The 143,832-nt window shown below is 44.1% G+C and overlaps 5 protein-coding genes, 2 long non-coding RNA genes and 1 pseudogene across 10 annotated transcripts in view; 2 read left to right on the top strand and 6 right to left on the bottom strand.

The window, feature by feature from the left end:
• The window catches only part of IQGAP1 (IQ motif containing GTPase activating protein 1), a 115,566-nt gene extending 110,526 nt beyond the window's left edge, over positions 1-5,040 (bottom strand). The window contains exons 1-2 of the mRNA XM_007990469.3: positions 4,863-5,040; positions 2,373-2,472 (exon numbers count right to left, since the gene is read on the bottom strand). Coding sequence (XP_007988660.2) covers positions 2,373-2,472; positions 4,863-4,917 — 155 coding nt within the window. The 5' untranslated portion in view covers positions 4,918-5,040. The remainder of the gene's footprint in view (positions 1-2,372; positions 2,473-4,862) is intronic.
• Positions 5,041-32,003: 26,963 nt separating this feature from the next.
• On the bottom strand, positions 32,004-42,691 carry ZNF774 (zinc finger protein 774). The gene is made up of 4 exons (XM_037987656.2): positions 42,282-42,691; positions 39,563-39,685; positions 35,672-35,778; positions 32,004-34,907 (listed from the first exon to the last, which is right to left on the bottom strand). The coding sequence occupies exons 2-4, from the start codon at positions 39,664-39,666 to the stop codon at positions 33,667-33,669; spliced, it is 1,452 nt and encodes a 483-aa protein (XP_037843584.2). The 5' UTR covers positions 39,667-39,685; positions 42,282-42,691; the 3' UTR covers positions 32,004-33,666.
• Positions 42,692-44,761: 2,070 nt separating this feature from the next.
• LOC103231198 (gamma-aminobutyric acid receptor-associated protein-like 3) lies at positions 44,762-51,841 on the top strand. The gene has a single exon (XM_073012996.1). The coding sequence runs from the start codon at positions 44,867-44,869 to the stop codon at positions 45,218-45,220; it is 354 nt and encodes a 117-aa protein (XP_072869097.1). The 5' UTR covers positions 44,762-44,866; the 3' UTR covers positions 45,221-51,841.
• Positions 51,842-83,514: 31,673 nt separating this feature from the next.
• Positions 83,515-127,131, bottom strand: LOC103231197 (ubiquitin-conjugating enzyme E2 Q2-like). 4 transcript variants are annotated; one of them, XM_073012994.1, is made up of 9 exons: positions 126,870-127,102; positions 125,742-125,881; positions 118,319-118,420; positions 114,625-114,729; positions 105,783-105,862; positions 101,762-101,883; positions 99,287-99,371; positions 98,149-98,233; positions 83,515-84,321 (listed from the first exon to the last, which is right to left on the bottom strand). In XM_073012994.1, exons 2-6 carry the CDS (start codon positions 125,832-125,834, stop codon positions 101,877-101,879), a joined length of 387 nt encoding a protein of 128 aa, XP_072869095.1. In that variant the 5' UTR covers positions 125,835-125,881; positions 126,870-127,102; the 3' UTR covers positions 83,515-84,321; positions 98,149-98,233; positions 99,287-99,371; positions 101,762-101,876. The 4 variants fall into 4 exon arrangements, with proteins under 4 accessions (XP_072869095.1, XP_072869094.1, XP_072869096.1 ...); XM_073012993.1 differs by lacking the exon at positions 83,515-84,321 and adding an exon at positions 84,328-87,432; XM_073012995.1 differs by lacking the exon at positions 83,515-84,321 and adding an exon at positions 109,544-109,678 and having other exon boundaries at positions 94,923-98,233; positions 126,870-127,131.
• On the bottom strand, positions 125,895-126,865 carry LOC140710653 (uncharacterized; annotated as a pseudogene).
• Positions 127,132-127,232: 101 nt separating the features above from the next.
• On the top strand, positions 127,233-133,240 carry LOC140710677 (uncharacterized). Its single transcript, XR_012091801.1, has 2 exons — positions 127,233-128,499; positions 128,770-133,240. It is a non-coding gene; the product is annotated as an uncharacterized lncRNA (long non-coding RNA).
• On the bottom strand, positions 132,311-136,751 carry LOC140710676 (uncharacterized). Its single transcript, XR_012091800.1, has 2 exons — positions 135,507-136,751; positions 132,311-135,420 (listed from the first exon to the last, which is right to left on the bottom strand). It is a non-coding gene; the product is annotated as an uncharacterized lncRNA (long non-coding RNA).
• A 551-nt stretch (positions 136,752-137,302) lies between these two features.
• Positions 137,303-142,119, bottom strand: LOC103231504 (uncharacterized). Its single transcript, XM_073012992.1, is given in 2 exon segments — positions 137,303-139,169; positions 139,437-142,119. Coding segments are annotated over 2 exon segments (1,269 nt in total). The 5' UTR covers positions 140,598-142,119; the 3' UTR covers positions 137,303-139,061.
• Positions 142,120-143,832: the final 1,713 nt, after the last annotated feature.

Genomic DNA, 143,832 nt, shown 5'->3' with positions numbered 1-143,832 from the left:
GGAACTTGAGCAACTATGGATTCTGGTATCTGCAGGTGTCCTGGAACCAAACCCCCACAGATACCGAGGGACTACTATATATGTGTCTGGACCTCCCACCCAGATCTACTGAACCACAATTTCTATGGTAAGGCCCAGATAGCTGTATTTTTTTTTTTTTTAAGTTACCCGGGTGATTCTAATGCACACATCTGGTTAACAACCACAGTTAAAAAAATGATGAGGCCAGGCACAGTGGCTCATGTTTGTAACCCCAGCACTTTGGGAGGCTGATGCGGGCAGATCACCTGAGGTCAGGTGTTTGAGAACAGCCTGGCCATTATGGTGAAACCCCGTTTCTACTAAAAATACAAAAATCAGCCAGGCGTAGTGGCAGGTGCCTGTAATTCCAGCTACTCAGGAGGCTGAGGCAGGAGAATTGCTTGAACCCGGGAGGTAGGGGTTGCAGTGAGCCAAGATCACGCCACTGCACTCCAGCCTGGGCAACAGAGCGAGACTGTACAAAAAAAAAAAAAAAGATGGAAACTATTCTTCAATCAAGAAAACTACAAGTAGACCAAAAAAACTCAGGCTTCAGTTTCCTCATTAAATGAGATGGTTGAACGAGATTAGCAGTTGAACTAGATTAGTGGTAGTGTTTGGGGAAGGGGAGGTGTTAGCCAAAACACCCTCTGTAAAAAGTGAATTTTTTCAGGAAATTCAACAGTAAAACAAAAGCAGAGCTACTTTGGAAGGTGTGTTGAGGCTCTTCCCTCTCACCCCCAGGTCACCTCAGTGGAATCACCAAAGCTCCACAGAGCACAAGATGGTCTCTCAGAACGGCTGCAGCTTTCAAATTCTTCGACCTTCCAAACCTAGAAATCCACAATTTAAATGGCAGAGAACTTACAATTTTTGTTTTCTTATAAACTTCATGAGAAAATGTGCCCTTTTCTAGTGATATAGCATGTCGTGCTATGTCATCTTCTGTTATTTAGAAAGACAAGTGTTATCCTCCTAAGTCATCACTGAAACCCAAGCTCCAGTTTCCTGGAAGTTCTAAGCTCAGAAAAGAAGCCTAGATACAAGAGGGCATGCAAAATACAGGTTAGTGTTTGCCCCAGGAGAAGGAAGAATGGGACCAGAGGGGCACAAAAGAGACTTTAAATGCAGCGATGTCGGTTTGGTTTGGTTTGGTTTTAGAGGAAAGGGAAATATCTCAAGTGTTAACATTTGTTAGTTCCGGGATACAAAGATGTTTGTTGTATTGTTCTCTGGAATTTCCTGTAGCATTTTAAGATTTTCAGAATTAAAACACACACATACACACACACACACACACGTGTACATTTATTAGCACCATTTCAAACACCCCTTTTATTAAATGCTAATTACAAATATTTCATTATCCCTCACTTGCCTTCACCAAAGGTCACTTATAGAATACATGATCTATAATTACATCTACCCTGGGACTCTGCGAAAGAACACAAGCACCAGAACAAAAGATATGAATCACTAATACCAAACTGACACTCAAAAATTAAGACCACAAGGTTGTGGGGCATCTGAAAAAGAAAAAGAGCAGCTTTACAAATTCACTTCACAAAGAATGCAGAGGACGCTGCCTCTGAATATTGCCCAACAGATGGGCCTACACCAACAGTACTACACTTCTAAGCCTCCCAAACCACGCACCCACTCCACAGGTCACAGAGGAGACTCAATTCATATATAAATCAAAATTCATGAAGAATAAGTGAAACATTAAAGCCAAAAACTTCAAACCCTAAAAATGCTATTTCCACCCGACAGTTGGTAATGCCCAAAACATGTACAATAAGCATAAAACTGAACAATACAAACCTGGAAAATTTTTCAGTACACTTAAATGCCCATCACAGTAATTCATGATAAACTGTCATCAAGGCTACTTATTGCCATAAATACCCTACCTATACTTATTCCCTCAACCACCAGCTTCCCAGTTACATCTATAACATACTCAAATAAATCTTTTTTTTCCCCTGCCCCCAAAACAGTTTTGTCACCCAGGCTAGAGCACAGTGGTGAGAACACAGTTCACTGCTGCCTCGACCTCCCAGACTCAAGTGATCCTCCCTCCTCAGGCTCCCAAGTAGCTAGGACTACAGGCGTGCACCACCATGCCCGGCTAACTTTTTAAATTTTTTTTATAGAGACGGGGTCTCACTATGTTGCCCAATCTGGTCTCTAATAGCTGGGTTCAAGTGATTCCCCTCCACCTTGGCCTCCCAGTGTGTTGGAATTACAGGCATGGACCACTGTGCTCAGCCTCAAAGAAATCTTTATTTGTATTCACACTATTATCAGTTCCCTTCTCTTAATCTTCTCTCTAGCCAGCCAGTCTTTACCTCTTTGCTTCTTCCAAATGACAAAGGTACTCATAAGCCACGTTCTGACGTCTCCTTTCATCCATCTCCTCTGCAGTAAGTCTTTCATTATCCAGGACAGCTAAAACATAAAAGAAAGAATGTAAACACCAGGATCTGTAGCGTTCCTGAGTGATAAAAGATTGCCATAGTATCAATTTCCTGCTACTCACCTAGAAAGTCAGGGTAACTAATGAGTGTGTAGCTAGCCAGATGTACTACAATGACTTTCCTAAAATAAGAACTATGTGGTTTCAACTACACTCATCTTGACCTTTTTCAACATGGATGATAGTATAAATATGTACTAAGTTTTAGTGTAATCTTGAAAAATACTGTCTTGAGATTTTGGCCCAAATCTGTCCCTATCTGCCAGAACTCCTTCTAAATACAGATCTGATAATGTTGTTTCCCTCTTTTATTAATGACCAAAGCCAGCAGTTATTGAGAAATAAGTGACAGCAACTGTACTAAGCATTTTACACACATTCTCTCATTGAAACCCCACAACAATCCTGTGATTATCAGTCCTATTTTACAGATGAAGAAATTGAGGCTGGGTGAGCCCAGGCCCATGGCAAGTAACTGGCAGGGCCTGAATCCAAACCCGGAGAGTCTGTCTCCAAAGCCTGAGCTTAACCTTGAAGCAATCTGCTTCCTTCATGGGCACCAGGTATGGAATAAATTCCTAACTCCTTGGGAAGGCATTCAAGGCTTTTCCCAGTCTGGTCCCAGCTATTTTTGGAAACTCTCCTCTGCCCTTCCTCCCACCACTGTGCAGTCCACACCACTCAGTTCCCAACACAGTGTCCCTCTACTCTTCAATACCTTTGTTCATGCTCTTCCCTCAAATCCTGTCTCTTGTTCCACATGCCCTATCAAACTGTTTTTCTTTTGAGACAGGGTCTTGTTCTGTCACTCAGGCTGGAGTACATTGGCACAATCATGGCTTATTGCAGCCTCGACTTTCTGGGCTCAAATGATCCTCCTACCTCAGCCCCAAGCAGCTGGGACCACAGGCGTGGGACATGACGCCTGGCTAATTTTTTTTTTTTTTTTTTTTTTTAAGAGATGGAGTCTCACTATGCTGCCCAGGCTGGTCTCAAACTCCAGGCCTCAAACGATCCTCTCACCTCGGACTACCAAAGTGCTGGGATTACACGCAGGAGCCACTATGCCTGGCCACCTGTCAAACTTTCTACACAGCATTCTTCAAGGTTCTGTTCAAATGTCACCTTCAGGCCAGGTGCAGTGGCTCACACTTTGGGAGGCAGAGGCGGGAAGATCATTTGAGATCAGGAGTTTGAGACCAGTCTGCCCAACACCGTGAAACCCCGTCTCTACTAAAAATACAAAAATTAGCCAGTGTGGTGGCCGACGCCTGTAGTCCTAGCTACTCGGGAGACTGAGGCAGGAGAATCGCTTGAACCTGGGAGGTGGAGTTTGCAGTGAGCTGAAACTGCACCACTGCACTCCAGGCTGGGCGACAGAGAAAGACTCTGTCTCAAAAAAAAAAAAAAAGAAAAGTCACCTTCCGTGCTCATACTGTCTTCCCCAAGCCCCTTCTCCTTACCTACATTACTCTGTATGGCTAGTAAGTTCAGCATCTTTTATCGTTATTGCACCTTATAATTATTAGCATGCACACCTGTCCGACTCTCTGATTAAAACGTTCTTTGGAGGCAGGGCCTGATCTTACTCATCTTTAATTTCATAAATGTGGCACAATACCTCACAAATAACTGTTGATGCGTGAAATGTTGATCCTTTTAAAAAGAACATTATTCCCAGAATATAAAATAAAATCGAAAACCTCATAATCCCAAAGGGTCCTCCTTTAGCCAATCCTGCCTGCAGTTCAATGACGTCCAGGGCCGACAACAGAAAATGAGGAAGTCTTAGGATTTTCTGTTTTTTTTTTTTGTTTTTTTTTTTTTTTTTTTTTTTTTACTATTTTACTTTTGAAATCTTGAGGAGGGAACTAAGCCCGAGAAAACTGAAGTGACTTGCCCAGGACGGCACCTCTTACCTAGCCTGGGGCCGGACAGGTCTGGACCCTGGTCTACCCCGCAGGCAATACTAGGGCAGTGCCTTTCCACGAAACGGGCAGAGCCCGCGTACCCAGACCCCAGTCCCCGGGACACGCCCTGCGCGGTCCTCCTGCCACCTCACCCTAGGCCGTCTTCCCCAATCTCGGTCGAGCTTGGGCGACGGGAGGGGCTGGGTGGGGCTCCCCCCTACCGCGGCCCCAGCTAGGGCGGGAGGCCTCGGAGGTCCTCTCCGCCGCCTCGGACCCCGAAGGGGCGAGCACCAGGGGCCTCCCCGCCCGCCGACCCACCCGGGCGGCTCTTCCGGGTCCGAGCTGCCGGCAGCCGCCCTGCCCCACCCGCCCGGCCGAGCCCCCAAGAAAATCGCGCCTCGTCTGCAGTTAGCTCGGCCCCGAAGCCCCGCGCCGCAGAGCCCCGCACTCACAGCCATAGTGCGGCCGGGCCACGCCTAGCCCGTCAACCTCGTCTGCGGCGGACATGGCGGCCGAGCCCAGGTCTCAGCTGAAGAAACCGTGAAACCTTGGAGGCGCGGACAGCGGCAGCTGCAGCTCCTGCCAAGTGCGCGGGCTTGCCCGGGTCCCCGAGGCCCCGCCCATGCCGTCAACCCCACCCCGCAGGCCCAGTCCCCGCGGGACCGCCCGAGCGACACCGCCCTGCCGCACCGCCCAGAGCGGCCGGAAAGAGGCGGGGCTAGCGTCACCATACCCCGCCCCCCAACTCCGCCCCCTCAGCCCGGCCCCGCTCTGCATCCCGCTACCGTCTCCGTAGGCGGAAGGAAGAAGGTAGAGCACATCCTCCAATCGGGCTCACGCTGAGCTTGCCCTGCCGGGAATGCCCGCCCAGGTTTATAGCCCCGCCCCCAGGGCCACCGCCCTGTCCGCAACTCTAACCGAAAAACTGCGGGTGTCTGCTGCCTGAAATCAAAGTAGTGGGTCATCTCCCTTCTCTTGCCGGCCCAGCTAACGTCTGCACCAATACTCGGAGAAGGTGGCCCAGGGTGTCTTGTTGGACACAAGCAGACTCCAAACTGCCATAAAAGCCCTCCAACCCCACTCTCCGCAGTTTGGCAATCTGGCCTCAGTCCTCTTAGATTCGGCAGCAGTCACCAGATTACCCAGGTATTTGAGATGCAGATGCTAAAGCGGAACTCTGTCCAAACTCCCTACCTTTAGATCCCTTGACATTGTTCTTTGCAAGTTCTTTTTTAAAGAACTCTTTTCCCTTACCAGGGATGCCTCTGCCCCCTGCACCTTGTGGCTTGCCCTTCAGATATTGGTATTCAACGGTATTATAAGCGCAGCCCTCTTCTGTTTTTTCTTTTTTCTTTTTCTTATTTATTTATTTATTTATTTGAGACGGAGTCTTGCTCTGTCGCTCAGGCTGGAGTGCAGTGGCGTGATCTCGGCTCACTGCAACCTCTGCCTCCCGGGTTCAAGCGACTCTCCTGCCTCAGCTTCCCAAGTAGCTGGGATTATAGGCGCCCGTCACCACACCCAGCTACTTTTTTTATATTTTTAGTAGAGACGGGGTTTCACCATGTTGGTCAGGCTGGTCTTGAACTCCTGACCTCAGGTAGTCCACCCGCCTCGGCCTCCCAACGTGCTGGGATTACAGGTGTGAGCCACCGCGCCCGGCCCTCTTCCGTTTATTCTTTGCCCACTCAGTAACCTTTTCTACACTCGCCTATAACTGCTGAGGACCCCTCAATATGTATCACCAGACCAGATCATCTGGAAGTCCCTTGGTATTTTCAGCTAATGAACACTTTCACCTGTGTATAGCGCAGACACTTCAAATCCCACGTGTCAAATATTGACCCTGCTCCTGCTATATTCTCCATTATAGAAGTACTCAATTCCCAATGGGAATACCCCAGGCTCCTTTCCTCACGCCCTACATCCAATCTGTGTTTATTTCTGAGGTGTCTACTTTTGTCTCCATCTCCGTTGTGATTACGCTGTAGTCTCCCTTCTGCCAACCAGATCCTCACAGTTACCACGGTGTTCTCTCTAAAGTGCAAATGCCATTGTGTTTCTCTTTTTAATTTTTTTTTTTTATTACTCCCTTCAAGATAATGGGCCAAGTTCAGCATGATTTAGCATGCCAAATCATAGCCTGACTCCAGATGTTTTGCTCCAGCTATTTTCAATGTATTCACTCTTCCTCCAAACTATTAAAGATACTTGAAAACCTGTAAGAACAAAACACCGCTGTAGAAAAATGGACAAGTGTTTGATTTATTAAATCTACAAAGTAAAAAGTTATTCCATTCTTAAGCTTTTAAGTTCACTTTACAAATTATATTGTTCTATTTATAAGTCTAGCACATTTTACCAAACACTTTTCAGAAACTGAATGATTTATTTATTTGGAAGGGGGGGGTCACATTTTTATTGGGGGCCATAGGGGACATGGTCTTCTCCATGTCAATGGAAGTGCTTGCAGTTTCTTCAGCCACTCCAAGCTTGGGCCTTGGGGGTGGCTGGGAATATCCAGTATGTTCCCATCATCTCGGAGGAGCACTAGGTTGTTGTGGGGCGTGGCCCGGTTGATCCTGGTGGAGTACATGGTATAGGGGCAGAAGGGGGTCAGATTTATAGCTAGGCCCCCGATGGTGAGGAACAGGACCAGCACCCGCAACTTGGGCCAGGCATTCTTAAGAAAGGCAGCCGCAATGGCGGCAAGGACACGGAGTATTCTGAAATTTCCCGAATTTTTTTTTTAAGTCTCACTCAGTTAATTCAACATCTTCAAATATTTAAAATTATGCCTGCTAGGGGAGGCACAGTGGCTCACACCTGTAATCCCAGCACTTCGGGAGGCCAAGGCGGGTGGATCACCTTAGGTCAGGAGCTCGAGACCAGCCTGGCCAACATGGTGAAATCCTGTCTCTACTAAAATTTAGCTGAGCATGGTGACACACGCCTGTAGTCCCAGCCAGTCGGGAGGCTAAGGCAGGAGAATCACTTGAACCCGGGAGGCAGAGGTTGCAGTGAGCCAAGGTCGTGCTCCTGTACTCCAGCCTGGTTGATGGAGAAAGACTGTCTTTTAAAAAATAATAATTGCCGGGTGCAGTGGCTCACGCCTGTAATCCCAGCACTTTGGGAGGCGGAGGCGGGCGGATCATGAGGTCAGGAGATCGAGACCATCCAGGCTAGCACGGTGAAACCCCGTCTCTATTAAAAATACAAAAAAAAAAAAAAATTAGCCGGGTATAGTGGCAGGCACCTGTAGTCCCAGCTGCTCCAGATGCTGAGGCAGGAGAATGGCGTGAACCCGGGAGGCAGAGTTTTCAGTGAGCCGAGATCGCACCACTGCACTCCAGCCTGGGCAATAGAGTGAGACGCCATCTCAAAAATAAATAATAATAATAATAATAAAATTTAAAAATAAAGAATGAATTGTGCCTATTCTATTGTCTATATTAGACTTTCTATCAGACTTTCTTTTTATCTCTCTCTCTCTTTTGAGATGGAGTTTCACTCTTGTCACCCAGGCTGGTGTGCAATGGCGTAGTCTCGGCTCACTGCAACCTCCGCCTCCCGGGTTCAAGCGATTCTCCTCCCTCAGCCTCCCAAGTAGCTGGAATTACAGGCACCCGCCACCATGCCTGGCTAATTTTTGTTTTTGTTTTTTTTTTTTTTGAGACGGAGTCTCACTCTGTCGCCCAGGCTGGAGTGCAGTGGCCGGATCTCAGCTCACTGCAAGCTCCGCCTCCCAGGTTCATGCCATTCTCCTGCCTCAGCCTCCCGAGTAGCTGGGACTACAGGCGCCCGCCACCTCGCCCGGCTAGTTTTTTTGTAGTTTTAGTAGAGACGGGGTTTCACCGTGTTAGCCAGGATGGTCTCGATCTTCTGACCTCATGATCCGCCCGTCTCGGCCTCCCAAAGTGCTGGGATTACAGGCTTGAGCCACCGCGCCCGGCCTTGTTTTGTATTTTTATTAGAGATGGGGTTTCACTATGTTGGCCAGGCTGGGTTCTCAAACTTCTGACTTTGTGATCTGCTAGCCTCGGCCTCCCAACGTGCTAAAATTACAGGCGTGAGCCACCGTGTCTGGCCTAGATTTTCTTCTTAGTTCATTCAATTGTTTAAAAATTTCTCAAAACTTTTTTTTTTTTTTTGAGAGGGAGTCTCACTCTGTCCCCCAGGCTGGAGTGTAATGGCACAATCTCGGCTTACTGCAACCTCTGCCTCCTGGGCTCAAACGATTCTCCTGCCTTAGCCTCCTGAGTAGCTGGGATTACAGGCACGCGCCACTGCACCCAGCTAATTTTTGTATTTTTAGTAGAGACAGGATTTCACCATGTTGCCCAGGCTGGTCTTGAACTCCTGACCTCAGGTGATCCACCCACCTCTGCCTCCCAAAGTGCTGGGATTACAGGTGTGAATCACCACGCCCGGCCTAGATTTTCTTTCTAATTCATTCAATTGTTTAAACTTTTTCAAAACTTGTAATTCCTATAAATAAACATACAAGCATAACGAAGCTAACATTCTCTTAGATGGCTTGATTCCATATGTAAACTTAGTAAGCTTTCAACTCAAAAACCTGAGTCTAAAACTAACTCAATTACACATTTAAAATGATTTACAAAAAAGCTATCATTCGCCGGGCGCGGTGGCTCACGCCTGTAATCCAGCACTTTGGGAGGCCGAGGTGGGCAGATCATGAGGTCAGGAGATCGAGACCATCTTGGCTAACACGGTGAAACCCCACCTCTACTAAAAACACAAAAAAATTAGCCGGGCGTGGTGGCAGGCGCCTGTAGTCCCAGCTACTCGGGAGACTGAGGCAGGAGAATGGCGTGAACCCAGGAGGCAGAGCTTGCAGTGAGCCGAGATCGCGCCACTGCACTCCAGCCTGGGCGACAGAGTGAGACTCCGTCTCAAAAAAAAAAAAAAAAAAAGCTATCACTCAAATAGGCCAAATTTTCTTAAACATTGAGAATATATAAAATGTGAAATATTTCTTTTTCTTTCTTTTTTTTTTTTTTTTTGAGACGGAGCCACACTCTCTTGCCCAGGCCGGAGTATAGTGGCGCGATCTCGGCTCACTGCAACTTCAGCCTCCCAAGTTCAAGTGATTATCCTGCCTCAGCCTCCTGAGTAGCAGGGGTTACAGGTGCACACCACCACATCCAGCTAATTTTTGTATTTTTACTAGTGGTGAGGTTTCACCATGTTGGCCAGGCTGGTCTCGAACTCTTGACCTCAGGTGATCCACCCACCTTGGCCTCCCAATGTGCTGGGATTATAGGCGTAAGCCACCATGCCCAGTGGAAATATTTCTTCTTAATTCCAACATATTAATCCGATTGTTTATTCCATAAAGGCTTTCTTTACTTAATTATAAAGTTTGTCTGAGGTGAAAGCCACAGAAATGTTAAGACAGTTACCAACTGCACTGATACCTTACTATACCAAGTATTGCATATTTATTTTCTCAGCTGATCCTTGTAATAATCCCGTTATGTCCGTTTTACACTTGGAAAAATGGAGACCTGGATTATTTACCTGAAGCCACACAGCAAGAGGCGGAGCTGGAACTCAAACCCAGGCCTGTCTAATGACAAAGCCCACATTCCTGGTGAATAAACTCAAGATTCAGAGAAATAGACGTTAAGATAATAACATGCTGGCCAGGCATGGCGGCTCACACCTATAATCCCCCAGCACCTTGGGAGGCAGAGGCGAGAGGATTCCTTGAGGCCAGCAGTTCAAGACCAGCCTGAGCAACATGAAAAACCCTGTCTTACAGAAAATACAAAAAATTAGCCTGGCGTGGTGGCATGCTACCTAAAAGGCTGATGTGGGAGGATTGCTTGAGCCTGGGAGTTGAGGCTGCAGTGAGCTGTGATCCCGCCACTGTGCTCCAGCCCAGGTAGACAGAGTGAGACCCCATCACCAAAAAAAATAAATAAATAACATACCACATGTCAATTCTTGCCTATTATATGTAGCAACATTCTGGTTTGTCTTTTTAATTGATATTATTGGCAAAGGGGTAAAAAAGCAACCACTCTTATGCAATGCTAGTAGGCAATAAATTAATATAGTCTTTCTAAAGACCAGTTTCACATTATGCATCTATTCTTCAACCAAACAAAAATTCACTTGTTAGAATATATCATAAGGATATTGTGTTTTTATTAAATGTGCAAAAATTATCCATGAAGATGCTTCTTGGAAATTACTCAAATCTCCATCAGTAGGTGTTTAAATCAATGATGGCAGCTATACACAATAGAATGCCATATAGCCATGAACAGTGATGATCTGTGGTCTGGTCAGGCTTGACTGGCTACAGGAAACAGACATGCACAGTTTTACTTCTAGAGGAAAAAAGACTGGAAGGGGGCCTTTATTATAAAGGCCTGTATGGACTGGAACTGCACCAAAAACAAAACTACACTAAACAAAAAAACCAGGACTAATGAAAGCTTAAAGGCATGGTTTCATTCCTCTGAGCATCTCTGCTTTTCCACAGAATGGCTCTACTCTCCGCTCTTTGATAACCAGCTTCTTCCATTTAATTTTTCCTGTTCCCTCACAAGTCTTTTTTCTGCTTGCCTTGCCATGGCTTTGACTGAAGGTCATGGTATCCTTACATCATCGGCTCCATTGAGGATCATCTCCATTGCCTAACTCCATAACCCATAGAGTGGCATATAATTGACCCAGCTCAGCTTTCCATCCTATGGGTACATCTCTGACCACCCACAGGCAGGCTGCCCTTAGATTAGATGCTGATCCTTTACTTCAGTCAACTGTGATCAGGAGATACAGACAATTAAGCATAGAGAACTATGAGCTGGGCATTATTTCCTTCAGTGGGAGGCTGGGTGGGCAAAAAATGTACAGGCCGGCAGTACGATATTTTAATATTGTGGTTAAGTGAAAATGTCAAATTATGATTAATAAATATGATACCATTTTGTTTTAAATATAGATAGATAGATAGATAGATAGATAGATAGATAGATAGATACATTGATGGATATGTGCATATGAACAGACAAAGCCTTGAAGTATAGACACCAATATATTAACAGTGGCTTCTCCAGGCAGTGCTATTACACTGGATTTGTGTGGGCTTTGCTTGCTTGTTTGTATTTAAAATGAGCTGCTGGAAATACTATTTTGTCAGCAAATATAAATATGAATAAAATGATTAAATATGAAATGAATAAATGACAAAATAATGAGGTAAATGGTCATTTGGGGAGTCAAAATTGGTTCATGACCACAAAGAATTTATAAGCCAGCAGGAGTCAAGCAATATTAACAAGATATCTTGAGATAAGCACCATAATAAGTTTCCCTTGCTTGGAATACCTTTTAGCCTATTATCTGCCTGGGAAACTCCTACTGAACTTCCCAGACCCAATTCAAATGTCACCTACTCCCCAGGCAAAATTAATCACTTCCTCATTTGTTATATTTCCCAGTAGTACTTTAGAAACCAGGTGTCTTCAGAAATAAGTCTTACTGTCTAGTAAATACAACATTTTCAAGACATATATCCCAAGTCTTTTTTATATTTAAATGTCTCTGAAATCAGGATAGGTCTTACAATCAGTATTAAAAGAAACTAGCCAGCTACCAGGAGAAAAGTAGATGGAGAAGTAACATAGTTGTTGATATAGTTTGGATATTTGTCCCCATCCAAATCTCATGTTGAACTATAATCCCCAGTGTTGGAGATGGGGCCAGGTGGGAGGTGATTTGATCATGGGGGCGGTTTTGTTCTTGTGCTAGTGAGTGAGTTCTCATGAGATCTGGTCATTTAAAAGTGGTCATTTAAAAGTCTGTGGCACTCTCTCTCTCTCTCTCTCTCGCTCTTAATTTCACCATGTGATGTGCCTCCTCCCCATTCACCTTCCACCATGATTGGAAGCTTCCTGAGGCCTCCTCAGAAGCAGATGCCACTATGCTTCCTGTACAGTCTCCAACACTATGAGTAAATTAAATTTCTTTTCTTATAAATTACCCAGTCTCAGCCAGGCACAGTGGCTCACACCTATAATCCCAGCATTTTGGGAGGTGGAGGTGGGTGGATCACTTGAGGTCAGGAGTTCAAGATCAGCCTGATCAACACAGTGAAACCCCATCTCTACTAAAAAAAAAAAAAAAAACTAGCAAGGTGTGATGGTGGTTGCCTATAATCCCAGCTACTCGGGAGGCTGAGGCAGGAGGATCACTTGAACCCAGGGGGTGGAGGTTGAAGTGAGCCAAGACTGCACCACTGCACTCCAGCCTGGGTAAGAGAGCAAGACTCTGTCTCAGAAAAAAAGAAAAGAAATTACCCAGTCTCAGGTATTTCTTTCTAGCAATGCGAAAATGGACTAACACAGAAAATTGGTACCAAGGAGCAGGGTACTGCTACAAAGATATCTGAAAATGTGGAACTGACTTTGGAACTGGGTAACAAGTATAGGTTGGAAGAGTTTGGAGGGCTCAGAAGAAGACAGGAAGATGAGGGAAAGTTTGGAACTCCTTAGAGACTGGTTACATGGTTTCAACCAAAATGCTGATAGTGATATGGACAATGAAGGCCAGGCTGACAAGGTCTCAGATGGAAGTGAGAAACTTACTGAGAACTAAAATAAAGGTCATATTTGTTATGTCTTAGCAAAGAGCCTGGCTGTGTTCTGTCCATGCCCTAGGGATCTGTGGAACTTTTAACTAAAGAGTGATGATCTAAGGTGTCTGACAGAAGAATTTTTTTTTTTTTTTTTTTTTTTGACACTGAGTCTCACTCTATCGCCCAGGCTGGAGTGCAGTGGCACATCTCAGCTCACTGCAACCTCCGCCTCCCGGGTTCAAGCAATTCTCATGCCTCAACCTCCTGAGTAGCTGGGATTACAGGCACCCACCACCATGCACAGCTAATTTTTGTATTTTTAGTAGAGATGAGGTTTCACCATGTTGACCAGGCTGGTCTCGAACTCTTGACATCAGGTGATCTGCCCACCTCAGCCTCCCAAAGTGCTGGGATTACAGGCATGAGCCACCATGCCTGACCAGCAGAAGAAATTTCTAAGCAGCAAAGCATTCAAGATGTGTCATGGCTGCTTCTGACAGCGTAACTTAAATTTGAGAGCAAATAAATGACTTAAAGTTGGAATTTATATTTAAACAGGAAGCACAGCATAAAAGTTTGAAAAATTTGCAACCTGGCTATGTGGCAAAGAAAGAAAAAGCTTTTTCAGGAGAGGAATTCAAGCAGGCTTTGGAGCCACCACTTGCTAGACAAATTTGCTTGACTGAAAAGGACCCAAGAACTAATAGCCAAGACAATGGGAAAAAGACCTCAAAGGCATTTTAGAGACCTTTATGGCAGCCCCTCCCATCACAAGCCCAGAGGCCTAGGAGGGAAGAATGGTTCCCTGGACCAAGCCCAGGGCCTTGCTGCCCTGCACAGCCTTGGGACACTGCTTCCCACATCCAGGCTGCTCCACCTCTAGCCACAGCTCAAAGGGGTCCAGGTACAGCTTGGGCTGCAGTTCCAGATGGTACAAGCCAAAAGCCTTGGTGGCTTCCATGTGGTGTTAAGCCTGCAGGTGTACAGAGCACAAGACTTTAGGTCTGCCACCCTCCACCTAGATTTCAGAGGGTGTATGGACAAGTCTGGGTGTCCAGGCAAAAGAGTGCTGTAGGGGTGGAGCCCTCACAGAGAACCTCTACTAGGTCAGTGCCAAGGGGAATTGTAAGGTTGGCACACTGATATGGATTGGCTGTGTCCCCACACAACTCTCACCTTGACTTGTAACAATCTCCACAATCCTGTGTCAAGGGTGGGACCAGGTGGAGATAATTAAATCATGGGAGTGGTTTCCCTCATACTATTCCAGTGGTAGTGAATAAGTCTCATGAGATCTGATGGTTTTATAAATGGGAGTTGCCCTGCACAAGCTCTCTTGTCTGCCGCCATGTAAGATGTGACTTTGCCCCTCATTTTTCTTCTGCCATGGTTGTGAGCCCCACCCCAGGGTGGAACTGTGAGCCAATTAAACCCCTTTCCTTTATAAATTACCCAGTCTTGGGTATGTATTTATTAGCAGTGTGAGAACAGATTAATACACATTCCCCACACAGAGTTCCCAATGGGCACACTGCCTAGTGGAGCTGTGAGAAGAGGGCCGCTGTCCTGTAGATCCAAGAATGGTAGATCCAACAGCAGCTTGCACTCTGTGCCTGGCAAAGCCACAGGCACTCAACTCGAGCCCATGAGAGCAATCACGGGTGAATCATGCATAGCCACAGGGGTAGAGCTGCCCCATGCCTTGGGAGCCCACCCATTGCAATAGTGTGCCCAGCATATGGAACATGGAGTCAAAGATTATTTCAGAGCTTTAAGATTTAATGACTGCCCTTCCAGCTTTCAAACTTGCATGGGGCCTGTAGCCCCTTTCTTGTTGGCTGATTTCTCCATTTTGAAATGGGAGTGTTTATCCAAGGCTTGTACTATAACCGTCAGGCCTCACAGGATAGCTTTTCAGGAGATTGTAAGTATGCTGTGTAGGCAGAATTCTGAGATGACTGTCTAAGATTCCCAATGCTTGGCTATTCAATCAAACACTAATCTAGGCACTATTTTGAGGGGATTTTGCAGATGCAATTAAGGCTACTAAACAGTTGATCTTAAGATGGGGAGATTATCCTGGTCATCACATGAGCCATCTATAAGCAGAGAGATTCCCTTAGCTGACAAAAAAAGTCAGAGACTCAAAGCATGGAATGGTTCAATGGGCCATTCCTGGTATTGAATATGGAGGGGTCCACATGGAAAGGACTCGAGAGCAGCCTTGAAAAGTTACGAGTGGCCCCTGACTGATAGTCAGCAAGGAAACAGGGACCTCAGAACTACAACTGCAAGGAACCTGATTCTGCCTATAGCCTAAATGAGCTTGGAAGCAGATTCTCCTCACAGCCTCAAGATAAGTCCTTAATCTAGTGAATATTTTAATCTTGACCTTGTAAGACTCTGAGCAAAGAACCCAGTCAAGCTTGCCTGTACTTCAATAGAAAACTATTACATACACTTAAGGAAACTTGAGTGTATGGGGAGGGGGTTGGGGTGGCTTATAAATAATGTTGCCAAATATGCTAATGGTGAAATTTTGTATATAAAGGACTATGAGCTAGCTGGGCACCCTGCTACTCTCTGATAAGACTAACTCCATATAGTTCATGAGTCTTTTGAGCAGATGTAACCCATAATAAATCAGATACTCCATTTGGTCTATGTAATTACTGATCTTCTTTGTCTCTCTATACGTTGAATACCTTGGGAAAAGAGATAGAACACCTTGTTCTAGAGATAGAACAAAGGGCCAGTAAACTTCAGAATACCATGAAGTGGCTGTCTGTCAAGTACCAGTTTTCATCCTTGCGAAACTTCAAGTATTACCTATCACCGCTTAACTCCTTAACCAGCTTGTTTGAGAGAAAACTATTTCACCTTGTCCTAAAGGTATTCAGATATTCCAGATCTTGTGTTTAAGCACAGCTCTTGCCAGTATTCTGACTTCAGCCATTTCTTCAACTCTCGATGTTTCAGATGGAGGAAAAGTTTTGAACTACCTTTTGGTAGTTGCAGCTATTTACCAACTGCTTATCATGTTCCAGAAAATGCTAGGTGCTTTATTTATATTGTCTCATTTAATCTTCACAATAACCCCATGAGGAAATATAATTATCCTTGTTTTACAAATGAGAAAACAAGCACGAAGAGCTTAGCTATTCTGCTTAAGCCATAAGATTCAGAGTTAGGATCAAGCCTCTCTCTCTCTGATTCTAAAATCTCTGTCAAATCATCATTCAACACTGTGTCCTAGTTTATGGACAGCATATCAATGAGAAGGTGTTCATTCATCTCTTAAATATGCCTAATTGCCTCGGAAAACCTTTCAACGAACATGTATGAACACCCATGTCCTCGTCTAGGGACAATATATAAAAACAGAGACCCGGAAGTTGTGGGAGGAAGCCAGGAAGTCAGCTCAGAATGGAGTTGGGGCATTGGTTTCCGGACTGGGGTTAGAATAGGCCACAAGGTTCTACTGCAATCTTCAAGGCCTAAGACAAAGGACAAATCTAAGGACTCACCAAGAGACAGAAATAGCTCATAGGAATCATGAACTCATTGGAGAGTCAGACCAAAGTATGGGGAAAGAGCAGTAAATGAGGCATGGAACACCAGACCCCATCACAGGGTTAGAACCCGAGACAAGCCTGCATGGCAGGGTTACCCATGGCAAACTGCGACATCGACAGGGATGACAATGGGTTACTAGCAACGACAGCTAACTCGTAACCAGTGCCCTTTAGGTCCAGTTGTAAGTATTTGATCTCATTTGGCCTTCACAACAATCCTATGAGGTAGGAACTACTAGAATTTTCAATTTAAGGATGAGAAAACTGAGATCAGAAAGGTTATTAATGTTCCAAAGATTACACAACTAGTTAGTGACATACTCAGAATTCAAACTGCATTGGACTCAAAGCACACATATGTGAATGCTATTCTCCACCAATGCACATAAGGACCTAGAGGGTTGAGTTGAAAGATTTGTGAGGCCACATCCACCAAGGAATGTGATGGATATAGACTCGACAAAACACTCTCAAGAAGCTTTCAAACATCAAGACAGAAATCTAGGAGCACAGATAACAGAACAGTTGACGGGTCGGGCATGGTGGCTCACGCCTGTAATCCCAGCACTTTGAGAGGCTGAGGTGGGCAGATCATGAGGTCAGGAGATGGAGACCATCCTGGTTAACATGATGAAACCCCGTCTCTATTAAAAATACAAAAATTAGCAGGCCTGGTGGCAGGTGCCTGTAGTCCCAGCTACTTGGGAGGCTGAGGCCGGAGAATGGTGTGAACCCAGGAGCTGGAGTTTGCAGTGAGCCAAGATCGTGCCGCTGCACTCTAGTCTGGGCAACAGAGTGAGACTTCATCTCAAAAAAAGGAAGACTTTGCAGGGAAGACCAATGGAAAGGGTGAGAAAGGGCACAAGTTGCAGTAACAGCGTAAACTAAGCTAGAAAAATCGCAGAGGTGTGTGCATGTGCAATCATGCCCTGATTCTTGTCTAGTTAACTTCACCCCAGGCTTCTCAAATAGCCACAGGCTTCTCAAACAGCCCAGGCTTCTCAAACTTCACCCCAGGCTTCACTAACAGCCACATGATGTTTCAAAAAGTCCAAGTGGAACCTCTTTGGAAAGATGCTCACCACTGGCAGAGGCTGTGACCTTTTTCCTCAGGTACCATGGGTTGCTACATGGGGAATGGGTGGACACTGGGCTGTAAATACTGTGTCCAGAATTTATTCCTTTTGGTGGGTTCTTGGTCTCACTGACTTCAAGAATGAAACCATGGACCTTCGCAGTGAGTGTCACAGCTCTTAAAGATGGTGTGTCTGGAGTTTGTTCCTTCACATGTTCAGATGTGTCCAAAGTTTATTCCTTCTGGTGGGTTCGTGGTCTCATTGACTTCAGGAGTGAACCACAGACCTTCTCAGTGAGCGTTGCAGCTTGTAAACGTGACATGTCCGGAGTTGTTTGCTCTTCCTGGTGGGTTCGTGGTCTTGCTGACTTGAGGAATGAAGTTGCAGACCCTCGCGGTGAGTATTACAGCTCATAAAGGTAGTGTGGACCCAAAGAGTGAGTAGCAGCAAGATTTATTGTGAAGAATGAAAGAACAAAGCTTCTACAGTGTGGAAGGGGACCTGAGCGGGTTGCCACTGCTGGCTAGGGAGCTTTTATTCCCTTATTTGGCTCCACCCACATCCCGCTGATTGGTCCATTTTACAGAGTGCTGATTGGTCCATTTTACAGAGTGCCGATTGGTGCGTTTACAATACTTTAGCTAGACACAGAGTACTAATTGGTGCATTTTTATAGAGTGCTGATTGGTGCGTTTACAATCCTTTAGCTAGACACAGAGTGCTGATTGGTGCATTTTTAATCCTCTAGCTAGACAGAAAAGTTCCCCAAGTGCCCACCTGATCCAGAAGCCCAGCTGGCTTCACCTGTCAATACCTTCTTCCTTTATCACTCCTCATTTTCTTTAGAACTGATATTTGGGTGGTAGAAAGCTCACATCCTTTATGGAAAGTCACCTTCCCATAAGCTCCTGTGGAAGTACAGTACAGAAAAATCTAACTAGGCCTCTCATGAGATTACAGGCAATGAGTGACATTTCTACTACAACTTTTTTTTTTTTTTTTGAGACGGAGTCTCGCTCTGTCACCCAGGTTGGAACACAGTGGTGCAATCACAGCTCCCAGGAGTCTTGACTTCCCCAGCTCAAGTGGTCATCCCACCTCAGCCTCCCCAGTAGCTGGGGCCACAGGCATGCACCACTATGCCCAGCTAATTGTTTTTATTTTTTGTAGAGATGGGGTCTCATTATATTGCACAAGCTGGTATCCAACTCCTGAAGTGCAGTGGCGCAATCTCTGCTCACTGCAAGCTCTGCCTCCCGGGTTGACACCATTCTCCTGCCTCAGCCTCCCAAGTAGCTAGGACTACAGGCACCTGCCACCACACCTGGCTAATTGTTTGTATTTTTAGTTTCACCGTGTTAGTCAGAATGGTCTCGATCTCCTGACCTTCTGATCCACCCGCCTCAGCCTCCCAAAATGCTGGGATTACAGGCATGAGCCACCGTGCCTGGCTTCTACTACAACTTACAATGCCAGAGCAGGGCAAAGTAGAAACTGCAAGACTTCAGTCACTATTCAGTTATGTAAAGACTAACACATGGGCACACTGGCTCACACCTGTAATCCTAGCACTTTGGGAGGCCATGGCAGGAAGATTGCTTGAGCCCAGGAGTTGGATACCAGCCTGTGCAACATGATGAGACCCCATCTGTACAAAAAATAAAAACAATTAGCTGGGCATAGTGGTGCATGCCTGTGGCCCCAGCTACTGGGGAGGCTGAGGTGGGAGGACCACTTGAGCTGGGGAGGTCGAGACTCCTGGGAGCTGTGATTGCACCACTGTGTTCCAACCTGGGAGACAGAGCAAGACCTTGTCTCAAAAAAAAAAAAAAAAAAAAAAAAAAAAAAGGGCTAGGCAAGGTGGCTCACTCCTGTAATCTCAGCACTTTGAGAGGCTGAGGCAGGTGGATCCCCTCAGGTCAGGAGGTCCAGACCAGCCTAGCCAAGATGATGAAACTCTGTCTCTACTAAAAATACAAAAATTAGCCGGGCATGGTGAGATGTGCCTGTAGTCCCAGCTATTTGGGAAGCTGAGGCAGGAGAATTGCTTGAACCCGGGAGGCGGAGCTTACAGTGAGCCAAGATCACCCCACTGCACTCCAGCCTGGGCAACAGAGTAATACTCTGTCTGAAAAAATAAAAAAAATTAAAATAATAATTTAAAAAGACTAACACAGGAAAAAACGCGAGAGACATACAGCTATGCAGCAATGTTCCACCCTAAGACTCCAGTCAGTTCATTGACACAGGTCCAGTTTGATTTTTTTTTTTTTAAAAAGGCCAGGTTCTGCCACCTTCTTTACAGTACAGAAACAAGCTCTCTCAGTCACAAGTATCAATCACATTATTCAGTTTCGTGGAATCACTGGCAATGCCCCCATGTATCAGAATGTCTTCTGTGACTGAATTTACATGTCAAGGTTAATTAAACAAAGCTTTATTTCAGTATCATGGCTTGTATGCATTTTTCTCATTCATGGACCAATTGGCATAAGTGATACCTCCTCCAGGGAGCCTTCCTTGACTCTCAAGATAGCCCTTCCCTGGCTGACATATACTTCTTGTATTGAAACTATGTGTCTGGGCTGGACGCAGTGGCTCACACCTGTAATCCCAGCACTTTGGGAGGCCGAGGCAGGAGGATCACCTGAGGTGAGGAATTTGAGACCAGTCTGGCCAACATGGCAAAAACCCATCTCTACTAAAAATACAAAACTGAGCTGGGTGTGGTGGCGCATGACTGTAATCCCAGCTACTGGGGAAGCAGAGGCAGGAGAATTGCTTGAACCCGGGAGGTAGAGGTTGTGGTGAGGTGAGATCACCTCACTGCATTCCAGCCTGAGGGACAGAGTTAGACTCTGTCTCAAAAAAAAAAAAGAAAAAAGAAAGAAAGAAACTACGTGTCTGTATGTCTGTTTCGCACAACCACTCTGTGTGCTCCTCAAGAGAACTGTCATGTTTATACCTGTATCCCAAGCACCCTCAACTAGGCCTGGATATAATAGGTAATAAGTGTTTACTGAATTAAATTGAATATATTAGAGAGATACAATGTGGGGTTTGATGTGTGTCCATATATTCTGTTTGTAACATGCCTCTGACTCTGGAGAGGAGGACATGCTATGCTGGTGCCTAGACTCAGGCTGAAGTGCTAACATTTAGATGCTTCAAGTTTCCTTCAGTTAAGCCCAAGTCACCTGGATCAAGAAATTTATGTATTCTTAGTACATAACTGACAGATTCAGGGCAGACTCAGTAATAAAATCAAGCTTCTGGCTTCAGGATCCCAAGAGATTTTTCTCTTAAAGAATTTGGGCTGGACGTGGTGGCTCATGCCTGTAATCCCAGCACTTTGGGAGGCTGAGGCGGGCAGATCACGAGGTCAGGAGTTCAAAACCAGACTGGCCAAGATGGTGAAACCCTGTCTCTACTAAAAATACAAAAATTAGACCAGGCGCGGTGGCTCAGACAGGGCGTGGTGGCTCACGCCTGTAATCCCGGCACTTTGGGAGGCGGAGGCAGGCGGATCATCTGAGGTCAGGAGTTCAAGACCAGCCTGGTCAACATGGTGAAACCCCATCTCTACTAAAAATACAAAAATTAGCCAGGCATGGTGGCAGGTGCCTGTAATCCCAGCTACTCAGGAGGCTGAGGCAGGAGAATCGCTTGAACCCGGGAAGCGGAGGTTGCAGTGAGCCAAGATCATGCCACTGTATTCCAGCCTGGGCAACAGAGCCATCTCAAAAAAAAAAAAAAAAAAAAAAAGAATTTTATAGGCAACTAAAATGGGTGGGACCAACCTGCCATTCCAGCTGCAGAGAGAAAAGTCAAACATTAGTGGACTGGGATCTTATTGTGGATGAATAATCTAGTATCTGGGGCAGAAAGCAAGGTCCTCCCAGGAGAAGAGCAAGAAAGGAAGGTGGATGCTACAGCCTGTGGAAGCGTCTTAAATTCTACATTAAGACATTCCACTCTCTTCTGTAGACAATAGGAAATGATTTAAGATTTTATAAGCAGGGGAGGAGTATGATTTGATTCAACAAAGATTTATGAAATGTTTACTTTTGTACTAGTATGAACAAGGGTATAAAGTTGAGTTAAACAGTCACTGCCCTTTAGACAAGTACACAAGTGACTGTAATGCAAGATGAAATAAGAAGTGAGTGAAACCCAAGATGTAGAAAGAAAGGATTACAGAAGTCCAAAGGAAATCCTATCTGCTTGATGGAGGAGATCTGGAAATACTTTATGGAGAGGGAGGTGTTTTAATGGGGCCTTGAAGAATAGGTACTTTATAAACAAAATTCCCTGAAGAGGCAACATGAACAACAACAAACTTGTAAAAGTTGTATAACTGCTGGGTGCGGTGGCACACGCCTGTAATCCCAGCACTTTGGGAGGCCCAAGCAGGGGGATCGCCTGAGGTCAGGAGTTTGAGACCAGCCTGCCCAACATGGCGAAACCCCGTCTCGACTAAATACAAGAAATTAGCCGGGTATGGTGGCGCATGCCTGTAATCCTAGTTACTCAGGAGGCTGAGGCAGGAGAATTGCTTGAACCTGGGAGGTGGAAGTTGCGGTGAGAGGAGATCGTGCCACTACACTCCAGCCTGGGAGACAGAGTGAGACTCCCTTTAAAAAAAAAAAAAAAAGTTGGGTAACTTCCCCACTAACCAGGGAGACACTTTTTACTTTAATTTAATTTGATTTATTTATTTGAAACAGGATCTGCCTCTGTCATCCAGGCTGGAGTGCAGCGGCATGATCATAGCTCACTGCGGCCTTCACCTCCAGTGCTCAGGCAATCCTCCCACCTCAGCCTCCTGAGTAGCTGGAACTACAGACACCAGCCACCATGGCCAGATAATTTTTCATCTTTTTTTTAGAGATGGGGTCTCACTATGCTATCCAGGCTGGTCTTGAACTCCTGAGCTCAAGAAATCCTCCTGCCTCAGCCTCCCAAAATGCTGGGATTACATGTGTGACCTACTATGCCCAGCTGAGATGCATATTAACACTACAATGAGATATCGTTTCATACTCAAAAACATTTTATAAATAAAATTTTTACATATATAGATATATATGTATGTATACATATATTTGCTTTTTTCTATATATACACACATACATACATATACATATATGTATATTATATATATTATACATATGTTTCCAATTAACTACTATACTGAAGTTCATATTAGTAAATCCTTTGATTTTCATTAGTTTGTATGAGTATCCTTATTGCTTAAGCAACATATTTAGTTTTGTCTGTTTTTTACCTTTACTGTATTTTTTTTTTTTTTCCAAGACAGAGTCTCACTCTGTCACCCAGGCTGGAGTGCAGTGGCACAATCTTGGCTCACTACAACCTCCACTCCCAAGTTCAAGGGATTCTTCTGCTTCAGCTTCCTGAGTAGCTGGGACTACAGGTGTGAGCCACCACGCCCCGCCTGGCTAATTTTTGTATTTTTATTAGAGACAGGATTTCACCATGTTGGCCAGGCTGGTCTCAAACTCCTGACCTCGTGATCCACCCGCCTCAGCCTCCCAAAGTGCTGGGATTACAGGTGTGAGCCACCACACCCGCCCTGATCTTTACTGTATTTTTGCTCTTACTAAATATATATGTATGTATAGAAAGAGACAGGGAAAAAAGCAAATATATATAAAAGCATAGGAGTGAGAAATGCCAAACTCTTTCCCTAAGTTGTACAGTGGGCACATGGTTGTTCTTTACACTAATTGTTGTATATTTTAATATTAACTTTTTTTTTTAAGAGTAGATAGTAGATAGTAGTTCAGCAGGAGGAAGTGAAGCAAGAAGCTATTCTAGAGAGAAGAAATTGTACTGGAGAGGGCAGGCTGTGTTCAGGAAACAAAGTGTCATCATTCTGCTTGGCAGAATAAAAGACATTTTTTCTTTGTCAGAAGAGCAGCAACTTGCATTTGTGCACTTTATAAAATACTTTCATGTGCTCCCACCAGTTAATTATCAACTTGAAGAACAAGTATTCCATTCGATACATGAGGAAACAGGCTCAGAAAGAATAAGCGATATATCTGTGAATATTTTTTGGCAGAGAAAAAGCTTAAAAGGATATACAACAAACGGTAGTGGTTATCTCTGGGAAGTGGAATTTACTGTTTGCTTGATTGTATTTTCTGATATTTCTATAAATGAACATGAAATAAAAGATAATAAAGCAGAGAGAGGGAAGGAAGACAACAGGAAAACAAAGATTTCCTCAAAATCAAACGTTCATGCTTTTTTTATTTTATTTATTTATTTTTTTGAGACGGAGTCTGGCTCTGTCGCCCAAGCTGGGGTGCAGTGGCCGGATCTCAGCTCACTGCAAGCTCCGCCTCCCGGGTTTACGCCATTCTCCTGCCTCAGCCTCCGGAGTAGCTGGGACTACAGGCGCCCGCCACCTCGCCCGGCTAGTTTTTTGTATTTTTTAGTAGAGACGGGGTTTCACCGTGTTAGCCAGGATGGTCTCGATCTCCTGACCTCGTGATCCGCCTGTCTCGGCCTCCCAAAGTGCTGGGATTACAGGCTTGAGCCACCGCGCCGGGCCCCCCTTTTTTTTTTTTTTTTGAGACGGAGTCTCGCTGGGTCGCCCAGGCTGGAGTGCAGTGGCCGGATCTCAGCTGACTGCAAGCTCCGCTTCCCGGGTTTTTACGCCATTCTCCTGCCTCAGCCTCCCGAGTAGCCGGGACTACAGGCGCCCGCCACCTTACCCGGCTAGTTTTTTGTATTTTTTAGTAGAGACGGGGTTTCACCGTGTTAGCCAGGATGGTCTCGAACTCCTGACCTCGTGATCCGCCCGTCTCGGCCTCCCAAAGTGCTGGGATCACAGGCTTGAGCCACCGTGCCCGGCCACGTTCATGCTTTTATATTCCCAATCCTGCTCTGATTTACACTAATGACAACAACAGAAGAAATACAAGAAAGATTCTAACATAGAAAAAAATGTTCAACCTCACTGGTAATCAAAGAAATGCAAATTAAAACAATATGTAAGAATAATGTATATTAAATTAGCAAAACTTTTTTAAAGACGAGGGTGTGATGAGACTAGTAGCCATTTACTGTTGGGAACACTGTAAATTGATACAATAGCTTTAAAAATGATTCCGCAGTGGCCAGGTGTGGTGGCTTATACCTGTAATCCCAGCCTTCTGGGAGGCCGAAGTGGGCAGATCACTTGAGGTCAGGAGTTTGAAACCAGCTTGGCCATTATGGTGAAACCCCGTCTCTACTAAAAATACAAAAAATTAGCTGGGCATGGTGGTGCACACCTGCAATCCCAGCTACTCAAGAGGCTGAGGCAGGAGAATCGCTTGAACTCAGGAGGCAGAGGTTGCAGTGAGCCGAGATCGTGCCACTGCACTCCAGCCTGGGTGACAGAGCAAGACCTGTCTCAAAAAAAAAAATAAAAAAAATTCCGCAGCAAGTAAGGAAGGTGTAAAATTGTTCTCATCCTGTGAAAATCTAAAATGCAGAAACTTTTTTTCTGGGGAGCAACAAAACATTCACATGAGCATTTTTAATGCAGTAAGGCATCCCCGATTCAGACACCAGGTCCAAGATTGACTATTTATAGAAAGATGGCCTATACTCTTTTGGACATTTATTTGCTCTAATTTATACACAGAAAGGAGCAGAGGGTGTTTTGGAGTTTGTTGGAGGGGCATTTGCTGAAGGAAATATAAGAAAATGTGTGTGTGTGCATGTGTTTGACTGGGAATGAAGGAACTGATCTAGTGTCTGTTCAGGGTCCAGGCACTCAGATTACTCTTTTTCCCCCTCAGTATAACTCAATGAGATTTGAGTGAAAAAGGTCAATCTCAGGAGAAGTGTTCTGTTTTCTTATTTGCTTTCTTTTATTTTTCTTGTGAAATACATTGTAAATGAAAAGCATATAAGTAATGCATATTAACAATTTAAATAATTATTTCACAAAGAAAACCTGTGTACTCAGCACCCAACTTAAGAAATAGAAACCGATGGCAGTGGTGGGCGGATTACTTGAGACCAAGAGTTTGTGACCAGCCTGGCCAACATGGTGAAACTCTGTCCCTACTAAAATTACAAAAATTAGCTGGGTGTGGTGGTACATGCTTGTAATCCCAGCTACTTGGGAGGCTGAGACAGAAGAATCACTTGAACCCAGGAGGCAGAGGTTGCAGTGATCTGAGATGGTGCCACTGCATTCCAGCCTTAGTGACAGAATGAGACTTGGTCTCAAAACAAATCACAACAAACAAACAAACAAAGAAATAGAAACTTTGCATCTTTCTCTCCTATTCCAAATAATTACTATACTGAAGTTCGTATTAGTAAATTATTTGATTTTCATTAGTTTGTGTATCCTTATTGCTTAAGCAATATATTGTTTAGTTTTGCCTCTTTTTTACCTTTACTGTATTTTTACTCTTACTAAACATATATTTCTTTTTTCTTTTTTTTGAGACGGAGTCTCGCTCTGTTGCCCAGGCTGGAGTACAGTGGCCGGATCTCAGCTCACTGCAAGCTCCGCCTCTCGGGTTTATGCCATTCTCCTGCCTCAGCCTCCCGAGTAGCTGGGACTACAGGCGCCCGCCACGTCGCCCGGCTAGTTTTTTGTATTTTTTAGTAGAGACGGGGTTTCACCGTGTTAGCCAGGATGGTCTCGATCTCCTGACCTCCTGATCCGCCCGTCTCGGCCTCCCAAAGTGCTGGGATTACAGGCTTGAGCCACCGCGCCCGGCCTTAAACATATATTTCTATGTCTTGCTTTTTACACTCAATATTGTTTGAAGCTTGTCTGTGTTGATGCATGTAACTGTAGTCTGCCGGTTTTCCTTGATGGATAGCATTCGATATGTAAATGACCAACTTGCTCAGAAGTGCAGCCACTAAGTCCTCATTTTGAGCAATCACCCCAAGTAAGACTGATGCAGGGTGACTTTTGCTCACACTTCAGGAATTACTGTCTTGGAGGACAAAATCCGAGCTCTTACTTCCCAGTTTCCCAACTCTCTATATCAGCCTTTTATTTTTAATTTTAGTAGAACTGTTTGTTTTCCTTTTCCAAAAATATTTTCTCATCATTCTTCACCTATATAATTCTTATGCTTTAAGTCTCTCCATTAAACTATAAACTCCTCCAAAGATTATCATTATTATCATTGTTGTCACTGACATTTATGGAGCAGATACAATATACCAGGTAGTTAGTACAAAGAGTTTTTCATGGATCATCTCATTAATCCTCGTCCAACCCCATGAAGAAGATGCTGGGATTAGCATCATTTTACAGATAAGGAAGTAAGGGTCAGAGAGATTAAGTAACTTGCCCAAAGTTAAACAGCTCTAGAATGTGGATCTCTAACCATCTTACTTGTCTTTGAACCTCTAGGATCTAGGGTAGGACTTTAGATGTGTGGAAGGCACTTGATTAATGTCTGTTGAGCTGCACTGAAAGGAAAAGTCAAGGAGACCAGATGGAAAACAATCCGTTCAGTTCAGATGATGGCAGTGGGGATGGAAAAGAGGAGCTGGAAATAAGATTTGGCATGCCAGACTATTACAGAGCTGAATATGGGGAGTGAGGTTGGGGGAGGGAATGAGGAAGGGACAAGGCATTTCCATTTTTTCGCTTTGAGCACTTCTGTATTTTTTGGAAATGTTTTCAGCAAGCATGTGATGCTTTTATAATTTTTTTTTAAAGAAGAGAAAGTGTAGAGGCAGCAACTACGTGGCTAGGCACCAGCAAAATATAGAAAAAAAAGGACAAAAAGAAACCCAAGCTGACCAGGAGGCTTCTGGCAAGGCAATGTAGGAGAATGGGGAATTGAAGTCAGAAAGAGAAATGCCTGGGGGAATGCTTCTAGGGGAGATACTGACTGTAATTTGGAGAGTCTGGGTTTGGGAAGCAGCAGGTCATCTGGGGGAGGTCTCCACCAAGTAGCTAGACTTGTAGGTCTGAAATTTGGGAGAGAGGTTGAGCCAGACCCATGCTCTGAGAAATGATGGTTGAAGTCATAAGCTTAATGTGCAGAACAAAAAAGAAAGAAGAAAGACCTCAATCAGAGTGTTGACGCGTCAGGCATATCTGAGTAGAAGAGCCAGGCCAGGCACAGTGGCTCACTCCTAGAATCCCAGCACTTTGGGAGGCCGAGGCAGGCAGATCACCTGAGGCAGGAGTTCAAGACCAGCCTAGTGTAACCCCTGTCTCTACCAAAAGTACAAAAATTAGCTGGGCCTGTGGTCCCAGCTACTCCGGAGGCTGAGGCACCACAATCCCTTGAACCTGGGAGGTGGAGGTTGCAGTGAACTGGTGAGCTGAGATCGTGCCACTGTACTCCAGCGTGGGCAACGAAGCAAGACTTTGTCTCAAAAACAAAACAAAACAAAACAAAAACCAGAGGAGCCAGGGAAGGTACTTGAAGAGGAGCATCCAGAAATGTAGGTGAATCATCTCACAACCTCATAATCACCAATGGAAAATATAATTTTTTAAAAAAGGCATATGGGCCTGGTGCAGTAGCTCACACCTGTAATCCCAGCACTTTGGGAGGCCGGGGTGGGACAGTTGCTTGAGGTCAGGAGTTCAAGAGCAGCCTGGGCAACAAAGGGGGACCCTGTCTCTATCAAAATTATTATCATTATTATTGTTGGAGATGGAGTTTCGCTCTTGTCACCTAGGTTGGAGTGCAATGGCACGATCTCGACTCACTGCAACCTCTGCCTCCCAGGTTCAAGTGATTCTCCTGCCTCAGCCTCCTGAGTAGCTGGGATTACAGGTGCCCACCACCACGCCTGGCTAATTTTTGTACTTTTACTAGAGACAGCATTTCACCATATTGGCCAGGATGGTCCTGACCTCAGGTGATCCACTTGCCTTGGCCTCCCAAAGTGCTGGGATTACAAGCATGAGCCACCACACCTGGCCTCTACCAAAAATTTTAAAAGGCCGGGCTTGGTGGCATGTGCCTGTAGTCCTAGCTGCTACTCAGGAGGCTGAGACAGGAGGATTGCTTGAGCCTGGGAGGTTGAGGTTTCAGTGAGTCATGATTGCACCACTGCACTCCAGACTCAGCAAAAGAGCGAGACCCCATCTCTAAAAAATAATAAAAAACATATGTAAATGGCATCAAACAGTAAAGAGTTCTTGAATCAGAAGAAGACTAACAAGAGGCCTTCAGATGTGGAAATTAAGTCTTTTTTTTTTTTTTTTTTAAGAGACAAGTTTTAGCTCTGTCATGCAATCTGGAGTACAGTGGTACGATCACAGCTCACTGCAGCCTTGAACTCCTGGGCTCAGGCAATTCTCAATCCTCCCACCTCAGCCTCCCAAGTACTTGGGATGACAGGCGCACATCACCATGCCTGTCTAATTTGTTGAAACTATTTTTTGTGGAGACAGGGTCTGGCTATGGTGCCTAGGCTGGTCTTGAACTTCTGGGCTCAAGCAATCCTCTGGCTTCAGCCTCCCAAAGTGCTGGCATTACAGGTGTGAGCCACCACACTCAGCCCTAAAAGACCTTTGAGGGTCCAGTTGTAGAAGTATGCTAGGGTAAGTGGCCCTATTAAAAGGGCCTAGGCATGATAACCCTGAGAATATCTACATGTGAGTGGAAGTTTGACAAAAGGGGAAGAGAAGGAATGCAATGATAAGGTCTAGGAGGCATTATTTTGAGGTAAAAGAAGGGTTAGAGATCTTGTCTTTTTGTTGTGGTGCCTGCCCTGGTGCTTGGTGATAACAACTACTTGCTGGAGACTTACTTTACATCATGGATTGTCTCAAAGCCTTTAGTTTTTTTCTCCATAATATGACCTACACATAGCGGCCAAATTGACCTTCTCAAGTGCTGATCACGCCTCTCCTCTTCTATAAAACCACCAGCTACACCCTTTTCTCCAGAGAGTAAGATCCAAACTCTTTAGTTTGGCAGCTAAGAACCTTCTTGGTGTGACCTTCGCTCGCTCACCTGGCCAGTTTTGTCTCACTCTGCTACTTTTCCAGCACAATGAGATCCTTGCCCATGAGCATGCACTCATTAATTCATCCAGTAAACACATGTTGAGCACCTACCATGTGCCAGGCACTGTTCTAAGTGCCATGGAAAGAATGGAAACTAGAGAAATGACTCCCACCTTTTGCGGAGTTTATCAAAAACAAATCAATAAGAAATTATCAGACAGGTATAAGGACTTTGATGAAAAAAGAGGATAATGTGATGGAGGGTGACTAATTTAGATTGGATAGTTAGGGAAAGTCTTCCTAAGGAGATTGGTTTAGGCTGAACCCTGGTTGACAAATAGGAGGCAATGCAAAGGTCTGGGCGAGGAACATTCTGGGCAGAGGGAACAATTAGTACCAAGGGTCTAAAGAGCGCACAACCTTGGCATGACGAAGGAGCAGAGAACTCAAGAGTGCTGAGATGAGGCAAGGGAGAGGGAAGGGTACATCGTAAGAGGCTGGAGGGGGAGAGGACAAAACCACAAGGGCCTCTTAGGCCTGGGTAGGGATTTGGGTCTTCATTCTAAAAGCAATGGAAAGCTGCTGAGACGTGATGTGATTCGATTTAGGATTTTAAAAGTTCACTCTGGTTTCTGTGAGTGAAACCAGAGTTTTTTCAGAGCAAAAATAGTATCAGGAAGATCAGTTTGGAGGCTGCTGCAGGAATTCATGTAAGAGATTGGTCATTTGGGACTGAAGAGTGGCAGTGAAGATGGACAGGTTTGACAGATACGTTTGAGAGGAATCTGGGAGGTAAAATTAATGGGGCTTGGTGATGACCTCAATTTTGGAGTGAGAAAGAACGGATATGTGGAGCATGTTAAAGCAGCAAATCATCTAGTCATGAGGTAGAAAGAAAAGAAAACTATAGAAAGGGTTACCTCCACTCTCAGCAATAGTATTGAAATATTCCCTGCTCATGGCTAGGGGAGGATGGGCAGGAAGACAGGGAGAAGAGAGGGGATTGGCAGGGCCACAAAGCAAATCTCACATTGCCCTTCGAGAGCTCCATTTTACCATAGCTGTACAACATGAAAATCAAAGTGATAGGTGGCCAGGTGTGGTGGCTCTTGCCTGTAATCCCAGCACTTTGGGAGGCCAAGGCAGATGGATCTCCTGAGGTCAGGAGTTCAAGACCCACCTGGCCAACATGGTGAAACCCTGTCTCTACTTAACATATAAAATTAGCCAGGCGTGGTGGCATGCATCTGTGATCCCAGCTACTCGGGAGGCTGAGGCAGGAGAATTGCTTGAACCTGGGAGGCAGAGGGTGCGGTGAGCGAAGATCACGCCATTGCACTCCAGCTGAGCAACAGAGCAAGACTTCGTCTCAAAAAAAACAAAAACAAACAAACAAACAAAAAAAACAGAGCTTACATCTTACAATAATTGAACATGAAAAACAAACAAAATGATAGGTGGCCAGGCACAGTGGCTCACACCTGTAATCCTAGCACTTTGGGAGGCTGAGGCGGGCAGAGCACCTGAGGTCAGGAGTTCGAGACTAGGTGTGATCTCAGCTCACTGCAGCCTCCATTTCCTGGGTTCAAGCAATTCTCCTGCCTCAGCCTCCTAAGTAGGCGGGATTACAGGCACATGCCACCACACCTGGATAATTTTTGTATTTTTAGTATAGGTGGGGTTTTGCCATGTTGGCCAGGCTGGTCTCAAACTCCTGACCTCAGGTGGTCCTCCTGCCTCAGCCTCCCAGAGTGCTGGGTTTACAGGCATGAGCCACTGCGCCCAGCCTGAATCTGCATTTCTGAAAAGTTCCCAGATAATGCTGATGCTACTAGACTGGGCTCACAGTTTGAGAACCACTGCACTGGATTAACTAAAAAAAACTTTCTGGTCAATTATCTAATGATGCTTTCAAAAACGGAGGTAAGGTTATCAGCTGAGTTCTATCCTTCATGAGCCACAGCACTCAGATGGCATTCCATGTAATGGAAGAGAATGAAAGAAAAAACCTTTAATCCGCCACTTTGTTCTCTAAAAAGTGGTAACTACCCAGCTCCCTCCTTAACCCCTTGCACCTGTGCTTACTCCTCCACTTCCATTCCACCAGGATCAAGGACCCCAGCACAGGGTCTTGCAAAGCTCCCTAGAACTACACCCCTCCATCATTTCCAAATTCAGACTGGTTTAATGGATGTAATATGGGTCCTCTGGTCCTGTAGTGTCTCACAGGCACTGTAGCAAATCCCAGAGCTGGTCTGTTGTTGCAGAGGAGGACTGCAAGCTGGAAATCTAGTGACTTGCAGCCAAATCTGGCCCTTCCATTAACTATGTGGCCCATGATGAATCATGTCATTTAGCATTTTTACATCCTAATTTTCAACAGTTTTTTTTTTTTTAAGTCCCCCAGTATGAGAGAAAAGGGAATACTTAAAGAAATATTAGCCAAAATTTTCTCGGAAAAAAGACATTAGCAACAGAACTATAACATTAGAGATATTACATTTATAGTTAACCAACAAAGAGCATGCGTGTGTGTGTGTGTGTGTGTATTTTTAGAGCTTCACAACAACTTTGTGAAGTAGGTAAAACTTGAGGCTGAGAGAAGATGAAAGTCTGGCCAAATTAAGCATCAGGGCCAGGACTCAAATACTTTACCTTCTCAATGAAGTCAGTGTTCTTTCCAACACACTGCTTTCCCTCAATTGATTTCAGTTGAATGTAGGAATGTACTAGTGCATAACCTGGATGGCCCCAAAAGGATCAGAGAATTATATTAACCTAAAACTAAATGGCCAATGACTCAGCAAATTAGAAAACAAGAGTTGTTAGTCTTCAGCTAAATGCCAGGGAGGACCCCTGTAATATCATTTGACATTCTCAGCAATTTTGCTTCTACAATTTTACAGTCCTCTACCAGGTCCCTCTGGCTTGTTCATTGTACGATATTTTCTCTGTGTCAGATGACAGCAAACCTCCTGTAGAAGTACCTCATACACTGCCATTTCAAAGAGCTTCTGAAATTCTTTCGGTCTCCAAGTCACAAGACCGCAAACATCCTCTACGATAATTCAGCCTTGTCATGGCAGTGAGACATCTGGTGACTAATGCCTGCACAGCACTGAACTGGGAGTGCATTTCCATTTTATTCAGTTTATGTATTCCAATGCCAAACTTTCCAGTTATAATCTAATTTCTTTCAAATTCTGAGCTTGGGGTGGGGGGATTACACTAATCAATTTCTAATTGAGTAATAAGACTGATAAAAGTCACCAATCTTGTATTGAGTGTCTTTTAGGGGCCAGGTAGTACATTAAAGGCTCTATATAAGACCTCAAATATTAATCATTAATAATGATGTGACCATTTAGTTATTGAGCATCTATGTTGTGCCAGACACTGTACTAGGTGGTTAATGTATGATCTCTAGACCACATTTTTCTCATTTCTCATTTAGTAACTAGGCATCAACTTTTTTTTTTTTTGGAGATGGAGTCTCACTCTGTTGCCCAGGCTGGAGTGCAGTGGCATGATCTCAGCTCACTGCAACCTGCACCTTCCGGGTTCAAATAATTCTTCTGCCTCAGCCTCCTGAGTAGCTGGGACTACAGGCGCCCGCCACCACACCTGGCTAAGTTTTTGTATTTTTAGTAGAGACGGGGTTTCACCGTGTTAGCCAGGCTGGTCTCAAACTCCTGACCTCAAGTGATCCACCCGCCTTGGCCTCCCAAAAGTGCTGGGATTACAAGCGTGAGCCACCACGCCTGGCCAGCATCAACTATTAAACTCACATTTCCCTAAGAGTCAGTCACACACTGAAGGAATGCCTTTTGTATTCGGACCGTTATTTGGTCCCTTTAAGTTTATCCTCTCTGTTATAACACAGACAAGAAAGAGGGAGGATAGATCAGGGCCTAAATTGAGCCACTGATGCCCAGGTTTTCTCTATTTGGGGTGCTTGAAGACAGTAGCAATGAAAATTCACAAGGGAGCAGCAGAACACTAAAGACTTATTTCCTAAACCAAATGGGTGTTTTGATGGCATAAAAGATGCGCTTTCTGACGGAAGCTCTTGTTACATTTACTACAGTGGAAAGGTTTTTCTCCTGTATGCGTTCTCTGGTGTGTGAGGAAATGGGAACGCTGATTGAAGGTCTTGCCACACTCAGGACATCGATAAGGCCTGTCTCCTAAGTGGATTCTCTGATGGGTAATAAAGTGGGAGCTCTGATTGAAGCTCTTCCCACACTCCCCACATTTGTACGGTCTTTCTCCTGTGTGGATTCGTTGGTGCTTAATGAGGGCGGAGCTGTCAGTGAATCCTTTCCCACAGTTTTCACACTTAAAAGGTCTCTCACCTGTGTGTGTTCTTTGGTGCGTGACTAAATGTGAGCTCTGACTGAAGCTTTTGTGGCAGTCAGGACAACTGAAAGGTCTTTCTCCTGAATGAGTACTCATGTGAGCTACAAAATGAGAACTATCTCTGAAGCCCTTCCCACACTCTGGGCATTTGAAGGGCCGTTCTCCCGTGTGGGTTCGTTGGTGCTTAATCAAATCCGAGCTCTGGCTAAAACTCTCCCCACAGTCATTACACCTGTAAGGCTTCACCCCTGTGTGGGTCCTCTGGTGAGTGATGAAATTTGAGCTTCGACTGAAGCTTTTGTGACATTCCAGGCACGTGTAGGGCTTCTCGCCTGTGTGGGTTCTTTGGTGCATTATGAGGTGTGGCTTCCGCCCAAAAGTCTTCCCACACTCTGGGCACTCATAGGGTCTCTCCCCTGTGTGGGTTCTCTGATGTTTGATGAGTGTTGAGCTGTCGCTGAATTTTTTCTCACATCCCTTGCATTGGTAGGGCTTCTCTCCTGTGTGTGTTCTGCGATGGGTGACAAGGTCTGAGCTCTGTTTGAAGCCTTTCCCACACTCAATGCACATATAGGGCCTCTCGCCAGTGTGGGTTCTTAGGTGTCTTATGAGATAGGAACTCTGGTTAAAGCTTTTCCCGCATTCTGCACACATAGGCTTCTCTCCTACATATCCATCCAGGAGCTTGTCTAAATCCCTCTCCTGTGAAAAGGGCTCCAGCGGGTCCTCTCCTGGAAGGGTTCCATGTTGCCCTTCTAATTCTAGGCCTCGCTCCCAGTTTCCTCCCCAACTAAGAGTATGAGAAAGATCTTTATTGGTTCTTTCTGAAGATGTTCCACATTGTTCTGCTGTTTCAGAAATGTCCTGATTGAGCTTTGCCACCTGATGCTCAAAGTCTGAAAAATTAATGTAAGTAACAGAGAATAAAGTTATCAGTTACCAGGAAGGAATATCAGAAAACAGTGAAAAAGATTAAAATCCCTGTTTCTGTAGCAGATTGCACTTAATTCAACCGTTCTGCTTTTCACTTTGTGAAAAGTTTATTGAGGTTCATTGAGCTGTCAGAACATATGAATTCCTAAACTTTTAAAATTTTAAGATGGCCAGATGAATGTTGATATCCTTCAAGTGAAGACCACATATTGTCAATATTGGGCAGTTTCTTTAGAAGATATTAAAGGTTTAGGCCAGGCATGGTGGCTCACGCGTGTAATCCCAGCACTTTGGGAGGCCGAGGCATGCAGAGCACTTGAGGTTAGGAGTTTGAGACCAGCCTGGCCAATGTGGTGAAACTCCATCTCTACTAAAAATACAAAAATTAGCTTGGCATGGTGGCGGATGCCTGTAGTCCCAGCTACTCGGGAGGCTGAGGCAGGAGAATCACTTGAACCCGGGAGGCGGAGGTTGCTGTGAGCAGAGATTGTGTCACTGCACTCCAGGCTGGGAGACAGAGGGAGACTCCATCTCAAAAAAAACATAGGTTAGACAAAAGTGAAATGCTTAGTCAAAATGTAGACTTTATTTAGTCAACTACTGACCATTAAGTCAAATTTAAATGTCTGCTAGTAGGAACAAAATTCTAGGGCGGCATTCCAAATTCTTCATCTAAACAAGGCTGAAATGCTAGATTTTCTTCCACTGGGGAGCACTCACATCTCACCTGCGTGGCTTTCCCTCAGGATCTTCCTCGCCTCCCAGGTTCGAGGTGGTAGGACCCATGGCTCTTCTTTCTGCTCCAACTGGGAGATTACACTAGGCCTGGAAATTCTACACAGGAATGTAAACATAGGATGTGAGTGTGAGTCAATCACACAAGGCCTGACCAAAATCCAAGCCCTACTCCCTGCCTAGGTATGAGAGAACACCAGGGAAACTCTAACATGTATTTGGTCTCATTAAAAGTACAGCCCTGGTACAGTGATAAAACAGGGTGATTTCCCCAAAATACTAAGAAAAAAAAGCTCTTTTCCTCCCATAAAAACAAAACAAAACAAAACAAAAACAAAACAAACAAAAAAAAAAACCAGACTCAGTTGACAGAAACTCTGAAGTAAATACAATAACCATTTCTGAAGGCACAAGGCTAAAGTTAAATATGGAGAGGGTTTGATCAGAAACAAAGCTGCCATGACCTCACCCTTAGAAAGAATGAAGGAAGTTAACTATAATGTTGGGCTTTAAAATTTTCCTAGAACGGCAGCAGTCAAAAAAGCCACAAGAAAAAGATAAACACTTGTTAAGTAGCCTATAAATATATGAAAAATGTTTAACCTCACTATAATCAAAGAAATTCCATTATAACAATGATACACTGAGGCAATATAGTGTAGAGATAATGAGTACAAACTCAGCATTCACACTGTCTGGGTTTGAGTCATAATCCTGCCTCTTACAAACTGTGTGGCCTTAAGAAAGTTACTTAAACTCTGTGTCTCGATGTCTTCATCAATAAAATAGGGATAAGAGGCCGGGCGCGGCGACTCACGCCTGTAATCCCAGAACTTTGGGAGGCCAAGGCAGGCGGATCATGAGGTCAGGAGTTTGAGACCAGCCTGGCCAACATAGTGAAACCCCATCTCTACTAAAAATTAGCCGGGCATGGTGGCACGGGCCTGTAGTCCCAGTTACTTGGGAGGCTGAGGCAGGAGAATCGCTTGAACCTGGGAGGCAGAGGTTGTGGTGACCTGAGGTCACACTACTGCACTCCAGCCTGGGCTACAGAGTGAGACTCCATCTCAAAAAAAAAAAAAAAAAGGGATAACAATAAGATCCATTGGCCAGGTGCAGTAGCTCACACCTGTAATCCCAGCACTTTGGGAGGCCAAGGCAGATGAATCGCTTGAGGCTAGGAGTTCAAGACCAGCCTGGCCAACACGGAGAAACCCTGTCTCTACTAAAAATACAAAAATTAGGCACATGTGGTGGTGCACACCTGTAATCTCATCTACTTGGGAGGCTGAGGCATGGGAATTGCTTGAGCCTGGGAGGCGGAGGTTGCAGTGAGCTGAGATTGTACCACGGCATTCCAGCCTGGGCGACACAGACTCTATCTCCAAAAAAAAAAAGACTTCAATAAATGTTAACTATCATTGCTATTTTTCCCAGACTCTTTTTTTGTGTTTTGTGTGCATGTTCGTTTTTGAGACAGGCTCTTGCTTTGTCACCCAGGCTGGAGAGCACTGGTACAATCACAGTTCACTGCATCCTCGAGCTCCTGGCTCAAGCAATTCTCTCACCTCAGCCTCCCAAGTAGTTGGGACCACAGGCACAAGCCCCTACACCTGGTTAATGTAACTTTTTGTAGAGACAGGGTCTCATTATGTTGCCCAAGCTGGTCTTGAGCTTCAGAGCTCAAGTGGTCCTCCTGCCTCAACCTTCCAAAATTCTGGGATTATAGGCATGAACCACCACACCCAGCCCCAGACTATTTAAATTATAATATCCACTGTGAAAGGTAGAATATAAAGAAATGGATACTTTCATATAATGTTTGTGGGAATAAATCAATTGATTCGATCTTCTTGGAAGGCATTTTGCAAAGTATTAAATACCTTAGAAATGTATCTGTTCTTTGGCCTACCAATTCTAATTCTGAGAATTCTAAGGAAATGATAAAATTATACTTCAATAAAAAAACACTTTTAAAAAATGAGTTAAAAGAGGTTTATCACAACGTGGTGAAAATTTAGAAATGACCTAAATGTCCCACAACAAAGGAATAATTATATAGCTCACTGCAGCCTGGAACTCCTGTGCTCAACGGATCCTCCTGCCTCAGCCTCCCAAGTGGCTCAGGCAATTGCTATTTTTATAGGTTAAAAAAAGGTCAGATATATGGTTCAATCTAATGTTTGACTTCAACAACAAAATAATATTGTATTCCATAAAACAAAATACTAGGTGGTTATTTTAAGCGATGTAAAGAAAGATATTTATTGTTGTCAAAATATATTCATGATACAACATGGAAGAAAGAATGTGCAGCTGAATGTACAGTATAATCCCAATATTATCCTTTTGTGCTTGTTTTAAAATCGTATATATGCTTAGAAAAATGCTGGTAGGATAGTAACTCTTCAGTGGTGGGATTAGGGATGACGTTTGTTTTCATTTTGATTGTCTTTTGCTTTAATGAGTATACATTACTTGTATAATAGATGAAGTAGGCCAGGTGCAGTGGCTCACGCCCCTAATCCCAGCACTTTGGGAGGCCAAGGCCAGTGGATCACTTGAGGTCAGGAGTTCAAGACCCGCCTGGCCAACATGGTGAAACCTCAACTCTACTAAAAATACAAAAATTAGAGTGCGGTGGCTCTCCCCTGTAATCCCAGCACTTTGGGAGGCCGAAGTGAGCGGATCGCTTGAGGTCAGGAGTTTGAGACCAACCTGGCCCACATGGAGATAACCCATCTCTACTAAAAATACAAAAAAATTATCCAAGAATCGCTTGAACCCAGGAGGCAGAGGTTGCAGTGAGCCGAGATCACACCACAACACTACAGCCTGGGTGAGAGAGTGAGACTCTGCCACAAAAAAAAAAAAAAAAAAGTAAAGCAGAAGGAAGGGTAGCCAGGATATTTGAGAAAGAGCAATTGGAGGTATTTTGTTTGTTTGTTTGTTTGTTTGAGACAGAGTCTTGCTCTATTGCCTAGGCTGGAGTGCAATGGTGCCGTCTCGGCTGACTGCAACCTCCGCCTCCCAGGTTCAAGCGACTCTCCTGCTCAGTCTCCAGAGTAACTGGGATTACAGGCGCCTGCTACCACACCCAGCTGATTTTTATATTTTTAGTAGAGATGGTGTTTCATCATGTTGGCCAGGCTGGTCTTGAACTCCTGACCTTGTGATCCACCCACCTCGGCCTATCAAAGTGCTGGGATTACAGGCGTGAGCCACTGTGCCCAGCCTGTTTTTAAGTGACAGAAAAAATTACCTCCTTTTCCACAAAGACCTCAGAAGTCTCAAAAGTTAAGTGGCAGAGGTGAGAGTCCAACCCAGGCTGGAAAAGGGGGACAGTAATACATATATCAAAAAGTTATGATGAGATATTAAAAAGACAATAAATAGCAAAGATATTTACAAACCATAAAATGCATAAAGACGTAATTCTTTTTCTGCCAAGGAGGCAACAATTAATCTTACAGAGGCCTGGAGCTCTAAGACACCAACGTACCAGAGACTACTCAGACCTGGGCCCTTTATCTAAGTCTCAAATTAAAGGAGAGTAGTGGCCAGTCATGGTGGCACCCATAATCCCAGCACTTTGGAAGGCGGAAGCAGTGGATTGCTTGAGCTCAGGAGTTTGAGACCAGCCTGGCCAACATAGCAAAATCCTGTCTCTACTAAAAACACCAAAAATTAGCTGGGCATGGTGGCACATGCCTGTGATCCCAGCTACTCAGGAGGTTGAGGTGGGAGAATTGCTTGAGCCCAGGAGGCAAGGGTTGCAGTGAATCGAGATCACGCCACTGCACTCCAGCCTGGATGACAGAGCGAGACCCCATTTCAAAAAAACAAGATAAATAAATAAAATAAAGGAGAGTAGCATTCTTACCCTTTGATAGCCCATTCTTCTAACTGTGCTGGGTGGCATTCCTGAAGAGGATTCTCTAAGCAGTGTCCAGGTAACCCACTCTTCCCTGAAGTCCTCAGCCACATTATCAAGGGTCATCAGTTCCTAAAGCAAGAGACCTCAATATGCATCAGTAGCTCCCTAGGTATTCTCACCATTGTCTGAAAGCCAAAAAATGGCCATCAGTGTACACAAACAACCCCCCACACCTGATCAGAATGGTCCTGAGGTAAATTTTGTCAATCACAGAGGGTTGCTTTTCTTAGTCTGTTTTTACATACATCTTCTCCTGGCCAACTTTCCCATTACTAAGAGAGGCCTAGGCTTCCCAAACACATCGACAGAACCCAGTCTTTTAGATACATTAACTTTTTTTTTTTTTTTTTTGAGACGGAGTCTCGCTCTGTCGCCCAGGCTGGAGTGCAGTGGCGCAATCTCGGCTCACTGCAAGCTCCGCCTCCCGGGTTCCCGCCATTCTCCTACCTCAGCCTCCCGAGTAGCTGGGACTACAGGCGCCTGCCACCGCGCCTGGCTAGTTTTTTGTATTTTTAGTAGAGACGGGGTTTCACCGTGGTCTCGATCTCCTGACCTTGTGATCCGCCTGCCTCGGCCTCCCAAAGTGCTGGGATTACAGGCGTGAGCCACCACGCCCGGCGATACATTAACTTTTTGAGGAAAAAATTGTCCACGATGAACAAGGTAAACAAAGGAGAGAGTTGGTAGGTACAATTTGATTTCTGGAAAGCTTTTGATTCTCCCCAACTTCATTTTCCTCAGCAAACAAGGAAATTGTGGACTTAACTATACTCATATTAGTTATGAGAACAGCTGACTTCTTGGCTTGCAGATTTGGGGTCAACCTCAAAGGACAGATTATGCAGAACCCCAAAGGGAACTGTGTTGGATACCACTCTATTTCAAGATCTTAATGGAGTCAGAAATAAGACTGAAAAAGACATGTTTTTTTTTTTTTTAAAAAAAGACATGGATAGGTTGTAAAAATAAGTGAAAGCCAATGGGGATAAGCACAAAACACAACTCTTAGAGGCTGAAACCAATCATTAATATATTAATAAATTGACAGTAATATCATGAAAAACATTACTTTTTGGAGGATAGTCAGAGTCAACTACTGGATGGATCAGTAATTTATTCAACAATCAATATGTTGCCAGGCATAGGAGTCACAAAGAAATTAAGATAATGTTTTTTCCCTTAAAAACTTTCCAATACACCAGCCTCAGCAACATATTGAGACCCCTTTCTCTACAAAGAACTTTTAAAAATCAGCCAGGCATGGTGGCATGCACTTGTGGTCCCAGCTACTCAGGAGGCTGAGGTGGGAGGATCACTTCAGCCCAGGAGTTCAAGGCTGCAGTGAGCTATGATGGCGCCACTGCACTCCATGCACTCCAGCCTAGCAACAGAGTGAGGCCCTGTCTCTCCCTTAAAAAAAAAAAAAAAAAGCAGCCAGCATGACCACCCACTACAAAGAATATTGCATTTCACGGGAGGAAGGACCAGACTAGGGTGAAGAAGTTTTACTCTTTCACATCTTTTCTCCCACTACCAAGCACCTATTTACTACTAGAACACAGATACAGACACAGACACACACACACACACACACACACACACACACAGACACACTTTTGGGGGAAAATTTATGTATTTACAGACATTATTATTGGTCATTTATAAAGTATTGAGTTTTTAAGGATCTAAAAACCATTGCTCTGGTTTAAAACTTTAACAAACAAAAATAATGTAATTAGAAAGTAAAAATGGTAATAACAGTTTTGAGTATTGGTCGGGCGCTGTGGCTCATGACTGTAATCCCAGCACTTTGGGAGAACGAGATGGGCAGATCACCTGGGGTCAGGAGTTCGAGATCAACCTGGCCAACATGGTGAAACCCTGTCTCTACTAAGAATACAAAATTAGCCGGGTATGGTGGCCCACACCTGTAATCCCAACTACTCGGGAGGCCGCGGCAGGAGAATCGCTTGAACCCGGGAGGCAGAGACTACAGTGAACGGAGACAGCACCGTTGCATTCCAGCCTGGGCAACAAGAGCGAAATCCCCTCTAAAAAAAAAAAAAAAAAAAAAAAAAAAAAAAAAAAGAAGAAGAAGAAGAAGAAAAAGAAAAAAAAAAAAAAAGAGTTTTTAGTATAATTTTTATTTCTACATTCATTACAAAACACAGCTGCAGGGCCCCCTTGCTGGAGACTTCTTAGCCACGGTTATAGAAACCCTGTTTCCCAGCCCGTCCCTTTCCCCATGCGCAGGTGACCTCAAAGGCCCCACAGCTCTGAGGGGCTGTGACTAAGTGCCATTGTGAGAAGCTCCAGTGCGTTCACCGGGTTTATTAATAGGAACATGACTGCACGCGTGGGGCTGAACCCCGTTCTTCTTCTCGGTGCTGGGGCCCTAACCAGGGTGCGGCGGTCAGAGGGTGGCAGATCAGCTGAAACCCGGGGACCACCATCGAGAAGCAAGAAAACTGATTAAGAGAATGACTTATCTCGACGACGGTATAGAGACCACAGCTACCTCTCCCACATCCCAGCAAGACCCGGGGGCTCCCAAAGGCCAGCGCGGGAACCCCGCTGAGAAAACGTCTGGGTGGCGGGCGAGCCCCCTCCACGCCTCTCAGCAGCGCGCCGAGGCCGCCGCAGTCTCCCTCCTTGGATCACTCACCGCCCCAGGGCCCAGCCGGGGATGGAGCAGGAAGTGAGTCCTCCACCGCCGAGCCGCACCCGGCCCGCAACCCCGAGGCGGTCCCTCCCAGAACCCGACAGGGATTCGTGACAGGGCTGTGGGGACACAGGTGGGACTCCGGCTTCGACAGCTCGCAGCCGGAAAGTACCGCCCCTGTCCTCTTGCTATTGGCTTTTCAGTTTCCATGGCTAGAATTTTTCTCTGTCCATAGGCTGACAGAGCTATCAATTACCGCCTACCCTTCTGGGAAACGTAGTCCCGAGCAAGACCTCAAGGGACTCGGAGCCGTGGATATCCAGTTCCAAGCATTGAAAAGTGCTAAACCCAATTCCCCAGCTACCGGTCCCCAGGAACCGCCTGTTTGGAGCCGAGGGATCTAAACGCTGTACCCTCACTGTTGCATCTGCTGATGTGAATCTCCTGGCCTCACCCACCTACCGCGGAGCAGCCTGGTGCCCACCGTGAGGTCTCCTGCGCTCTGGCACCTCGTCCCTCCCCAGCGCAGAGCAGCTCAGCCCTCTGGCCTTTGCAGCCTCTCTTCTGCCCAGTCTTTCACCTCATACCCGGCGGCCGGAGCCTGCAGGGTGTTTGCGGAGGCCGGGTCCCAGACCAACTCAAACTGGACATAAGAAAGGCCCAGCAGACGCCCTTAGGAGAAAACAGACATTCCGTATCCTTCCCTTGGCATCAAACTCCCAGGCGCATCCCCTTTCCGTCTGGTTGATAGCCAGAGGAGGCGGGCGAGGGCATCAAGTATTCTGGGAAATGTGATATTGGGCTTCAAACTGGGGAGGCTCCTGGGTCTCATGTGAAAGCCAGTGGTCACTTTGGGTCGGCCCCTAGCTAAAAAATAATGTCTTTCCTTAAAGTGAAGAAAATGTGCCTGTCTACTCCGTTTGTTGATTCAGTGCAATTTAGAAAAAGAAAGAACATTTTGTGATGTACTATAAAACGCTTAGAATTGCCAGCCATAGAGTTAACTTTGAAGATCCCTTTGATGCTAATTCCACCATTCCTTCAACAAAAATAGGGTGCATTTTCCAGTGGATATTTATTGGGAACATTCTATACTCAAGATCGTTCTGGGAACTGTGGTTACTTGGGAATCATACATAACCATTACCTTCATGAAGTTCACAGGCCAAAAGGGGAGATAAACCATAAAAGGTATCAAAATCCTAAGTAATATTTTGTCTTTTTTTTTTCATATAGCCAGTTGCATCTTAGTTATTTTGCTACAATTGTAGTCATCTGCAAGATAACTACATTGCATTTTCAGAAACTCTGTCAACTGTGAACAAATATCTGGTTAGCAGAGGTAGTTAGATGTAGTTAGATTTAGTCAGATGAAAATGAGGAAAATGGATATCCCAGAGGAGCTCAGTAACAAAGGAATGCCCAGGAAACCTAGGGATTGCCAGGCCTTCTGTAACTGGAACAGAGTTCAGGACCTGGAGAACAGAAGGCATCTTCAGGCCCCTCGGTAAGTCTTTCTAGCATTTTGCCATCAGGGAGAGCATGAAGATTACTCTTCAATCTGGGACTGGAGTGGGGAGATGAATAAAGAGTCACAGAATCTGGCTGATGGCTATCCCCTGTCACTCTCTCCAGCTTCTGTTCCTTCTGCCTTACTTTGTTCTCTCAGCGGTTTGTTCACAATGATCAGGTGTATGGGGAGTGATGGAAAGGAAGTTTGGTCTCATGACAAGAGCAGTCAGTGCAGGAAACCAATCGTGTACCCGCAATGGCCACCTGAAGAGAGGATCATGACCTGTTGGGGGTTGGGTGCTAAAGGGCGTGGCTGAGAGGAGGCATAGAGGAGCGAGGAAAAACTGTGAAAGGACTTCAAGGAGCATGAAAACAGAGAAAGACTTCAGCAGTTAATAGAACTGAATTTATTTTGTTTTATTTATTTTATTTTATTTTTTGAGACTGAGTCTTGCCCTGTCGCCCAGGCTGGAGTACAATGGCGTGACTGCGGCTCACTGCAGCCTTCGCCTCCTGGGTTCAAGCAATTCTCCTGCCTCAGCCTCCCAAGTAGCTAGGATTACAGGCGTGCACCACCACACCGGCTAATGTTTTGTATCTTTAGTAGAGACAGGTTTTCACCATGTTGGCAAGGCTGGTCTCGAACTCCTGACCTCAGGTGATCCGCCTGCCTCGGCCTCCCAAAGTGCTGCGGTTACAGGCGTGAGCCATCGCACCCGGCCAGAACTGATTTTTTTAAAAGAGAGAGTCAATCATCTGTTGCTGTGTAACAAATTACCCCCAAATTTATTGGGTTGAAAAACCAAATATTTGGTTTTTGTGCTCCCAGCTGTTCGGAAAAGCCGCCAGTATTTCTTCACCTGGCTTTCCTCTACCTCCAAGCAGGAGCACCTGAGGTCCCCCTCCCACCCCACCTTCCGCCCGCCCGCACACTCGGACCAGCGCTGTTGACCCAGAAGCAGACATTTCTGCCCCTGTTCTGAGCACACGTCAGCGGAGGGAGCGGGACGCGGCCTGCTGTCAGCGACAAAGAAGGCAGGCCCTGCGCGGGGATCTCGGAAGCCATGTGATTCATCATGAAGTTCCAGCACAAGGAGGACCATCCCTTTGAGTATTGGAAAAGGGAAGCAGAAAATATCCGGAAGAAATATCCAGACAGGGTCCCTGTGATTTTAGAGAAGGCTCCAAAAGCCAGGGTGCCTGATCTGGACAAGAGGAAGTACCTAGTGCCTTCTGACCTTACCAATGGCCAGTTCTACTTCTTAATCCAGAAGAGAATCCACCTGAGACCTGAGGACGCCTTATTCTTCTTTGTCAACAGCACAATCCCTCCCACTAGTGCTACCGTGGGCCAACTGTATGAGGACAGTCATGAGGAAGATGATTTTCTGTATGTGGCCTACAGTAATGAGAGTGTCTATGGGAAATGAATGGTTGGAAGCCCAGCATATGGAAGCATCTGGACTTGGGGGTAGGGGAGGGGTGTATGCCAGACTTGGGGAAAGAGAGAGCGGTTCCCACGGCGAGGAGGCAGAAGGTGAAGATATCTAGAAACTACACCGCACACACACCGTCATCACATTTTCACATGCTCAATTGATATTTTTTGCTGCTTCCTCAGCTCAGGGAGAAAGCTTATCAGGACAGAGCTGTTGCATTGGCTTTGATAGAGGAATGGGGATGATGTAATTTTATGGCATTCCTGAGATTTAATTTTTGTGCAATTTCATAGAAGGGTCAGGAGGTGGACAAGTTGGGGTTAGAGATGATGGCAGTCCAGCGGCAACTCCCTGTACTCCCTTCTCTTTGGGCAGAGATTCTATTTTTGACAGTTGCACAAGACAGGTAGGGAAAGGGGACTTGTGGTAGTGGACCATACCTGGGAACCAAAAGAGACCCACTGTAATTGATGCATCGTGGCCCCTGATCTTCCCTGTCCCACACTTTTCTCCCATCCCAGTTACAATCTCACAAACATCACAGTGCCACCCCAGGGGAGGCAGTAGACATCAACCCAGAAATTTAGACAGGGATCTCTTATTTTTGGAAAATAGGGGTTAGGCATGAGGGTGGTTATGATTAAGAAGACAGTTTTGTTATTAAATAGCATTAAACTGGAATTGACAGAGTGTTGAGCATCTCTGTCTAAACTGTTCTTTCTCTCTGGTGCTCCTTCTATCACCCCACCTTGGAATTTAATAAGCTTCAGACATTTCCAATTGCAGAATAAAACCACTCCTAGCATCTTCTCTAGTATTTTCCATGTATCAGCACAGAGATGTCTTATGTAGGGAAGGGGCAGGTATGAAGTAAGGTAGATTATCTACACCTCTCACTCATTCAGGATTCTTGCTCCCATGCCACTGTCCCTTCAGTCTCACACAGAAATACTATGTGATGGCCAGCTTCTTCCCTTCTTGGTTATCCACTGCAGCTGCTAGTTAGAAAGGTTTGCAGGGATGACTTTTAGTAAATCATGGGAATTTTACTGATTTATTGATTTGTTATCACTTTTAGGGTTTTTGGGGTGGGAGTGGGGAGCAGGAATTGCACTCAGACATGACATTTCAATTCATTTCTGCAAATGAAAAGGGTTCTTCCTCTTGGGGGAAATCTGTGTGTCAGTTCTGTCAGCTGCAAGTTCTTGTGTAATGAAGTCAATGCCATCAGGCCAAGGAAATAAAATAATTGCTTACCTTAAAAAACAAAACAGAACATGTGCCAGGTGCAGTGGATTATGCCTATAATCCCAGCAATTTGGGAAGCTGAGGCAGGAGGATTGCTTGAGCCCAGGAGTTCAAGACCAGCCTGGGCAACATGGCAAGGCCTCATCTCTACTAAAAATCAAAAAATCAGCCGGGCTTGGTGATGCGTACCTGTAGTCTCGGCTACCTGGGAGACTGAGGTAAGAGGATCACTTGAGCCTGGGGAGACTGAGGCTGCAGTAAGCCAGGATGGCACCACTGCACTCTAGCCTGGAAGACAGAGTGAAACCCTGTCTAAAAAAAAATATTTTATTTCTGTTGACTAGGAATCTGGAACAGCCTAGGTGAGTATCTCTGAAGGTCTCTCACAAGGTTGCAGTCTAGACACTGGCTGGGACTACAGTCATCTGAAGGCTTGACTGGGGCCAGACAATCTGCTTGCTCCCAATCTCCCTCATGTGACTGTTTCCTCACCTGTAGCTTCTCCTCCCAGAGTGTCAGCTGGCTTCCCCAGGGTGAGTGATTAAGATAGAAAGAAGCAGAAGCTGCAATCTAACCTTGGAAGTGATAGACCATCATTTCTGCCATACTCTTTTGGTCACACAGACCAACCCTGGTACAGTGTGGGAGGGGACTACACAAAGGTGTGAATACTTAGAGGCAAGGATCATAGTGGGTGTATTAGTCAGGGTTCTCCAGAGAGACAGAACCAATAGGATATATAGATATAGAGAACCAGGGAAGCCAGTAGTGTGAGTCCGTTTAAGTTCAAAGGCCCAAGAACTTGAGGGGCTGCTGGTGCAAGTCCTGAAGTCTGAAAGCTGAAGAACCTGGAGTTCTAATGTCTGAGATCAAGAGAAGGGTGTCCCAGCTCAGAAGAAAGAGAGAGAAAATTCGCCTTTTCATCTGTCCTTTTGCACTATCTGGGCTCTCAGCTGACTGGATGGTACCATCTACCCTGGGTGAGGGCAGATCTTCCTTATCAGTCTACTGATTTAAATTCCAGTCTCTTCCAAACACACGTACAGACATAACCATAAATAATGCTTTCTCAGCTCTCTGGATATTCCTTAATCTAGTCAAGTTGACACCTAAAACTTTTTTTTAGAGACAGGGTCTCACTCTGTTACCCAGGCTTCCATGCAGTGGTGTGATCATAGTTCACTGCAGCCTCAAACTCCCAGGTTCAAGTGATCCTCCCACCTCAGCCTCTCAAGCAGCTAGGACTACAGGCATGTGCTACTGCACCTGGCAAATTTTAAAATTTTTTGTAGACAGGAGGTCTTGCTATGTTGCTGAGGTTGGTCTTGAACTCCTGGGCTCAAGAGAGCCTCCTGCCTCAGTCCCCCGAAGTGCTGGGATTACAGGCTTGAACCACCACACCCAACTGACACCTAAAATTAACCATCATAGTGGGCCACCTTGGAGGCTGACTACCACAGGGACTACAGAGGACTTTAGGACATTGTCCTTGACGTACTCTGTCATGCTCCTATGACAGCTGTTTAAGGAAACTTACAGTAAAGATCTCTATGTATGAGGAATGGGGGAGATGATCCCATTACTCAAACTAGGAGCCTTAGAGACTTCTGCAACCCTTCATGCTACATAGGATCAAAGTCTTGGGTACTACCTCTTACCTTCTTGCTACTCAATTCAGCTATGAATGCAAGTTCTACTCTGTTGCAACCACCAAATGTTGGCTCCAGGATGCTCTATGGGCCAGTTTCCTTCAACACTTCAAAAAAGTAGGCTACAAGGTCCTTTATTTCAGCTTCCCTTCAACCTCTCTGGGGTTCCTATCATTACCCTTCCCTACCTTTCCCATTGATGTTAACTTCCCTGGTCTACCTTTAATCATGCAAGGCTGTCAAGAAGTGTATTTATTGGGAACTGCACTTGTCCATATGCAAGAGAAACTTGACTACTGTGGTTTATCCAAATCAGGGATTATTTTTCTCACGTATCAAGAAGTCGAGAAAGGCTGGTTGCTGTGGCTCGCACCTGTAATCCCAGCAATCTGGGAGGCCAAAGTGGTGGGTCCCTTGAGGCCAGGAGATTGAGACCAGCCTGGCCAACATGGCAAAACCCTGTCTCTACAAAAAATACAAAAAAGTTAGCTGGCCATGGTGGCGCATGCCTATAATCCCAGCTACTCAGGAGGCTGAGGCACAAGAATCGCTTGAACCTGGGAGTTAGAGGTTGCAGTGAGCTGAGATTACGCCACTGCACTTCAGTCTGGATGACACAGAGAGACTCTGTCTCAAAAAAAAAAAAAAATCTAGAGATTAGTAATACATGTCTAGTAAAGCAACTCCAGGATGCTGTCAAGGACCTGGGTGTTCTCTGTCTTCCTGCTCTGTCAGCCTTGGTGGGTGGCTCTTGTCCTCATGGTCACTTCCAGTCATCATGGCTGTATTCCAGAATAGAATATTGCTCTGTCATTAAATGTTATTATCACTGAAATTATGTCATAGAACATAGACAAATGAAAGATGTAAAAAAGTGTGTGGCAAAACACATGTGAAATATGATTCCATTTGCATCTGGTGAATATCTGTCACTTGTCTACCAGCACACTATCTTTCTAGGGGAAATAGCACCGGATTTTTCTTTACAGAACAGCACCCCATGCATAGTTCAGATAGGAGCTGCCATCTGCTTACCTGATCCTTCCTCTCCATCACAGGGTCTGGTTTGGAGGTGAGCACTCAACCCAAAGCAAGCTGACGGCAGAACTGTGCTATCTGGCCCAAAATGATTTGTCAAGAAGAGCACAGATGACTCATGCTGAGTCTCTCAGGGACCTTTCCTGGGACTTTGTAAGCTGGAACCAAAGGAAAAGGACCTGTTCCTTTCCGGAAGTAAAGATGGGAAGATGTGAGTCTGTAGGCCATGGCAGCCATATTTCCTGCCAGCTGAACCGCATTCCGAGAGAATGAGACGAAGGCAGAGAGAGGGAAGCAGAGGGCAGAAGCTAGAAAACGTTTAAGAGCATTTTGAGTCCTGGGTCACTGAAGCCAGAAATAACTCTGAATTTTCCTTAAGTTTGTTTTATGAGTCAATAAATATTCCCTTCTTGCCTAAGATAGTTTGAGTGGTAAAGTCCAGGCACTTGCAATTCAAACATTTCCCACTAATGCATCATCATTTCTGTTTGAAAAAAGAATCCATGCATATGTATACACATATACACATACATGTACATAAATATAGTACAGGAATACATTTTGCTCATCTGTATTTTAAATCTACCTTAAAGAACACATTAATTTTTAATACCAGTTTTTAGTTTTTAGAATTACCCATTTAAAATTATTCATTGTAAAGAGTCCAGATAATTCACACAAAAGTGAATAAAATTAGAAACAAAATGAGAGGTTTTCATCCTTGCTAATAATAACAAAATAGCGAAATTATCTCAAACCCTTTTAAGCTGAACCACTTCCAGGATAATTAACCAATTCAACTTCTTGGTAGAAATTCAAAACAAAGTATTTAATGTCTAGGTCTAAGTGATTTAAAAGGCTCAGGCAGGGATTATCACCAATTGGTCTGATAATGGACAGTTATCTTAAGAGCTCCTTCTTTACAGATAACAGGGGTCAGCATGCCCACATTTGCAGGAGGGAGGCCTGAGTAGATTTCTGGAGGGCCTCCCCATCTATGCCTGCCAAGATCTGGGAACCAACTTCGTTTCCTGTCTCTACAACCCCACATCCTTTATAAAAAGACTGTTCTGTGTGCTGTGAACCGTATGAGGAAGGCTTCGTGATCTTCGTACACTAATTTTTGCAAGACAGAAATTCTCTATTTAAAGATGCTTGTTGAAGGCGCTATGCCTCATGCCTGTAATCCCAGCACTTTGGGAGGCCAAGGCAGTCAGATCATTTGAGATCAGAAGTTTGAGACCAGCCTGACCAACATGGTAAAACCCCGTCTCTACTAAAATACAAAAATTAGGACAGGTGTGGTGGCTCATGCTTGTAATCCCAGAACTTTGGGAGGCGGAGGCAGGGCAATCACGAGTTGAGGAGTTCGAGACCAGCCTGGCCGACATGGTGAAACCCTGTCTCTACTAAAAATACAAAACCTCCAGCCTGGCCAACATGGTGAAACCCCATCTCCACTAAAAATACAAAAACCTTAGCCAGGTGTGGTGGTGGGTGCCTGTAATCCCAGCTACTCAGAAGGCCGAGGCTAGAGAATCACTTGAACCCGGGAGGCGGAGGTTGCAGTGGCCGAGATCACACCACTGCACTCCAGCCTGGGAGACAGAGTGAGACTCTGTCTCAAGAAAATAAATAAATAAATAAATAAATAAAAATACAAAAATTAGCCTAGTGTAGTGGCATGCACCTGTAATCCCAGCTACTCGGGAGTCTGAGGCAAGAGAATTGCTTGAACCTGGGAGATGGAGGTTTGCAGTGAGCCGAGACCTTGCCACTGCACTCCAGCCCCGGGGACAGAGTGAGACTCCATCTCAAGAAAAAAAAAAAAAATTGTTACATATCTTTCAAGTCTGTGCAACAGAAAATTGTCTCTGAGCAGAAGCTAGAGTTCAGACATCTCTGGGGAGAGGGAGAGATTCCTTCCTTTCTTTCCCTACTCCATTTGAATCCTCTATGTGTGTTGACATCTGGTGTTTTTTTCTCTTTTTAAAAATTTTTAAATTGATCACGGCTCGTTGCAACCTTCAACTCCCGAGCTCAAGCGATCCTCCTGCCTCAGCCTCCCATATCACAGGAATTACAGGCATGAACCTGTAATGTAAACCCTTTTATGTTTAAAGAGAGGGGAGATTTTTGGTACAGAGGTACCTAGGGAGGCAGAGAGGACACTGGTGAACAGTCTGATGTCAGCTGGTTTCTTCTGCCAGCCCATGACAGCAACTGAGAACAGAGGAGTGAGACCTTGGTTCCAGGCAATGCCATGTCCTGATCAGTTGCTGACGGTGGCTCCCCATGGTAGCGCCACGCCGCTAAGCAGGACTGCTGCAGTGCAGGCAGCAGGGAGGTGGAGGAGGCTGCAGACTGGGGCAGGGGATGTGCTTCATATGCGAAATGTGCCACCTGTGGAGATTCCCAAATGAAAAGGGAAGGATTTTCTGAATGACAGTGAGAAAGAACACTGAGGCCATGTAGTTAAGGAGATGGTGTTTCTCAAATTGCATCTCAAACACCTGGGGAGCTTGCATTTTTTTAAAAAAAAAAACGTTTAAACATCTTTTATTAATTCGATCATTTTTACTTTTAATGACGTTAGCAGCAGCATTATATTTTCAAGGAACCTTGTACATTGCACTTACATGGATGATCCAAAATAAATCTGCAGTATTTTTGAGTACTCAGGGAACATTAAATATCATATGGCAATTTTTTGGAATATGATGACTTTCACAGCATTTTCTTTTCCTCCTTTGTGGGAACAAAAGAAAGCAATATGCTATTTTTAAAAGTTTCCAGGCAATATGCTAAGTTGGTTTTGTTTTTTAATTTTTTTGAGAAAAAAAATTCACAAGATAAAATTCAAATTTTTGAAGTGTACAGTTCAGTATGTTATTTTTTGTTTTTTCTGTTTGTTTGTTTGTCTGTTTGTTTGAGGTGGAGTGTCACTCTGTCACCCAGGCTGGAGTGCAATGGCATGATCTCGGCTCACTGCAACATCTGCCTCCTGGGTTCAAGCGATTCTTCTGTCTCAGCCTCCGGAGTAGCTGGGATTACAGGCAGGTGCCACGATGCCTGGCTAATTTTTGTATTTTTGATAGAAACAGAGTTTCACCATGTTGGCCAGGTTGGTCTCAAACTTGTGACCTCAAGTGATCCACCTGCCTTGGCCTCCCAAAGTGCTGGGATTACAAGCGTAAGTCACCGCACCCGGCCCAGTGTTTTTAAATTTATTCCTAATGTTGCGCAATCATCACCAGCATCTAATTCCACAACATTTCCATCACCCCAAAAGGAAACTCTGTACCCACTGGCAGTGCTTCCCAATTACCCCTTCTCCCAGCCCTTGGCAAACACTACTCTACTTTCTGTCTCTATGGTTTTGCCTATTCTGGACATTTTACACTAATGAAATCACACATGTGGCCTTTTGTGTCTGGTTTGTTTCACTTAGTGTAATGTTTCAAGGTTTCTCCATATTGTAGCGTGTACAGCTTCAACCTCCAGGGCTCAAGTGATCCTCCCACCTCAATCCCCCAAGTAGCTGGGACTACAGAGGCACGTGCCACCACACCTGGCTAATTTTTGTATTTTTTTAGTAGAGGTGAGGCCTCACCATGTTGCCCAGACTGGTCTCAAACTCCTGGGCTCAGGTGATCCTCTTGCCTCAGTCTCTGGAGTAGCTGGGACCACAGGCATGAGCCACTGCACCCAACTGAATGTATCATTTTTGTTTATCCATTCATCAGTTAATGTGGGAGCTTGTATTTTAAATACATATTCTGATTCAGCCAGTCTAGGATGGGGCTTGAGATTGTGCATTTCTAGCAACTTCCCAGGTGTTGCTTGGGATACTGCTGGTTCAAAGACAACGCTTTTGAGTAGTGAAGATTTAGACACCAAAGTCTACATTTTAGAGCACAGTGATTTAAGATATCAATGTAGACGTGAACCTGGAACACACTGGTTAAACACACTGATACATATACACACTTTTTTTTTTTCAAACAATAATGAACTCATAGTGTTGATATTATTTAGTAACTTGCTTCTTTAACTTAACCATATTTATGAACATAATGATTCATGCAAACAAATCCACAAAAGCATCATGACCCATCAGATCGAAATACAACCAAACTGATTCCCAGCCTGGGCTCTGCTGAAACACCCCATTACACTTCCTTTATCAAGGCTAATGAGGTATCGATTTTTAGCATTGAGTTCTGACTTAACCAAAGCCATTAGTCATCATGAACACATGAATGAACTTTCACAGCCTGGGCTTGACATCAGCAAACATTTCAACACTGCTACGTATAAGCAACAATTGGTCATATTAATGGTAATTGTAATGAATGCTTGTTATAGACAATGGGAATGCAACATCCCTGGCTTACGAATTTGCCAATTGCTCTTCCCCATTGTGGGTCTTTCTCATCGGAGATGGGCAGCGCCTCTTTTGTGAGAACATTTCTGGGCCAAGGATATCAAGAGACATGTTGGTACACATCAGTCTAAATACATTACCTTATTTCATCTAGAAGGCCACTTATATACCACCAAGAAAGGGAACAAAACTGCCAATTAAACTCTGACATTCTGTCAATTGTGAGATAAATCCTGATTTCGATGATGTTAAAAGGTAATAATATGGCTGGGTGCGGTGGCTCACGCCTGTGATCCCAGCACTTTGGGAGGCCGAGATGGGCGGATCACCTGAGGTCAGGAGTTCGAAACCAGCCTGGTTAACATGGTGAAACCCTGTCTCTGCTAGAAATACAAAAATTAGCTGGGCATAGTGGCAGGCGCCTGTAATCCCAGCTACTCGGGAGGCTGAGGTGGGAGAATCGCTTGAACCAGGGAGGCGGAGGTTGCAGTGAGACGAGATCACGTGACTGTATTCTAGGCTCCGCGACAGAGCAAGACTCCAACTCAAATTAAAAAAACGGTAATAAAATGTCCATCTCAGAATGAGTGCAATGTGGCAGTGTTCCCACCTGTACCAGACTGGTTTTTTTGTTGTTTTCTGTTTTTCTTTTTTTGAGACAGAGTCTTGCCCTGTCACCCAGGCTGAAGTGCAAAGGCATGATTATGGCTCACTGTAGCCTCAATGTTTGGGGCTCAAATGATCCTCCCACCTCAGCCCCTACAGTGGCTGGGGCTACAGATGTGCACCACCACACCCAGCTAATTTAAAAAATCTTTTTTTATAAAGACGGAGGTCTCTCTATGTTGTCCATACTGGTCTCGAACTCCTGGGCTCAAGTGATCCTTCTGCCTCGGCTTCTCAAAGTGCTGGGGTTATGGGCATGAGCTGCCAAGCCTGGCCCTGTACCAGATTCACTTTACATGCCATTACAAATCCTGCGCTTGCCTTGCTGGCCAGAACTCTAGCAACGACTTGCTCTTTGGTGGCTACTCCAGGTTCCTCATGTCACATGAGGGCATGATACAACAGCACCTGGCCTTGTACCAGCATCTCTGCTCCTATCCTCCTGCCATGTGGGTTTCCTGTTGCTATTGATATGAGAGACCCTGTGGACCATCTCAAACCCCATGGATGTGCAGTGGCTTACCCTCCAGGTTGATGCTTGGCCATAGAGGCTGACACTGCTGTCTTGGGTTCTGGCTTTCTCCATGGCTGCTAGAGGAGTCAGGCGGCTCAGCTCATAAGCTAAAAGGAGTTGACACCCTGAGGGGCAAACTTTGACCAATAGGAGATGGTAGCCTGTAGATAAATGTATTCCCTTCCTTACCCCCTCCCCACCCGGGCCTCTTCCTGTGACTCCACAGACTGTGCAGAGATGCAGTGGCTTACTCTGGCTTCTCAGAGACTCGTTTCCCCTATGCGAGCTCAATTGCTTCTTCTAAGAGTGAGGAGGCAATTGTGTTGCCTAAGTTGTGGTCAGGACCATCATGCACGCTGTTATGTTGACTCGTCCTCGTTGTTTGACTTGTTCCCCTTTTCCCTTTACTCATGCCTTCCTGGGATTCTACACTCTCATAAAGCTTTGCCTCAGGCTCTGTTTTCTAAGGAACCCAGGCTAAGACACCAACTCAACCGACACATTTTGTGGGAATGTGGTCATGTGCCAATGTAAATAGGGAAAAGAGAATGGGTGTGAAAACATAGGAGAGATAGCAGAAGCATTCTGGAATTTTCCAAGATGCCAGTATCAGGACTTAATAATTTTTTACTCACAAAAGGCAGTAGATATAGAAGATCTCTTTATGCTCAGATATAACAGCTACTATTTGCCTTTAGAAGGAAGGAGTAGATCCAGCATCTGACTTCTTAGAGATTAATTATAATAATAACAATGAATGGTAATAATAGCTCCTTTGACCGAGCATTTCCACTTCTAAGAATTTATCCTAGAGATACTTATGAATGCAAACAAAGTTGTGTATACAAGACAATATTACGTTGTTTGTCATAATGTTTGTAGTAACAAAAGAGTAGAACAGCCAGGCATGGTGGCACATACCTGTAGCCCCAGCTATTCAGAAGGCTGAGATTGAAGAGTCCCTTGAGCCCAGGAGTTCAAGGCTACAGTACACTATTATGTCACCTGGGCATAGCCACTGCACTCCAGCCTGAGTAACATAGTGAGACTCCATCTCTAAAAATAATAATAATAATAAATGAAAACAACCCTAATCTCAATCAATAGGAGAAAGTCTAAATGAAATATGATTCCAAGGCCATGAAACAGTATGTAGCCATTAAAAATAATGAGGTTGGCTGGGTGTGGTGGCTCATGCCTGTAATCCCAGCACCTAGGAAGGCTGAGGTGGGCAGATCACTTGAGGCCAGGAGTTCAAGACCAGCCTGGCCCACATGGTGAAACTCCATCTCTACTAAAAACATAAAAAAATAGCCGGGTGTGGTGGTGGGTTCCTGTAATCCCAGCTACTCAGGAGGTTGAGGCAGGAGAATTACTTGCACCTGGGAGGTGGAGGTTGCGGTGAGCCAAGATTGTGCCATTGCACTTTAGCCTGGGCAATGAGAGCAAAATTCCATCTCAAAAAAAAAAAAAAAAAGAAAGAAAGAAAGAAAAAAAAGATCTGTATATACCTTTCTATAATTCACAGACTATCTGGAAGGATACATAAGAAACTGCTAAGTGGTTACTCTGGAGAACAGAACTGGGGACCTGTGGCCTGAGCGACAGAGGTGGGAGTGAGTCTTACTTTTCACTGTTTGTTTTGCTTTCAATTTTGAAATTTTATTTTATTTTATTTTATTTTTTGCGATGGAGTCTCATTCCTGTCACGCAGACTGGAGTGCAGTGGCGCAATCTCGGCTCACTGCAACCTCCACCTCCCAGATTTAAGCAATTCTCCTTCCTCAGCCTCCTGAGTTAGCTGGGATTACAGGCGTGCGCCACCACGGCCAGCTAATTTTTGTAATTTTAGTAGAGCCGGGGTTTCGCCATGTTGGTCAGGCTAGTCTCAAACTCCTGACCTCAGGCGATCCACCCACCTCAGCCTTCCAAAGTGCTAGGATCACAGGCGTGAGCCACTGTGCCTGGCCTGAAATTTTACTTTTATTTTTAACTTTTGTGGGTTCATAGTTGGTTTATATATTTATGGGGTACCTGAGATGTTTTGATACAGGCATGCAATGCGTAATAATCACATCATGGAAGATTGGTTATCCATCCCCTCAAAAGCCGCTGTGTTACAGACAATCCAATTATATACTCTTTTAGTTATTTATTATTATTTTCTAAAACTGAGACAGGCTCTCACTATGTTGCCCAGGCTGGTCTCAAACTCCTGGGCTCAAGTGATACTCCTGCCTTGGCCTCCCAAAGTGCAGGGATTACAGGCGTGAGTCACTGCACCCAGCCCTCTTTTAGTTATTTTTAAACGTACAATTAAATTATTATTGATTGTAGACTTTTTTTTAACCATACATATTATTACTGTAAACCAAAAATAAAATTCTAAGGCCCCCACCAACCATGTACTTTCTTGGGCAGGGCCCTTTTAAAATTTAACCTGAGGCTGGGCAAGTTGGCTCCTGCCTGAAATCTCAGCACTTTGGGAGCCCAACGCAGTGGATCACCCGAGGCCAGGAGTTCGAGACCAGCTTGGCCAACATGGTGAAACCCCATGTCTACTAAAAATACAAAAAATTAGCCAGGCATTATGGTGGGTGTCTGTAGTCCCAGCTACTTGGGAGGCTGAGGCAGGACAGTCGCTTGAACCTGGGAGGTGGAGGCTGCAGTGAGCTGAGATCACGCCACTGCACTGCAGCCTGGGCAACAGAGCAAGACTTCATCTCAAAAAAAAAAAAAAAAAAAATTAACCTGAGAAACTGGTTCAGCCATGAAGGGAAGTGGGGTTCGGACATGCCTCATTATACCTTGCTGGCATTTACATCAACACAGGCATTAAGTCTGATAAGAAACATTTTACAATGTATTCTTTCTGAAGGCTTCCTCTGAAAATAAGAACTTTGGTCTCTGCAATCCTTTCTGGTTTCCAGAAAGGAAATCCAGGCTTTTTCTTTCTATTGATCCCAGATCTTTAGATAAACTCAACCAATTGTCAACCAGAGAATTTTTAAACCCACCTATAACCTGGAACACATTCCCCGCTTCTAGTTGTCCCATCTTTCTGAATGAACCGAACCAATGTATTTCTTAAATGTATTTGATTGAAGTCTCACGTCTCCCTAAAATGTATAAAACCAAGCTGCACCTTGACCACCTTGGGTACATGTTCTCAGGACCTCCTGAGGGCTATGTCATGGGCCATGGTCACTTATATTTGGCTCAGAATACGTTTCTTCAAATATGTTATAGAGTTTGACTCTTTTCGTCGACATTACCTAATTGCCTAATTCTACTGAGTGCTCATAGGTGCTTATCTTACTATGGGAACTATTATTATTCTCATTTTGCAAGGAGAAAACTGAGGTATAAGAAGCAAAGTGACTTGCTCAGGGTCACACAGCTGCAGCGGCTGAGCCAGGATTCATAACTAGACCCAGCTCCAAAATCTAAGGGGACCAACTCATCATGGTTTGCATGAGACTTTCCTGGTTTTGGCAATGAAAGTCTCACATGCTGGGAAATCTTTAAAAACTGTCCCAATTTTAAAATTGAAAGCCTGCGTCCTTTCACTTTTACATGAAAAGCTGTGTCCTTTCAATTTTACAACCTATTTCAGTCCTAGGCAAACTGGGATGGTTAGTCATCCTACTGAAGTCCCAGATCTCGGCCACTTTGCTCTGCTACCTCCCTTATGAACAAATGTGTTCTATCCAATTCAGCATTCACAAGTGCCTATAAACATGGAACTTGTACAATAGCTGCATCTGTGGATTCCTTTTGAGGCCCCTCTCCAGGCTGCATCCTCCATCTCTCAGAAATGCCCTTTCCTGCCGGAGAAGGTCCCTGGGGCCAGTTTGCACCAACCATAGGATCCCACTTTCCTCTTGTCCAGTGGTTGGATGGGAGAGGACATTTGATCTAGGTCATAAACTCAGTGGCCACAGTCAGATTCTCTGTCCCAGGAATATGGACGTGGGACTTTGGAGACTCCTACCCAAGTGTGCAGGACTTGTGAGGTCATGGCAACCCTGTGATTGACGGTGCCATAGGGCCATGTGTAACGAACTAGCTAGTGGGCAAACAAGCAGAAGAATAAACAGCAGAAACAAACAGCAGAAAGCTGACAGGAGAAGACAAGAAGACTGGCTTTGGGGCCACGTGGCTTCCAGCCTTGGGGTTCTTGTTCCTTGTGCGCCTGGTTTCAATTCATGCCCCAGATGCTACAAAACCACCCTATACCTTCCCACCAAATCCCTCTTTTGTTCTGGTGCTATTCTGAGTGAGTTTCCATTCTTTGAAAATCAGCATTCCCCAAATAAGGAAAACATTACTATGACTTTTTTAAAAAAGCAAGTTTGAAATATAAGCTTTGGTTTTTGAAGGCTTGCAATCCAAATCAGAGAATTCTAACATTGCCCAACCTAGAGGACCACAGGACTAATAATGTTTGGTATTCTGATTCAGGGGGCACTTTTCTTCTTTTTAAAGTACATAGGTAGGCCGGGCGCGATGGCTCACGCCTGTAATCCCCGTACTTTGGGAGGCTGAGGCAGGTGGATCACCTGAGGTCAGGAGTTCAAGACCAGCGTGGCCAACATGGTGAAACCCCAGCTCTACTAAAAATAAAAATAAAAAAATTAGCTGGGCGTCGTGGCAGGCTCCTGTAATTCCAGCTACTCAGGAGGCTGAGGCAGGAGAATCACTTGAACCTGGGAGGCAGAGGTTGCGGTGAGTCGAGACTGTGCCACTGTACTCCAGCTTGGGCAACAGAGTGAGACTCCATCTCAAAAAAAAAAGTTAAAGAAAGAAAGTACATAGGTAATAGGTAACCACATTTTCACATTCAAGGTCACAAACAATACAGAAAAGATAAAGACCTATTCCATACCTTCAGTGACCTGGTTCTTCTCTACCCCAAGGTACGCATTATTACTGGTCTAATGGGGTGCAGATCATTTTCTGTACCTTTCTATTCATGTGTATATTTTTCTTATAAATTCTACCACACACTGCAGGCCCCAGTCTGCCAGCATGCAGTCCAAATGTAGCCCATAATGGGTTTTGGATTTTTATTTATTTTTATTTTATTTTTCGAGGTGAGGATTCACTCTGTTACCCAGGCCGGAGTGCAGTGGTGCAATCACAGCTCACTGCTGCCTCCAACTCCTGAGCCCTCGCCTCAACCATCATACATAGCATATAGTCCCAGCTATAGCAGCCGCCAAGCCTGGCTCCATAATGCGTTTTGTTTGACTCGTATAGTATTTTCTTTTTTTTTTTTTTTTGAGACGGAGTTTCACTCTTGTTGCCCAGCCTGGAGTGCAATGGCGCTCTCTGCAACCTCTGCCTCCCGGGTTCAAGTGATTCTCCTGCCTCAGCCTCCTGAGTAGCTGGGATTATAGGCACGTGCCACCACACTCGACTAATTTTGTATTTTTAGTAGAGACAGGGTTTCTCCATGTTGGTCAGGCCGGTCTCAAACTCCCGACCTCAGGTGATCTGTCCGCCTCAGCCTCCCAAAGTGCTTGGGATTACAGGCGTGAGCCACCATGCCTGGCAGTATTTTCTTCTTATATTCTGAATTAGTAGCCAGCTTTTAAAATTGGGATATTTCACGGGAGTCTCGAAAATCTGAAAAATAAGGCATCACTGGGCTTGCCCTGCTGCCTGGGAATAATTGACTGACACTGAGTAGTGGGCTGCCCTTGGTAGAAGAGCGAGATCTCCTCCTCTCCAGCCCCCACCATTTCCAGGTGTCTTACACTGGACTGCCTTACCATTTTATGTTGCCTGCCTGACTTTTACAAGTGTTTGCTTTTTTTTTTTTTTTTTTTAAAAAACCTTTGTACGTATTGTTCTGTGACTTTCTTTCTCTCTTTCTTTTTTTTTTTTTTTTGAGGCGGAGTCTCGCTCTGTCGCCCAGGCTGGAGTGCAGTGGCCGGATCTCAGCTCACTGCAAGCTCCGCCTCCCGGGTGTTTACGCCATTCTCCTGCCTCAGCCTCCCGAGTAGCCGGGACTACAGGCGCCCGCCACCTCGCCTGGCTAGTTTTTTGTATTTTTTAGTAGAGATGGGGTTTCACCGTGTTAGCCAGCATGGTCTTGATCTCCTGACCTCGTGATCCGCCCGTCTCGGCCTCCCAAAGTGCTGGGATTAGAGGCTTGAGCCACCGTGCCCGGCCATTCTCTCTTTCTTTGTAGAGACAAGTTCTCTTTATGTTGCCCATGCTGGTCTCAAACTCCTGGGCTCAAGCGATCCTCCCATAGCCTCTCGAGTAGCTGATACCACAGGCACATGCCATCATGACCAGCTTCTTTTATTTTATTTATTTATTTTTTTGAGACAGGTTCTTGCTCTGTTACCCAGGCTAAAGTGCAGTGGCATGATCTTGGCTCGCTGAGACCCCTCCGCCTCCTGGGATCAAGTGATCCTCCCACTTCAGCCTCATGAGTCGCTGAGACTACAGGTATAGGCCACTACACCTGGCTAATTTTTGTATTTTTTGTAGAGATGGGGTTTTGCCGTGTTGCCCAGGTTGGTCTTGAACTGCTGGCCTCAAGCGATCTGCCCACCTTAGCCTCCCAAAGTGCTGGGATTATAGATGTGAACCACCGCTCCCAGCCTCAGCTTCTTTTTTTGACTGAAAACATATCACAGGCATCCTTCCATGCAAATACATACCGATCTACTGTATTCTTTTTTCTTTTTTTTTTTTGAGATGAAGTTTTGCTCTTTTTGCCCAGGCTGGAGTGCAATGGTGTGATCTCAGCTTCCTGCAACCTCTGCCTCCCAGGTTCAAGCAATTCTCCTGCCTCAGCCTCCCAAGTAGCTGGGATTACAGGCGCACACCACCACGCCTGGCTAATTTTGTATTTTCACTAGAGATGAGATTTCACCATGTTGGCAAGGCTGTTCTCGAACTCCTGACCTCAAGTGATCCATCTGCCTCGGCCTCCCAAAGTGCTGGAATTACAGGCTTGAGCCACCGTGCCAGGCCTATTGTATTATTTTTAATAGGTATGGTCTGTCCTCATTATTTGTGGATTCCTTATGTGTGAATTTGCCTACTCATTGCATTTATTTGTAACCCAAAAATCAATATTCATATAGCTTTGGGGATTATTTGTAGACTTGCGCAAAGCAGTGATAAATCTGAGTTGCTTGACACACACATTCCTAAATGAGGCTGAACAGGGTGACACTGTCTTCTTGTTTCAGCTGTCATAACAAGTGTTCTTCCTGTGGTCCGTTTGGTGCCACTGTTTTTTGAATTTTTATGCTTTTTGCTGTTGATTTTGCTTTTTTTTTTTTTTTTGGAGACGGAATCTTGCTCTGTCACCTAGGCTGGAAGTACAGTGGTGAGATCTTGGCTCACTGCAACCTCCATCTCTTGGGTTCAAGTGACTCTCCTGCCTCAGCCTCCCTAGTAGCTGGGACTAGATGTATGACACCACGCCCAGCTAATTTTTGTATTTTTAGTAGAGATGGGCTTCACCATGTTGGCCAGGCTGGTCTTGAACTCCTGACCTCAAATTATCTGCCCACCTCAGCCTCCCAAAGTGCTGGAATTAGAGGCGTGAGCCACCGTGCCTGGCTGATTTTGCTTTTTAAATGCAAAAAAGCTGAAGTGTAGTGCAGTGCTGAAATGTTATCCAGTGTTTATATGATCAAGAAGGCTGTGATGGGATGTGCCTGACAGACATAGTCAGATAAGCTTCGTTCAGACATGAGTCATAGTGCTGTGAGTCCCTCAATGAATCAACGACACAACATACCTAAAAAAACGAAGGGGAAATTGGCCAACCTGTACATGAGGCTGCTCCAGAAAGTGCTACATAGAGTAATGTGTGTAGTGCATGGTGAAGCTGTGGAAAAGATACGAAAGCGGCCAAATTTGTGGATTCAGGAGATGATGACCGAAAAAAAAAAAGGGGGGGGGCATTTGACAGCTGTTGTGAGGCTGAAAAGCCAAAGGAATTTACAGTCACATTGGGTCAGGAAAATGTTAAATTGGCTTAGCTAGTATTGCTGCCTCAAATGTTTCAAAATGTGTTAAAACATTAAAAATGTTATTTTTATAGGCAAGTTCTACAGATAGGGAGGCTGCAGAAGAATTTTAAAAATACAAGCTAAAGGCCGGGCATAGTGGCTGACACCTGTAATCTTGGCACTTTGGGAGGCCGAGGTGGGCGGATTGCTTGAGTCCAGGAGTTCATAGACCAGCCTGGACAACATAGGGAGACGCTGTCTCTACAAATAAAAAATTAGCTGGGCATGGTTTCTTGAACCTGTAGTCCCAGCTACTCGGGAGGCTGAGGTGGGAGGACCGTTTGAGCCCGGGAGGTCGACACTACTGTGAGCTGTGATTGAGTCACTGCGCTCCAGCCTGGGCAACAGAGAGACCCTGTCTCAAAAAAAGAAAAAAAGTTATACGAGGCCAGGCATGGTGGCTTACACCTGTAATGCCAACACTCTGGGAGGCCTAAGCAAGCAGATCACTACTTGAAGTCAGGAGTTCAAGACCAGCCACCTCTACCAAAAAAACACAAAAATTAACTGGGTGTGGCGGTACGTGCCTGTAGTCCCAGCTACTCAGGAGGCTGAGGTGGGAGAATTGCTTGAACCTGAGAGGTAGAGGTTGCAGTGAGCTGAGATCATGCCACTGCACTCTAGCCTGGGCGACAGAGTGAGACCCTGTCTCAAAAATAAATAAATAAATAAAATAAAGCTATACAAGCTAAGTGTAATATGGAAAGAGGGTAAGGGTTAGATAGGAAAGCAGTTTTTCAACTCTGATGAGACTGGCTTGTTTTACAAGGACATTGGCAAATTAGCCTATATAATGCAAATAGTCTCCAAATCCCAGGCTTTAAATCTTTGAAGGACTATGCAATCAACCATTTGTAAGAAAAACATACTGAATAATGTATTTCAAACAGAAGCACACATGATTGATGAATGTAAATATTGTGACCAGAGGCTTACAGGAACCAACCTTGTATTTCCTCTAGGAGCAATGTTTCCATATTCGTGGATTCAGTGTTTGTAGTGTGATATTAGAGAACAACTCCCTCAGATAATGAGCATCAACTGTACTTACAATTAAATAATATGACTCTACCATAATCAGTGTAACCACTCATTGTTGATTCCAACCTTTTTACATTACAGCCAGTGTGTGCATGTCTCTATACGCACCTATGCAAATATTTCTCAGAATAGATACCCAAAAGTACAAAGTTAATTCAAAGAACATACTCATTTAAAGTATTGATAGGTATTGCTAAATCACATTCTCAAAGGCTCCTTCAATTTATGCTTCTACTAACAGTTTATGAAAGTGCCTCTTTTTCTGCATCTTTATCAAACTGGATATTACCAATATATTTTACTTATTATATTTTATTTCCTTTTGAGACCGGGTCTTGCTGTATTGCCCAGACTGGTCATGAACTCCCGGGCTCAAGCGACCCTTCCATCTCAGCCTCCTAAGTAGGAAGGACTACAGGTGTGCCACCACACCCAGCTAATCGTTAACTTTTCATAGAGATGAGGTCTCGATGTGTTGCCTAGGCTACTCACGAACTTCCGGGCTCCAGTAATCCTCGCACCTCAGCCTCCCATTATTTTATTTTTATTTTTAATTTTTAATAAAATTTTGGCAAAATACACATAACATAACATTTACCAGCTTAACTGTTTCGAAGTGTACAGTTCAGTGACATTAAGTACATTAATAATGTTCCACAACCATCGCCACCACACATCTGCAGAACTCTTTTCATCTAGTGAAACTGAAACTCTATACCCGTTAAGCAATAACTCCCCACTTTCCCCTGTCCCCAGCCCCTGGCAATTATCATCATATTTTCTGTCTCTATAATTTTTTTTTTTTTTTTTTTTTTTTTTTTTGAGGCAGAGTCTTCACTCTGTCGCCCAGGCTGGAGAGCAGTGGCACCATCTCGGCTCACTGCAAGCTCTGCCTCCCGGGTTCGCGCCATTCTCCTGCCTGAGCCTCCCGAGTAGCTGGGACTACAGGCGCCCGCCACCGCGCCCGGCTAATTTTTTTTGTATTTTAGTAGAGACGGGGTTTCACCGTGTTAGCCAGGATGGTCTCGATCTCCTGACCTCGTGATCCGCCCGCCTCGGCCTCCCAAAGTGCAGGGATTACAGGCATGAGCCACCGCACCCGGCCTGTCTCTATAATTTTTTAATTTTTTATTCTTTTGAAACAGGGTCTCGTCCTGTTCCTCAGCCTGGAATACAATGGTATGATCATAGCTCACTGCAGCCTCGACCTCCCAGGTTCAAAGTTAATCCTCCCACCTCAGTTTCTGGAATAACTGAGATTACAGGCGTGTGCCACCATGCCTATTTTATTTTATTTTATTTTATTTTATTTTATTTTATTTTATTTTATTTTATTTTTTAGAGAGAGGGTCTCACTATGTTGCTCAGGCTAGCGTCAAACTCCTTGGCTCAAGCGATCCTCCCACCTCAGCCTCCCAAAGTGCTGGGATTACAGGTGTGAGCCACTGTGCCTGGCCTGTAAGATTTTAACTACTCTAAGTACCTCATATAAGCTGACTCATACAGTATTTGTCTTTGTCTGACTGGCTTATTTAACTTATAATGTTCTCAGGTTTCACCCGTCTCAAAAAATAAAATAAAATAATATTGATTGAGACTTAATTTGTAGCCTGACATATGGCCTATCCTGGAAAGCGTCCCATGTACACTTGAGAAGAATGTATATGCTATTGTTATTGCGTAGACTGTTCTGTATATGTCTCTTAGATCCAGTTGGTTCATTGTGGTTTTAGAATCTTCTGTTCCCTTACATATCTTCTGTCTAACCATCACTGAGGGGGAGGTATTAAAGTCTAACTTTAGGAGTTTAGGGAGGTTGTTCTAACCATCACTGAGAGGGAAGTATTAAAGTCTCCAACTATTATTGGAGAATAGTACAATTGTTTAATTCTGTTAGTTTTTTGCTTCATATTTTTGGTAGTCTGAACTTAGGTGCACAATATTTATAATTGTTATATCTTGTTTGGAATGTTTTTGTAATACATAATGTTCTTTGTGTTTTGTAAACTGTTTTGATTTAAAGTCTATTTTGTCTGATATTAGTATAGCCACACATACTCTCTTTTGGTTACTATTTGAATGGAATTCATCTACTCTTTCACCCTCTCTCTCTCTCTCTTTTTTTTTTTTTTTTTTTTTTTTTGAGACAGTCTCACTCTGTTGCCCGGGCTTCAGTGGCACGATCTCAGCTCACTGCAACCTCTGCCTCTGAGGTTCAAGCAATCCTCCTGCCCCAGCCTCCCGAGTAGCTGGAATTACAGGTGTGCACCACCATGCCCAGCTAATTTTAGTAGAGACGGGGTTTCACCATGTTTGCCAGGCTGGTCTCAAACTCCTGACCTCAGGTGATCCACCCACCTTGGCCTCCCAAAGTGCGGGGATTACAGGTGTCAGCCACTACGCCCGGCCTTAACCTTTCACTCTCAATCTGTTTGTGTCTTTGGATCTAAAGACAGCCTCCCATAAACAGCAGATGCAGTCATGTGCCACATAACAATGTTTCAGTCAACAATGAACCACATATATGATGGTGGTCCCATAAGATTATAATACTGAATTCTTACTGTACTTTTCCTATATTTAGATACACAAATACCTACCATTGTGTTATAATTGCCTATGGTATTCAGTACAGTAACATGCTATGCTGGGCGTGGTGGCTCATGCCTGTAATCCCAGCACTTTGGGAGGCAGAGGGGGGTGGATCACCTGAGGTCAGAAGTTTGAGACCAGCCTGGCCACCATGGCAAAACACTGTCTGTACTAAAAATATAAAAATTAGCTGGGCATGGTGGCGGTCACCTGTAATCCTAGCTACTTGAAAGGCTGAGGCAGGAGAATCGCAAAAACCTGGGAGGCAGAGGTTGCAGTGCGCCGAGATTGCGTCATTGCACTCCAGCCTGGGAGACAAGAGCTAAACCCCATCTAAAAAACAAAACAAAACAAAACAAAACAGGCTGGGCACAGTGGCTCAGGCCTGTAATCCTAGCACTTTGGGAGGCCAAGGTGGGAGGATTGCCTGAGCTCAAGATTTCAAGACCTGCCTGGGCAACATGGTGAAACCCCCTCTTTACTAAAATACAAAAAATTAGCCAGGTATGGCAGCATGCGCCTGTAGTCCCAGCTACTCGGGAGGCTGAGGCAGGAGAATTGCTTGAATCAGGGAGGCAGAGGTTGCAGTGAGCCGAAATCACGCCCCGGCACTGCCTCCTGGGCGACAGAGCGCGACTCCGTCTCCAAAAAAAAAAAAAAAAAACAAAACCCAAAAAACAAACATGCTGGTCAGCGCGCAGTGGCTCACACCTCTAATCCCAACACTTTGGGAGTCTGAGGCAGGCGGATCAAAAGGTCAGGAGATTAAGACCATCCTGGCCAACATGGTGAAATCCTGTCTCTACTAAAAATACAAAAATTAGGCAGGGATGGTGGTGTGTGCCTGTAATCCCAGCTACTTGGGAGGCTGAGGCAGAAGAATCACTTGAACCCGGGAGTTGGAGGTTGCAGTGAGCTGAGATCGCGCCACTGCACTCCAGCCTGGGTGACAGAGTGAGACTCTGTCTAAACACACACACACACACACACACACACGCCATACATATTTGTAGCCTAGTAGTAATAGGCTATGCCATATACCTAGATATATAGTAGGCTACACCATCTAGGCTTGTGTAAGTGCACTCTATGATGTCTGCACAAGGATGAAATCACAGTGCATTTCTCAGATATACTCTTGTCATTAAGTGATGCATGACTGTATATCAATTCACTGCCTTCTGGTCTCCAAAATTTCTGATAAGAAATCTGCTGATAATCCTTTTGAGGGTTCCTAGTATGTGATAAATCACTCTTTTTTGCTGTTTTCAAGATTCTCTGTCTGTCTTTGGCCTTCAAAAGTTTATTTATAATGTGTCTTGGTCTGAGTCGCCTTAAATTCATCCTAGTTGGAGTTTGTTGAGCTTCTTAGATATTTATATTCATGTCTTTCATCAAATTTAGCAGGTTTTCAACCATTATTTCTTCAAATGTTCTCTCTGCCTCTTTCTCTTCCTCTGGAACTTCCACAATGACTATACTGCTCTGCTTGATGGCATCCCACAGCGTTTCCTGAGCTGTTCACTTTTCTTCAATCTTTGTTCTTTCTGTTCCTCAGACTTGATAATTTCTATTGTCCTATCTTTATATTCAACAATTCTTTCTTCTGCCTGTTCAAATCTGCTTTTGAATCCCTCTAGTAAATTTTTCATTTCAGTTATTGTACTTTTCAGCTCCAGAAGTTCTTTCTGGTTTCTTTCTAGGTTTTCTATGCCTTTATTGATATTTCTATCATAAATAGAAATTTATTGTTGAATAAATTGAACAATAGATATATTGTTCATACATTGTTTTGTTTTCTCTTTTCTTTTTTCTCTACCCTCTTCTGTCTCCTCTCCTCTTCTCTCCTCTGCTCTCCTTTCCTCTTTTCTTCTCTTCTCTTCTTTTCTCTTCTCTTCTCCCTTTTTTTTTTTCTTGAGACAAGAGTCTTGCTATGTTGCCCATGCTGGATTGCAGCACTTATTCACAGATACCATCATAGTGCACTATATCCTTGAACTCTTGGGCTCAAGTGGTCCTCCTGCTTCAGCCTTCAGAGTAGCTGGGACTATAGGCATATGCCACTGTACCTGGCTATACATAATTTTCTTGACTTTCTGCATATCTTCCTTTAATTCTTTGAGCATCTTTAAGACAGTTGTTTTGAAGTCTTTAGTAGATCTGCCATCGGGTCTTTTACAGGATGGTTTCTGGTGACATTATTATTTTTGAATGAGTCATTTCCTGTTTCTTTGTATATCTTGTGAGTTTTTCATGAAAACTGGACATTTGAATCTAATAATGGGGTGACTCTGGAAATCAGATTCTCTCCTTCCACTAGGATTTGCTGGGGTTTTTTGTTGTTGTTATTGTTTTTGTCTATTTTAAAAAATTATTGTAGGCTGTCTCTGTACCAAGAATGATAATCCTGACAAGTAATCTTATGTTTTCAGGGCTTTTCTGAGCCTGAGCCTTTCCCTGAACATGAATACTCACCTAATATCCCCCATATATGTAGTTTCTTTTTAATGTCCTGGTCTTTAATGTGTGGCCCTCAAAAGGGAAAAAAGAGAAAAATGAAAGAGGAAGAAAAAGGGCACTGGCCTTTTAAATGTCCTGGGAATTACGTTAGTCAGAGTGGAAGGGGCTTGCAGCAACGGGAGATGTCCAGAAAACAATGGCCACCTCTCTCTTTCTCTGCACCTCTGTGATGAAAAGCCGCAATCAGGGATCTGAGCACAGATCCTCAATATTTGGACATCAGGCATGTTTTTTTTTTTTTGCATACCCTGGCTCATGCAAGCTGTTTACATGCTGATCCAGGAACTGGTGCACAGCTGCCTTCTGTAGGGTGGGGAATGGGTAACTGTTGTGTACTAAGAGCTAACTTTTTTTTTTTTTAAAGAGGCAGTGTCTCTCTCTGTTGCCCAGGCTGGAGGGCAGTGGTATGGTCATAATTCACTGCAGCTTTGAACTCCTGTGCTTAAGTGATCCTCCCACCTCAACCTCCCTAGTAGCTGGGACTATAGGCGTGAACCACCATGCTAAATAGTTTATTTTATTTTTTATTTTTATTTTTGAGACAAAGTCTCACTCTGTCTCCCAGGATGGACTGCAGCGTTGCCATCTTGGCTCACTACAGCCTCTGCCTCCTGGATTCAAGTGATTCTCCTGCCTCAGCCTCCCGAGTAGCTGGGATTACAGGCTACCATCACAACGCCTGGCTAAGTTTTTGCATTTTTAGCAGAGACTGGATTTCACCATATTGGCCACGCTGGTCTTGAACTCCTGGCCTCAGGTGATTCACCTGCCTCGGCCTCCCAAAGTGCTGGGATTACAGGCGTGAGCCACTATACCCGGCCAATTTTTAAATTTTTTATACAGACAAGGTCTCACCATGTTGCCCAGGGTGATCTTGAAATCCTGGGCTCAAGCAATCCTCCTGTCACAGACTCCCAAAGTGCTGGGATTACAGGTGTGAGCCACTGCACCTAGCCCTCTCTGACATTTTTTATTTTTGCCAATATGATTGTCATATAATGATATTTTGTTTTTATAAGGTTTTAATGAAAAAGTATAATAGCTGGATCCTCATATAATTTTCTGAACTTACACACGTTGTCATCAACCCACACATTCATTGAACCATACACACCAACTTGCCCAGGGTTGACATGATACTGAATTGGTCTTCGTGCAGCTGAAGCCTTGGCATTATCAGTGGCTCACTGATGTCATGAAAAACCCAAGTTCCTTCTGTCTTTCTGGCTCTGCCATCTCAGTCTGGGTCCCCTCTCACCACAACATGGCTACAACAGTTTCAGACATCACATCAACTGTGGAAAAGTCCATAGACAGAATGTGGGCCTCTCGTCAGAGTGTGGAAACAATTCTCAGGAGCCCCTAGGTAGATGACATCACCTCATGTGTCAGAATTGTTCACCCCTTACACCAGTCACTGGGAAGGAAAATAGTATTAGCATGATTAGCTTAGAGTTCTCAGATAGGCTACACAGTCGTTTGTTGTCGTTGTTGTTGCTGTTGTTGTTATTATATCAGCATACATCATGCTTTCAAGCCAGTCTTGTCGCAGGGGCCTTGCCCTTGCAGTTTCCTGCCTGAAATGTTCTTCCTTCTGATAGCAGCAGTGAACCATCATCTTCTTCCAGTCTTTCCCCCTCATAAGCTTATCAGCAAGGCCTTTCCTGACCATCTTGCTCACAGTCACACCCCGGTACTCTCCACTCCTCTTCTCTGCTTCATTCTAACATACCATATGCTTTACTTAATTTTTTTTTTCCTTTTTTTTTTTTTTGAGATAGAGCCTCGCTGTGTCACCCAGGCTGGAGTGTAGTGGCGCAATCTCGGCTCAATGCAACCTCCACCTTCCGGGTTCAAGCAATTCTTCTGCCTCAGACTCCCAAGTAGCTGGGATTACAGGCACCTGCCACCACACCCAGCTAATTTTTGTATTTTTTTTTTTTTTTTTTTTTGAGATGGAGTCTCGCTCTGTCGCCCAGGCTGGAGTGCAGTGGCCGGATCTCAGCTCACTGCAAGCTCCGCCTCCCGGGTTCACGCCATTCTCCTGCCTCAGCCTCCCGAGTAGCTGGGACTACAGGTGCCCGCCACCTTGCCCGGCTAGTTTTTTTGTAGTTTTAGTAGAGACGGGGTTTCACCGTGTTAGCCAGGATGGTCTCGATCTTCTGACCTCATGATCCGCCCGTCTCGGCCTCCCAAAGTGCTGGGATTACAGGCTTGAGCCACCGCGCCCGGCCGCCAGCTAATTTTTGTATTTTTAGTAGAGACGGGGTTTCACCATGTTGGCCAGGCTGGTTTTGAACTCCTGACCTCAAGTGATCTGCCCTCCTGGGTCTCCCAAAGTGCTAGGATTACAGGCGTGAGCCACCACGCCCCACTGAAATGGCTTAATTTCATAAACATTTTGAGAGTCAACTGGGAACTGTCGACCTAAAAGGAAGCAAAATTAAAATAAGTACAGAATTTATTTGGGGCTGGGCATAGTGGCGCACTCCTGTAATCCAGGATTCTGGGAGGCCGAGGTGGGAGGATTGCTTGCCAGGAGTTTGAGAACAGCCCGGGCAACATGGTGAGACCCCATCTGTACAAAAAGTTTAAAAATTAGCCAGGCATGGTGGCTCATGCCTGTAGTCCCAGCTACTCAGGAGGCTGAAGCAGGGGGATTGCTTGAGCCCAGGAATTTGAGGTTATGGTGAGCTAAGATCCTGCCACTGCATTCCAGTCTAGGCAACAAGAGCAAGACCTTTTCTCTAAAAAAATAACAATAGTAAGAGAGAGGTTCTATTTGGGTCAAGCTAGATATTGCAAACTGGGAGCATAGAGTCAAGTTGCCGTTAGTATACACACCCTGATTAGCAGTAGTTGTGAGGTAGGAGGCAGGCCTTTACTCCAGACCAGACTGAAGACTAGCTGAAACAGGGAAGAGGGGAAAGCGCCTCTACATAAGACGTGTCCACCAGTCCACCAATGCCATGTCAGTTTACCATTGCCATGGCAACACCCAGAAGTTACTGCCCCTTTCCATGGCAACAACCTGGGAGTTAGACCCTTTTCCTAGAAATTTCTGAAAAACCCATCCCTTAATTTGCATGTAATTAAAAGTGGGTATAAATATGACTGTGGAACTGCCCCTTAGCTGCTACTCTCAACACACTGACTACTGGGTAGCTCTGTCCTGCAGGAGCAGTTACAGAGCTATAACACTGCTGCCTCAATAAAGCTGTTTTCAGTGGCCAGGTGTGGTGACTCACGCCTGTAATCCCAGCGCTTTGGGAGGCCGAGGTGGGTGGATCATCTGAGGTCAGGAGTTCAAGACCAGCCTGACCAACATGGTGAAAATACAAAATACAAAAATTACTAACTTATTATTATTACTAAAAATAATAGCTTCCCAAGCAGCTGGAATTACAGGCATGCACCACCACCCCCTGCTAATTTTGTCTTTTCAGTAGAGATGGGGGTTTCACCATGTTGGTCACCTTGGTCTCGAATTTCTGACCTCAAGTGATCCACCCTCCTTTGTCTTCCAAACTGCTGGGATTACGGCGTGAGCCACTGCACACAGCCAAGAAACCCCTTTTCTACAAAAAATAAAAAAAAATTAGCCAGGTGTGGTGGTGCCCATCTGTAGTCCCAGCTACTCGGGAGGCTGAGGTGGGAGGATTGCTTGAGCCCAGGAGGTCGAGGCTGCAGTGGGCTGTGATCATGCCACTGCACTCCAGCCTGGGTAACAAAAGCAAGACCCTTTTTTTAAAAAAAAAAAAGAAAAAAGAAAAGAAAAGAAAAAAAAAAGGACTAGCATTAGTCAGATAAAAATTATTTTTTTCATAACTTATTATTTTAGAAATGAGTGGAAAGAGTGCTCACCCTTCAGGAACTCCCCAATAGCTCACTGGCTTCACTAGTTTTAGGGCCTTGAGAAGGGGCTACAATGAGGTGGAAAAAACCACAAATAGACTATAGTGTATGGACTCTACATTGTTTTATCTGAAATGTGGAAATGTACATGAATATATTTCTTTCTTTCTTTTTTTTTTTTTTTTTTTTGAGACAGTCTTGCCCTGTTGCCCAGGCTGGAGTGCAATGGCATGATCTCGGCTCCCTGACTTCTCCGCCTCCTGGGTTCAAATGATTCTCCTGCCTCAGCCTCCCAAACAGCTGGGATTACAGGCGCCCGCCACCACACCCAACTAATTTTTGTATTTTTAGTAGAGACAGGATTGCACCATGTTGACCAGGTTGGTCTCGAATTCCTGACCTTGTGATCTGCCCGCCTCGCCCTCCCAAAGTGCTGCGATTACAGGAGTGAGCCACTGTGCCCCACCCATTCCTTTACTTTCTTAATAAACTTGCTTTTGCTTTATAGACTCACCCTGAATTCTTTCTTGGGAGAGGTCGAAGAACCCTCTCTTGGGGTCTGGACTGGGACCCCTTTCTGGTAACAGTCGACTTGAGGATGGGTAAGAAGAATTTACTGACAACAGTACAGGTGTGAAAAAGGAAAGTTTTATTATTATAGAAAGAAGGAACATTGCAGAAAAGTGCAGTGGGGCGCGTCTGTGAGAACACTGAGCCACTGAGGTGGTCTTTTCCTTAGGGATATTTATGAACCTAAAGCAGGAGCTGAAGGGTAACCTGCATGATAAATGATTACATTTTTAGACATTTTGGTGTCTTAATGTTAGCAAGGGTTGAACAACCAGTTTTGGCATGCATGCATTCCGGAGATGTACAGAAATCCTAGTTACGTATACATTTTAAGTTGAAAAGAGGCCTGGAACCAAGTGTCTTTAGATAACAGGGAAGTCTAATAACTTCCAAATTCCTCAGATAAGGAGTTTTTGTCTCTGCGGCCTGCTGGATGGTCACCAGGGGATTTTGCTCACTTTATTTATTTATTTATTTATTGACAGTGTCTTGCTCTGTTGCCCAGGCTGGAGTGCAGTGGCATGATCATAGTTCACTGCAGCCTCTACCTCCTGGGCTCAAGCAATCCTACTGCCCCAGCCTCCCAAGTAGCTGAGACTACAGGTGCAGAACACCAAGCCTGGCTAATTTTTAAATTTTTTGTAGAGACTGGGTCCCCGTATGTTGCTCAGGCTGGTGTCGAACTCCTGGGCTCAAGTTATCCACTCACCCCAGCCTCCCAAAATCCTTTACTTTCTTCTTTTTTTTTGAGATGGAGTCTCACTTTGTCACCCAGGCTGGAGTGTAGTGGCACAATCTCGGCTCACTACACCCTCTGCCTCCCGGGTTCAGGCAATTCTCCTGCCTCAGCCTCCCAAGTAGTTGGTACTACAGGTGTGTGTCACCACGCCCGGCTAATTTGTGTATTTTTACTAGAAATGGGGTTTTGCCGTGTTGGCCAGGCTGGTCTTGAACTTCTGACCTCAGGTGATCCACCCGCCTCAGCCTCCCAAAGTGCTGGGATTACAGGCGTGAGCCACGGCGCCCAGCAGTCCTTTACTTTCTTATTAAATGTGCTTTCTCTTCATTCTGTTGGCTTGCTCTTGAATTCCTTCTTGTGCAAAGCCAAGAACCCATATGGCCTCCCAGGTTGACTGAACCCCAAAATTGGGGGTTCAGCCTGTAACAAAAATATTCATAAAACTATAAATTAAGCAATACACTTAATTGAGAAAACATTTATAACAATATAGCAGACAATAGATTGGTATCTTCAATAAATAAAGGGGTCATACAAATGGATTTTAAAATTAAGATCCCAATAAATAAATAAATAAGTAAAAAGTCCAGGCATCATGGCTCATGCCTGTAATCCCAGTACTTTGGGAAGCCAAGACAGGAGGACCCCTTGAGCCCAGGAGTTTGAGGCTGCAGTGAGTTATGATTTTGCCACTGTGTTCCAGCCTAGGAATAGAGCAAGACCCGGTCTCTAAGTAAATAAATAAGTAAAAACTGCTAACAATTTATAGAAACAGAAATATACATTTTAAAATGTTCATTTATACTAGGAATTAATTGAATTTTTTTTTTTAAGATGGTAGTTTTGCTCTTGCTGCCCAGGCTGGAGTACAATGGTGCGATCTCAGCTCACTGCAGCCTCCACCTCCCAGGTTCAAGCGATTCTCCTGCCTCCGCCTCCCTAGTAGCTGGGAGTACAGGCACATGCCGTCACGCCTGGCTAATTTTTTTGTATTTTTAGTAGAGATGGGGCTTCACCATGTTGGCCCGGCTGGTCTCGAACTCCTGACCTCAGATGATCCTCCTGCCTTGGCCTCCCAAAGTGCTGGATTTACAGGCATGATCCACCACGTCCAGCCTAATTGCAAATTAAAACATCTTTTTTTTTTTTTTTTTTTTTTTACCAGCGCACTGATAAGAGAGATTTATAAAGTTGTTTTCATTACTTTTGATTAGGGTGCAGTTAGGTGCACATTCCTTATGGTACTTGCTGTTGATAGTACACAATGATGCAAGCTTTCTAGAAAGTTTTTTGCAGCGTAAACAAAAAGATTTGCAAATGTTTTTGACTCAGTAATTTCAATACTAGGTCTCTTATAAGGAAATAATCAGAAATACATACAAAAATATATGATAATAGTCAATACAGCAAAAACCAAAATGATCAGTGTCTAAAAATAAGTAAATTATTACAAAATTACAATAGAACCCTATCATGAAAAAGATCATTCAACCACTGCAAATAATGATTATGAAGAATTTACAATGACATGGAAAATACTCAACATACATTGCAGTACATGAAAAATGAGGACATGGACCTATATTATGTTTGCAACCATATAAAATATGTGTACAATATATTCATATGTAGCAGATACTCTGCTGAAGATGTAACTTGTGAGTTGTATTTTCACTGCTTTTCCAAAGAATGCTAGAAAGTCTGCCCCTGAGTAGCTGACTCCCCACAGAGCTCCCCTTCCTCTAGGGAAAGTAAAAGGAATTTAGCTGTTTGAAAGGGCTGGTCTCCCAAGTGGAGACAATCAGGCTCTATTGTCAGGGAAGGTGGGGGACCCTTGACCTACCTTAACGTATGAAAGGGCACACCAAGGATGCCCAAAAACCTATTGGAAGTCACTCTTGGGGGAATTTTGTAGCTCTATGGTCCGGGAAGGAATTAGAACAAGCCCATTTGGGAATGATAGTAAGAGGAGTTAAAATTTTAAGAAGTAAAAATAGAACAAGTCCAGTCTGGTTTAAGGGTTGGAAACACCTGGGCAAGGCCGGGCGCGGTGGCTCATGCTTGTAATCCCAGCATTTTGGGAGGCCGAGGCGGGCGGATCACGAGGTCAGGAGATCGAGACCACAGCGAAACCCCGTCTCTACTAAAAATACAAAAAATTAGGCGGGCGTGGTGGCGGGCGCCTGTAGTCCCAGCTACTCGGAGACAGTTGAGGCAGGAGAATAGCGTGAACCCGGGAGGCGGAGCTTGCAGTGAGCCGAGATCGCGCCACTGCACTCCATCCTGGGCGACAGAGCCAAAGCGAGACTCCGTCTCAAAAAAAAAAAAAACAAAAAAAACAAAAAACGGAAAACACCTGGGCAAGAAAGAAAATGTTGTTACTGTCTGGAACGGGTTTTCCTCTGAGCCAGTCCTGACATAGTGCTGGGGCTGGCGGGGGGCTTGTGGGGCGAGGCCTGGGGGGGCCTGAAAGGGCTGGGCACTATGAATGAAGCCCTGGGAACTGGTAAGGACTCTGGATTACCTGGTGCTGGGACAGCGGAATTCTTACTCTCTTGCCAGCAGTTACCGCCTTGGTGGGAACGCGCAGGAGCAGCAAAGAGTGACACCTTGTGGTGGTCAAGAGCAAGGGCAGAAACAGCCACAGACCAGCGCTAGGGACGCCTGGGCTCAGCTACAAGGGGTATGAATGTCCACAGGACTCCTTTGTGCATTACATATACCTCAGGTTCCTGGGCAATCCCAGAGAAGGAGTAGCTCTAAGAAGGAGGTAATTGGCTAATTCATTAGTTAAAGGATAGAACTAGTTTTAAAAAAAGTTTTAAGTGCATCCTGATTGTTATGGTACAACTGGCCACTGTTGGGGTTCAGAAAACAATAGCCTAAAATGAGAACCTCAGCAGCAGCTTTGTAAGCAAACGTTTTCCTCTGACTTTCTCTTCCATTCCTTTCTCTCAGTACCGTTCTCCCCCGAGGTTAGCCATAAAAGTGAGAGTCCCTTTTCCCTATAGTCAGCCATAAAACTTAAAAATACTAGGGTGTAGTGGCTCACACCTGTAATCCCAACACTTTGGGAGGCCAAGGAGGGCAGATCATGAGGTCAGGCATTCAAGACCAGCCTGGCCAACATGAAGAAGCCCCATCTTTACGAAAAATACAAAAATTAGCTGAGTGTGGTGGCGCATGCCCGTAGTCCCAGCTACTTGGGAAGCTGAGGCAGGAGAATCGCTTGAACCCAGGAGACAGAGGTTGCAGTGAACCGAGATCGCACCACTGCACTCCAGCCTGGGTGACGGAGTGAGACTCCATCTCAAAAAAGCAAAACAAAACAAAAAAACTACTCGAATTTTTCCTCCACCTTTCTGTGTCAAACTGCCCATAAAGAAACTAACTGGGCGGGGTGCGGTGGCTCAGGCCTATAATACCAGCACTTTGGGAGGCTGAGGCAGGCAGATGACATGAGGTCAGGAGTTTGAGACCAGCCTGGCCAACGTGGTGAAACCCCATCTCTACTAAAAAATACAAAAATTAGCCAGCTATGGTGGCGTGTGCCTATAGTCCCAGCTACTTGGGAGGCTGAGGTGGGAGAATGACTTGAATCTAGGAGGTGGAGGTTGCAATGAGCCGAGATCATGCCACTGCACTCCAGCCTGGGTGACAGAGCGAGACTCTGTCTCAAAAAAAAAATAAATAAATAAAAGAAATTATCTGGATGGGTGTAGTGGCTCATGTTTGTAATCCCAGCACTTTGGGAGGCAGAGGCGAAGGTTTGATTGAGCCGGGAGTTCAAGACCCAGCCTGGACAATATAGGGAGACTCCCTGTCTTTACAAAAATAGAAATAAAAAAATTAGCCTGCTGTGGCGGTGCACTCTAGTGGTTCCAGTACTTGGGAGGCTGAGGTGGGAGGATTACTTTAACCCAGAAGGCTGAGGCTGCAGTATGCCATGATCATGCCACTGTACTCTAGCCTGGTGACAGAGCAAGACCCAGTCTCAAGAAAAAAAAATTATCTGACTTACCTTGTTTGACTGTAGATCATAAGACCTTCATTCCCGGGAGGTCCCTGCCCCTTATCCAGAAGGAAGGAATGCTGCTGAGAAAGGCCAAGAATCTGGAGAGACAGGCCTGGCTGGGTTTCCCCACTCAGTCTATTAGCAGTAGACCATACCCTTTCTGTCCAGTTATATATATATATATATATTTGAGACGGAGTCTTGCTCTGTTGCCCAGGCTGGAGTGCAGTGGCATGATCTCAGCTCACTGCAACCTCTGCCTTCCAGGTTCAAGCGATTCTCCTGCCTCTGTCTCCCTAACAGCTGGGATTACAGGTATGTGCCACCACTCCCAGCTAATTTTTGTATTTTTAGTAGAGATGGAGTTTCGTCATGGATAGAGCTATTTTAACTGGGGTGATATATATCTCATTGTAGTTTTGCTATGCATTTCCATTATGAGTAATGAGATGAAGGATTTTTTCATAACGTGTTGGCCATTTGTATGTCTTATTTTTTATTTTTTATTTTTTCCGAGATGGGGTCTTGCTCTGTCACCCAGGCTGGAGTGCAATGGCATGATCTCAGCTCACTGCAACCTTCGCCTTCGGGGTTCAAGTGATTCTCCTGCCTGAGCCTCCCGAGTAGCTGGGATTACAGGTGCCCACTACCACACCCAGCTAATTTTTTTGTATTTTTAGTAGAGACGGGGTTTCACCATGTTGGCCAGGCTGGTCTCGAACTCCTGACCTCAGGTGATCTACCCCCCTTCAGCCTCCCAAAGCATTGGGATTACAAGTGTGAGCCACCGCGCCTGGCCCAATCATATTTTTACATGGCTCTCCATACTTTGTTAAACCTAAGCATAAAAATAGACAATTCCATCTGTATCTTTGAGTCTTCATTAATTGTATACTTGCTAAACAAATCTGTGTGCTTTTTCTCCCATTAACCTGCCTTTTCCAAGTTGATTTTTCAGGGAAACTTCAGAAGGCCAAGAAGAACTTATCCTCTTGGCCTCTACACCATACGCATATACATTTAAAAAAAAAAAAAAAAAAAAAAGGCCAGGTGCGGTGGCACATAGTTGTAATCCCAGCACTTTGGGAGGCTAAGGCGGGGGGATCACCTGAGGTCAGGATTTCAAGACCAGCCTGGCCAACATGGCAAAACCCCGTCTCTATTAAAAATACAAAAATTAGCTGGGCATGGTGGTGTGCATCTGTAATCCCTGCTACTTGGGAGGCTGAGGCAGGAGAATCGCTTGAACTGGGGAGGTGGAGGTTACAGTGAGCTGAGATCGTGCCACTGGACTCTAGCCTGGTTGACAGAGTGAGACCATGTCTCCAATAAATAAATTAATTAATTAAAGTATGTAGAAATCAACCTCATTTTTTTTAAATGGTTGAATAGAATTCCAAGGTATAGATGTCCCATATGTTTTAAAGCTAGGCCTCTGTCCACAAACATTTAAATAATTTAGTTGTTTTTCTGCTTTTGGTTATAAATATTGCTGCAATAAACATTCTTGTATATATATTGGCATATTTTTGTGATTACATCTATACGATATATTCCAATGTGAAAGTGAATTATTTTCTTACCAACACCGTTGTGTATTATTACACTTAAAAAAATTTGCCCATACCCAACACTATAGGATAAATATGTGTATGTGTGTGTGTGTATATATATATGCTTTCATTTGCATTTTAAAGATTATTAATGGGGTGGGCGCGGTGGCTCACGCCTGTAATCCTAACATTTTAGGAGGTCGATGGGGGTGGATCACTTGAGTTCAGGTGTTTGAGACCAGCCTGGCCAACATGGTGAAACCCTGTCTCTACTAAAAAAAACAAAAAATTAGCCAGGCATGAGGATTGCTTGAACCCATGAGCTGGAGGTTGCAGTGAGCCGAGATCATGCCACTGCACTCCAGCCTGGGTGATAGAGTGAGGCTCTGTCTAAAAAAAAAAAAAGGCTGGGTGCGGTGGCTCAAGCCTGTAATCCCAGCACTTTGGGAGGCCGAGACGGGCGGATCACGAGGTTAGGAGATCGAGACCATCCTGGCTAACACGGTGAAACCCCGTCTCTACTAAAAAATACAAAAAACTAGCCAGGCAAGGTGGCGGGCGCTTGTAGTCCCAGCTACTCCGGAGGCTGAGGCAGGAGAATGGCGTAAACCTGGGAGGCGGAGCTTGCAGTGAGCTGAGATCTGGCCACTGCACTCCAGCCTGGGCCACAGAGAGAGACTCTGCCTCAAAAAAAAAAAAATTAATGGCTTGGCATGTGGTGGCTCATACCTGTAATCCTAACATTTTGGGAGGCTGAGGTGGGAGGATCGCTTGAGGCCAGGAGTTCAAGACCAGCCTGGGCAACATAGCAAGAACTTGTCTCTACAAAAAAAATAAAAATATTAGCTGGGTGTAGGGCATGCACCTGTAGTCCCAGCTACTTGAGAGGCTGAGGCGGGAAGATCACTTGTGCCAGGAATTTGAGGTTGCAGTGAGCTGAGATGGCGCCACTGCACTCCAGCCTGGGTGACAGAGCAAGACTCCATCTTGGAGAAAAAAAAAAATTCAAGTTGCTTGTGTGTATATGAAGTGAATCAAACACACAGTAGTAAAAGCCCACTAAGGGAACAGTAAAGCCATTAAGGGAACAGTCTTTGGCACCAGACCATTCCCTGAGGATGTTTCCATCTCCAGGCCATGTGGTTCGGTGAATCTCATAGTTAGTGGCTTTAATATTTGTAATAGGTGTAGCTTGGGAGCAGCAGTCTGGTTTGACAAGCTGGTTAGGGAACTTATCTTAAAGCCACAAGAGTCACTGCTTTTACTGAAGTTTACAAGATTTTTTTTTCTTTTCCAATGGCCAACTAATTATTTTAGGGATAATTTTCTTCCTATAAACCAAACAGCCGGTGGGCTACAAATATATATGCATGTATACATGTGTATGTATTTAAATTTTTTCCCTCCCTTGTTTTTCCTTCCAGTCTTTATAATTAGTCTTTACTTGTAATAGCTTGGGGGCATTGAAGATTACGGAGATAAGTCCCCTCTAAAACATACTCTGTCCCAAGTCACTCCAGCACCACTCTTGTCTCTGTGTCTTGGCAAGGACCGCCCCACATGGGGCTGCCTCTGAGTCATTTTGTGCAGCCCGGAGCACCCCTGTGTCCTCCCACAAGTATCCTTGAATAGCGCAGTTCAGAATAGGGCGTGGGAACTGGCTAGAGGTTGTAAATCCATTCTCCTTCCTCCTCTTGGCTAGAAGGGGCTGGAACAGGGCCTAGGGAATCCAGTCCTGGACAAGTTCAGGCCAGCACAGGAGAACTAAGAGAAAAACCAGTGTCCTCCAAGGAGGAACACAAGGTCCAAAGCCTAAAGCTAAAGGGTCTCCCTCTGTCACACTTAATGCAAACCATTAATACAAAATGCAAGCAATACTGGCCTTGGGGGATGAAAAAAAAATTCTTAAAAAAAAAAAATTCCTGCTGTAGCTTTTCTTTTTACATGGGCATGCGTCATGCAATACTTGATTTCACAATTATTCACTGACACTTTCTTGGACTGAATTTCACTCCTCCCTCTTTTAAGTCAACACTTCCCTGATCCCACTCCTCAATGTCTCTGTCTGGGCATTTTTTTTTTTTTTTTTTTTTTTTGAGATGGAGTGTTGCTCTGTCACCCAGGCTGGAGTGCAATGGCGTGATCTCAGTTCACTGCAACCTCTGCCTCCCAGGTTCAAGCAATTCCCCTGCCTCAGCCTCCCAAGTAACTGGGATTACAGGTGTGCACCACTATGCCCGGCTAATTTTTTGTTTGTTTGTTTTTGTTTTTTTGAGACAGAGTCTCACTCTGTCTCCCAGACTGGAGTGCAGTGGCTCAATCTTGGCTCATTGCAAGCTCCGCCTCCCGGGTTCATGCCATTCTCCTGCCTCAGCCTCCCAAGTAGCTAGGACTACAGGCGCCCACCACCACGCCTGGCTAATTTTTTTGTATTTTTAGTAGAGGCAAAGTTTCATCATGTTAGCCAGGATGGTCTCGATCTCCTGATCTTGTGATCCACCCGCCTTGGCCTCCCAAAGTGCTGGGATTATAGGGGTGAGCCATTGTGCCCAGCCAATTTTTTTGTATTTTTAGTAGAGACGGGGTTTCACCATGTTGGCCAGGCTGGTCTCGAACTCCTGACCTTGTGATCTGCCAACCTCGGCCTCCCAAAGTGCTGGGATTACAGGCATGAGCCATCGTGCCTGGCCTTTTTTTTTTTTTTTTTTTTTTTTTTAAATTAGAGACGAGGTCTCACTATGTTGTTCAGGCTGGTCTCAAACACCTGACTTCAGGTGATCCACCCGCCTCAGCCTCCCAAAATGCTAGGATTACAGGCATGAGCCACTGCGCCCGGCCTGGTATTCTTAAGATGAGCACCCCTTTAGCCTTTTCCTTCTCCTTAGACCAGTCTTACAATATTCTACAACACTGCCTGATGGTCTTTTCCCAATCGCATTTAGTGGCCCTGAGTCCATGACACAACCAGCAAAAATGAGACACATATCCTATGTGGGCCCAGAAGAGACTTGTTTCTTATTCTGACATTAGGAAGTAGTTTGGATGAAGCAATGATGGAGGTCTTAGGTGGGAGCAGGTACTTCCTGCATCCTCAGGGCCCAAAAGGACTCTCTGCTTCAATACCTGAGACTTATCTGCCGGGAAGTGGAGGGGGAGTCATTGGCCCTGATCATAACCAGTTGTTATGCAGAGTAGCTGAATGGAAAAAACAAACAAACAAAAAAACAAGACCCGATGATATGTTGCCTACAAGAAACACTTCACCTACAAAGACCCACATAGACTGAGAATAAAAGGATGGAAAAAGATGCTCCACGCCAATGTAAACTGATAAAGAGCAGGAGTGGCTATACTTACATTAGACTAAATAGATTTCAAGACAAAAACTATAAGAAGAGACAAAGAAGATCATTATATAATGATAAAGGGGTCATTCAGCAAGGGGATATAACAATTTAAAATAGATATACACCCAACACTAGAGCACCCAGATATATAAAGCAAACACTATTACAGCTAAAGAGAGAGATAGACCCCAATACAATAATAACTGGAGACCTCAACAGCCTCCTTTCAGCATTGGACAGATCTTCTGGATAGAAAATCAACAAAGAAACGTTGGACTTAATCTGTATTGTTGACCAAATGGAACTAATAGATATTTACAGAATGTTGCATCCAATGGCTACAGAATACACATTCTTTTCCTCAGCACATGGATCATTCTCAAGGATAGACCATATCTTAGGTCACACAAGTCTTAATACTTTTTTTTTTTTTTTTTTTTTTTTTTGAGACGGAGTCTCGCTCTGTCACCCAGGCTGGAGTGCAGTGGCGCGATCCCGGCTCACTGCAAGCTCCGCCTCCCGGGTTCACGGCATTCTCCTGCCTCAGCCTCCCAAGTAGCTGGGACTACAGGCGCCCGCCACCTCGCCCGGCTAGTTTTTTTGTATTTTTTAGTAGAGACGGGGTTTCACCGTGTTAGCCAGGATGGTCTCGATCTCCTGACCTCGTGATCCGCCCGTCTCGGCCTCCCAAAGTGCTGGGATTACAGGCTTGAGCCACCGCGCCCGGCCTACAAGTCTTAATACATTTTAAAAAATTGAAGTAATGTCATACGTCTTCTCTGACCACAATGGAATAAAACTAGAAATTAATAACAAGAGAAATTTTGGAAACATACAAACACACAGAGATTAAATAATGTCCTCTGGAATGACCAGTGGGTCGATTAAGAAATTAAGAAGGAAATGGAAACATTTCTTGAAACAAATGATAATGGAAACACAACATACCAAAACCTATGGGATACAGCAAAAACAGTACTAAGAGGGAAATTTATGGCAATAAACCTTTACCTTAAAAAAGTAGAAAAACAGGCCCAGTGTGGTGGCTCATGCCTGTAATCCCAACACTTTGGGAGGCTGAGGTGGGCAGATCATCTGAGGTCAGGAGTTTGAGACCAGTCTGACCAACATGGAGAAACCCTGTCTCTACTAAAAATACAAAATTAGCCAGGCGTGGTGGCGTATGCCTGTAGTCCCAGTTACTTGGGAGGCTGAGGCAGGAGAATCACTTGAACACAGGAGGCGGAGTTTGTAGTGAGCCGAGATCACACCATTGCACTCCAGCCTGGACAACAAGAGTGAAACTCCATCTTAAAACAAAAACAAAAACAAAAAATAAGTAGAAAAACATCAAATAAACAATGTAACAATGCATCTTAAAGAAATAGAAAAGCAAGAGCAATCCAAACCCAAAATTAGTAGAAGAAAAGAATAAAGATCAGAGCAGGAATAAGTGAAATTGAAATGAAGAAAACAATAAAAAAATCAATGAAATGAAAAGTTGGTTTTTTGAAAAGATAGACAAATTTGACAAACTTTTAGCCTAAGACTAACAAAAAAAGAGAGAAGACCCAAATATATAAAATCAGAGATGAAAAAGGAAACATGACCATTGATACCACAAAAATTCAAAGGATCATCAGTCTGTCAATATTATAAGCAAGTACATGCAAAAAATAGGAAAACCTAGAAAAAATGGATGAATTCCTAAACACATTCAGCCTACCAAGATTGAACAATGATGAAATGTAAAACCTGAACAGACCAACAACAAATAATGAGATCAAAGCTGTAATAAAAAGTCTCCCAGCAAAGAAAAGCCTGGGACCTGATGGCTTCACTGCTGAATTTTACCAAACATTTAAAGAGAACTAATACCAACCTTACCCAAACTACTCCAAAAATAGTGGCAGAGGGAATACTTCCAAACTCATTCTACAAGGCTAGTATTACCCTGATACCAAAATGAAAGATACATCCAAAAAATAAAACTACAGGCCAATATCACTGAGGAATATTGATGCAAAAATCTTCAACAAAATATTAGTAAATTGAATTCGACAACACATTAAAAAGATCATTCATCATGACCAAGTGGGATTTATCCCAGGGATGCAAGAATAATTCAACATACCCAAATCAATCAATGTGATACATCATATCAACAGAATGAAGAACAAAAACATGATAATTTCAATGAATGCTGAAAAAGCATTTGATAAAATTCAACATCCCTTCATGATGAAAGCCCCTTAAAAACTGAAGGCACATACATCAACATAATAAAAGTCATATACAACAGACCCACAGCTAGTTTCATACTGAATGGGGGAAAACTGAGAGCCTCTTCTCTAAGATCTAGAACATAACAAGGATGCCCACTTTAACCACTGTTGATCAACACAGTTCAGGAAATTCTAGCTAGACCAATCAGACAAGGGAAATAAATAAAGGGCATCCAAACTGGAAAGGAAGAAGTCAAATTATTCTTATTTGCAGATGATATAATCTTATTTTTAGAAAACCCTAAAGACCATACACATACACACACACACACACACACACACGCACACACATAAAACTATTAGAACTGATAAATCAATTCAGTAAAGTTGCAGGATGCAAAATCAACATACAAAAATCAAATGACATTTCTATATGTCAACAGCAAACAGTCTGAAAAAGAAATCAAGAAAGCAATTCCATTTACAATAGCTACAAATAAAATAAAATACTTAGAAATTAACCAAAGAAGCCAAGGTTCTCTACAATGAAAACTATACACTGATACAAGAAATTGAAGAGGACAGAAATGAAAATATATTCCATGTTCATGGATTGGAAGAATCAATATTTTTCAAACGTCCATACTACCCAAAGCAATCTACAGACTCAGTGCAATCCGTACCAAAATATTGATGACATTCTTCACAGAAATAGAAAAAAAAATCCTAAAATGTATATGGAACTACAAAAGACCCACCATAGCCAAAGCTATCCTAAATAAAAAGAACAAAACTAGAGTAATCATATTCCCTGACTTCAAATTATACCAGAGAGCTAAGTAGCCAAAGTGACATGGTACTGGCATAAAACCAGACACATAGACCAATGGAACAGAATAGAGAACCCACAAATAAATCCATACATCTATAGTGAACTCATTTTTGACAAAGGTGCCAAGAATACTCACTGGGGAAAGGACAGTCTCTTCAATAAATGGTGCTGGGAAAATTGGATATCCATATGCAGAAGAATGAAACCAAACCCTTATCTCTCGCCACATACAAACATCAAATCAGAATGGATTATGGACTTAATTATAAGACTCCAATCTATGAAACTACTGAAAGAAAACATTAGGGAAACTCTCCAGGACTTTGGTGTGGGCAAAGATTTGTTGAGCAATACCCCACAAGCACAGGCAACCAAAGCAAAAATGGACAAATGGGATCATATCAAATTAAAAAGCTTCTGTGCAGCAAAGGCGACAATCAATAAACTAAAGAGACACCCCATAGAATGGGAGAAAATATTTGTAAACTACCTATCTGACAAGGAATTAATAACAGAATAGATAACAACCTCAAACAATTCAACAGCAAAGATCTAATAATCCAACTGAAAAATGGGCAAAAGATCTGAATAGAGACTTCTCAAAAGAAGACGTACAAATGGCAAACAGATACATGAGAAGGTGCTCGACATCATTGATTATCACAGAAATGCAAATCAAAATGACAATGAGACATCATTTCACTTCAGTTAAAATAGCTTTTATTCAAAAGACAGGCCAGGCACAGTGGCTCACGCCTGTAAGTCCTAGCATTTTGGGAGGCCGAGGCGAGTGGATCACTTGAGGCCAGGAGTTTGAGACCAGCCTGGCCAACATGGAAATCCCGTCTCTACTAAAAGTACAAAAATTAGCTGGGCATGGTGACTCATGCCTGTAGTCCCAACTACTGGGGAGGCTGAGGCAGGAGAATCGCTTGAACCCAGGAGGCGGAGATTGTTGCAGTGAGCGAAGATTGAGCTGGTGTTGGAGGAGGGGCCGGGTGGAAGGTGATCGAATCATGGAGGCAGGCTTCCCCCTTGCTGTTCTCATGATAGAGTTCTCACAGAGCTGGCTGTTGTAAAATGTGGGGTACCTTCCCCTTGGCTCTCTCTTCCTCCTGCTCCAGCCATGTAGGACTGGCGGACTTCCCTTTGTGCATACGATGCAGCCTCACTCAAGCCTCTCAAAGAGTCCGTGGATTTGGTATCATGCCCATTTCAGAGATGAGAGGACCAAAGCTCAGGGATATCAGATGATGTGCCTAAGGTTGCAGCACTGGAAAACAGTGTCATCAGGTTTGTAACCTGGGTCTGCCTCCCAAAGCCTGAGGTCGCCCTCCATTCAGTCACATGATAGGTCAGCGGACCTGTGGAGAGTGAGTGTTGGGTGAGCAGGAGTCCCATCACTCCTCTCCCATGCGTCCCTCCTTGGTGCCAGGTGTGTGGGCAGTATTTGTATTTTTACATTGATTCTTTAATACACTAAAAGCACAATCGTCATCACCATCACCATCATCATCATCCTCCCTCCATATTGTGCACAGGCTCAAGACACCAAGGTTCTCAGAACTCTGTTTTGGGTAATAAAAATACTTTTCCTAATGTAAAGCTATTGTTAAACCATGTCTCATCATCATCTGTTAGCCGCAACATCAAAAACAGCAACAAAAATAACAGCAAAGCTTCACAATAGATATACAGCACTCTCAGGACTCGCAAAAAGAAAATGTGGTGAAAAACTAGGCTGAGACCGTAACACAAGATCTGGTGATCTCCGTGTAGAGTATTTATTACAGCGTCTTTTAAAATAGCCGGGCTTGAGCCCTTAGTAGGCTTTGAAATCAATTTAGTGAATCTTAGCTAGTATTAAAAAAATAGACTTTTGAATTAATCTACATTTTAAGAGTAAGGCTTTTGTTTCAGTCCTATAGGTGTATGTGTGTGTGTGTACGTGTGTGCATGTGCACGTGTGTGTATTGGGTGTACACTTCTTGCTGTGGTTATCAGAAAGGCTTAACGGCCCTGCTGTTGAGAGCATTAATGAATGCCTGTGAGGAGTTAATGAAAAGGTAGCTGGGAATGTCCCCTGGTCTTGTGCATCCACAGGGACCACGAATGCCTGCACGTGCAGGATTTACAATCAGGACCTGTGCTTCACAGGGCTAGAATTAGATATTGAGTCAAATCATGAATGCATGCCACTTTAAAGCAGATGACACCTGGGTATAATTTGGAAGATGAACAGTCAGCTAGGGAGTTGGGCTAGACAGAGCCATTCAGACCAAGTAATTGCAAGAGTTACAAGAAAGTAGGAAATGGCAGGCCCTAGAACTATTGTGGCCTAACTGCTACCTCAGTGTCTTTAGATACATTGGGAAATAATTTCTCCTACTTCTTATGGACAGTAATTATTTATTACTCCTTTTAAGAATAAGACACACACACATATATATATTGTTTATATATGTGTGTGTAAATACATATATGTATAAATATATATATTTATCTTATCTATCTATATATATTTATCTTATTTATCTATCTTATCTATCTTAAAAGGAGTAATAATGATAATTTTATATATTTAATTATACATAATATAATTATCTAGAATTAAATAATATAATAATAAATATAATAATTACAGTAATAAATATAATATAATAAGTAAACACAATTATATATTATTAACATATTAATACTAATATATAATTTTATATAATTATAATCAATAAATATAATAATAAATAATTACTCCTTTTAAGATAGATAAATATATATGTATAGATATACCTATCTCATATAAATATATACTTATCTCTAAAATATTAATAAATAGCAGCAGCAGTAATTTCCATGGTTATTGTCTACTGACTGTCAGGCACCCTATTACGGGCTCTCCTGCATTATCTTTCATCTTCCCAAAAATCTTACAAGGTTGTTCTTGTGAAAGTTTTACACATCAAAGGACAGCAGGTATTGGTTTTGGGGAGTTAAAGGGAAAGATAAGCAGGTTGTCCAAGCACAAGGCTCATGGGATTCCATGAACTTGGTGGCTTTAACTCTCTTTAGCTCTGCAGGTTCAGACACACACGTTTGTCAACAAGCTGAGAGTTGGTATCTTGGATACGGGTCATGTCATCCAGTGGAGGTGTGGACAATCAGAATGCCTCCTGATTAACCTATGATGACAATAACTGTGACACAGCCTGGACTACTGGAGCCAGCCTGACCAGCCCAAGCGAACTCATAACCCAGTTAGAAGTTTGCCTGGTGAATGTTGATGTAGAAAGGGGGATGGGAGGTGACTATAAAAGTTTAATGTTATCCAGTAAGAATGGCTTGAAGTGAGGCTTACCAATCTTTGCCTTTTACCTAGGTAGTTTCTTGATGAGAAGGAGACCAGACCCAGGGGACTTTCCGGAGATGAGAGTGGTAGGCTGTGTCCCCCAAACCCCAGTGCTCAGAGCTAGAGACTTCAACTTGGGGTTGAGCCGAAGTGTTGGCCTTTGATACCTCATGCAGACTGGAGAGAGGGCAGGGCCAAAGTGACTTGCCTGCCTGGATGCACTGTGAGAAGCTGGAGCAGAAGGAAAGCAAAAGGAAGCCTACTGAGGAGCCGGGGCGCAAGGGCCCTGAGACTGGGCAGGCCAATCAAAGAAGTCAAAAAAGTGTACCATGCACAAGCAGTGCCCCAACTCCATAACTGCCCCCTTCTGATATGTGAGGCCACATGGGTGATGCTGTCTTGAGTCAGATTCACTACTCTTACCCTGGGGAGGGAAGAATGAAAGGAGGGAAAGAGAGAGAGTATATGTCCGTCCATGTTCCCTAAAATGGTCTGCAAGTCAGATGGGGGGAAGTTCCCTCATCTATGAGCCTGAGATGGGAATATAGGAAAAAGAATAACAGTGACTACAAAAAGGGCAGGCACTGCTCTTGGCCAGGATACTGGATATCTTTGACGAAGATGCATTTTTTTTCTTCTGAGATGTGCTTAGATGGACCCTGTCAGCCTGTTCTGGAACCCCATAAAGGCAGGAGTAGAATTTGTTCATGCCCTTAGCACAGTGCTTAGCAGACTCTCAATTTATATACGGAATGCATGCATTTACTTCTCTCTCCTTTTTCTTCTTTCATGGAATCAAACCCTACCTTAAATTGACTATTATTCCTTTAGCTGTGTTATTATCCTCAATCAGATTACTATGTTCAACATGATGACTTTGCACATCTCTGCTCCATATAATATGTATTGATTTTGTTGTTTAGCTCTTGGAGGACCACCTCATTTTCCCTCTTGACACCAAGTTCTTTAGAAGGGCATTTCCCTGTAGCTGTCAAGAGCTTACTCTCTCATTCCCATTCCACAGTAATTTAAGAGCAGAGCCAATGTTAAGATCCAAGGTCACGGGAAAAAAATATTACCAGATAGACTGAACAAGCCCTGTTAGACGTTAGCATTTCACAGAACCCATCAGAGAAACCCAAGTTTTCCCCAAACACTGCACTGGTTTCCACCTCCCACAGCGGTTGGTTATCTTGCCCAAGAGAGGGAAGTGTTTCCATTTCACACATGGGAAAGGACACCACCTGACAATTTCCCTTTGGGGCCAGGAATTTAATCTTACTACTGGGTTAATGCTTTTACTTGGGTGGCTTTTTAATTTCAGTAAGTGAGCAGTACTTCCTCCCACCATCACTTTCATAATTGCTGTGAAGAGAGGTCCTCGTGGGGGTTGCTGCAGAGAGAGCCTAGGGAAAACTGGTGAAGTTAAATGTGCTGCTTGAAAGAAGAGACACCTACTTCTAGCCCCTCCAGCCTAAGCCATTAGATTTGGTCGCCAAGGAGCCTAGCAGGGCCAAGGTTAATTTCTCTTTGCTTTTTGTCTTCCACTTCCTGTTCTTCCACTTCTTCTTTTTTTTTTTAATCTTATTTATTTATTTATTTATTTATTATACTTTAAGTTCTAGGGTACATGTGGATAAGGTGCAGGTTTGTTACATATGTATACTTGTGCCATGTTGGCGTGCTGCACCCATCAACTCGTCAGCACCCATCAACTCGTCATTTACATCAGGTATAACTCCCAGTGCAATCCCTCCCCCCTCCCCCCTCCCCATGATAGGCCCTGGTGTATGATGTTCTCCTTCCTGAGTCCAAGTGATCTCACTGTTCAGTTCCCACCTATGAGTGAGAACATGCGGTGTTTGGTTTTCTGTTCTTGCGATAGTTTGCTGAGAATGATGGTTTCCAGCTGCATCCATGTCCCTACAAAGGACACAAACTCATCCTTTTTTATGGCTGCATAGTATTCCATGGTGTATATGTGCCACATTTTCTTAATCCAGTCTGTCACTGATGGACATTTGGGTTGATTCCAAGTCTTTGCACTTCTTATATTGCCTTCTCACACCTATCCCAGGCTCTCTCCTTCTCTTTCTCTTCTCTTTTCGTGTTCTCAAACAACAGGATAACTTTCAAAGCTTTTCCTTTCTTTTCTCACTCTATCCACATCCCCTTGGCTGTTCAAATGCCTAAGTTCACCCTTCAGCTAAGGAGACAGTGCAACTTTTATAGTCAAGAATGTAGGCCCAAGAAGCCAGACTTCCTGGAGCTGAATCCCACTTGCCAAGGAGAGTTATGGAATCTCTCGGGGACTTGGTTTCTATATCTGTAAAATGGGAATGATACTAATAGTTCTTATCCCATAAGGTTATTATGTGAGTCAAATCAGTTCATATATGTAAAGTGCTTAGCAAGGTTATGTAACAGACATAAGAGCGTTTGCTGGGAAACCACAACCACAATAACACATCACAAATGGGTAAGAATGAACAGAAAGTGAAAACAGCCATAGAACAGAGATCATAGTCCACCCTCTGCCTCTTTGATTGAGGAGAGGTGTTTGGCTGCATCTGTATTTTTTCCTCTAGCACATCCATATATCTAGAACTCTGGATGTGTTCTTTGTGTAAGGTCAATTTAGTTTCAGAAATATTTTCTCAGCTACCACTCTCTTTTTGCAGAGTAAAAAACTTGGTCTCTTTTGTGAAGAGCTATTTCTGGCTAACTTTAAACTAGCATTTAAATTAATGGCCATTGTTTATGCCCATGATGTATAAGCTGAACAACTATCCCTGCATTTTTTTTTTTTTTTGAGATGGAGTCTTGCTGTGTCGCCCAGGCTGGAGTGCAAGGGCGCGATCTCGGTTCACTGCAGCCTCCGCCTCCTGGGTTCAAGAGATTCTCCTGCCTCAGCCTCCTGAGTAGCTGGAATTATAGGTGCCTGATATATAGGCCTGGCTAATGTTTGTATTTTTAGTAGAGACGGGGTTTTGTGATGTTGGCCAGGCTGGTCTCAAACTCATGACCTCGTGATCCGCCAGCCTCGGCCTCCTGAAGTGCTGGGATTACAGGCGTGAGCCACTGTTCCCGGCCTGCCCCTGCATTCTATAATCCAGTACCAAGGGAGGGGAGAAAAATGCCAGGATAGCGTGGGGAAGAAAAAAGCAATCATCACTCACCCACCAGAAAAATCTCCCTGCTCTTGTATTGACTCTTTAATGACAGAACTGGATTTATGGACACACTTAGCTAATGACATGTTTACATGTCTTGTCTCCTCTTGATCCTAAGGTAGTGTCTGTTCCCTACCTATGTCTTGGTGGTCAGAACAGTGCTACACTTATCTGTGGGTAGAAAACGCAATTTGCTGACAAACTACAACTAATAGAAATAGACCGTATATGAGACTAGTATTAAAGGTTTTAAAAATAGTCTGTTTTAAAAATACAGCCTGTCAAATTTATAAGTTTTAAATGACAAAAATTAAAGGAAAGAGTTAAAATGAGAGTGGTTTCTATTTTTTGAATCACATTTTCTGCTTTTATTGCCAAATGCCTATAAAAGGGATTAGATATATAGTGGGTGTGAAGCACTTATGTAAGGTATATATATAAGGTAGGTTTATGTGTGTGAGGTATGTGTGTGCCTATTATGTGTGTGAATTAAGCTGTCAAGTCAGCACACACAAGGAGAAATCATGTACAGAAGTGCTTCAGAAAATTGCATATCACTTGAGGCTCCATGCTTAGAAGCTCAAACACTAAGATTTAGCTTCTTTTGTTTCTATTTACATTCTCTCTGTTGTCTCATTCTCTGGAGCACTGGAGGCTGGAGTCTAGTTTGAAAGGGAGGTTACATGCAACAAGTTAAAAAATTTTTTCTTTACTTTTTTGTGCACTAAGGTTATGAAAATTAAATTCTTTAAAAATGCAACTTCACAGTGTGTGTGTATGTCTGTGGTGTATATAATATATACAGAGTATATTATGTATATATAAATATATATATATATTTTGTTGTTGTTTTGTTTTGTTTTGTTTTGAGATGGAGTTTGTCTCTGTTGCCCAGGATGGGGTGCAGTGGTGTGATCTTGGCTCATTGCAACCTCTGTCTCCAGGGTTCAAGTGATTCTCCCACCTCAGCCTCTGGAGTAGCTGGGATTACAGGCATGAGCCACCACGCCCAGCTAATTTTTGTATTTTTAGTAGAGCTGGGGTTTCGTCATATTGGCCAGGCTGGTCTCGAACTCCTGACCTCAAGTCATCTGCCTGCCTCAGCCCCCCAAAATGCTGGGATTACAGGTGTGAGCCACCATGCCCAGCCTGTCTGTCTGTGGTATATTACAATCTATACACTTTGATTTTTATTATTTCACATAACTTTTACAACAAATCTGTAAAACAAGTTTTCCATTTACAGATCAAGAAACTAAGAGTGTCGAAGTGATTTTCTCAGTGTAGGTGGTACTAGTAGGTTAGAACTGGGGAAGCAAGCTTACAATTTGATGTTTACCCACTAGCACTACCTCCTTCAAAGCTGATCACAATTATGACAGTGAAAGAAGCTTTGAAACTCCCTTTTATAGGACTGGAAGTGACCTTAAGACCCTTCTATTTACAGAGAAGGGAACTGAAGCCCAGAGATACCAAAAGAGTTGGCCCAGGTCACACCTTGGTGATTGTGGAAGGACTAAGAGAACAAGCCTGGCTCTGACTCCCGCTGTTTCTCCACTCCACCTCCTGCTGCCCCAGCCAGGAGGCTAGATCTCACAATGCAGTCAGAAAAATCCTTCACTAAGAAATATCAAGACTAGAATGCTAAGAAGAAATATTAACAGTTCCAGCTGGGCGTGGTGTCTCGCGTCTGTAGTCCCAGCACTTTGGGAGGCCAAGGCTGGTGGATCGCCTGAGATCAGGAGTTTGAGACCAGCCTGATCAACATGGGGAAACCCTGTCTCTACTAAAAATACAAAATTAGCCAGGTATGGTGGCACATGCATGTAATCCCAGCTACTCGGGAGGCTGAGACAGGAGAATTGCTTGAACCCGGGAGGCAGAGGTTGCGGTGAGCCACGATCGTGCCATAGAATTCCAGCCTGGGCAACACAGCAAGACTTCGTCTCAAAAAAAAAAAAAAAAAAAGAAAAAGAAAAAGAAAAGAAAGAGGCCAGGCGCGGTGACTCAAGCTTGTAATCCCAGCACTTTGGGAGGCCGAGACGGGCGGATCACGAGGTCACAAGATCAAGACCATCCTGGCTAACACGGTGAAACCCCGTCTCTACTAAAAAATACAAAAAACCAGCTGGGCTCGGTGGCGGGCGCCTGTAGTCCCGGCTACTCGGGAGGCTGAGGCAGGAGAATGGCGTTTAACCCGGGAGGCAGAGCTTGCAGTGAGCTGAGATCCGGCCACTGCACTCCAGCCTGGGTGACAGAGCGAGACTCCGTCTCAAAAAAAAAAAAAAAAAAAAAAAAGAAAAGAAAGAAATATTAACAATTCCATAGGAAAATGGCAAAAAGCATGCATAGGTAATTTATGATGAAACAAAATTTTTAAAATTTGATTTACGGTGTCAAGTAAAAAATACAAATTAAAAGAAAAACCATTTTGACTCAGTGACAATGATTTTTTTTAAACCCATTGTTTTGAGAGGCAGGCCTTGCTGTGTGAATGAAAGACACTCTTGTAGCTGGTAGAAGTAAAACTATTACACTCTTTCAAGAAAGCAGTTGAGCATTGTGTATTTAGAACCTTAAAAATATTTAAGACTTTTGATCTAACAATCTGAATTCTAGGGAAGTTTTCCAAAGATAATCAGGTGTGTGACCAAAGAATATTACATGCAACATTATTTATAATGTTGAAAAATTGATCATCTCTTATGTCTCAAGTAGAATGGTTTAATAATGTAAACTGATATGATGTGATGCAGCTGTTAAAATCATAGCTTGGAATATTATTTGATAACCTGGGAAAAAGTTTGTGATATGTTAAGTGAAAAGGAGATTCCAAAACTAAATAACCTGATTTTTAAATTATTAGTAGTGGTGCATTGAGAAAAGAGTTGGAAGGGAATCAATTCAAGGCTATCATTTCTGGATAGTCAGTATTGGAACACGCCCTGCTCTTGGTAAGGCATGCACTTTTATTGGTTGCTTGAATAAGCAAATGAATAAATTGTGGGGTTATGGATAATTTAAATGTTCTTCTCCATAGGTTTTTGAATTTCCCAAATTTTATACAATGATAATATCTTTTTATCATAAAAATTAACCACTATGAAAAACATGTAGTATGTTGACACTCACTGAACAAGATGGAAAAAAACCCTAGTATTTTTGTTCAATGTCCTTCATTTTTACCACTTTCCAAAAGTTTAGAATACTGAAGCCAACGTTGGCCCATTTCCTTTTCATGGAGGGGCTGGATGGAGCCTTTAAAGAGGCTAAATCTTTTGTCATCTCTGGGCTTTAGTTCCCTGCTCTGGAAATAGAAGGAACTTAAGGTCCTTTCTGGCCTTAAAAAAGGGGGTTATAGATTCATTCCTGCTCAGTGGTTCTGGTTGATAGAATTCTTCCTTCATCAACAGCCTCTGCTAAAGAACACCCTCAAAATCAAAGTCATGGTAAAAAGTTCTTCCCAGTTTTGCAGACATTTTTGTTTTGCTGCATGACTTTTGGACAAGAACTAGACTTGTGTCATTTCCATGTGAACAGAGACACACGTTTTCCAGAGGGCACATTGTGGTTAGGGCTGTGTCCTGGTGACTGCGTCTCTGCATAACCCAACTGGTCTGCATGGGAATAGGACTTTTCATCTCATTTTCACTGGTTTCATAATTAACCAAGGCACTTCCTACATGGTAGAGGTCATGGTGGGAACGCTCAGTGTAAGGCTATGGATGGTGCTGCTCAACCCATTTCTTATTTCTGATAAACATTTTGAAGCATGCAGCCTACGGCTGGAAGGCAATTGAGTTCTATTCATAGAAAGGCAGCTCGATTTCTTTCCATGATATCCTTTCTTGAAAAAGTAAAAAATAAGCTGCTATGTGTCATCTCCAAGTATGGCAAATTGGTGCAGAAATTGTAAAAGAGCAGATCTATTTACTGAGACCCATATCTGTCCCCCGACATCCCCCCTCCAAAGTGCGCCACATCCAGTGGGCCTCCCTGTCATGCCTGGCCTGTGGACAACCAGCCCTGCCATCCCTCCCACCCCCTGCCAAGAATGGGGGTTGCCATGTGGCCTGACAGTCCTGCTGTCCCTTGGCTGACAAGCAAACCCATTTCTGGATGACAGGGAATGTGTCCTCTCCTGGCTGTGTTGTCTGTAGAGTTGAGCGGAGGGGAAAGGCCAAGCCATTACTAGGGTATTGGGAGCAGTGAAGAGGCCAGATCCTTTCCAAGGGACACTTTTCCTGGAAAGCCCCTGGAGCTTAGCGGCTCTCATCCGGTGAAGCCGGTTCTGGCCACTAGGGGGCAGGGCCATGAACTCAGCCTGGAGGGAACGTGAGCGGCGTCCGCACTCTGGAGGGACAGACAGAATAAGCCACTAGGTGCAGACAGGCGAGGGAGGCAGGGTGGCCGAAAGGAAGACGCCTCATGTGCATGGAAGTCAGTGCCCTTGGGTGCTGGCATCCTGCCTTCCCAGCCACCGCTAGATGAGGCTTCTGAGCCTGTTGGCCGTCAGGACCGGACTGTGCCCCATAGGTGCCGTGGAATCCCCTAGGCGTCACCAGGCAGCATACAGGTAACAGGCCTGGGAGGTCCCCAACAGCCCAGCTGGACATGCTCAGACACTCTGGGGCTCCTTGTTCAGTGGCGCAAACTCCAGGACCCAGTGAGGGAAACAGAAACATGCCGGGCTAGCGGTATGGTTAAATCCATTTATTCCCAAATAAAAAGCAATTATTTTTAGTATTTTAAAAACACTTTATGAAATATGACATGTTCAGAAAAGTACACAAAATATACCTTAAAGTATACCTTAACAAGTTATTCTAAATTATTTGTCCATGTAACCACCAACCCTGGTCCAGAAATATATTACAGTCAGTATCCAAGAAGCCCACAGATGTACCTTTCAGTTCACACCTCTCTACCTCCCACCTAGATGGACTCCTTACCCTACCCTGTGTGTAATCACCTCTTTTTTCTTGATAGTTTTACTGCCCAACTATGAATCCATAAATAAGTGTTTCTCAGTTTTCTTTTCATTTATGTTCTATGGCTCCTTGGAGGGCAGCAGACCATTACAATAGGTAAGACTTTCTTTCACTCTAAGGACCGATTTTCACTCCACTGCAGGCGACATTGCCTCCACTAAGAATGTATGCTCTAACCAACATTACTTTTGCCTATTTTTGAACTCTGTATAGAGGAAATTGTACAAAATAAGTTTTGAGGGTCTGGTCTCTTTTGCTCAACATAGTGTTCAAGATCTGCCCATCTCATCCCACATAGCTGCAAGCCATTTTATGAATACCACAATCATCCAGTTTATTGGAATGAACATTTGGGTTCTTCTCTGTTTGGGGCTATTATAAATGATGCTGCTCTGAACATTCCTGTGTCTCCTGGCACCTATGTACTCATTTCTTGTGGAGTATATATCCACAAGATTCCTGAACCATAGGGTATGAGTATCTTCCACTTTACCAAACTGTTTTCCAAAACACTTGTACAAATATACACGCCCATTAGAAGGATATAGAGTCTCATAACAATTTTCTTACCTTAAAAGATAAGCAAAATGTCTCCTATTCCTTGTTTTTCTTTTAAGATCTGAAGATCACTGTGCAAAGGACTATCAGGTTCAACCTTGAGATGTACAAAACAAAAAAACAATTCAAACAGAAAGATTATTATTATTATTTGTACTAACTCAAAAATGAACCAATCTGAAAGCTAAAATAGAGCACCTAGGGTAGGTTCCAGAAAGAGGAGATCTCAAGCTGCTCTATATCCCCGGGAAAAATGGAGGCAACTATAGCTTCCAGCTCCTGTAGAATAAAAGTCCCAAAGAGATCATAATAGCCTAAATCTAATCTAATAAGGGGGTTCAGAGTTTTCAGTCATTCTAAAGGAAAACAGTCACATGTATATAATTTTCTCAAGAATTCAAAAAAAGTTTAATATGCTTTCCTAAACTTGTATTACTAGCCAAGCTGTTCAAGGAGGAAAATTTGCCATGGACGGAACCATCAAAAGTTAAATCACTAAAAAATCAGCATGTTTCTACAACTGTCCTATATACACATATCCAATATGTATCCCACCCCTCACTCCCCCTTAGTTTTGCTTTATGAGGCAGGGTGTCTCACTCTGTCACCCAGGCTGGAATATGATGGTGCAATCACAGCTCATTGCAGCCTTGACTTCTCCACGCTCAAAAGATCTTCCTGCCTCAGCCTCCCACCACCCCTGGTAGCTGGGACTACAGGTGTACTCCACCTATATATTTTGAAAGTAATAACATAACTACCTCCACAATAAGAGTTGATTATGTTGCTTTCAAAACTGGGGGGAAAATCACAAAAATCAACTTGGTAATCATTCTCTGTAGAATGAAATGTATTACTCTTATTTACTCATCAAGCAATATTGCTCAAGCTTTTTGCCACAAGATAAAAATCATGTAAATGTTCACTCTATCAGGAAGATGACAAAAAGAATTCCAACAGGCCTATAAAACCAAGAGCATACTCATCCTATCTTACCCCCTACATCTTTTGGAACTTGATTGCATTCGAGTTTCACAAAATAAAGCTAGTAAACATTTCCATTTCTGCCCAGTTTTAAGAAATGACATTTATAATTGGACAACAGAAAAGAACAAAAGAACAATAAGAGCAGGGATTTAGAGATCCTTACCTGTCTTATAACTCTGTGATCTCTATATGTCCCTGAGCTCCTTCATAAGTCTATCTGAAGCTTGCACTGACCCAGACACTGCAGGCTGAAACAGAAAGGCCGCTGTTTACCAGGGTTGACTGAATCAACTAACGTAAAGATTTGAGGTATTTCAACCTGCTCTAAAAGATTACAGTAGCCAGGCACGGTGGCTCACACCTGTAATCCCAGCACTTTGGGAGGCTGAGGCAGGTAGATCACTTGAGGCCAAGAGTTTGAAATCAACCTGGCCATCAGGATGAAACCACATCTCTACTAAAAAATTACAAAAGTCGGTCAGGTGTGGTTGCACGTGCCTGTAGTTCCAGATGCTCAGGAAGCTGAGGCAAGATAATCAGTTGAACCTGCAAGGTGGAGGTGGTAGTGAGCTGAGATGGTGCCACTGCACCCTGGCCTGGGCCACAGAGCAAGGCTCCATCTCAAAAGAAAAAAAAAAGAAAAGAAAAAAGAAAAAGATTACAATAAAAATTGATCACTACTCAACAATCTAAGAAGTGAAAAAAAAAAAGTACAATTAAATGAAGCATTATGAAGTTTCAAGAGAATATAAAACTAGACACAAGTGGTTCATTTCCTTTTTCTTATCACCTAAAAACCTCTAGTCAACATGTTCATACCACCATGGACTCCATGATAGCCTAGAATTCAGTATGAGTCTATTTCAAACCCCAGCAATTTTTGAAAATACTAGAAGACACTCAAGGTGACATTATTAACTAAAATAGGCTTCCATTCATAAGACTACAAGTAAGAATATTACACAGATGGTCTAGTTCACACATTAGACACTGAGAACCATGTGTGCCTACATGCAACTGGTTTCAGTTTTTCAGTGCAGGGACTTCTGTAATGATGAAAACACATCAATATCTTATCCTAAGACTAAACAGAAATGGAACTACTTTTTGGTCATGAGAAACTAAAGGTTTTAAAGACTGCACTAGACTTTGAAGGGCAAAAAAATCAAGTTGATAAAAATATTACTTCCTAACTATGTAACCATGAACTCATTTCATTTCTATAAAATATGAGAAGTTTTTCCTATCTCTAAAATATCAAGCGTACCTATTTCACACAGTGGCTATGATGACTAAATGAAAAGATCTATAAAGTATTTAGCATAGTATCGGTCATGCAAAAGTGTTCAATAATTTATACTTCTTTTGAAGATAACTCAAACTGGAATTGATTACAAGACACAGAAAGTACAGTGACATTAATTCAAATGCTACAATCTTAGTTTTGTAAATAATCAAGATATGGGGGATTAACTAAATTTCTTTGCTGTATGAAAAACTGCCTATTAAATTAATATGCAAATAAGATTGAAGGAGGGAGAGTTAGCTATCTGATTTCAACATTTGGCATCTACTTGGCTAACAATTCATTCCCTGTTTTGGAGAACCTGTACCCAAGACAAAGTAACTGGTCCTCAGATATTGCGGAGTCAGTAAATAGCTCTAATACAAGACAGGAAGCAGTAAGTGGTCAGACAAACATCTGATGTTTCCCTACACTGTCTAAGCATTTTATGTGTATACCTGTATCATTTGAATTCATTTTTCATAGCAACTATTCAAAAGATATGTACTGTCTATCCATATTTTAGAGTTGAGCAAAGTGAAACCATACAAGGTGTGTTTGTCACCAAACTCAGTGTTCCTTTCCCATCCTGCTGCTTCTCATAAAGAGATGTAAAGTCAAAAGAGAAACATTACTTTTGGTCTGGTCAGAGCAGGATGGATCAAAGTCAGCTTCATGAAGGAGAAATAATTGGAGCTGTGCTTTGTAGGAGAGAATGAATTTGAATGTACAGATGCCACAGAAGGAAGGTCAGCAGAGAAAACAGCATAGACAGCTGGAACGGGGCATATACAGGGATCAGCAGGTGGTTCCAGGATGTGAAGAGCAGATGAACAGGATAAAAAGTGGCTATTCATAGATGAGAAAGATAACCTTGGGCAACAAAGCATATGAGTGTGGCTAGTACACATGGTGGCTCATGTCTATAATCCCAGCACTTGGTCAGGGCAAGGTAGCAGGACTGCTTGAACTCAGGTGTTCAAGACCAGCATGGTCAACACAGTGAGACTCCATCTTCACTAAAAATAAAAAAAATTAGCTTGGTGTGGTGGCATATGCCTATAGTCTGAGACACTTGGGAGGCTGAGGCAGGAGGACTGCTGTAGCCTGGGAGATAAAGGCTAGTTACAGTGAACTATGATTGTGCCACCACATTCTAGCCCAGGTGACAGAGCAAGACCCTGTCTCAAAACCAATAACCATATGACTGAATCCACCACTAACTCAGGAATGGAGGAGGAGAGCAGCTGAGATTGGCATGTTCATGAATTGCCTGGTATTAACTATAATTACTTAACCAAAAAGTCCAGGCTCCAGATATTGATACACGCTTCCACATTTAAATGGTCGTACCTTTCAGTCTTCCTAATTTTCTCTAATATTGCCCAATTTTCTTTTTCAGTTCCTTCATCCTCCAACTGTTTCCCACTCATAGGCTCTTCTTTCATCTCATAGTGATCTAAGTCTTCTATATCCTGCAAAAAGAAGAGAAATATTAGGTTATTCAACTGATATTTCTTCAGCAGTTTCTTATGCCAAAAGTTCAATTATTCTTGACTCAATGGGGAACAAGAAACACAATATATCTATTCTATGGGGAGAGAGAAAAAGCCCCACATTCCATTCAAGAGGCTCCTACCTTTTATATCCTGTATTTTCTTTAAAAGCTAGACTCTGGGTAAAGCAGATTTAAAAGCTTTACAAAGTCACAACTAGTAAGAAATAGACTATCATTAATTTATTTACTTCTTTATTTAACTTATCTTCTTTTATTTTTTTGAAGATAGAGTCTCACTCTGTCACTCAGGCAGCACTATAGTGGGGCAATCTCTGCTCACTGTAATCTCTGCCTCCCGGGTTCAAGTGATTCTCATGCCTCAGTCTCCTGGGTAGCTGGGATTACAGATGTACACTACCACGCCCAGTTAATTTCTTTGTGTTTTTAGGAGAGACAGGGTTTTCACCATGTTGGCCAGGATGGTCTCAAACTTCTGACATCAAGTGATCTGCCCACCTCAGCCTCCCAAAGTGCTGGGATTACCAGTATGAGACACCACACCCAGCCAAGCCATCTTTTAAATCGCCTCTTACGAGGAACCTTTGAAACAGTTTGGCAGCAGGGGTCAAGAACCTTAACTGTTCATAGTTTATTCCGGAAACTCGACTTCTAGAATTGTATTAGAAGAAACTAGTCTAAGATGGAAGCACAAATTTAGGCATGAGGATACCTATTCCAACCTTGCAACCACAAAAACAAACACAAAATCTGCATGTGCAAAAATAGCAAAACAGTTAACTCAAGTCCATGAAATATTAAGAGGCCACAGAAATACCAATATAGCATAATTTATCCTGTATTGAAAAACTTTGAAATGAAAAATGGAATACACAAAGGAATAGAAAGAATTTCAATTATGCTGAAATAAGGACAGAAAAAGACCAGAAGAACTCATATTGAAATGTTAATTTCAATTAATTTTAGTTATTATCTCTGGAGAGATCTGGTGCTTCCCCTAATTTCCAGGTTTATGGTTTTATGTAGGAAGCATCTATTGATGTTAACAACTTAAAAGTAAGTTAAAAAAAGCATTTGATCTCAGGTGCTCAGGAGGCTGAAATAGAAGGATCGTTTGGGCCCAGGAGTTTCAGGCTGCAGTAAGCTATGATCACGCCACTGCACTCCAGCCTGGGTGACAGCGACCCTATCTCAAAAACTAAGAATACTTTTAAAAGAATTTGAATAATACCCCGCAGAACAAAATCTTTATTCACACATTCTGCTCCCTCCTTTCCCATACTATCTGTTCTTACATATATACAAATATATGCAGAATTGTTTAAATCCTAACTTTTTTCAATCATGTTATTTTTCTACTTCAATTGCCAAAATCTCTAAAGGAGTACTTTATATTTATCTCGATTTTCTCCCCCCCAAGCTGGCTAATTACCCGATTTCTAGACCAGATTACTGGCTACCTCCACTCAAACTCTGCCCATGACTCTGTACTTCATGGAGCTCCCTTCTCCCTGTGTGCACTTTTCAGCTCTGATCTTCCATCCTATGCTTGTTTTCCCCACAGTGCTCGCAAATGCTTTTGGCCTGTATTTCCTCCTGTGTCTTTAACCTCAGTCATGTTCCCATCCACAAAACTTCTCCACCTAAGTATTAGTCAGCACATCCCAAACAGAATTCAACATATCTTTCTAAAACAATATTATCAGCACACGATTCCCTGCTTAAGGCCTTCTTATCAACAAACACAACAAATAGAAATGTTCCGTTCTCAAATTCAAGACTTTTAACCATCTTCCTTTTCTGGACAATCTTGCTTTCCATGACTTCAACACATCAACCTTCCTTCTTAAAAGAAAAGCATCCAATACACCCAAACACACCATGTCCAAAATTGCTCTTGGTCTGTTCCCACATTATTTTAGGAGCTTAGAATATCTGCTTTTCACCTGGCCTAATCTGACATCTCCAAAGTTCAGTCTCCTACCTTTGTAGATTTCCCTCAAAGGGGCAGTCCCTTGTTGATTAACTTGTGAAGGGGAAATGAAAGGGTTCATGAACCTTAGTACAATGGATGTCTGACCCATGGAAAAGGTTTAATGTTTCCATGAAGTTTATTCCACCTAAGCTAAACTGCACAAAAACATTAAAACAAACTCTCCTTGTAATTGGACAATTTTAAGAAGTATTTTACTCCCAGACTCATAAAACAAGCCTACAGCCAGTCACAATGGCACACACCTGTAATCCCAGCACTTTGGGAGGCCAAGGTGGTGGATCACTTGAGGCCAGGAGTTCAAGACCAGCCTGGGCAACAGAGCGAGACTCAAACTCTACAAAAAGTAAAAAAGAAATTAGCTGGACATGGGGCATTGGCCTGTAGTCCCAGCTACTCAGGAGGATCGCTTGAATTTGGGAGTTCAAGGTTACAGTGAGCCATGACTGCGCTACTGCACTCCATCCTCTGTGACAGTAAAACCCTCTCTCAGAAAACAAAAAGAAGCCTACAGCACTACTGTTTTAGTTCTGAAGCACTCTAAAGTATATTTTAGATTAATAACTTCCAAACTAAGAAAATGGAATCCTAAATTAATTATAAGACTCCAAACAGAAAAAAATCTTTTAAAACAATAAAGACCATGGAATTCACATACATTCTATTTGGTCAATGCAGAGACACAGATCTTTGTTCCAAAGTTTAAATTTAAATGCAAAACTTCAGAGCCTGAAAACATCTAAAATTATACCCATAACTGACAACTGGCCTAGACTCAATGTCTTTGGAATTTGCTGTACTAAATTTGCTACTGTTTGAATGTATTCCCTCCAAAATTCAAGTGTTGCCAATGTGATGATATTAAGAGGTAGGACTTTTAAGAGGTTATTAGGCCAAGAGGGCTCCTTCCCCCTTCATGGGATTAAGGTCCTTATGAATGAGGCTTCGCACGTTGGACTAGCTTGCTCTCCTGCCCTTCTGCCTGCTACCATGTGAGGATGCAACAGGAAGGCCCTGAGACACCAAATGCTGACATTTTCATCTTGGATTTCCCAGACTCCAGAACTGTCAGAAAAGAAAGGACTGTTCTTTATAAATTACTCACTCTCTCTTATTTTGTTAAAACACTATAAAACAGACTAAGACAAATTTCTTTGAATGAGTTTTCAACAAGAGACAGTTTCACTACTTCTGGCAAGTAGTCCATAAAGTATGTTCAAATTCCCCTTTTATGCAAGCATAAAATTTTTTAACTTAGTAGTTTCTCTTCCAAAAAATAACCAAATACATGTTAAGTACTGATTAGTATAACATATAATTTTAGTGCTAAAAGTTAAGAGCTTTTATTTTCTAGAAAATCAAATCCAAGAATTCAGATAAAAAATTTGCTCAAAGGCATATCATGAGTTAGAGGTAAAGCCAGAATTTATAAATTAAATTGCATTCCAAATATGATGTGCTTTCAATTATTCCACATTAGTAGGTATTTATAAAGGAGATTAGAGAATTACTCAAATGTTCAAAACTGAGATATTTATGATTCTTTCTTCTATTTTTGAGACAGAGTGTCGCTCTTGTCACCCAGACAAGAGTGCAGTGGCACTTGGCTCAATGCAACCTCCCCGTCCCGGGTTCAAGCCATTCTCCTGCCCCAGCCTCCTGAGTAGCTGAGATTGCAGGTGCCCACCACCATGCCCGGCTAATTTTTGTACTTTTAGTAGAGACAGAGTTTTGCCACTTTGGCCAGGCTGGTCTCAAACTCCTGACCTCAGGTGATTTGCCCGCCTTGGCCTCCCATAGTGCTGGGGTTACAGGCATGAGCCACCTGGCCTGGCCAAAATGTTATTCTTATATAATATACCTACTTCAGCCATCTCTTCTTCCTCTTCTTTGAAGTCACTTCTTCTTTTGTCCCATTCGAAAATAGAGAAAGAATCTTCCAGGGCTACACGGAACAAATATGCACATTAGAAGACTGGTGTCACAGCTTTAGGGACAAACTCCCAACCATCTGTCACTGCAGTCCCACTACCAGAGAGCTTATTAAAATTAAAATGTGCATTTTAAAATCCAACTTTGATTTGACAAACAACAGTTCTCAGCTTTTAAAAATGAAATGATTTTGAACAATTTAACTTAATAGATGCCTTCAGAATAAAGAAAAGCAATCAGTCAAATATAAAGCAAAAATGAAAAAAATTTTAAATGTAATCTAATTTAAAATAAGGAAACCTTTTACTTATATGGCTATGTGCATAAGATCAAAGGCCTACTTTATTTAAAATAAATGTCCCAAACTATCAACTTCTCAAAAGAGCTATCTTTGTAACTTTGAAAAGTGTGAATCATTACATAAATTCAATTTCCTTACATTTTAAAAGGTCAGATGCATTACCTATAGTAGATACCTCCGATAACTAAGAATTATGAAATGATTACCACCTCACTATAAAGCAAATTTTCTTTTTAAAAGCATGTAATTTACTATCAAATATCTCTCTACAAGACATAATTTACCAATTAACACAAATTAGAATTATCAAGTTCAGAAATGAATGTAATGAATTTTTAGGAAGTGCCTTCATACCCAGTTTGGGCAAAGTTCAAAAGATAAGCTTCCTGGTTAGGACATAGTATATAAATGCATCTTTAACCATTAAGGCCAGTTCAGGTTAGAATCCAGAATATTTAAAAGATCAAGAAAATAGGATCCAGAAATCAAGACCAACAAAGGTCTCAGCAGTATCTAAGCAGTAGCTTCCAAAATGGAATTCACCCCTTCTTCATTTCCCTAAATTATTTTATTCCAAATTCAATTATTCTGGGTATCTAAAGAATATATATCTAGCCTCAAAGTCCCAAAGAATCTGGTTGCATCAATGGTTGAAAGAGCATTTTTCAAATGCTAATTTCAAAGCCTACCCAAAGAATCTGTTTTGAAAAGCTCTCTGAGGTGATTCTCACATGCATCTGGGTCTGTCACCACTACCCCATTTACTATCCTTCATTCTACACATGAGAAAGCTGAGCCCCTTCCCCCTCAAAAAGGGGAAGTAATTTAATCAAAACAAAAAGTGAGTTAGGGCTGTGAAATCCTAAGATTAATTTCATTTCAAGATGTGACCTGGTCCTCTTTCTAAAACCCCACTGAAATGACAGAATTTTATAAAAGAGAGTAAGTGTGCTGCAGCAGCAGCAAAACAACAATACAAAAAGAATACCCTTAGTGAACCAAAACTATAAAGACATGCTGGAAGACACAAGGCAGATGGAATCAGACTGCTGGCCTCAAGAAAGCCACAAACCCAATCCAAATAATGGAGGGACCACTTCTGTTGGAAGAATCAAACATTCTTCACCGTACTTGTCCCAGCTATAGTTGGTAAGGATCACTCCGCTAATAGGAAGCCTATCTTGAAGGTCTCTTACTATCAGTGTCAAAACCAGAGAGAAAAGACAGAATGTTTTTTAATATAACTCAATGCAGCAGCAAAATCTTATAACAGATTCTGCTCTTCCTTTCAGTTCAAAATCTGGAAAGCTCACCGGCCAGCACCTCCCCATCCTCATGCCACAGGAAGAGCACAGGTCTGCAAACCAGGAGGGGGAGGCCACAGCAGAAAAGAGTGACAATTCGGAAGACATTCATAACAACTGATACTGCTCAAAGGTATACGTCATGTATAAATGAACAGATAACCATGTATCATCAGAGAGTTGAAGAAAATTAGCAACCTGAAAGGAAGGTACCAAGTCAAAGAAGCACAAATGACCTGAAGCACTGCTAATGAAGGAAATAAACAGAATTGTAAAACCTAATTGGAATCTTTAGCAGTAATTGAGAAGATACTGTATCCACAAAATACAAAACAGACTACAATGCAAAAGACAATTCTAGAAGGTAAAAATAGGACCCCTAAACCAAAACAAACAAACAAACCAAAAACCAAAAACCATCCAATCAAAAAAACAAACAAAAAAACCACTTGTAGAAGGGCCAGAGCACAATGGACTTGATTCAGCAAAGCATTTCAGGTGGCTCATGTCTGTAATCCTGGCACTTTGAGAGGCTGAGGCAGGCTGATCACAAGGTCAGGAGATCGAGACCATCCAGGCTAACACAGTGAAACCCTGTCTCTACTGAAAATACAAAAATTTAGTCAGGCATGGAGGCAGGAGGATCATTTGAACCTGAGAGGTGGAGGCTGCAGTGAGCCAAGATCGTACCAATGCACTCCAGCCTGGGTGACAGAGCAAGAATTCCTCTCAAAAAAAAAAAAAAATAAATAAAATAAAATAAAACCCCCACACTTTACAGTTACACAGAAAATCACACTAACTATCAGAAAGAACTACGAATCAGATAGGCATGAGACTTTCCATCTATAACAATAAATACCATAACATAAAAGTGTAAAGACCTGGAAAGAAACTCAATTATGACCTCAGAATTCTATATCTAGCTCCATCAAGACAGGGATCATATCTGGGTATGTTTGCCTCAGGATTCTCCACACTGATATGGATGGAGTACTTCATACAGAGTCAAATATTTGTTGAACAAGTGATAACACACAGCAAGTTCATGGAACACACTCCATACACATCCCCACAAACCCTTTCTAGGAAAAACAAAACCCAGGATATTATTCAGGGAGGAGACATAATACAAGAAGTAGCACTAAGCAAAGACAACAGTAACGCCAACAGTGAAGTCTAAATGATTGCTGATAATCTAGCTGAAAGGTCACAGGCCATATTCTCTGACCATACTGATGCACTTAAAATACCTCAAAAGCCATCTCAAAATGCTTTTTAAATTTTTTTTCCTGGATAAGTCTTGGGTAAAAGAAGAAATTGATCCTCATGCCTCAGTCATCCAACTCCTAAGTATGTGCCCCAGAGAAATGCTGGCACAGGGGTACCGTTAAATATAGATAAAAATGATCATAGCAGCATTTGCCCTTCCTAATAACATGGGGAAACAACCCACATATCTGTATCTAGTCAAGGGAATAAATGGTATGGTGTTTTCAAACAATGGAGTAAATACAGCAATGCAAAAGAACTATAGCTACACACAATAGGAACACATTTCATACACAATGTTGAGCACAATGAAGAGATGAAAAAATACATATGGCATGATTTTCAAAAGTTCAAACAATAGGCAACACTACACTGTATTGTTCAAGGAAGCATACATGAGTGATAACACTAGAGAAACATAAGGCAAGATGAAGTGTACAGAGGCATGGTGATTGGGAAGCAGCCTGCAGAAGGTTTCTGTAGTGCAAGCAATGTGCCTTCTCCTCACCTCGGTGCTGGCTAGGTGTTGGTTCCCAAGTACTGACTCTAACTATATGTTACACTAAGCTTATGTTTCATAGAACCAAGTACTGACTCTAACTATATGTTACACTAAGCTTATGTTTTATATAATTTCCATACATGTCAGATCTCACAATAAAAAGTTTTTTTTTTTTTTCGGAGTTTCGCTCTTGTTGTCCAGGCTCGAGTGCAGTGGCACGGTCTCAGCTCACTGCAACCTCTGTCTTCTGGGTTCAAGCAATTCTCCTGCCTCAGCCTCCCGAGTAGCTGGGATTATAGGCATGCACCATCGCACCTGGCTAGTTCTTGTATTTTTCGTAGAGATGGGCTATCTCCATGTTGGTCAGGCTGGTCTCAAACTCCCGACCTCAGGTGATCCACTTGCCTTGGCCTCCAAAAATACTGGGATTACAGGCGTGAGCCACCATGCCTGGCCAACAGAAAGTTTTAATAGTAAGAGCAATGTGAACAGAGGTTGCAATAAAATGACTTAGAAAATACAAGCTATTTAGAAAATAGATTTTAAAACTTGCGTAATAAAGTCAAACAGCACCCAAAGGAAGTGTATACCCTTATATGTTTGTTTAAAAAGCAATTTAAATTACATTGATCCACTACACTAGAAAAAGCAAAATAAACAAAAAGGGGAAATAATGAAGACTTAAGGAAAATGTGAAAAACACCCCACCAAATTTAAAATAACACTAAAGGAGGATTCTTTCAAAAGACTAAGATAATAAAACAGTCATGCCTCTGATAAGTGAGCAAGATAAAGAAAACTTTGAAGAGAAAAGGGCATGTAGCCACATGTGAATATGATGCAAAATGTGAAAACTTTAACATCTTTAAAACACCTTAGAAGTATGGATGAAGTGCCCATTTATTTTAAGAATCTACAGTAACGAAAACTAACTGAAGAAATGGAAAATCTGGAGACCAATACGCAGAAGAAGGAAAAAGACAAAGACTCATCTTCCAAATTGGACATTCATTTAAACCAGCGTTTGTCAGCCTCAGCAATATTGATATATTGGGGCAGACAATTCTTTGTGGAGGGTTCTCCTGCTGTGTTGTAGGACATTTAGTAATATCCCCTCTACCCACAGAATGCCAATAAGACCTCCCAAGCATGACCAGTTGTGACCACAAAAATGTCTCCAGATATTTCCAAACATCCCATGGGAAGCATAATATTCCTGTAGTTGAAAATTACTGTGTAGACTAGATCTACATCCTAAGTCTTAGAAAAAAGATGTAATGTTTCCCAAGCTATCCCTGCATACCCTGGATACTGAAAGGAAATAAGAGCCTTAAAGGAAACAAACAAAACATAATCTTATTTAATACAGAAGTAAAAATGCAAAAATGAAATATTACCATAGCCATTCTTACAGTGTTTATTATAGGAATGCAAGGATGATTCAAAATTAAGAAAATTTCATCAGGTAATTCACAAATTATATTTCTCCATAGAAATATAATTGTGTAGGCACAATCATGAAAAACAAGGTAGCTCTATATGCATTAAGTCCGTGTGATATTCAGTGAAAAACACAATTTGCAAATGTCTTACAGAAAAAAACTGAACACATATTTCCACCATCTGCTCTTTGTCTTGAGGCTCCACTAGAAATACAGTGAAGAAGAAACATTATATAAACACACAATTACAAAAAAAGAAATGGGATTACCAACAGAAGATTCACCTCCATTAGACAATGACAGTAAATGGAAAATGGTTAATTAATGGAGCAAAGCAAACAAAAGTGGAGGTCAGGGGGATACCGAAAACAAAGAAGCTAATTTGTCTCACAGCAACCTGGAAAGGTTCTAGACTCAGACACCAGGTATCCCCGAGGGTGGGACTGACAGGCAAGACTGAAAACAGAGATTAACCAAAAGCCTATATAGAGCACACATTTTCCAGGCACTGAAATGCACTGCTCTCCCCCATCTCCTTAAGCAGAACCCAAGCAAACTTATCTACCTCAGACAAGAGAATGCAGATTTCATCTCCAGAGGAATGGAGTAGTTCCAGCCATCATTTATGATTGCACCGGGAGATAAGAAAGAGGGGTAGAGGATAACAATCAGGAGTCAGCATACATTCCTCCTAAAAGCTATCAGTTGCCAAGTCTTGGCCATGAAGAACTCCCAATCAGTTTTTTACTTTTATTTTTTATTTGTATTTATTTGTTTAATTAATTAATTTATATGGTTATTTATTTATGAGACAGGGTCTTGCTCTTTCACCCAGGCTGGAATTGCAGGAATGCAGCAGGATGATCACAGCTCACTTCAGCCTCAACAGGTCCTTCTGCCTCAGCCTCCCAAGTAGCTGGGGCTACAGGTGGGTGTCACCACACCTGGCTATTATTTTCATTAATTTTTTGTAAAGATCGGGTCTCACTCTGTTGCCCAAACTAGTCTTGAGCTCCTGGGCTCAAGTGATCCTCCAAAGTCAGTCTCCCAAAGCACTGAGATTGTAGGTGTGAGCTGACACACCCAGCCTCCCAGTCTTTTAGTACCTCTCTGAAATATGAATGAAGAAAAAAAGGAATTAATAAAAAAAAAAAAAAAAAAGAATACAGACCGGGCACTGTGGCTCACGCCTTTAATTCCAGCACTTTGGGAGGCCTAGGTGGGCAGATCACCTGAGGTTGGGAATTGGAAACCAGCCTGACCAACATGGAGCAACACTGTTTCTAATAAAAATACACAAATTAGCCAGGCATGGTGGCACATGCCTGTAATTACAGCTACTAAGGAGGCTGAGGCAGGAGAATCACTTGAACCCAGGAGGCAAAGGTTGCGGTGTGCCAAGATCACGCCTTTGTACTCCATCCTGGGCAACAAGAGCGAAACTCTGTCTCAAAAAAAAAAAAAAAAAAAAAGAAGACTACAAATGATAAGCAACATAGAATAGATAAAATTTAAGGAAAGGCTTTAAAAAGAAAAATAAGACAAAAATAAACTAAGAAAAAGTTTATTAAAGAACAAACAGATGCTAGGGAGAAGACAAAAGAGTATCAAAATCACTTCATAAAGACACTTGTGAATATATTACATGAATAAAACAAAAATAGAATATGAATAAGGAATAATCAGAAAAGAAAAAGTTCTTAGAACTCAGGGTTCATCTTGGGAGTTGGTCCCCAATGAGCCACACCTCCTGTCGTCATGTCCTTGGACAGGCCCATCCCACAGTGAATCTGGGTTGGCCCCAAGACTCACTTTAACCTAGAGAATTTGGTAGAAATGACACTGGACCTGTTCCAGGTCTAAGCCTTAAGAACACCTGGCAGCTCCACTTGTGTGCTTCTGGAAGCCAAAATAAGTACTGACTCTCTTCTTGGAGAAAGAGAAGCCACATGAAGAGGCCTCAGAGCATGAGATGCTAGGCAGAGAGGAAGGCCACATGAAGAAGAAGAAACACCAAGGCGGCAGACCTGTGGGTGAAGAAGCTGTCTCAGACACTCCACTGCAGCTGAGCATCCAGATGACCTGTCCCTGACACCGTCTAACCACACAGTGAGAGATGCCAAATGAAACCAGCAGAAAAACTGTCCAGCTATCCCCAGTTAACCCATACAGTAGTGACAGAGATAAATGTGTAGTTTTATGCCATTAAGTTTTGGGAAAATTGGTTAAGCAACAATAAATAACCAAAACAAAACTTAAAGTTTTGACTGTCCAAATAACATTTCCTACAATCAAAAGATAAGAAAAATATTCCAGAACTTAAAACTAAACAAAAATTAGAAATAACATGAGATACAAGAGGCAAGACAAGAGGACTAAAACCCAATTAACAGACACCTCAAAATGAACAAATAAAATGGAAAGGTGAAAGTTAACAAAAATATGACAAGATTCAAGATTCCAACTTTGAAAGAGCCTATCCATAGGCCTATCCATTCGGTGTACCCAGCACAGTGAATGAGAAAAGACCTACACTAAGTACAATGTTGTGCTATTTCAGCTCACCAAGGAAAAGACAAAATCCTAAAAGCTTCCAGAGAGAAAGTCATGCCTAAATGGTGAAACTCAGGAAGATATGAAGCTTCACCACTACGACTGGTTAGAAGACAACAGCACAGACTTTGAAATTCTAAGGTAAAATTATCCTCAACTTAGAAATACATAATCAACCAAACTATCAATCAAGTGTGAGGGTAGATTATGACAAAAGTGAATAGTGATGGGGATGTGCTATGCACCAGGCACTCTTCCAAATGGTTTACACGTACCAACTCATTTAATCCTCATAGCGCCCTAGAAACACAGGTACTAATACTATTGCTGGCTCCCCCATTTTGCAAATGGAAAACTGATGCATAGAGCACTTAGGGAATCAGCCCAAGGGCATACAGCTAGTAAGTAGTAGAACCAAGATTCAAACCTATCTCGACTGACTCCAAAATCCAAACACTGCATTGCATTTTTTTTCAGAAGCTAGAGATCAGAAAATATGCCACTCTATGCTTCCTTTGGGTTTTACTGGAGGACACAGTCAGGTAAAATGACAAAGGGAAAGCCAAGAAAGATGACATGGGATCCAGGAAACAATGGATCTCTAGGAGAGCAGATGAGAAAAACCTCAAGATGACATCTGCACAGCCAACCCAAAGAACGACCTGCCAAAATGGGAACAGAGGAGCCAAAGGCTTTGGAAGAGAAGGAGATCTCAGAGAAAGGGCTACGACAGAGTTTTTTAAATTAAAAGTTACTATTATGAGGAAGACACTGCAAAACAAAAGGCAGGACCATGAAAAGAAATATCCTATCCTAAATATCCTAGAAAACTTGGCTTTATGAAGTCCTAATGATAATTAGTGATTACTTATATGACTAAGGATAATATTTGAGGAAGGGAAAGTGGGTAGTATAAGAGCTAAATTCTCATGTATTATACTAAAATGTCAATAACTAATGCCTAAATAGGTACATCCAGGAAGAAGTTAGGGGTAGTGGTGACCTAGTGGAGATTTCTGTCGCTTGCAGGAAACAACATTTGGGCAAGTCCTTAAGAAGCATAGACAGACTTAAGGAGATGGCATTTCTAGGTGAAGGTAATTCATTGAGAAAAGACAAACAATGAAAGAAGCAAGAACATTTATGGACACCAAGAATATTCACAACAAAAAGCTGGTGTTAGGGAAAAGGGGAATTGTTGCCTGTCATACTAAATACCAGCAGCTCCAAAGAATGAAAAGGTTATTTTTAGTATCTAAAACAGAACAAACAGAACAATTCAATAGCTACAGAAAAACTAACTTCTAAATAAGTTGAGTAATAAAAAAAAAATCATCCCAGTTTGACTTTTGTTTGAGACAATTTATTTTATCTCTTGAAACTAGAGAATTTTTACTTTACCTGACCCATGGGTAGTGGTTGATCTGGCATCTCAACATCCATGTGCTTAGGAAGGTTATATAATCTGCAGAGTCCACATATCACCCACTTCAATTGCTGATGAAACTACAAAACACATTTCAGTAAATAAGCATTATGTTAAAGAGCCCTTAGAAGACATTAATAATGTTATGTCTACGGTAATCAATCCAGAAGGAAATAAAAAAGTTTGTCACTGCTCTACTGAAGCTTACAGATTAATAAAAACTCTGTAAAATATTTTCAGGAGCGTCTAGTTTAAGAAAGTTACTATTGCTTGGGGTATAATCACTACAACTGATACCTAGCAGAATGACAACAATAAAGACAGAGGAAGGAAGTTTCAGACATTGTCCAATTTCTCATTGCTATCTTGTTTCCTTACAAACTTACAACTTCAAACAAGAGAGCATTAATGCATTAATGAGGCTACCAAAAATAAAGAAAAAGAGGACAGGGACATGCCTTTTTTGTCTTTTATACCAAATTATCACAGGTCCTGGCAGAGAAGACACACATTTTTTTTTTTTTTATTGTGTTCTACTATTCAGAGTTTCCTGTATCCACCAGGGGAGGAAAAAAGTAAGTAGAAACAAGCACAGACATAGAGATTTTTTACAGTGTATACTAAAGGGGTCAGATTATACACAATATTTTATGCCTTACTTTTTTTACTGAATATATCTTAGAAGTTTGCACATGCTCTATGGAAAGACTGGCTGCATTTTTTTGGTCCACAACTGTTATAAAATGTACACTATAATTTTTATTTAACCAACTCTTTATTGGTGGACATTAAGAATGGAGGAATGTTTCAACAAGGGAACAATCGACAGTATCAAAATACTGCAGAGGGGTCAATTTGGGGACTAAGAAGGAGCCACCGGTTTTGGCAACTGGGAGATAAATTTTAGCGCCATGATGAAGGCAGAATCCAGATTATAATGAGCTCATTGAAAGAAGGTGAAGACATGTAGCTTATTCTCTCCAGAAACTAGGCTATGGTAAACTGGCAGAGGCTCTAAGAGTGGGAGGTGAGTTGTTTTCTCTTTCATGTAAATATATTTACTTTTTAAAACACTAGGCCCAATTTTATATGCTACTTAACTTTATGAACATGTTTATGTATGTATGTCATGTAATGTTTTAGACACTGAAAAATAACTCATTTCTGCTATTATAAAACTGGTATCTTTAGATGTTCAGAAGCAACTTCCTAAAAGGAGGTGGCAGTAATGGAGCTATGTCTATCACTCTTTCCCATCAATCCCCTTGCTGGAGATGTAAACATGTGTCCATCAAGCCTTTAATTTTTACCTCTTATCTTCATGGCTCTGCAGACAAAACTTAACTCTTTTTTTTTTGTATGTGTATATGTATATTTATATGTATATCTATATCTAGAGAGAGAGAGGGTCTTGCTATGTTGCCCAGGCTGATCTCAAACCCCTGGGCTCAAGCAATCCTCCCACCTTGGCCTCACAAAATGCTGGGATTAAAGGCGTGAACCACTGTGCCCAGCCTCATCCTTAACTCTTAAAATATCTTCAGACTGATGTTCTTCTGTTCTAATTTTTAAGAATAGATGTGTTTAAACCAACTCTAACTTATTTTGACAAAAATTGGAGTTAAGACTCAAACTTCCTCAAATTGTCAGTTCTCCTAAAACCATTTACAGAATAATCTATCTTTTCACTATTAAGTTAAAATACCACCTTTTCCTTACACTAAATTCTCCTTTGCATGACTCTGGTTCTAAACTTCCATTGCCTTTATCTGTCTGGCCCAGGGCTGGTCCACAGTATTTTATTTAATATCTGCTTGAGAGTCTATACTTTACTACTTTTTAAAAATTTACTCTTCTAAACAAACTTTAGAGTCACTTTGTCAAGTGCCAAAAATAAATTTGCTGGAATTTGTACTGAAATTTGTAAACATATTATTTTTATATATATATATATGTACACTCACTACTTTTTTATTTTTATTTTTTGAGACAGAGTCTCACTTTGTCATCTAGGCTAGAGTTCAGAGGCATGATCTTGGCTCACTGCAACCTCTGACTCCCAGGCTCAAGTGACCCTCCCACCTCAGCCCTCAGCCTCAGGAGTAGTTGGAACTACAAGTATGTGCCACAGACACCCAGCTAATTGTCATCTAACCGCCTCAGATTCCCAAACTTTTGGGATTACACGTATGAGCCACTGTGCCCAGCAGAAATTACATTTATAAATTAATACGAAGACATGGTGATAACTAACATATTTATAACATGAAATCTGCTCATCCAAGAACATAGAATGAAAATCTTTCATTCCACTCAGCAAAATTTTGTCATGTCCTTGATAAAAGTCCTGCACATCTAAGTTTATTCCTAGATATTTAATTTTTGCTGAAATACCTGAAAAAATACTTCATCACTATATCTTCTATGTGATTACAGCTAACATTTGGGAAGGCTATTGATTTTTATATAAAAGAGCTTTTAACCAGTAATCTTAAAAACTGTTTTTTACAGTTGGTTCATTTGGATATTTTTAGGTAAACAATCATGTCAACTGAAAATAATGATTGTTATTTTTATATAAAGACTACGACATCATCGGGAAATACAGTAAATACTTTTTAAAAGAATATAAAAGAGTCAGGGGCAGTGGTTTATGCCTGCAATCCCAGCACTTTGGGAGGCCGAGGCGGGCAGACCATGAGGTCAGGAGACTGAGACCATCCTGGCTAACACGGTGAAACCCTGTCTCTATTAAAAAATACAAAAAATTAGCCAAGCATGGTGGTAGGTGCCTGTAGTCCCAGATACTGGGGAGACCGAGGCAGGAGAATGGTGTGAACCCAGGAGGGGGAGCTTGCAGTGAGCTGAGATCACACCACTGCACTCCAGCCTGGGTGAAAGATCGAGACTCCATCTCAAAAAAAAAAAAAAAAAAAAAAAAAAAAGAACATAAAACTATACAGAATACGACTTCAACTATTTAAATATATGTATAAGGGTTATGTATTTTACCATCAAAGAAAAAACATATACGGGTAGAAACTGGCCACCACGTCAACTGTCAATAGTGGTTATATTAGGTAGAGAAATTATGGGAGACTTTAATTTCTTTCTTTTCTCTTTTCTGAACTTTATGAATTTTCTCAACAATGGTTGCTTATGAGTTTTATAATAAAAAAAGTTTTTAAAATTTTTCCAACATGAAAAGTTGTATTTCTTTATATACTAAAAACAAAAACAAAACTTCCAATTTGAATACCTTTGACTTTTACTGCAGACTTACAGACCCTTGAAAGAAAAGGCAATTCCCTCCCACTAGTTCTGGTGTCATTCTCCCCATCTCTGCCTTCACTTCCACCTTGGTCTTTTTTCTACTTTCCACCTTGGCTAGTGGTCGCTACCCAAAATGCTTGCTTGGCTTAATGGTTAGAATTCAGGGAAAAAGAGATCCTGAATTCCTAATCTAAACTATGGTTATACAACTGGGAAATAATAAAGAGAATCCAGGTAGTAAGTAAGATTTGGAGAACTTAAAAAACCCAGACTTTAATTCCTCTAATATTATAGTCATTACTCATGTTTTTTAAAAATCATATTATCTCTTAACATGTAATTTCTAAATATAATATTTATGAGGAAAAGAGAAAATAGCTTGCCTTCTTTCCTTACCAAATTGTTGTTCTTAGTATCTTCTAGACATTCCAGAACTGATCTCAGATTTGGCTCATCAGAGTCCACAAACCATATGGGTGAAGAAGATGAATAGGATTCCTGTTTAGCACAGAGACACCTGTGTTAAACGTTTACATACAGACTAACCCAAATATGCAATTAAGCCACACCACTAAATGGCAAGATGACCATGGATTTAAACAAAATGTATCAGGGGGAAAAGGCAACACATTAAAACCCATATGAGGCGCTAGACTTCTAAGACAGCCATTCTCCTTGCATAGCACTGTCTGCTGCTACAGCTCATAGAAGTCAATAATTTTCTTCAACACTGGTAGGCAGCCTCTAAATGGGCCTGATCACCCTCACCTCCTGCCATTCACACCTTTGTAAAATTCCCACCCCTGGACCTAGTGACTCACTTCTACCAAGGAGTATACAGCAAAAGTAATAACATCACTTCTGAGGTGAGGCTACAAGGAGACTATGATGCCTGCCTTGGTCACCCTTCTCCTGCTCTCTCCATTGCTCCCTCTGATGGAAGCCAGTTGCCATGTGATGAGGTGCCCTATGGAGATGCCCACATGGCAAGGTATTGTAAAAGGCCTCTGACCAGTAGCCATCTAGAAAAGGAGGCCCAGTCCAACCGCCTCTGAGATGAATCCTGCCAATGTGAGCTCGGAGGCGGATTATCTCCCTATCCTGCCTTGGGATGGATCACAGCTGCCACCAACACCTTCACTGTCTGGTGAGAGGCCAAGCCAGTGAACCCAAGGTAAACAGGACAGACTCCTGAGCCACACAAACTGAGATAATGTGTGTTGTTTTGAGCTGCTAAATTAGTTAAAGAGCAATAGATAACTAATTCAAACAACATAAAATTCTAACATTTTATTCTATCACACAAACCAAGTAATACCAATGAATACCATTAGTATATATGTATTTTTGGGACACAATTACATGTGATTTTTTTAAAAAGCTAATGAACTAAGCATTATGCACTTTCACCCACTAATAGACATTTACTCTGCTGTTTTGTACTGTTTTTTAGTATAAATTGGGGGAAAGCCATTATTATTATCTATTAGCTTCAGAAGAACTAGGTTCAAGTCATAGAAAACCATTGAAACTATGGAAAACCAGAAAAACAAGTTGACTGGGCATGGTGGCTCACACCTGTAATCCCGGCACTTTGGGAGGCCCAGATGGGTGGATTACAAGGTCAGGAGATCGAGACATCCTGGACAACATGGTGAAACCCCGTCTCTACTAAAATAAAAACAATTAGCCAGGCATGGTTGCACATGCCTGTAGTCCCAGCTGCTCAGGAGGCTGAGGCAGGGGAATCGCTTGAACCCGGGAGGCAGAGGTTTCAGTGAGCTGAGATGTGCCCCTGCCATCCAGCCTGGTGACAGAGCAAGACTCCATCTCAAAAAAAAAAAAAAAAAAAGAAAAGAAAAGAAAAACAAGTTGTATTGAAAGAGGACATCATTAACAGTATATCTCTTCAATAATGATTTATTTCACTATTCTCATTCTTCTCTTACAGTGTCCCAAATCTCTTTACAGGCTAAAGGAAACTCTTCAGAATGAATCCTATTCTTTTTTTTTTTTGAGACGGAGTCTCACTCTGTCACCCAGGCTGGATGCAGTGGCGCGATCTCGGCTCACGGCAAGCTGTGCCTCTCAGGTTCATGCCATTCTCCTGCACCAGCCTCCGGAGTAGAATCAGCCTCCGGAGTAGTAGGTACCCGCCACCACGCCCAGCTAATTTTTTGAGAGATGGGGTTTCACCGTGTTAGCCAGGGTGGTCTCGATCTCCCGATCTTGTGATCCACCTGCCTCGGCCTCCCAAAGTGCTGGGATTACAAATGTGAGCCACCGTGCCTGGCCCAATCCTGTTCTTAAAGAATACCACTTACGAGTATTGCATTTTCTTCTTCAAATTGTTCAGCATACATTGAGAATACATCATATGGACCAGTTTTAAATTTTTAGTTTTGTGTTTTGAGTTTTTTTTTTCTTTTTTTCTCTTTTGGCTAAAGAAACTGCAACTAGATTTAGGACCTCATTCTATTAGGTTAGTATTCGTCTAGTAAACTTCAGTATAAGCAAAATAAAATACATGTTGTTTCTCTGGACTGAAACCCCTCAAAACCATATTTTAAAAATTACAGAAACATTAACTGAAATCAAGTTTTTAAAAACCTTGTAGATGAAAAGATATGATATATAGTAGGTTTAAGTACCTATTTCAATGGTTCTCAAAGTGCAGCCCTCAGATCCCCAGGTCCAAACTATTTTGACAGGAATACTAACATGGTGATATTTTTTGTAATGGTGCAGATGCAATGGTGGGTAAAAATACTGGTACTTTGGCACAAATAAAGGCAGTAACACCAAAATACTAGCAGTCATGGTATGACTACTATGCACAGGAAAGTTTTAAAGGTTTAAAAAGGAAGGGTGCTCCAGACATGGTGTCTCATGCTTGTAACACCAGCACTTTGAGAGGCCAAGGCGGGCAGATGACTTGAGGTCAAGATTTCAGACTTGCCTGGCCAACATAGTGAAACCCCATCTCTGCTAAAAATACAAAAATTAGCCGGACATGCTGGTTGCATGCTTGTAGTCCCAGCTACTTGGCAGGTTGAGGCAGGAGGATTGATTGAGCCCAGAAGGTTGAGGCTACAGTGAGCTGTGATCGTGCTCCTGCACTCCAGCCTTGGTGACAGCACAAGGCTCTGTCTCAAAAATAAAAAGAATGTCTATGATGAAACAGTGAAAATCTTACATCTTAATCCTTGAATATATCTTTTTAATATTTCATGTGATGAAATGGGAAGTATACATGAGCATTCCTACAGACGGCCTGAGAAAAAACCCTCGGTGACTAAGTCATAAAGTGAATTAACCACTTTAATGGAATATCATTTTTACTTCAAAGGATGACTCACAAAAAATGTTATTTCAGCTTGGGTTTTGGGAGACATTTTCTCAAAAATGGAGATTCTCTTATTTCAAGGAAAACAACAAAGAGGCCATAATAAAATTCAACAATAAAATTGCTGATAGTAAAAGACAAGCTTTTGAACAAAAAATTAGAATTTTAGAAAACTTATATCCACATTTGCTTTCCAAAATATTCTGATAAGATTGATGGCGATATTGAAGAATGCATTTTGATACTGTATAATCAAATGTATCAACATATAGAAGATCTCAGTGAACCATTATTTTCAAAGTGACCAATGCATGATGTTATCATATCATGCAAGGGTAAAAGATCCAAAGTTCAAGAAAAATCAAGTTTTGATGGAGTATCAAAAAAGAAGCCAAGGCAACATGCCAAAACCCTGTCTCTACAAAACATACAAAAAATTAGCTAGGTGTGGTAGTACACAGCTGTAGTCTCAACTACTCTGGAGGCTGAAGTGGGAGGTTCACCTGAGTCCCCAGAGACTGAGGCTCCAGTAAGCTGTGATCGTACCACTGCATTCCAGCCTGGGCAACAGAGCAAGACCCCATCTCATAAAAAAGAAAAAAAAAAGAAATATCCACAATGATCTAAAATGGCTATCTGTATGAGATTGGCCTTTCTCCACATTTTTTCAAGCAAATATCACACAATAAATGGAATGCAGATGCAAATGACAAACATCAAAGAAATTTGCAAAAGATGTTAGATTGTACTACTTTGGGTTTAGAAATTTTCTTTTCATAAAAGCATTTATAACAATATTTGGTGAGCTGTTAAAGAATATTTTAAATATTTCCGATTTAATTTCTAATGATAAATACCAATAGATATAACCTACATACACAAAAGCTCCTTGGGCCATCAATACATTTTTACAAGTGTGAAGGAATCCTGACCCCAAAACTTGGAGAACTGCTGCCTTCCCCTCCACTTTCTTCCTTCCCTAGAATTTCTTCCTTGGAAGAAACATTCCTTTGCCATTCTATGTTAACTTACTTAGTTCCATTGAGGCCAGTTTTGCTACCTCTCTCCCATCTCTCCACATCCCTCTCTTAACACAAAACCTGACCAAAGGACTCGACCAGCCCACCCCATTTCCAGTGATTAGCTGTCAGGTGGGCTAAGCCAAGCAAATCTGGGTTTTCTCTGAGACTAGACCTCTCTTTCTGGGAGATATGGAATCACAGGGACAAGATTGGCCACTGAGGGGTGGTCAGAATTCATCTTGCCTAAATGGGAAGAGGTTAGGCAAGTTTCTAGAATGCCAGTCTGCTTTCTAGAAAGTCAAAGATAACTATACTTTCTGCCATGACTGTGAGAATGCCCATTTCATTGCACACTTTCTAACATTTTTACCAATCTGATATATAACAGCTGGTACCTAGAAGAAAAAAAGGCTGGGTGGGGTGGTTCATTCATGAATCCCAGCACTTTGGGAGGCCAAGGTGAGTGGATCACCTGAGGTCAGGAGTTCCAGACCAGCCTGGCCAACATGGTGAAACCCCATCTCTACTAAAATTACAACAATTATCTGGGCATGATGGCAGGCACCTGTAATCCCAGTTACTCAGGAGGCTGAGGCAGGAGAATCACTTGAACCTGGGAGGTGCACGTTGTAGTGAGTCAAGATCATGCCTTTGCACTCCAGCCTGGGTGACAAGAGGGAGACTTCATCTCAAAAAATTTTTTTTCCATACAATATAATTTGTTCCATCTCTAGAAAACAAATCAGCAATGAGAACTGAAAGCCACCTCTTGGAAGGTTTCAAGGATTTAGCTCTACCTATTGATGTCCAAAGCATTAGTTAAGGTAGAAAACACACCCACACCCACACACACACACAGTCACTCACTCACTCACCCACTCACCCCTATGTATTCAGTACCAGGAAACACGAATGACTAGATGGTATAGTCATCCAACACAACCACAGAATAACTGAAGGCACTGTGTAGAGGAGTAACTTATGACACAGATCTACCATATTGTTGAGTGAGAACGCAGATTACAAAAACAAAATCTGATTGTTTTAAGGGAGAGGGAACACATACGAGCACAGGAGAAAAGAGATGAGCAGAGGACTGGAAAGATAAAAAATTCTCATGGTGGTACCTTCTGAGTGGTAGAATTATCAGTATGATTTTCTAGTTTTGCCTAAAAATTTTCTAAACTTCTTAAAATAGGTTTTTGTTATCCATATTATAAAACATCCATCACCCCAGGAAACTTCACCCTGAGCACAAACTCTACAATATGTTCAATGTTTGTTCAGTTTAATATTTAAGAGATGATCTTTTTTGAAAGACATCTAAAATGATGACCTATATTTAAACCTATGCATTAATATTTTTCAAGAATATGCTTTACATTTTGTAATTTTGATAAGGTTAAGCTTTATAACCATCTTGAAAAGATAAGTGTTCTATTTGTCTTTAAAATATGACCTACAATATGCCTGTTTTTAAACAGTAAATGATGGTCAAAAATAGCAATATAAATTCAGGCAGTGTTCCTTACATGGAGTGTTTAAGTGATTCTAACACTGTTCTTTTTCACCGGTTATGAAAACACAGAACAATTATTTAAGCATCTAAGTATTTAGGTCCTTTCTTTCTCCTCCATTCTATTAGTTTTATAGTAATTTTAAGGCCTGTGAGGATGAAGTTGTCTGTGACAGTTACCACAAAGCTTACTAGAAGCAGACAAATTTCAAACAGGTTTATCACCACTACCATCCCCACCATACATCCGTCTCAATCAAGGGCAACACAATTCAAGGTTAGCAAGGCAACCTCTTTACCTGTCACTGCTTAAGAAAGGATTTTTTGGTCTTATTTAGAAACAACTTTCTGTATCTATTTTTCTCCATAAATCCACTGAGACCAACGTGTAGCTCTATCTCAAGCACCAACAAGCAAAACTGCCTGCCAGTATGTTCAGTTTCTGTATCTTTCTAAATGTAGGGCATGGCTATCTTTTGATATCATAATTTTTTGAAAGCTGATACAGAAACTTCTTCTTGAAAGTTCAGGCGGGTGCAGTAGCTCACGTCTGTAATCCCAGCACTTTGGGAGGCTGAGGCAGGCAGATCACGAAGTCAGGAGTTCAAGACAAGCCTGGCCAACATGGTGAAACCTATCTCTACTAATACTACAAAAATTAGCCAGCTGCGGTAGCAGATGCCTGTAATCCCAGCTACTCAGGAGGCTGAGGCAGGAAAATCACTTGAGCCTGGCTGGCAGAGGTTCCAGTGAGTTAAGATCGCACCACTGCACTCCAGCCTGGCTGATAGAGTGACACTCTGCCCCCACAAAAAAAAAAAAAAAAAAAATTTCAGATACACAGCAGTTGTGATTCTTCTGAAGGCTGGTTATGGGACACAATACTTTCATACTTTGTCGTTCAATAAATATGGGGTGGAGAATAAAGTAAATTGACAGAATTATCATATAAAATAAAATTATAAGTCCTCTGACAACAAAAGAAACTTAAAACACACACACACACACAGACACACACACGGTTTTCCCTGCTAATCATTTTACAACAACCACGTAGCTAACCCAGAGCCCACAAAAGCAGAACAAAAATTCTAACACTTGGTAAAATAAAATGCACATATATCCCTGTCATCTAAAAAAATGCTTAAGGATTCAAAGACCGAGAGCAATTACAGCTACTGAGAACATCATTGGAAGCAAAAACTGAGGCAAGAAAGGAAAGGTGCTGATGAGGATTTGAACCACCTAAGCTGCAGAAACCCACTGGAGGGTTTCCTAGGTTCCGAGTTGGCATTATCTTTCAGAACGATCTTCTAGAAGAGATCACATAAGACTGTTACAAAGGATCTGGAGAAAGGGACCCTGGCTTCATGACTCCGACTCTCCAGTCATGCTTTACATTTTCACTTCTTACACTCTCTTTCATATGAAGTCAATTTACAGACTTCCAGCAAGCCCTTAGAGACTTTTTGTACTATCCACGACAAGTTGTTGATGTTATCTCTGCACTTTTGACAAATTCTTAGCAGTTAACTTACAAAGCAGTTAAGATTTTTGTTCCAGCACAACATAGCTAGGATAGGGTCAGACATTCAACAAAACAAATATTTCCCAAGTATTTATTGAGTAGGAGATAAAAGGCACAAAGCATAATTATAAAACATTCTCCCCTGCCACCATAAACTTTTTTTTAAAAGCCTTACAGAACACAGCATAACATGACCAACGCAAAAATAGTAAGGACGAAAGAGGGGAGGAAGGGGAAATATCAGCATGAACTAAATATGACCCAGAAGAGCCTTGATGGTCAGACATGCAAAGCCAAATTGGGTAGGGTTAGGGGGTGGCTGTCAGGGGCACATTCTATAGAGGAAGAATAGCTGATACAGAAGCCTGAAAGGAAAAGCGGGCAGAGGGCCTGTACAGGACTCTTACCTGCCGCATCCACGGTACAATGCGCCTTTCCAGAACACAGCAGCGGCCCCGCCGGAGAGACAGGGATCTCTCAAACAGCACCAGAGGCTGCATTCTAACTTTTTCTACCTCAAGGAGTCCGTGTTCATTGTTAGTTTCTCCTTAAACACAAAGTTAAAAACGATTGGCTGAACATGCAGGAACAAGGAAAACCTGACTGAAGAATGAGGCCTTTACACTTAAGGGCCTTGGGTCCTCGTGAGGTGGCTCAGGTCTGTAATCACACAACTTTGGGAGGCAGAGGTGGGTCATTTGAGGTCAGGAGTTCGAGACCAGCCTGGCCAACATGGTGAAAGTAAACAACACAAAAGTTAGCCAGGCATGGTGGCAGGCGCCTGTAATCCCAGCTACTGGGGAGGCTGAGGCAGGAGAATTGCTTGAACCTATGGATTGTCAAGAGAAGGAGGCTGCAGTAAGCCGAGATCGCCCACTGCACTCCAGCCTGGGCGACAGAGTGAGGCTCCACCTCAACAAGCGCCTGCCACCATGCCCAGCTAACTTTTATATTTTTAGTAGAGACAAGGTTTTACCATGTTGGCCAGGCTGGTCTAGAACTCCTGACCTCAGGTGATCCACCCCCCTCAGCCTCCCAAAGTGCTAGGATTACAGGAAAGAGCCACTGCGCCCTGTCAAAAAACCGAAAATCTTAAAGGCCTTTCCCCTTCCACGCCTGGGCTCAAACATCAGCTGGAGCCGCCCTGCCACACCCCGTCGCGGTTCCGGGGAGCAGGCCGGCTGACTGAGGGCGATCATGGGCCCCGAAAGGGCTGCGGGCGACGCGGGCTCCCAGCTCGGGGCTCGGGGACGAGGGCGAGAGGTGCCAGCAGCCCCCAAGCCAGCCCCCCGCAAGGAGATAGAGAGACGCGCCCTCCGCCTCCTCCCACCCAAGCCTCCCGCAGTCCCGGCGATCGGGGCGGGCCAGTCACAGGAGAAAGGGGCGCGTTCTCCCCGCCCGGGGAACCGGGGCCTCTCCCGGGCAGGCTCCCCTTTGTCCGGGTACTTCCGGAGCCTCCTCTCACCCTCGCCCTGCCCCTTGGGGCCACCACTGGGCGCTGACACGGCACGGACACACAGACACGGACATCTTACCCTCCTCTCCGGCGGCAGGGGAGCGGGAGGTGAGCCGGGGAGTAGCCGCTGTTATGGCCGCGACCACTGGGTGGGGCCGCTGGGCGGCGCTCTCGCCGCTCCGCCTCTTCCCGCTGCCTTGACTCTAGTTGGAGCACGGCAGGAAAACCGCAAGGGACACCGAGTCCTCTGCCGGGAGCTGTGGGGCGGCCCCTGGGCGGCTGCTCCCCTTGTAACCTACTCCACCGGCAGGAAGCGCGGCTCCTGTGAAGCGGCAGCTTAAAAGGGTAACAGCACCACCGCCCCCGCTGCCGCCTGGGAAGGGGCTGCCTCCACCCCGTCCCCCTCCCTCTCACCCCTCACCCCTGACCCCTCACCCCTCACTCCCGCGCGCCCCGTGAGCACCCATTTCGGCGGGTGCAGGAGTCCAGAGCATGGGCGCGCTTCCAGCTGTCCTCTCCTCGCCTTGACCCAACACTACTGGACCCATCTGGTCCGTTCCTCACACTGGCAGACTGGAGGCTCCTGGCGGCACAACCACCAATGTATGTGTGTTTTGGCAGGGAGGCACAAAACCACCAACACGTTGTGTGTGTGTGTCCGTGTGTTTGTGTGTGTCTCCCAAGGGAACAGCACTGCTGAGTTCAGGCTGAGTATTAGCTCGTGGACTGTCAGCAAAATACAGTCACAAGAAGGCTATGTGCTGTTTTGTCTTTTGCAGTGACATCATGTTGCTCATCTTTTATGTTTTTCAGAGTTTATTAGTTTCTGTTTGTTCTCAGTTAATATCCAGCTCAATAGATGGTGTAAGTAGAATACCCCCTAACTGAAAGTCACCTACATAAAATACAGTGAAAAATTTGTCACCCCCTTAAACTATAGTTGAAAACATGTACTCATGAGTTTTGTGTAGCCAACACTGGATACTGGGTAAGGGCACAGGATCCCAGGGCTACACTGCCTGGGTTCAAGTTCCAATTTAGCCACTTGCTGGCTTTGAAATACTTGACAGGTTTAAGCCACAGTTTCTTTCTTTCTTTCTTTCTTTTTTTTTTTTTAACTTAATCCCAAATGTGATAGTAAGTCTCAGTTTCTTGGTTTGAAAAGCAGAAATTATTCAATGAGAGCCTATGTGAAAACTTTAAAGGTTTTAAAGCCCCTATCTGGCTCAGGAAAGCCCTCAGCTTTAGCTGTTAAAGTTTTAAAAGCCACTTTAAAGTTTTTAAAGCCACTACCTGGCTCAGGAAGGCCCTCAGCTTTAGCCATTAATAGCTATGATTATTATTGTGCTAGCTACACATGCATTAATGAGGCAGGAAAATGCTCAAGGATAACAACCGATACCCAGATTATGTCATCAGACCGAGACAGATGCGAATGCGTGCATGCTCATGTTTTAGCTCGGAGCCATTTGTCTAAAAGGCTGTTGAACTCAGAGGCCCAGGCAGTATCAACTTTACTTTGTAGTGGAGCCATCAGTTTTGTTAATCAATGAAATTGACATAACGCTCTTTGTTTCTTTTTAGCACCAGCCATGTGCATAGAGTTAACTGTGTCCAGAAGAGCATGCTTCAAGTGGCTGGAGTGAGCAATTCAACTTGTGGAGGAATGAGAAATGATAGTGTTGAGACAAGAAACACAAAACCCCAGGGTAAGATAGGAATCACTGAAAGTCAGGCAAAGGAACTGGCATCCAGTGATGAGTCAGGCTTTGCCAGCCTCTGGCCTACAGATGGCTCTTTGGAGAGGAAGAAATTAAGCCAGGCCCAAGGGCACAGATCGTAAGGGAATGCTGGCAACTCTAGGCTGTCTATGAGAGTCCAGATTTGCTGCTTCACCCTGGGGCTTTAGGCAAGTCCCCTTTCCTCCCAGAGCTTCAGTATCCCTTCTATCAAATGATGATGATCTGCCTTTCTCCTAGGATGGCTGTGGAGATCCAGGGAGACAGTGGCCATAGGGATGCTATGTTAACTGCCGATGCAGCCGTAGGAGCACTTTGCTAACTGCCAACGTGAGTTCAGACTCATCAGGCTGTTTGGCACCCAGGTCTATGGTGAGGTGTGACATATGGGATGTAAGGTTTGATGCCTGCTGCGACTCCAGTCTTGCTAACACACGCTAAACATTTGACAAATCATGACCCTACCTTGGGGAAAAGGGCAGTCTGGGAGAACTTCTTCAAGGCAGGCTGGCTTCAATGCAGTCCGGGGCATGACTGAGATAGGCTTACGTGGTGAGGAATTGGAGGATAACTGGGTAAAAAGCTGCCATGGGCAGAGGTGTAGTGTGGGTCACATCGAGGATAGCCCCTGGCCAAAGCAGGGAACAGAGACAGAATGAGGAAGAACTCTGTGGGGAAGATGGGGCATAGGGTGGAGAACTTTCAAAGTCTGAAGAGTGTGACTTGTTGGGGTTCAATGCTGTAGGCAGTAGGGAACCATGGAAGGCTCTTAGGTGGAGAAATGACAGCTGGACATTAGTGAGCAAGCCCTGTCTCCATGAGCAGCGTGGGTGGTCCTCTGAGCACACCAGGCACGAGTGTGCAGGGAGCTGGTGCAAATGCCTCTGTGTGCAGGTGAGCATCTGTGCTGTGACTCTTCCCACGCATGTGCTTCAATGTGCCGACTGGCTGCACGTCCCAGATCCATGCGGCACAAGCCGGCCGGTGAGGGTGCTGGGCACCTGCAGGTGGCAGAGAAGGCGGCGTATGCGTGTTGTTTGTGGGCATGTGTGTTAGTGTGGGCATGCGGGCCGTGGGGCCTCACAGCATGTGCGTGCACACTCCGGCGTGTGCCTGTGTGTCCCCCACCCTCAGGCCTGCCCCACCCATGTGTGTGACCTGCCATGTGATTTGATGCTGTCTTTCAGAATCACTAATGGTGCTCCCCGAGGAGCGTCAGCCTTGGTAGGTACATGCCTTGCTGCCTGCTGCATGAAAGGTCTGCCCGCCCTGCTGCCTCAGCTCCACACGGGGGGCACACCTGGGGACTCAGAGCCAGGCTCCCTGCCCCTCCCTTCTGGAGCTGCAGACTTGCTCTTTCCTCTTTCTGTCCTTGTGCTGCTGGCTGTCTCACTTCCCTCCCTGCGAGCCATGGGACTCAGTGCCACTGCTCAAGGTCTCCATGGCTGAGCCTGGGGGCTCCTAGAAAAGGCTCCATGCCCAAGCTGGCAGATGTGGAGCCATCAGAGAGGGCACAGAGCTCGTGGTTTATGGTGTAGGGGCTGGGAGCTTGGAGGGGCTTGTGTGTAGGGCTGGACTCTGAGGCAGTCAGAGGCCTAGGCACATCATCCTGGGCACGCTGTACCTGTCATGCAGTCTGAGTCATGCTGCCAGGGCAGGTATCCAGCTCCCAGCCTGGGAGTGCCGAGAGCCAAATCCACTGCAGATTAAGGGTGATAGTTAGGGTCCCACATCCTCTATCTGTCAGCAATTCAGTGGTGATCCAGTATAAAAGCCTGAGAGTCCCATACACACAGTCATCCCACAACACACTTCACAGACCGGGCAGGGAGACATAGCCCCCTTCCCTCCCTCCCAGGTACCATCATAGCTGCTAGCGTGGACTGAAGGCAGGGTCCCTGGCCCCCGCTGAAGCACTACCGCCGACCAGCAGGCTCACTCACCTTGGCCTGTTGCTCCTAGGGGTCGCCTGTGCTATTCAGCCAAGGAGACCACAGTGCCTGCTGGCCCAGCCGAGCTCCGCCTAGCGAGCCCACCTGCCTGTCCTTCCACGGACTCTTCCTTTTCTGCTGTTCTGAGCAGGATGGGCCCAGCCTCACCTATGCAACCTGCAGCCCGCTGCCTACCAGTTGAGGCTCCCCTCTTAGACTTACAAGTCTATGCCCAGTGGCATCCAGCTACCTGTCCTCCTTGCCTTCCCCAGGGTTCCTCAGAGGACCCTGGGCTTTCTGACTGCCCAGAGGGGCCTCTGGCGCTCAGTCCAGCCATCCATCCCTTATAGCTTCACCATTTTGTTTCAAGCAGTGTTCCTTCTCTATCAGGCCTGGTGGCTGTTGGGTGGGGCTCCCCAAGCAAGAGGTGGGTTGGAAGACAGGGTGACCAGAGAAGAGGGAATCCTGGGGGCTGGCATTGGTCTGAACTGTGGGTGGACTGCCTGGGTGCCATGAGAGAGGTCAGCGTGTGTGGGGTGGGGAGGGCCGCTGCAGCCCCTGGGCACTACCTATGAAGCTCTGGCTTCTCCCTCCATCTTTCTCCCCTTTCCCTTCCAGCCTCTCTTTTCCAGGAACCCTGCCATGCCCACACTTACACCCTCCCCTTTCCAGCCCTCTCACAGCTGCTACGGTGCACCCATGCTCTGCACTTCCCTCACCAGCTCTGGCTTTTCTCTAACCTGTTTTCTCTCTGCATTCTCTCCAATGCCAGCTGATTGGGTCAGGCAAGTCCATCCCGTCCTGAGAGCCCCAGGCCCCCCTTCACCTCTGAACAGATCCCTCCTCTTCTCAGAGACTTCCCTTTCCAAGCCTGCATGGGTGGGTGTCCTGTGACTTGATAGTGGCTCCCACAGCCCCAAAGCCAGCCCCCTTCATCTGTGACTTAGTCTGTTGTAGTGGTGAGATGACACATCCAGCTGTGACCGTTGCTGAAAACTTGTGCCCCCTCTGTGGTATGCCCCTGCCCTGTTCTATAAATAGCTGTAAATTCTCTCTCTCTCTCTCTCTCACACACACACACACACACACACACACGTGGCCGACTGCCTCGCCTCTAGCCATGGGAATCAGTCCTTGTGCTGTCCTTGGGAGTCTTGTGGCCCAACAAGAGGAAGCTGTCTCCTGACATTGCCCCTCCAAAGTGCACCACCTCCAGGGAGCCTCCCTGTCATGCCCGGCCTGTGGACAGCCAACCCCCGCCATCCTTCCCGCCATTCTGGGCAAGCATGGGGGTGCTGTGCAGGCAGCTGTGTGGACTGACAGTCTCTTCCAGTCCTGCTGTCCCTCGGCTGAGACTCCAGCCCATTTCTGGTTGACAGAGAATGTGTCCTCTGCTGGCTGTGCTCTCTGTGGAGCTCAGGGGAGGGAAAAGTCCAAGCCATTTTTAGGGTACTTTTGGGAGCGGTGAAAAGGTCACACCCTTTCCAGGGGACTCTTTTCCTAGGAAGTCCCTGGAGCTTAGCTGGCTCTTATCCTGTGACGCCGACTCTGGCCACTAGGGGTCAGGGCTGTGAACTCAGCCTGGAGGGAGCCTGTGGGGCAGCCTGCACTCTGGACAGACAGACCACCTGGTGCAGACAGGCGAGGGAGGCTGGGGGATGGAATGGAAGACACCTGGGGTGGGTGAAAGTCAGTGCCCTCGGGTGCTGGTGTTGTCTTCCCGGCCACAGCTAGATCAGTCTTCTGAACCTGTTAGCTGTCAGGGCTGCACTGTGCCCATTAGGCGCCATGGCAGTCCCCGTGAAATCCACCAGGTTTCACCAGGCAGCATCCAGGCAACAGGCCTGGAAGATCCCCAACAGCCCAACTGGACATGCTCAAACACTCTGGGGCTCCTCTTTCAATGGGACAAACTGCAGGACCCACTGAGGGAAACGGGAACATACCAGGCTGAGCAGTATGGCTAAATTCATTTATTCCCAAATAAAAGCAAAGAAAACAGGAGTCCCATCACCAGGGAGCCATGCCTCCTTCCCCGCCTCCTTCCTCGCTCCTATGCTAGCAATAAATAAGTTTCTCAGCTGCAAATAATTATAAGAACCTCTTCCTCATTTGCCAGCTGCAACCTCCGCTAGGTACGATACATACAGAATGTTACACAGATACAGTATGTACATGGGGGAAGGGCGGGTCACCCCCAGCAGCCCGTGCCCTCGCCTGGTCTACAGATGGCTCCACTTTCCCGCCTCAGCTGCCTCTCTGAGTAAGAAGATGGGAGCCCCCCTGAGGGAAAGGTAAGGAGGCCATCACACCTCCTCCAAACAAACCAACTCCATCAACCTCTGGCTCTTAAATAACAAACATCATCATCCAGAAATGTAAGGACTCAGCCTTGGTCAAGGTGGTAAAGGGTCTGTTTTTCTCCCTCCATTAGACAGGAGTCTTGTGTTGCTACCCTAATGGTAAAGGGGTGACTGGGAAGGGGTTGTAGGGACATGGTGGGGGTGAAGACTGCAGACCCACTTCCCCAGGCTTATGCTGACAGGGGCCTGCTTTTATTTATTTTTATTCCATAATGTTTTTTTAAATCCAGTAACTTCTTTTTCATAACTTTTTTTAAAAAAAACTTTCCATAAAATTTTTTTTACTTTTTTTCACAACTTTTTTGCCACAACTTTTCCACCGTATTTTTTATCCCATAACTTTTTCATCCCACAACTTTTAATTCCTGTAACTTTTTAGTTTATGTTCTTTTAATAAACACACTTACATAGTTACAAGTTTGTGAGAATAAAAACTGATTATCTCATGCCAGTGTTCCCGGCATTTGCACAGTCTCAATACCTTTAATACTAGAGTTTTCAAGACACACTATATTTTAAGGCAAAAACAGCACCTTGCAAGAATTTCATAATTTGTTACATTACAGTAGCATCACAGAAGCAGTCAAGAATGCCACTTTAGACAAAAGTCAGTATTTCCATTATATATTCTGTTTACCAGAAATCATAAGTTGGTAAAAGTAATTCTAAGAAAACTTGGCAAATAAAGCGTTGGACTGGAATTGGCATTTCTTTCTCTACTTTTCCTTCCCCTAGATTCTTTGTTTTAAACTATGGTGTTCATAGTTTAAAATGTTTTAACTTATTTCAAGACATTAATACAGCAGTTACATTTTTGAATAGTTATTTGAAAGTGACTGCAACATAAAGTTTTAGAGAAGCTATTATGGATGGGGTGATTTACATTTTCATGTTTTGTACAAAGCAGCTTTGGTTTTAGAACTGAGTTTTTTTCATTTTGGGAAAACCTATCAGGCTTAATCAAACACTTTAAAATAATTAGCGTATATTGCAGTCTTTCAATAGGCATTTTGATTTTTTACTTCCTACAGAAATTCAAATTTATTCAGTTGAACTCACACTTTAAAATTCTATGTTTCTACTGAACTCTAACCTTCTAATGTTGCCTTCTAAGCAAATTGAAAGCTGCCTTATACTGAATGAGGAAGAGAACAAATACTTGGCTGAATGAGGTATTGCGAAGACTGCATGCACTTTGAAGAAAGACTTAAGTTATTGTCATAGGATTTCCATTCTTTTTAGCCTTTTCTTAAACATATGACAAAATACCTACCCAAAGAGTGGTATTTCAGGTAATATAGCACATTTATTTTTCAGACTGACATTCAGCTTAAATATGCCAGTATGTGATTTAATCCATAGGTACCTGATGAACACATTATTGTCAGATAGGTTACAGATGCTAAACGCTATCTGAAGGTCATTCCTAGTCATTTATATGTGTCAGGGTAAAAGTGAAGGGATTTGAACTATCAAAATACCTTTGAAATAATGTATCAATGTATTAGAAAAACCCAGTTTCAGAACGATAAAGAAAAACTGTTAGACCAAATAATTTGGCTAATTAACAGTGGTACAATCCCTTTTTAGGTCACAGTCCCTTTTTAGGTCATCAAAAAGGAGTACAACTGCCCCAGCTCATGATGTAATATCTTCATGAGCCCAGAGCACATACAAATCCTAAGGGGAGTACCATAGTAACGCACTCATTCTTGGCTCCGAAACAAATGAAACGTATTCTATCCTGCATACATGTGCCAGAGCAGGCCACTTTCCTCTTTTGGGAGATTTAAAAAGCTTCCCAAAATGTTATTACGCCCATCCCCAATACACAGAAAAAGGGGGAAAGGCTCTCTCCACTGCTCCATCTTCAAACAACTGTAAATGTCAGTACTCACAGTGGCACATTACAAACTAATAAACAGCGCACTTGAGGGCAAACCACATATTGAGCTAATGAAGAGCTCACTGTGATTAGGAGTCGATCAAGCATAATAGCAGAACATAGGCAAATTTTATTCGAATTCCGTAATGAATATACATGCTGCAATAACATTAAAAAAGCATGGCAGCCTATTCCAAACCAGCAAGAACAGTTTTGTGCATATAGTGGGTTTTTGCATGTTTGAACTCCCACCACATAGGGCAAACTCGATATGCGTGCTAATGACCTACAGTTATCAAATAAAAAGAAAAATGCTAAAGGATGCCATAGCGAGCATGAGGGAAAGACCGCTGTTTTGTAACTTTTTACAAATAAATTTAAGTTAGAAACACAAATAAACATGAGTGGCTCTAACATTCAAATGAAGTAAATGAATTGTGTAGGAGATTAACCCCTAAAATTTTTTGTTTGTTTGTTTTTAAATTTCTTGACCAGCTCTTAGATGATGGTGATGTTTATCTCCCTGATCTCGGCACAGTGAAAAGAATGGCATGCAGGGGTTGCTGCCCAAGCCTCGGTGCTCCTGGGGAGTCCTGTGTTAGAGGAAGCAGCTGCACGATCTGCTGTGCAGTGGGGTTGTCGTGGGGAGAACCCTCTCTGGCCTCTCCTGGTGCAGGCTCCACGCTGTCAGTGAGGCTCACCTCACGAAGATCTTCAGACAGAGGGAGGAGGGGATCTGAGGTCAGTGCGAGCCTCCCCTGCTCCTGCCTGCCCACCCCGCCTGAGGGCTCTACTCACCACCCTGCTTGTCAGCACACCCAAGCTCCTGGGGGATTGGGGCTCCTAGAGCGGGCTGATCACCAGGACTCTGGGCAGTGGTCAGGAATTTGTCATGCCCCTCGTTGTGGTCGCCCACAAGCCGCAACACCTGTCCCTGCAGCTCCAGCAGGTTCACCTGGAGGGAGGGGTGCTTAGCTGTCATGCTGGTGCCGGTGCCCAAGTTCACCCCCACCCCCACTCCCACTCCCACAGAGATGTTGCACACCCTACTTGCATCTCTTGGTCCTGGGCCAGCCTGATGATGTCCTCCTCTCCCAGTGATGCATTTTGGCACTGCCCCCTGGCTGATGTACTTTCCTGCAGGAGGACACAGCTCAGAGGCTGGGGCCCCTCTGACGGCCCAACAGCTCCCCCTGCCGTATGCTGGCCTCCTGCTCACTTATAGTGTCTGTCCCGAGAGGTGGATGAATCGAAGCTCTAGTTACTCCATTGGCTCCTTCAGGTCTACCAGGTCCTCCATAAAGTCGCTCTGGAGCCAAAATAATGGGGTCACATCTCAAGAAACACCTGCCTTGCCCCACCCACACCGCTCTTGGCCCATGCCAGGACCTACTCAGCTGCACCTTCTCCATGGCCCCCTGTAGGGCTCAGTGGGTCTCTCCACACACAGACTCACGCCCAGTCCCTGGGGTCCTCTGGGATGAAGCCACTGGGTGAGCCAGGCCCTGGCATCACACCTTTTGCTCTTCCTGGGCACTGGCTCCAGCGAAGTTGAAAAATGCCACCTGAAGGCAAGAGGTGAGTATTCTTGTAGGGACATACACAGAACAACCGGGGCAGGGAGGTGGAGTGCAGCCCCTTCCCTTGGGGTCAGAGTGTGCACCTGTTGGTCACAGGTGAAGTGGTGTTTGACCACTGGCTTCCGGAAGGAGTGAAAGTCCACAGAAATTAGAAGGCAGGGAAACCAAGAACATAAGGGGATCTGGGAGGGACCACCAAGGAAGGTGACAAAGTAGGGGCAGGGAAAGTCAGGCTCACCTGGCCTCCAGGCTCTCCAGGTCCCCTGGGATGTTCAGCATGGGCTGAGGTGCCTCCTCTTCCTCACTGTCCAGATGTCCTCCTCCATCTCCTCTAGGGGGTGGCCAGAGGGGTCCTCAGACAACCCAACAAGGGAAGTACTGGGGGCCCACCTCTGCCCCCATCCTCACTGTGTAGCCCTGAGCCAGCCCATTTCCAGAGGGGAATGAGCTGTTCTGTATTTTTACTTTTTTTTTTTTTTTTTTTTTTTTTTGAGACGGAGTCTTGCTCTGTCGCCCAGGCTGGAGTGCAGTGGCTGGATCTCAGCTCACTGCAAGCTCCACCTCCCGGGTTTACGCCATTCTCCTGCCTCAGCCTCCCGAGTAGTTGGGACTACAGGCGCCCGCCACCGCGCCCGGCTAGTTTTTTGTATTTTTTAGTAGAGACGGGGTTTCACCGTGTTAGCCAGGATGGTCTCGATCTCCTGACCTCGTGATCCGCCCGTCTCGGCCTCCCAAAGTGCTGGGATTACAGGCTTGAGCCACCGCGCCCGGCCCTGTATTTTTACTTTTAAGAACCAAGATCTTGCTATACGGCCCAGGCACAGTCCCACTACCGATTGGTGCGGGAGTCCTGACCTGGTCCCTTTCTGACCTGGGCCAGTTCTCCCATCCTTAGGCAACCTGATGGCCTCCTGCTCCCAGGAGGTCACCATATTGATACCGAACTTAGCGCGGACACCCGGTTGGCATAATGACCAGCTGTCTTAAAGGTCTCTTCCAACTCCTCAATCCTATGCTGCTAACAGTCCCCCTTTCCTCCCGGGGCTCTCGCCTTTTCCTCTGCGTGGTCTCCCATACCTTCCCCAGGGAGAACCATGAGGCTCAACTGGGCTTTATCTGCTGTTTCTGCTGGCTGGTAGCTTCCAGGTGCTCCTAAGAGGCCAGGAAAGAGGGTGAGAAGGCACGGATGTTGCCACGTTGTCCCTCTCGGGGCCCTGTCCTCAGCAACTCCCTCCCTGGGGTCTCCTGCAACTTTTGGCGGGCCATCTTAGCCACTGATTTGCCCTGAGCTTCCTGCTGCTGCAGCTGGTCCAGGAGCTGGGTAACTGCCTGTGCAGCACCTCCTTCTCAGAGGTCAGCTGCTGATAAGTGGCCACCTGCTGCTAAGCGACCACATACTGCTGCAGGTGACACAGGTACTGGTCTCCCTGCTACTGCAGACTCTGAGCCTCTTGGCTCTTCAGCTGCACCTACAGGAAGATCCTGGGTATGAGGGCATTTGCTAGCTGGCTTCTGGATTCCTGACCCATTAATAGGGTAGCAAGGGCACTGTGGGGCTCTGTGGCCTCCCCAGGCCCCTGGTCCCTTGCTCCAGGCCTAAGAGACTGCCTTCCTTGCCTAGAACCCCATGCGCCCTTCCCCAGCCTCAAATCTCACATCCTTTTCCGCACCATTTAAACTGTAGGCCACAGACTGGTGGAATAGCAAGGAGAGCCAACCACCATCTGCTAAGTGTACTACATGCCTGCTGTTTCCATGTGTTATCTCATTTAATCCTCAGCACCTCTGCAAGGAAAACGCTAACTTCCTTTTGAAGTTAAGGAAACAGAGACGTAGAGATGCAAGGTAGTTGAATGATAACCAGTGGAACTGAGGCTGGAATCCAGTTTGAATCTAAGGAGTCTTTTTGGTTTTTCCGTTTGGTTTTGTTTTGAGACAGTGTCACTCTGTCCCAGGCTGGAGTGCAGTGGTGCGATCTCAGCTCACTGCAAACTCCACCTCCTGGGCTCAAATGATTCTCATGTCTCAGCCTCCTGAGTAGCTGGGATTACAGGCATGCACCACCAGGCCTGGCTAATTATTATTTTATTTTTTGGAAATTGTAGTAGAGATGAGGTTTTGTCATGTTGGCCAGGCTGGTCCCAAACTCCTGACCTCAAGTGTTTCTCTTGCCTCAGCCTCCCAAAGTGCTGGGATTACAGGCATGAGCCACCACACCCGACATAAGGAGCCTCTTTTTTTTCTTTTTTTTTTTTTTTGAGGCAGAGTCTTGCTCTGTTGCCCAGGCCGGAGTGCAGTGGCCGGATCTCAGCTCACTGCAAACTCTGCCTCCCAGGTTTATGCCATTCTCCTGCCTCAGCTTCCCCAGTAGCTGGGACTACAGGCGCTTGCCACCTCGCCTGGCTAGGTTTTTGTATTTTTCAGTAGAGACGGGGTTTCACTGTGTTAGCCAGGATGGTCTCGATCTCCTGACCTCGTGATCTGCCCATCTCGGCCTCCCAAAGTGCTGGAATTACAAGCGTGAGCCACCGCACCCGGACAACCTCTTATACCACTGTGTCTTCCCCTGTGACTCGAGGGCTCCATGCCTCTAGCTGGGTTGATGATTTCCAGATCTGGGGGGAGCCCAGGGCTCCCCACCTCTAAAACTCAGAGGGCAGGAAGCAATAAATAGTCATAGGACTGCCCTGGAGAGTTCTGGGGTCACCTGCCCCCAGGCTGCACCTGCCTCTGGCCTGGCAGCCCCCCCTCCCCAGAGACTGGTGCCCACCTCCTAGCCCTTCTTGGATGGGTCAGAGGTTACCGTGTCTTTCAGCTCGCCCAGCATCTTCAGCTCCTTTACTTGCGGCTCCAACTGCAGTGCGCTCTTGTTCTCATTGTTCTGGACAGAGAGAAGCAATCATTGGCCACCCACTATAGCTGGAGACCCCAGAACTTGGTGTCTGCCTCCCATAGCACTGGGAAGGGTGGAGGCAGGTGAGAAAAATCATCCCCTCTCTCCCACAGCCATCAGAGCAGGGCTGTGGCTCACAGGTGCCTTTAGAAGTACCATTTCATGTGAGGACTACAATGCCCCATTTTACAGGTGGGGAAACAAAGGTTTGGAGGGCTAGGGAGGAGGGCAGGCTCCCCAGTTGGGGCAACCCACCAGCTCCTCGAAGCTGCTGTGTGGCTCCGCCTGCTGCTCGTAGAGGGCTTCCCACCCCAGCTCCAGCATCCTCTCCAGCTCCCGCAGCCTCTCCAACTCCCGCAGTGTCTCCTGCTCCCACAGCCTCTGATCCTGGTCCCGCAGCCTCTCCTGTTCCAGCATCTCCTCCACTTGGTCCAGCAGCTGCTCGTCCTCCAGCAGCCTCTTCTGCTCCTCCTGTCGCCTCTCCCGTTCCAAAAGCTTCTCCACCTGCTGTAGCAGTCTCTCATCCTGCTCCCGCAACCTCTCCTTTTCCAACAGTTCCTCCACCTGCTCCAGCAGCCTCCCATGGTCTAGCAGCCTCTCCTGTTCCTCCTGCCACCTCTCCTGTTCCAATAGCTTCTCCACCTGCTCCAACAGCCTCTCCTGCTCTGGAAGCCTCTCCTCCTCCTGCAGACTTTCCTCTTCCAGCAGCTTCTCTACCTGGTTCAGCAGCCTCTCATGCTCTAGCAGCTTCTCCTCCCGTCTCTCCCGTTCCAACAGCTTTTTCACCTCCTCCAGCAGCCTCTCCTGCTCTGGCAACCACTCCTGCTCTCATAGCCTCTCATCCTGCTCATGTATTCTCTCCTCCTGCTCACATATCCTCTCCTCCTGCCCAGAGAGCCTCTCCTCCTGCTCATGTAGCTTCTCCTCCTGCTCACGTATCCTCTCCTCCTGCCCAGAGAGCTTCTCCTCCTGCTCATGTAGCTTCTCCTCCTGCTCACGTATCCTCTCCTCCTGCCCAGAGAGCTGCTCCTCCTGCTCATGTAGCTTCTCCTCCTGCTCACGTATCCTCTCCTCCTGCCCAGAGAGCTTCTCCTCCTGCTCATGTAGCTTCTCCTCCTGCTCACGTATCCTCTCCTCCTGCCCAGAGAGCTTCTCCTCCTGCTCATGTAGCTTCTCCTCCTGCTCACGTATCCTCTCCTCCTGCCCAGAGAGCTTCTCCTCCTGCTCATGTAGCTTCTCCTCCTGCTCACGTATCCTCTCCTCCTGCCCAGAGAGCTTCTCCTCCTGCTCATGTAGCTTCTCCTCCTGCTCATGTATCCTTTCCTCCTGCTCACGTATCCTCTCCTCCTGCTCACGTATCCTCTCCTCCTGCTCACGTATCCTCTCCTCCTGTCTCCTGTTCAGGAGATTCAACATCTGATTGTTTTCCACCTCGGCCTGGAGCTGTCTTCCCAGACTCTCCAGCTCCTTCCTTAGGTGTTTGGTCTCATCTTGTAGCTGCTCCTCCACCTCAGAGGGCCCTGCTGGGGGATCTGGGGCCCGGGGTTCAGCTGAGAAAGGAAGCAGACAATAAGAGCCTCTGGATTCTCAAAAAAAAAAAAAAAAAAAAAAAAAAAAAAATCCTCCCATTGGTGCAGAGCTCTTCCTCTCAGGCTTCCCAAACTTGGCCTCACTGCTAAGGATTCCTCGCACCCAGATGGTAGCCAATCTTCCAAGCCACTTTCAGATGGAGAGCACTGTGGGTGGCTGACAATGGGCACTCCTCCCTCTTTTTTTTTTTTTTTTTTTTTTTTTTGAGACGGAGTCTTGCTCTGTCACCCAGGCTGGAGTGCAGTGGCCGGATCTCAGCTCACTGCAAGCTCCACCTCCCAGGTTTACGCCATTCTCCTGCCTCAGCCTCCCGTGTAGCTGGGACTACAGGCGCCCGCCATGTCGCCCGGCTAGTTTTTTGTATTTTTTTTAGTAGAGACGAGGTTTCACCGTGTTAGCCAGGATGGTCTCGATCTCCTGACCTCGTGATCCACCCGTCTCGGCCTCCCAAAGTGCTGGGATTACAGGCTTGAGCCACCGCGCCCGGCCGCACTCCTCCCTCTTTGCTGATGGGGACACCAAGGCTCAAGCAGATGACAAGGCTTGCAGTCTCCTGGCACAGACCTCTCTCCCTCTGCCTCAAAGCCCTTCCATCCACCCACCTCCCTGGGGCATTCTAAGCCACCCCCACAGCCCTCTAATGCCAGTTCTGCTCCCAGGTCACAGCAGCCCCATCTTACCCCTCGTTTTTGAGTTTGAAGAAGCTCCTCCCAAGCTTCTGTACCCGATGTATCTCACGCTTCTTCTCCTCCTTCAATGTGCGAACCTGCCCAAAGCACAGGGCAAAAGGGCCCTGGTGATAGGGGCTGGTGAACCTCTAGAGATAGAGTTTGAGAAAGGCCCCCCCATTCTGCCAGCTTGTGATTTAGAAAGGTGCGTTCATTCAACGAACATCTGCTGAGCACCTACTGGCCAGGTATGGTTCTTCACAGCAGAGATAGAAGACAGAAAAGGACAGACAGGAGCCCTTGGCCCTGAGGTTTCCATTCTAGGAGCCTTTAAATCTTGAACTTTCAGAACTAACAGAGACCTTTGATACTCTGTACCTCCTCCAGAAACACGAGCCCACGGAGGAGAGAAGGCTTGTCCAGACTCAAAAAGCAAATTAGGGACTGAGTCAGGGCAGAAATACGGGGCCCTGACAAACAGGCTAGTGCTTCCCTGAGAGGCAACAACCCCAGGGAGTGTGTGGCAAGGACTCGAGCAGGGTGTCTGGAGAAGAGAGAGTCAGCAAAGAGAGCAGTACAGAAGAGCCATGCTGCACGTTCTGTGCTCTGGGGTCCATCCAGGTGAGGCCTGCGTGCCCCAGCTCCCCATTTTCCCTTGGCACCAGGGGCCCCTAGCCCCTTTCCTCAGGGCCCCAATAGGAAATGAATACAGGATTGGCAGCGTGGAATCAGAGGACACCACTGGACTCTTCCCAGTGAATGGATGTTTTCACTGAGTTGACTGATTATATCGGAGCTTTGAGTCCGGGGCTCTTGCTAGTTCTTGGTACTGGCTTTGAGGTGCATGCAGAGAGGAGGAGTTGGAGGAGGATTGCGGGGAGGGGTGAAGAGAACAATCATTAGGGCTGGGGAGGGGTGTGTCTGGGCTGTCTCAGCTGGCAGAGAGGCAACCAGCCCCTGTTGTCGGAGGAGGTTGCAGGGCTGGCCTGCAGGGTCACTGAACCTCGGCCCAGGGCCTCTTACCTCTAGATCTTTCGGGGTAGTAGATGACACAGGGCCCTCCGTGTAGACATCTGTTGCTGACTACAAGAGATGAGAGTGCACATGGAGATGTTCTGTCCCCCTCAGTGTCCAAGCCCTCTGACTTCTTTTCTTCCCCATCAACTGACAGAAGTTTCTTTTCTCTGTATCTTGGACCACTTGTCCCATAACTCCTTTGTGCCAACTTCTCTCATGGTTTTCATCTCCCCACCATCTCACCCTGGGGCCCTTTCAATGACTCCTAAAGGGACAGCCTGATGGCAAGTGGCTCTTCTCCTTAGCCTGGCTTCCCCTTGAGACTGGGGATGAGGAAAATCAAACAGCAATGACCATTTCCTGGGTGTCCTGGGTGTTTACAGCAGGCCATGTACTAAGGATTCACATAAAAGCAACAGTCCATCCAGAGTCTTAACAATTATCCTCTACTGCTCCTTGGGCCCCCTGTCCCCAGAAGCCTCTCCGGCCAAGACTCACATCCCCAGGTGAGTGGTTACCACCAGAAGTGGCTGTGTCAGGGCTACTGCTATTGATTTTCTTTTTCCTGTTAGCTCCTGCTGGAATGCCAGGGCTCTTCCTCTTCCAATATTCTTTTAACTGTGGGAAAGAACAGCAGTGACACTCATGAGAACTATCAGCCCCTACAGCCACATCCTGCTTCACAGTTTTGACAAAATACTCTGATACACTATCTGATTTAATGCCACCACCAACTGTACAAGGTGTTGTCACAATCATTCAGTGACTGAGAGAGATTGATATCATGGTTAGAAAAAAAAGAAGAAAAAAGAAAAAAGATAAAGGCAATACTGGAACTTAAACTCAGTCTTCTGACTCCAAGCTCTGGGGTTTTGCCATGAATCAGCAGCTGCCAGGGACAAAAACCGGGGCAGAGTTAGAACAGTAAACATGAAGCAGGCAGGAACTGTATGCCGTGTGGTTTAGAGTCATGTATCTTCACAAGTCCGTTAGTGTGAAGAAGTGCACCAGTACCTCTCACACTTGCATATCAATGTGTCCTCACGGTAGAAGGCAGCTTTTCTGTTAAATCTGGGAATTTATCAGAAAGAGGACAACCCAAGCTTGATTTCAGAGAGAAGTCTGGTATATGCTTCAAAACCTATGTGACTGTCATCCCTAAGTACATTAATGTTTTATCTCAAGAGAATCAGGTGAATCAGATGCTTCAGAAAGATATCCCACATTCATCCTGTGGCACTCAAAGTACCCCAGGTTGAGATGATATGAGGAAGATTCAAGCTATCTAGTTCAGTTTCCCAAGATCTACTCCACTGAAGATGAGCAAATCTCACTTCAGAGACCACTGACTGAAGGGCGGTCTGGTCCCAGAACCG

This window comes from Chlorocebus sabaeus, chromosome 29 (assembly GCF_047675955.1).
Source record: "Chlorocebus sabaeus isolate Y175 chromosome 29, mChlSab1.0.hap1, whole genome shotgun sequence".
In the NCBI taxonomy this organism is placed as follows: Eukaryota; Metazoa; Chordata; class Mammalia; order Primates; family Cercopithecidae; genus Chlorocebus; species Chlorocebus sabaeus.
The sequence above is the reverse complement of the archived record's forward strand: the minus strand, read 5'-3'. Positions and strand labels throughout refer to the sequence as shown.

Bases quoted from the DNA above. Each gene is read 5' to 3' on its own strand.
- ZNF774 (XM_037987656.2), bottom strand. From the start codon at position 39,666: ATGTGGCTGAGGACTTCAGGGAAGAGTGGGTTACCTGGACACTGCTTA. The intron at 35,779-39,562 runs GTAAGAATGCTA...ATTCCTGTGTAG, and splicing joins GAAGAATGGGCTATCAAAGG to AATTTCCAGGCCTAGTGTAA. The intron at 34,908-35,671 runs GTGAGATGTGAG...TTAATTTTTCAG, and splicing joins CCTGAGGGAAAGCCACGCAG to ACTTTGAGCATCAGGTGGCA.
- LOC103231197 (XM_073012995.1), bottom strand. From the start codon at position 125,834: ATGCAGCCTCTGGTGCTGTTTGAGAGATCCCTGTCTCTCCGGCGGGGC. The intron at 118,421-125,741 runs GTAAGAGTCCTG...TGTGCTAAACAG, and splicing joins TTGTACCGTGGATGCGGCAG to GAATCCTATTCATCTTCTTC. The intron at 109,679-114,624 runs GTAAAGTAAAAA...TCTGTTGGCCAG, and splicing joins AACCACTACCCATGGGTCAG to GCATGGTGGCTCACGCCTGT.
- LOC103231198 (XM_073012996.1), top strand. From the start codon at position 44,867: ATGAAGTTCCAGCACAAGGAGGACCATCCCTTTGAGTATTGGAAAAGG.